The sequence below is a fragment of the Hemitrygon akajei genome, chromosome 4 (genome assembly GCF_048418815.1).
Source record: "Hemitrygon akajei chromosome 4, sHemAka1.3, whole genome shotgun sequence".
Lineage (NCBI taxonomy): Eukaryota > Metazoa > Chordata > Chondrichthyes > Myliobatiformes > Dasyatidae > Hemitrygon > Hemitrygon akajei.
The window spans coordinates 81,460,386-81,583,721 of NC_133127.1; the positions used below are offsets into that span (position 1 = coordinate 81,460,386).

Genomic DNA, 123,336 nt, shown 5'->3' on the forward strand with positions numbered 1-123,336 from the left:
AACTTGAAGGCACAGTGCAGTTTTAATGACAGGGTTTTTGACTGTGTGAGGAACAGAGTGATCTTGGGGTCCAAGTCCATTAATCCCTTAAAGCTGCCGCAGAAGTTGATAGGGTGGCAAAGAAGGCATATGGTGCGTTGGCTTCATTAGTCAGGGGGATTGAGTTTATGATCTGTAAGATAATGTTGCAGCTCTACAAAACTTTGATTAGACCACACTTGGATATTTGCTCAGTTTTGGTCATCTAATTATGGGAAGGATGTGGAAGGTTTAGAGAGCGTGCAGTGGAGATTTACCAGGATGAGAGAATGTCTGCACCCTGACATTCTCTCATCAGGTTTAGTGAATAAGTGGGGGGGGGGGGGGGTTACCGCACAGAACCAAAAGAAGCTGCAGAGGGTTGTAAGCTTAGTTAGCTCTATCTTGGTACTAGTCTACAAAGTACCCAGGACATCTTCAGGGAGCGGTGTCTCAGAACGGCAGCGTCTATTATTAAGTACCTCCAGTACCCAGGGCATGCCCTTTTCTAACTGTTAACATCAGAAAGGGAGTACAGAAGCCTGAATGCCACACCCAGCAATTCATGAACAGGTTCTTCCCCTCCGCCATCTGATTCCTTAGTGGATATTGACCCCATGAACACTACCTCACTTTTTAAATATATATTATTTCTGTTTTTGCATGATATTTTAATCTATTCAACATATGTATACTGTAGTTGATTTATGTATTTATTATTATTATTTTATTATTTTTTTCTTCTTCAATACTATGTATTGCATTGAACTGCTGCTGCTAAGTTAAATTTCACGACACATGGTGGTGATAATAATTCTGATTCTGTCTTGTGAGGAAAGGTTGAGCAAGCTCGGACTTTCCTCTTTGGAGCGACAGAGGATGAGAAGTGACTTGATAGAGGTGTGTAAGATTATGAGAGACACAGATTGAGTGGACAGCCAGCACATTTTCCCAGGGTGCCAATGACCAATACTAGAGGACATCTATCTAAGGTGAGTGGAAAAAGTTTGGGGGAGATGCCAGGTAGGTTTGTTTACAACAGAGTGATGGTACAGGCCAATACAATAGGGATATTTAATATTCTTAGACAGGCACAATGTAAGAAAAATGGAGGGTTATGGGCTGTGTTAAACTGATCATGGAGTAGGTTTATATTGGGCAGTACAACGTTGTGAGCCAGGTGGCTTGTACTGTTCTATATTCTATTCATCTGCCTGTAATGTTAACCTTTCTCTCACCATGGTTATGTCCAGACCTGGTTGCAGCATATTCTGCTAATTAGGATTACAAGATGTATAGTTTGTATACTTTTTAGTTATATCCTCTAATATATTGTGTGCAAGAGATTTATGCCACCCACAGCTTTCCCTCAAGGTCCTTTACATCAATAGCACTTAATCTGTGTCCTGCAGCATATATACTCCTGGACCTCAATGTGCTTGTCAGTAATGTTATGTCATGAATACAAATCCAATAATCTGCTCTGCTATGGTTAGAAATTCCAGTGGTTTGGCATCTGCTTACAGCATTCTCGTTCACTTGCACTCTTCAAACACGCTAGGTCCTGCACTCCCTGTGAGAACAATGGAGTCCCAACTCCTGCACTCCCTTAGAATTTAACTGTGTTCACTGGAAAATATATTTTACTAACAGAAACCAAAAAATGGATTAAAAGTGTTGGGATATGGAATAACATCCAACAGTCTGGGTAATTTGCCAATCTGGCAGCAACTAAGTTCCTAAGTGTGCCAGATTAACAATTTTACTGTAGTTTCTTCTTGGTAATTCCTCCTAAAAGACCAGAAAGCTTTAAATGGACCAAGGCATCTTTTGCTGGTTTAAAACTTCAAGCAATTGATCTGTTTGGATAACAGGAATTATGTATAATTTAGCTGTGAGAAACAAACCACTAGAATACCAGTTCATTTACCCCTGGAATGTCAATGGGCTACATCAGAGCCTGTAGTGGCAATATGGTTTTCCCTTTATATAACTGGCTCCCAGAATTATTGAGGACTTATAATGTTTGGTCCTCCCATGTGACTGGAGAGAAACGCAGGTCAGAAGTTTCTCACCCCTCAATGATCTTATTACTGAATGTTCCTGGATTGCTGGAACGAGGTCATAGGTGATAAAGCTTCTAGCAGCGTGCCAAGGAAACTTATTTTTGCTTAAAGTAATTCTACCCTACTCCCAAATTAGTATGAAAATACATGTACTGTATAATGGACCGTGGTTTAACATACAGTGTTTCTGGGTGTTTTGGGCACCAGATTAGTTGCACTTCAGCTGGGTTTCAAATTTTCAAAGTAAATTTATTGTCAAAATATGTTTACTGTATGTCACCATATACTACGACATTCATTGTGTGAGCAGTTAACAGGAAAATAAAGAAATATAATAGAAATCATGAAAAAGCTGTACACAAAGACTGACAGACAAACAAGCTACCAATGTGCATGAGAAACCAAATCATGCAAATAATTTAAAAAATGTAAATAATACTGAGAACATGAGTTGTAGAGTCCTTGAAAGTGAGTCTTGGTGTGTCTGTGCATAGACAACAGATCAAATCGTAGAACTATTTACAAGGACATTGCTAGGACTTGAGAAACTGAGTTACAGAGAAAGGTTGAATAGGTTAGGACTTTATTGCCTGAAGCGTAGAAGAATGAGGGGAGATTCGATAGAGGTATATAAAATTATGATGGGTATAGACAGAGTGAATGCAAACAGGCTTTGTCTACTGACGTTAGGGGAAGAAAAAAACCAGAGACATGGGTTAAGGGTGAAGGGGAAAAAGTTTAAAGGGAATATTGGGGGTGGGGGCTTCTTCACACAGAGAGTGGTGGGAGTGTGGAATGAGCTGCCAGATGAAGTGGTAAATGCGGACTCACTTGTAATATTTAAGAAAAACTTGGACAGCTACATGGATGAGAGGTGTATGAGGGATATGGTCCAGGTGCAGGTCAGTGGGACTAGGCAGAAAAATGGTTCGGCACAGCCAAGAAGGGCCAAAAGGCCTGTTTCTGTGCTGTAATGTTCTATGGTTCTAACTAAGGGTGGGAGGTGGTCATTGCTCTAAAAGATTTGATTTATACATTACACTTACCCCGCCTTTAGATTAATGTACCATAAAACTGTATATGTACAAAACATTCATTTTCCCTTTTATAAACCTATATTGCAAATAAATACACTTTCACAATAACGGTCTATAACAACTTCACAGTTCTGAAGGTACAATAATTTGGAGTCTCAAAGATCCTGCCAGGTAAAGTGACACATCACCTGTGTGAGTCTGTCGGGGTCATCTACTGTATCCAGTGCTCCCTGTGCTGCCTCCTCTACATCGGTGGAATCTGATGTAGATCAGGGGCTGTTTCATCAAGCAGCTTCACTCCATCCTTTGCGAAAGGCAGGGTTTCCTTTTCAGTTCGACTCCCCACTCTCATACCGACACTCCCCTACTGCCACAATGAGGCCAACACTTCTAAGTAGCCTCCAAGCTGATGGCTTGAACATTTATTTTCCTAACTTTTGGCAATTTCACCCCCTCTCCCTTCCTTTTCCATTCCCCATTCTGCATCTGCTCTTACCCCTTATCTTCTTACCTGCCCTTCACCTCCCTCTGGTATCCCTCCTCTTTCTTCCATGGTCCCCTGTCCTCTATCAAATTTCTTCTTCTTCAGCCCTTTACCTCTTCCACTTATCACGTTCCAGCTTCATACTTCAACCCTCACCAGGTTTCTCCTATCACCAGCCAGCTTGTACTCCTTTCCCTCCCACTATCACCTTATTCTAGCCCCTGTCCCCTTCCTTTTCAGTCCTGATGAAGGGTCAACCCAAAACGTCGACTGTTTATTCTCTTCCACAGATAGTATCTGACCTGCTGAGTTCTTTCAGCATTTTGTATATGTGTGTGTTGCTCAAGATTTCCAGCATCTGTAGAACCTTGTGTTTATCAGTTTTTCCCTTTGGCTGTATAGTCTGATTTGCTGACAGGCTGCATCCCTGTCTGGTATGGAGGGACTACATACTGCACAGGACTGAAAGAAGCTGTAGAAGGTTATAAATCTAGTCAGCTTCATCTTGGGCACTAGCCTACAAAGTACCCAGGACATCTTTGGGGAGCGGTATCTCAGAAAGGCAGCGTCCATTATTAAGGACCTCCAGCACCCAGGGCATGTCCTTTTCTCACTGTTACTATCAGGTAGGAGATACAGAAGCCTGAAGGTACACATTCAGTGATTCAGGAACAGCTTCTCCCCCTCTGCCATCCGATTCTTAAATGGACATTGAAGCTTTGGACACTACTTCACTTTTTTTAATATACCGTATTTCTGTTTTTGCACATTTAAAAAATCTATTCAAAATACGTAATTGATTTGCTTGTTTATTATGTTTTACTTTATTATCATTTTTCTCTCTGCTAGATTATGTATTGCATTGAACTGCTGCTAAGTTAACAAATTTCACGTCAGATGCCGGTGATAATAAACCTGATTCTAGACATTACACATACAAAAGAGTTTCAAATCAGAAACACGAGCAAGTCTGCAGATGCTGTAAATCCAAAGCAACAAATACAAAATGCTGGAGGAACACGCCAGGACAGGCAGCATCTATGGGAATGAATAAACAGTCGACGCTTATTAAAGGAGCTTGCCTGTCTTTCCCATCTAATTCTATTCTTCCACATCTAATCAAATCTGATGAAAACGTTGTCATCGTCTACCCAGCCCGACCACCGATCGTATGCGACCAGGTAGAACGGATGGTCAGCGTGTCAACGAGGCGCATGCGCGCAGTATCAGCGAGGCACTGTATGCTGGGAACCGAGCAGCGGGTTGGTCACGGCCCCGGCTGAAGGACGATGCTCCAGGCGGTGCGGCCGCGGCTGCTGCCGGGCGGCTGGCCTCGCGCCACTCGGCCGAACTGCCCGAGAGGACCCTCGCGCCAGGGCCCCGCGCAGCGGCGCGCGACCGGGCCGGAATTCGGGGTGTGGGCGCGCGGCGTCGCGCACCAGCGCCTTGGCCCGGCGCCGGACGGCCCTGCAGGCCCGGGGACGGAGCCGGGACGGATGTCCGACTGGGAGAGGAGGCTGCTTGACCGTTTGGGCCGCGGGCTGCTGAGTGGAAGCAGGTCGTGCCTGGCTGAAGGCATCACCCTGGTGGAGTCGGCTCACCGGCAGAAGAGGCACCTGGCGCAGCTGCTGCTGCAGAGAGTGCTAACCTGCCAGAAGGAACGGGAGCGGCTGAACGGCGGGAGACCGCTGGGCTTCAGACTGGGTCAGTACCGAGTGGCCTTTCGAAACGCCACCGGGTGATCAGCAATCGCGGCGTCCTCAAATGAAGCCTTATACCAAATCCCTCAAAAACCACAACACGGTGGATCTTGGAAGTCCGAAATAACAAGAAATATTTGACAATGATCTGTCATCCAAACTTGGAAGAGGTGAATTTTCAAAGGCAGTGTAAGGAGAAAAAAGAATACAAGTAGTCTGTAAAACAGGAGATATTAAACGACAAAGGGTTGATGATGTAAGGTGAAAAGAAGTAACAGTGGGTAAAGAAACAAAATATTGGTCGAGAGGTGGTGTAAATGGGAGAAGCAGAATAATTCTCAGCTTTCAGTGAGTAACAACCCATTCCTTTGGCTATTTGGGTTTTATTGTAAAAGGTATAGATACTCTGTTTGAGCCTCCTTTAGATCGTTGCTTCATAAAGAGTAGGTCTGTCCGGTCATGGGAGGATTGCCAACATCTTGATTTGGAAATCTCTAATTTGAATCTGGACCTTTCTCATTCGGAACCGTATTTTGTGTGCTCCCACATCTGAAGGACCGTTATATATTTGATCTGTGAAGTTTTAGAATGAGGGACATACACAAAATCCCCGAGGAGCTCAGCAGGTCAGGAAACATCTGTGGAGGGAAATGAAAAGTCAAGGTATAGGGCTGAGGCCCTTCATAAAGACTCAAGAAATAGTGAGATTTGAGGCCACATCTGTGGATCGGGTGCTGCGTAGGTGTATGTAGGTAGATTGTTTTGCTGAACATCTACGCTCTGTCCGCCAGAGAAAGCAGGATCTCCCAGTGGCCACACATTTTAATTACATGCCCCATTCCCATTCTGATATGTCTTTACATGGCCTCCTCTACTGTCAAGATGAAGCCACACTCAGGTTGGAGGAACAACACCTTATATACCTGCTGGGTAGCCTCCAACCTGATGGCATGAACATTGACTTCTCTAACTTCCGTTAATGCCCCTCCTCTCCTTACCCCATCCCTGATATATTTAGTTTGTTTCCCCCCCTTTTTTTTCTCTTTCTGCGCATCACTCTGCCTGTTCTCCATCTCCCTCTGGTGCTCCCCTCCCCCTTTCTTTCTCCCTAGGCCTCCCATCCCATGATCCTTTCCCTTCTTTAGCTCTGTATCCCTTTTACCAATCACCTTTCTGGCTCTCAGCTTCACCCCACCCCCTCCGGTCTTCTCCTATCATTTCACATTTTCCCCTCCTCCTCCTACTTAGAAATCTCTTGCTGTCTTTCCTTTCAGTTAGTCCTGCCGAAGGGTCTCAACCCGAAGCGTCAACAGTGCTTCTTCCTATAGATGCTGCCTGGCCTGCTGTGTTCCACCAGCATTTTTGTGTGTTGCTTGAATTTCCAGCATCTGCAGATTTTCTCGTGTTTGCCCAGTTTATTTAGCCTCTTTGGAACGGAATTACTTGTTATATAACATGCTTCTGACTCTTTTCTGCATCCTTTCCAGCTTCATGATAGCTAGGCAATGAGAATTGCACACTATACTCCAAGCATGGCTTCACCAACAACTTGTACAATTTAACAGGTTGTTCAGGATGCCCTGACCAATTAAGGCAAATGTACCAAACACATTCTTCATCCTGTGTTCACGTGTCTGCTTTCAGGGATCTATGTGCTTGTACTCCTAGCAACCTCTGTTCTACAACACTCTCCAGGTCCCTATTGTTTATTGTGCATGTCCTGCCCTGGTTTAACTTACCAAAGTAGAATACCTCACGTTTGAGCGTTAAATTTTATCTGTCATTTTTGGCCATCTCCCTCTGTTTATTTAGGTCTCATTGTGATCTTAGTTAACCCTCTTCACTGTCCTCTATACTATCACTCATCTGCAAACTTACTAACCATGCCCAAATACTGTACTTTCTTATCCAAATCAAAAGATAGCAGACCCAGTATTGATCTCTATGGCATATCACTGGTCACAGGCTTCCAATCCATGAAACAAGCATCCAAAACCACTTCGTGGATTTCTTCCACCAAGGCAATTTTATATCAAAAATCCACGATATATCAAAATTGCCTACTCATCTTGAATCCCATGTAATCTAATCTGGAGTAGACTATTATGCAGGTACCTGTCAATAGCCTTGCTGAATTGCCTTCACTTTTCAACTGAAAAACCAAATCAAATTTGAGGGGTGCACCATTTCCCACAGACAGCCACGCTGACTCTCCCTATCAGTCCTCGTCTTTCCAAGTACTGTTAGATCCTGTTCTTCGTAATCCCCTCCAGTAATTTTCCCACCACTGATATTAGGCTCACCAACATGTAGTTTGTCCTACAGCTGTTTTAAGATAGAAACACAATATTTGCCACCCTCCAGTCTTTAAGGAACTAGTCAAAGTTGTCTGGAAAGGGACATTTGCAGGAAGGACAGCAGAGCAGCAATGGCTGGGGTTTCTGTGAAAAATTAGGGAAGTGCAGGACAGATATATTCCGAAGAAGAAATTTTCAAAGGGAAGAAGGACACTACGGTGGCTGACAAGTCAGAACCAAAGTTAAAGCAAAAGAGAGGGCAACAAGGAAGCCAGAGCTAGTGGGAAGATAGAGGAATGGGAAGCTTTTAAAAACCTACAGAAGGAAACTAAGTAGGTCATTAGGAAGGAAAAGATGAATTATGAAAGGAAACTGGCGACTAATATCAAGATACTAAAAGTTTTTTTAAGTATATAAAAGTTAAAAGAGAGTTGAGCGTAGATATAGGACCAATAGAAAATGATGCTGGAGATATTGTAATGAGAGATGGAGAGATGGCAGAAGAACTGAATGCATATTTTGCATCAGTCTTCACAGTGGAAGATGTTTGCAGTATATCGGACATTCAAGAGTGTCAGAGAAGTGAAGTTTGTGCAGTGAAAATTTGGACTGAGAAGGTGCTCAGGAAGCTTAATGGTCTGAGGGTGGATAAATCTCCTGAACCTGATGGAATGCACCTTCGGATTGTGAACGAAGTAGCTGGAGGGATTGCAGAGGCATTAATGATGATCTTTCAAGAATCGATGGATTCTAGCATTGTACCAGATGACTGGAAAATTGCAAATGTTACTTCGCTATTTAAGAAGGGTGGGAGGCAGCAGAAAGGAAACCATAGACCCCCTCCCTTTTTTTCTTTCTCTGCCCATCACTCTGCCTGTTTTCCATCTCCCTCTGGTGCTCCCTTCTCCCTAGGCCTCCCGTCCCATGATCCTTTCCCTTCTCTAGCTCTGTATCCCTTTTGCCAATCACCTTTCTGACTCTCAGCTTCACCCCACCCCCTCCTGTCTTCTCCTATCATTTTGCATTTTCCCCTCCCCCTCCTACTTTCAAATCTCTTACTATCTTTCCTTTCAGTTAGTCCTGACGAAGGGTCTCGGCCCGAAAGGTCGACAGCGCTTCTCCTTATAGATGCTGCCTGGCCTGCTGCGTTCCACCAGCATTTTGTGTTTGTTGCTTGTATTTCCAGCTTCTGCAGATTTCCTTGTGTTTGCCTTTTAAACTATAGACCTGTTAGCCTGACATCAGTAGTTGGGTAGCTGTTGGAATCGATTGTTTGGGACTAGATTCCAGAGTACCTGGAGGCACATGACAAGATAGGCCACAGCCTGCATGGTTTCCTGAAAGGAAAATCCTGCCTGACAAACTACTGCAATTCTTTGAAATTACAAGCAGGATAGACAAAGGAGATGCAGTAGACCTGGTGTACTTGGATTTTCAGAAGCCTTTTGACGAGGTGCTTAGCAAGATAAGAGCCCATGGAATTACAAGGAAGTTTCTAGCATAGGTGGAGCATTGGCTGATAGGCAGAAAACAGAGAGTGGGAATAAACGGATCCTAGTCTGACTGGATGCCAGTTACCAGTGGATTTCCACATGGGTCGGTGTTGGGACCGCTGCTTTGTACGACGTATGTAAATGATTTGGACTATGGTATCAATGGATTTGTGGCTAAATTTGCAGATGATACAAAGATAGGTGGAAGAGTGGGTAGTATTGAGGAAACAGAGAGCCTGCAGAGAGACTTAGATAGTTTAGGGGAATGGGCAAAGAAGTGGCAATTGAAATGCAATGTTAGAAAGTGTATGGTCATGCACTTCGGTGGAAGAAATAAACAGGCAGACTGTTATTTAGAGAGGAGAGAATTCAAAATGCGGATATGCAAAGGGACTTGGAAGTCCTTGTGTAAGGTACTCTAAATGTCAATCTCCATGTTGAGTCGATTGTGAAGAAGGTGAATGCAATGCTGGCATTCATTTCTAGATGTATAGAATATAAGAGCAGGGATGTGATGTTGAGGCTCTGCAAAGCACTTGTGAGACCACACTTGGGAGTATTGTATGCAGTTTTGGGCTCCTTATTTTAGAAAGGATATACTGACATTGAAGAGGGTTCAGAGAAGATTCACAAGAGTGATTCCAGGAATGAAAGGGTTACCATATGAGGAACGTCTGGCAGATCTTGGGCTATATTCCCTGAAGTTCAGGAGAATGAGGGGGGATCTCATAGAAACATTTCGAATGTTAAAAGACCTGAATAGATTAGATATGGCAAGGTTATTCCCATGGTAGGGAATCTAGGACAAGTGGGCACAACTTCAGGATTGAGGGATGTCCATTTAGAAAAGAGATGCGGAGAAATTACTTTAGTCAGAGGGTGGTAAATCTGGAATTTGTTGCCATGAGCGGCTGTGGAGGCCAAGTCATTGGGTGTATTTAAGGCAGAGATAGATAGGTTCTTGATTAGCCAGGGCATCAAAAGGTATGGGGTGAAGGCAGGGGAGTGGGGCTGACTGGAAGAATTGGATCAGCCCATGATTGAATGGCAGAGCAGACTTGATGGGCCGAATGGCCTACTTCTGCACCTATATCTTATGGTCTTAATGTATTATATTAATATAAATATTAAATGCATTAATGTGCTTTAAGACTCCCAGCATCTCCTTTGTAATGTGGATATGTTACAAGACATTGTTATTCATTTCTCTTAATTCCTTAACTTACGCCCTTCTCCATGGTAAATATAAATGAGAATAGTCATTTAGAATCTCAGCCAATCTTCCTTAGCTCCACTCATAGATGACAACATTGATCCTTTAAGAGTACTCATTCTCTTCCTTGTTATCCTTTTGCTTTTAATGTACTTGTAAAATCTCTTGTTTCTCACTTCCTTGTCTGCAAGAACCATCTCTTGTTGTTTCATCCTCCTGTTATCCCTCTTGTGTACTCCTACATCTCTTGTACGAAGGATTTTCTAGATCCCAGTTGCCTCTGTCATATGCTTCCTTTTTCCTGAGTAGAGTTTCAATATCCCTCTTCAATGAGAGTTCCCTACTCTGCCAGCCTTGCCCTTTATTCTAACAGAACTCTCTCTACTTCACTTTTAAAAGCCTCCCATTTTCCAGGCATCCCTTCACCTTAAAATATCCATTGCAGATTCCTAACTAATGCCTTCAAAACTTACCATGCCCCAATTTAGGACTTTAGGATCAGTCCCATCCTTCATAAGAATTTAAAAACTAATGGAATTGTGCTTACTGATCCCAAAATGCTCCCCGCTGATATTTCAGTCACTTACCCTGCCCTATTTCCCAATAGCACATCTAGTGTTCCCCCTTCTCTTAAACTGTCTACATATATTTTGAGGAAACTTTCCTCAGAATTCTGCCCCAATCAATCCTTTTGCACTATGGCAGCCCGGTCAATATGAGGGAAGTTGAAATCACTTAATCTTGCAACCCTCTTATTCTAACAGCTATCTGCAATCTCTAATTCCTACAGACTGTTGAAGGGACAATAATGCAATTCCATCAAAGTGATCATCCCCTTTCCCCCCCAAGATATCATACATGTATAGACACACTACAGAATGTTTTTCCTTGTCTATCCTCCCACTTACCTTCCTTGCCCTCCTCATTCTTGATCATCCCCATCCCTGAATTTCCCATCCTTTATTTAGTTTGATTTCATTTCATCTCATCCCCATTCTCTGCTTGCTGCCTAACCTCCTCCTGCCATCCTCAGTCCCCCACCCTCCAACTTTTACTCATCATCATTCTAACACCCTGCTGTTAAGCATAATTCTTATCCTGATTTTTGTACCCATCCCCTTCCCCACCCTCCACAAACCCCCCCCACCGATCTTTCCTCTGGTCTCTTACATTTTCTCATCTCTCCCATGCATCTTCTCTCCATCTTTGAATGGTATTCTCTTAGCAAGGGGTTAAAATTTTGGGTGGCTAATAGTCATGGAGTTGGACAGCACAGAAACAGTCCCTTCGACCCTCTATGACCTTTGTGGTCCATCTACAATTATCCCATTTGCCTGCATTGGGTCCATATCCTTTTATGTCTTGCCTATTCATATTTATTTATTTAGTGATACAGTGTGGAGTAGCAAGTCCTACTGGCTCTTTGAGCCACACCTCCCCAGCAACCCCTGACAAACCTGATTAATCCTAACCCAATCACGAGATCATTTTACAATGATCAGTTAACCTACCCGGTACGTCTTTGGTCTGTGGGAGGAAACCCATGCATTCCACGAGGAGGACATACAGAGACTTCTTACAGAACAGTGGCAGAATTGAACTCTGGAACGCCCTGAGCTGTAATAGTGTCCGGTACCTAAATGGCTCTTAAAGGTAGCGATTGTAACCGATTCCATCATCTCTGAGAGTGTGTTCCAGGTTTAAACCACAGTTCAAAAACAAATCTTTTGCTAAAATACATTTTAAAACTTCGTTCATCTTAATCTATGCCATCTGTTTTTGATGCCCATATTTTTGATAGTGGCAACCTTAGATTGGTGACTTGGCAGAGTCATGGTCCTTAAGGTCACTGTTGTAGCAAGAGTGTAGTGAGGCCAAAAGAAGGGAGGAGTGCTGGAGGCACCCAGATTACTAGTTCGGTAATGTACCTGCATCATTCTTTGCCTCTATAAATTTGACAACCACTGATTTGGTGATTAATTTACATGTGCTATTAGTCCAAGGAAACCTAAAGTACAGAAGATATTAACTAGTAGTCCACCCTATCAATCTCTTGCAGTTTTTGAGTGTAGATCTGTAGATTGCAAATCAATATTATAACGTGTATTTTATGTATTGAAACAGAAGGATTATGAAAGGTATCACACTGAAGTGAGATTTGAAAGAGTAATGTTCAGGGCAGTGGCATAGCTTGTAGAGCTCCTGTGTCACAGCACCAGTAATCTGAATTCAATCCTGACCACAGGTCCTGCCTGCATGGAGCTCGCAAATTCTCCACATTACTACATCTGTTTACTCTGGGTGTTCCAGTTACTTCTCACGTGGTGTGGTAGGTTAATTGGTCATGTAAAATGACCTAGTGTTGCATGAGTGCTAGAATCTGGGGACAGTGTGTGTCGGTGAGAATGTGGGGAGAGTAGAAATTGGAGCAAGACAGGATTGGTACCAAATTGGTTGTTGTTGGCCATACTAGATTTAGTAGGCTGAAAGGCTTGTTTCTATGCTGTATCTCTGTGACTACAACAGTGATAATACCTTGGCTATTAAGGGCTTCTGATTAGACTTCGCCAAGCCTATTTCAAAGCAGTAACTTGCATTCAATCATTTTATTCCACACCCTTTCCAATAAAATGTTTTTGTTCAATGTTACTGGATTATTTGGAGGAGAATTCAAAGATCTGAAAACTATTCTAACCTATGATGACTTAATGTACTGATTTGCTCTTCAGGACTGACTGGCCCGCCGGGAGCTGGGAAATCCACATTTATTGAAAAATTTGGGACAGTGTTGACAGAAAAAGGACATAAAGTTGCTGTACTAGCTGTTGATCCATCTTCTAAAACTTCTGGAGGTATGTAGAGTTGCACATAGTAGGATACCTTTAAGGCTGTTCAAGATCATACATTTTTCCCTCCTACACTCAGCCAGCTCAAAGTTCCACAATCTATATTTTTTGATATTTTAACTGCAAGCTGGAAATTCTTATCTGAATTTCAGAAGAAAATGAAGAAAATATTAAATTAGTAATATTATGTAATTACCCTGTTTTGACAGATCTTTAGTATTTTTCTTTAAAATATACCTGTACATAAGTTTTTGTTGTATTAGTAATCAGGATATTTAATGACATTAATGCTTCAAGGTTGCTATTTATGTACAACTTATTTAGTTGTTTCAAGAATTAGATTTGAGGTTATTTACAATACTTTTGTTTAATCATTAAGTAATTGAATATATTTTTAAAATATCAATTTTTTTCCTCTCCTCCCTGTATGTTCCTGCAAGTCCTTAAGTATTTCAGAGATGACCGTGCACAAGTATCTTAAAACCATAATCTGATAATCTTGCAGTTGTCCTGAGATGTGGGCTGTTTGTCAATACTCATGCTTCCATAGGTAAAAGTGGCTCAAAGCTTGACTTTGTTCATAGTGTCTGGAAGCAATCTTGTCATAAAGGCAAAGAATAATACATTACGGAAGCAGGCCTTTCGGTCCAACTGGTCCGTGCTGACCACAGCTAGTTCCTATTTCCCGCATTAGGACTCTAACCCTCCAAGCCTGTCTCCTTCATATTCAAATACCTCTTAAATGTTGCAGGTGTACCTGCCTCAACCACTTCCACCTTAATTCTCCTACACTTCATTAAGTAAAGATTTAGTTTGTTTCCCTATAACTCAAACCCTCTAGTTCAAGTAGCATCCTTCTAAATCTGATCTTGCACACACTCAACTTGATATTTCTTATAGGAATATGACCTAAACTGTACACAATCCTCTAAATACAGTCTCATCAATAACATGTATAACAACAACATAATGTCCCTACTCCTAAATTGATGCCCTGACTGATAAATACCTTTTTTTAACCACTCATGCTTTTGCACTGGTGTTGCATGGCTGTTTTTGCACGTACTCCCAGATGCCTCTGTTCCACAGCACTCATCAGTGCCCTGCCTTTCACTGTATATGTCAACCCTAGTTTGGATGTCAAAACACATCACCTTGCACTTATCCAAGTTGAAATCCATTTCTATTCCTCAATCCTTGTCCCTAACTGTTTAAGATCTTTGTAATTCACTAACCTAATTCACTATCAATAAGATCTCCCTAATTTTAATGTCAGTAAACTTGCTAATTGTTCTAATGTACATTCACATTGAAATCATTTACATAAATAATGATTCAGAAAGATCCCAGTACCGACCCCTGAGGCATCAACGTAATCCTGTATCTTAAAACTTGGACACAATTTCAACCAGGTTTCCTATACCCATCCTGTTCAGGTTTACTTGGTAAGTCTTCCAACAAATTTCTTAAATTCTTGACCGTTATTTAACAGGCTTCTAGCATTCCATTGTAAGATTAGAAAAACTGTTAACAATCCTCCTTTGAAGTCTGAGTATTGTTTACTACTTGTAAGGCAGCTTTTAATATAATTTTAATTTTTTTCTGTCTTCCGTTTAGTTTGTGCTGTATTCCTCCTCCTCACACCCCTCCACCACCCTTCTTCTTTTATGCTATGTTGGCTCGCATCTATTAGAAAGGTGCATTACCACCACCTGCTATAATGGAGTATGAAGGGAGCCATGACAGACATTAATCTCCTGATTCATCACCTCCTTTGATTCGGCCCATGACAGTGGTGCCATCAGCAAACTTAAATATGGCATTGGGGCTGTGCTTAGCCACAGTGGTAAGTGTAAAGTGAGTAGAGCAGGGGACTGAGCACTTGTGGTGCACTTGTGCTGATGGAGATTGTGGAGGAGGTGTTGTTGCTAATCCGATCTGACTGGGGTCTTCAAGTAAGGAAATTGCAAAAGAAGGTATTGAGGCTAAGGTATGAAGCTTATTGAGTTGTTTTGAGGGGATGATAGTATTGAATGCTGAGCTGGAGTCAATAAAGAACATCCTGTTGTAGCATCTTTGTTCAGATGTTTTAGGGTTGGGTGAAGAGGCAATGAAATGGCATCTGCTGTGGACTTGTTGCTGGTAGTGAAATTGGAGTGGATCCAAATCACTTCTCAGGCAGGAGTTGATATGTTTCATTACTAAGCTCTCAAAATGCTTCATCACTGTGGATGTAAGTGCTACTGGATGATAGTCAATGAGGTAGGTCACCACGTTTTTCTTGGGCACAGATATAATTGAAGCCTGCTTGAAGCAGATGAATACCTCAGACTGCCAAAGCCAGAGGTAAAGATCTCATTGAACACTCTAGCCAGATGATCAGCACAGGTCATTAGTACTCAGTTAGGTGCCCCATTTGGGCTGGATGCTACCCCTGGATTCACCCTCCTGAAGGATGCTCTCATGTCAGCCTAAGAGACTGAAATCACAATGTCATTGGGGGCTGTAGGCATTTGTGTTGGTTCTTCAATATTTTGACTGTAAAAGTGAGCATAGATGGCATTGAGCTCATCCGGACGTGGTGCCTTGTCACCTATGGTTTCACTCTGTAAGAGGTGATACCATTCAAGCCCTGCTACAGCTGTTGAGCATCCTTCATTGATTCAAGTTTAGTCTGGAATTGGTACCTCGACCTCTTGTAACTTTCTTGGTTGCTAAACTGGAATGCCCCTGATCTGGCCCTCAGCAGATTGTGGATCTCGTGGTTCATCCGGGGTTTCTGGTTAGGAAAGACTGAATGATTATGTGTGGACACACTCGTCTACGACTTTTTATAAGGTCCGTGACAACCGTTGTGTATTCATTCAGATCCACAGATGAGTTCTTGAATGCAGCCAAGTCCAACAAGTCAAAGCTATCCCATATCTGTTCCTCTGCCTCCTGTGACCACTTTGTTGTCCTAATCTCTGGAGCCTTGCTCTTTAGCATCTGCTTGTATGTAGGTAGGAGAAGGACAGCGAAGTGATCAGATTTCCAGAAGTTTGGTCTGGGCATGGAACTGTAGGTATTCCTTATCTTAGTATAGCAGTAGTCCAATGTGTTGGAACCTCTGGTGTTACAGGTTATATCCTGATGGCAATTGGGCTGGGAATTTTTTCAAACAAGTCTGATTGAAGTCCCCAACTATGATATGAAATGCGTCGGGATAGACTGTTTCTTGTTTGACAGCATCATATGGTACCTCAAGCGCTTGATTATAGTTGGCCACTGGTGGTATGTTAACTACAGTCAAGATCATGGAGAAGAACTCTCTTGGTAAATAGAATAGTTGTCATTTGATCGTTAGGTGTTAAAGGTCAGGGAAATGTGAATACAGCAAAACTACTACATCGGAGCACCACTGAGAGTTTATCATGAAACACACACATCCACCTTTTGCCTTTTTGAATCAACAGTTTGGTCCATCCTGTGTAATTGATGTAATTTTAAATAGTTTTTAATATATACAGTATATAGTTGATGGGTGTTATAGTATTAAATCAGGAAGTTCTATTTATTGCTGGAGAATCCAAAAGAGATTCGAAAGGGAGAAAGGGAGTGGGTAACTAATTGGCCTGTATCAGTAAAAACAAAATGCTGGAATCAGTTATTTAAATAATAATAGGGAGCCTGCAAAAGGACTTGGACAGATTAGGAGAAAAGAAGTGGCAGATGGTATACAGTGTAGGAAAATGTATGGTAATACACATTAGTAGAAGGAATATGGCATTGATTTTATTTCTAAATGGAGAGCAAATTCAGAAACCATTGGTGCAAAGATACTTGAGAATCCGAGTGCAGGTTTTCCTAAAGGTTAAATGGCAAGTTAGTTGGTAGTAAGGAAGGCAAATGCAATGTTAGCATTCATTTTGAGAGAACTAGAATATAAAAGCAAGGAAGCTAGGGCTTTATAAGACATTCATCAGATCAGATTTGGGTATTGTGAGCAATTTTGGGATTTGCTGGCATTGGAGAGCAAATGGATTTGCTGGTCCACAGGAGGTTAATGAAAATTCTTCCAGGAATCATTATATGAGGATTCTCATATATGAGGAGCATTTGACAGCTCAGGGCTTGTATTTGCTGGAGTTTTGATGAATATGAGAGGATCTCATTGAAACATACCTTATATTGAAAAGCCTGGATAGAGTGGACATGGACAACAAAGGACCAGAGGGCACAGGATTAGAATAGAAGCATATCCCTTTAGAACAGAGATGAAGAGGAATTTCTTTAGCAAGGGGGTGGTGAATCTGTGGAATTCATTGCCACAGATAGCTTTGAAGACCAAGTAATTGGGAAAATTTAAAGTGAAAGTTGATAGGTTCATGATTAGTAAGGGCGTCAAAGGTTATGGGGAATAGGCAAGAGAATAGAGTTGAGAATGAAAATAAATCAGCCATGATTGAATGGCAGAGCTGACTTAATGGGCTGAATGGCCTAATGCTGTTTCTATATCTTACAGTCTTCTGGTCTAATTGTATTAAGACAGTCAGGACTGTGTAGATTTATGAAAGGAAGGTTTGCAGTTTGTTTGACAAACAATACTTTTTTGTTATTGTACCAGGCAGAAGAGTATAGATGAATTGATGAATGAGGCATATGCATTTTAACAGATTAATGGAAGGATATACTTTGGAGAAAAAACAACTCCTAGAGGCATGATGCTATTTTGAAGGAAAATTGATCCTGAGAATGAATGTTATTGCATCATTAGTGTTAAGTAGTCAGCATGAAATACTTAGCTTTACATATGGGGAAATGATTATAATCTTGAGAATCATACTCAAGCTTGTTAAGTCACTAGTTAAGCTTCAGCTGAAATGTTATGGACACAGAACAGTAGCACAGTCACTACAGCTGTAGACTCAATGCAGAAACCTGGATTCAGTCCTGCTGTTTGAGTGGATTTTGCACATTCTCCTTTTGACCATGTTGGTTTCCTCTGAGTGCTTTGGTTTCTTCCCTCATCCCAAATGCATGCGAGTTGGTATGCTAATTGGCCACTAACTAGCGCCTACCTAGTACAGGGGTCACCAACCTTTTTTGCACCGCGGACCAGTTTAATATTGACAACATTCGGACTGTCAAGATGGCGCTTATGGGGTGAGGCTGTATTAGGCTTGGCTTCAATCCTTTTACTTTTTTTTAACCTACAATCACCCCCGAACTGACCTATTTTTACCTACTTTAAAGGAGCTGATATTTATAAATTATTTTTTGACTTTTTGAATTATTTTTCAACTCATCAAAATGTCTAAACCACGAGAAACTAAAAAATCGAAACTGACTAAAGAACCGTCAACTTTGGACGCAATCGGGAAACTTATGGATGAGAGACTAGAGAGACTGGAGAATAAACTCACCCCAAGGTTTTCTTCGCTTGATGAAACTAAAGATGTTCAATGCAAATCTTCAATCACTTAAATCGGATATTCAACAACAACAAGCAAGAATTTTAGCTCTCGAAGATGCCGCTCGCCAGAGAGATCGTAAAATTGAAACTTTGGAACAAAAGCTATCTTCAACCTCTCAATTGTTGGAACGTTATAAATCCAAACTTATTGATCTTGAAAATCGATCTCGAAGACAGAATCTGCGGATAATCAGGCTCCTGGAAAATTTTGAGAAGGGTGATCCAGTTGCATTTTTCGCTAAATTTGTAATGGATGTTTTTGGCTCAGATGTTCTGGATACCCCTCCAATAATCAACCGTGCACATTGCATCTCTCGCTTTAAACCAGTTCCAGGCGGAAAACCACGGCCTGTGATTCTCTGACTTCACTATCCTCGTATTAAAGATCGCCTGATTCGAGCTGCCCGGCAGAAGGGTATGATCAGCTTTCAAGATTTCAAGTTTTGTATTCTGGAAGACTACAGTCCCGAAGTTCTGAGGGAAAGAATGGCTTTTAAACCGGTTATGTTGGAATTCCATCAGAAAGGCTACAAACAAGTGTTGCTATTTCCAGCACAATTGAGAGTCACTCTTCCTGATGATTCTCATCGGCTGTTTAAATCTCCAGCAGATGCCTAAAGATTTCTTGAGGAATAGCACCTTTTACTATGAGTTGACTAACGTATTTTTATTATCCGTTTTTAATGGCTTTTTATTGTTTTGCCTTTTTTCTTTGCTAATAATTAGCCTACAGATTCGGACCTTTCATAATTTGATGATCCTTATGTGATGGCCGATAGTGTATTTTTTATACGTTTAAATAAAGGTCTGTTTTTGGTTTACTTTGAGTTTTTTTAAGCTAGTATTCTGTTAGTTTTGTAAGTAACTAATTAAACGTTTCTATGTATACATTTTTGCCTTATATTTTTTATGCTTAAGTATTAAGGTTTTTTTTAAACTTTCCTTTTCCAAGATGTTGTTTCTCCTTCCCATAAGACCTCAGTTCTTAGATACGTCACATCCATTTGGATGTGTCTGAACAAGACTGATGACCTTTTTTTGAAATATTAGTATAACGTTATCCACTTTTGGGTTTTAACAGTTTAGTATTTTTCTTTTTTTAATCTTGTTTTTTTTATAATATTAATTTTATAGTTTAATCCTTGTTATACTAACCCTTTATTCTTTTTTGAATATGGGCGGTTTGTGTCTGTTTTTTTACTACTTCTTCTGAGTTGCCGTCTTGAGAGATGGGGGTAAAATTCATTTTAGTTTGCATGCTTGCCTCTTTCTGGCTTTTTCTTGGGTTTTCGGGGGAGGGGGGACTCTCTTTTGCCTTTGCTTTCTGCTTAGTTTTCACTTCATGGGCTGACTTGAAACTACCAAAATGGCTGAAATGTCATAACTTCCGGTTCCTCTTTGAACCTGCTCTCCTCTTCCGGATTCATGAGCTTATCTTCTCCTTAACCTTGTGCGTTAACTACGATAAATATTAGCAATATGGATAAGATTATTAACTTTGTCTCTTGGAATACAAATGCTTTAAATCATCCGATTAAACGAAAAAAAATATTTAATGTATTCCACAGAATAAATGCTAATATTATCTTTGCACAAGAGACTCATGTGAGGAAGGAGGATAGTCAGCGTTTTTTTAGGTTTTGGAAGGGCCAACAGTATCATTTGAATTTTCAAGCTCAAATAAAAGGCGTTTCTATTTTTATAGACTCCTCAACCTCTTTTATACATTATGAAGCAATTTTGGACCCACAAGGTAGATTTTTGCTCCTTAGTGGTTTACTTTTTAACCAAAAAGTTGTTTTAGTTAATGTTTATGCTTCAAATATTGATTGTCCTGAATTTTTTAAGTGTTTATTTACATTCTTCCCTAATTTAAATGAGAATATGTTGATAATGGGTGGGGATTTTACCTGTTGTTTAAATCCCTCGATGGACAGATCTAAGTCCACTCAGGTTCTTCCAAATAAATCTTCCAAAAAAAAATTAATAAATCTTATTAACTCCTTTATGGTTGATTTTAGAATCTCTGATATTTGGTGGTTTTTACACCCCAACGACAGAATTTTCATATTTCTCTCATGTTTATCATAATTACTCAAGAATTGACTTGATCATCGTTTACTTACAGACGTTATTGATTGTAAATATGACTATTACTATCTCTGATCACGCACCTTTGAAACTATCTATTAAGACAACGGATTCATCCTCAAGTGTTAAATCATGGCGGTTCAACTCTACTTCAGGACTCAGACTTTCTCAACTTTATTAAACAATAAATTGATTTGTTTTTTTCAACAAATCTTACAGAAGAGATTTCTAGTGGAATATTATGGGACATTTTTAAAGCATTTATTCGTGGACAAATTATTTCATACTCTGCTGGAGTCAGGAAACGAATTAACACTGAAATACTTATATTGGTTGATAAAATTAAAGAAATTGGTAAGACTTACTCTGTGACCTCTAGTAAAGAACTTTATAAAAAGAGAGTTGAGCTTCAAATGGAACACAGTTTGTTATTATCCTCCTCGATTGAAAATCAATTAATTAAATTTAGGACTCAGTTTTATGTACATGGAGACAAATCTGGTAAATTATTGGCTAATCAATTGAAAACTGCTTCAGTTAAACGGCAAATCATTAAGATTCGTAAACGAGATGGCACTTTGACAATTGATCATAAAAGATAAAGCCTTTCAAGATTTTTATAACTCTATCAATCAGAATTTTCTGATGATTCTTCCATAATGGATGAATTTTTAAGAAAATTGAATATCCCGAAATTAACAGCCGAAGATTGTATATTACTAGATGCACCTATTACGGAAACTGAAATAAAAGAGGCTATTTTTTCAATGAATTCAGGTAAAGCCCCTGGTCCGGACGGTTATACTGAGGAATTCTTTAAATCTTTTTCTTCTATACTTTCTCCTTGGCTGTGTAAAATTTTTAAAGATGCATTAACTGTAGGTAAACTACCACAATCTTTTTATCAACAACACACACAAAATGCTGGTAGAACACAGCAGGCCAGGCAGCATCTATAGGGAGAAGCGCTGTCGATGTTTCGGGCCAAGACCCTTCATCAGGACTAACCGAAAGGAAAGATAGTAAGAGATTTGAAAGAAGAGGGGGGAGGGGGAAATGCGAAATGATAGGAGTAGACTGGAGGGGGTGGGATGAAGCTAGGAGCTGGAAAGTGGATTGGCGAAAGTGATACAGAGCTGGAGAAGGGAAAGGATCATGGGACGGGAGGCCTCAGGAGAAAGAAAGGAGGGGGGAGCACCAGAGGGAGATGGAGAACAGGCAAACAACTAACTATGTCAGGGATGGGGTAAGAAGGGGAGGAGGGGCATTAACGGAAGTTAGAGAAGTCAATGTTCATGCCATCAGGTTGGAGGCTACCCAGCCGGTATATAAGGTCTTGTTCCTCCAACCTGAGTTTGGATTCATTTTGACAATAGAGGAGGCCATGGACAGACATATCAGAATGGGAATGGGACGTGGAATTAAAATGTGTGGCCACTGGGAGATCCTGCTTTTTCTGGCGGACCGAGCGTAGGCGTTCCACGAAATGGTCTCCCAGTCTGTGTCGGGTCTCGCCTTCTCCAGCTCTGTATCACTTTCGCCAATCACCTTTCCAGCTCCTAGCTTCATCCCACCCCCTCCGGTCTACTCCTATCATTTCACATTTCCCCCTCCCGCCTCTACTTTCAAATCTCTTACTATCTTTCCTTTCGGTTAGTCCTGACGAAGGGTCTTGGCCCGAAACGTCGACAGCACTTCTCCCTATAGATGCTGCCTGGCCTGCTGTGTTCCACCTGCATTTTGTGTGTGTTGTTGTTTGAATTTCCAGCATCTGCAGATTTCCTTGTGTACAATCTTTTTATGATGCCTCCATTTCTCTTATTCTTAAAAAAGACAAAGACTCTATTGAATGTGCATCCTATCGGCCTATATCTTCGAAGAATACGGATTCCAAGATTTTTACCAAAATTTTGGCCACTAGATTGGAAAATATATTACCTCAAATTATTTCTGAAGACCAGACCGGATTTATTAAAAATCGTTATTCATCCTTTAACATTAGGAAATTAATTAATATAGTTTATACTCCTCCATCTAAAATTCCAGAATGTGTTATTTCCTTAGATGCTGAAAAAGCGTTTGATAAAGTTGAATGGCCATATTTATTTAATACGCTGCAGAATTTTAATTTCAGCCCGAAATTTATATCATGGATGAAATTAATATATTATAAGCCCTTGGCTTCAGTTCTTACCAATAATCGAAGATCTCCCTTTTTTCAGCTGTTCCGTGGTACGAGGCAAGACTGTCCTTTAAGTCCTCTACTATTTGATATCGCTTTGGAACCCTTAGCCATTACGATTCGTGACTCACCTAATATTTTTGGTATTACCCGTGGGGAAGGGACTTATAAGCTATCACTATATGCTAATGATTTGTTACTATACATCTCTGATCCTGAGAGATCTATTCCTGCTATCTTATCCTTGCTTGCTCAGTTTAGTAGCTTTTATGGCTATAAACTGAATTCTAATAAAAGTGAATTATTCCCATTAAACACGCAAGTTCCAATCTATAAACATTTACCATTTAAAGTTGTCACTGATAACTTATCTGGGTGTTAAAATCACCCTGAAACATAAAGATTTATTTAAAGTTAATTTTTTTACCCTTAATTGACCAAATCAAGCAACTTATTACTAGATGGTCCCCTCTATCTTTGTCATTGGTTGGTTGAATTAATGCTATTAAGATGATAGTTTTACCCAAATTTTTATATCTATTTCAAGCATTACTAATTTTTATTTCTATATCTTTTTTTGACATTATTGACTCCAAAATATCCTTGTATGTGTGGCAGAATAAAAATCCTAGATTAAGTAAAAAATATTTACAGAAGCCTAAGAAGGAAGGTGGTTTGGCTTTGCCAAACCTAAGATTTTACTACTGGGCAGTTAACATTTGATACTTAATATTTTAGACACAATCGGTGTCAATATCAAGCCCACAATGGGTAAATTTGGAGTGTAAATCTGTACAAGACTTTTCACTGTTTTCTATTTTAGGATCTTTGCTTCCTTTTGTTTTATCTAAATTGAATAAACAAATAACTACCGTAGATTCCGGATTATAAGCCGCTACTTTTTTCCCACATTTTGAACAGCTTTGAACTCTGCGGCCTTTAATCCAGAGCGGCTAATACATAGTTTTTTTTTCATGCCGCCTCGTAAACATTTTGCCTCGTAACAGTAGACCAATAAAATTGATGAGTAGTTCACAGAGGTCCAATGAAATTGTACGATAAATCAAGCGCACTTTCACAATTAAATTATTGTAAATCAGTCATTTGTACTCACCCTCATCAACATGGAAAACACTGGAAGAAAAGCATTGTGCTGCCTTTATGGCAGTTACTTAGTTTATAATATTTTCGCTTAGTAATTCATTTGTTTGTTAAAGTTAGAAGTGTTTTAACTATATTTGTTTTCTGTACTACATCCCGGGATGCTATGACGTCACACCCGGTTTCGCCGCGTCTTGTGGGATATATACGGGAAGGTGGGGGCATTACGCGAGCGCATCAGACCCGATTAGACCCGATCGCGTTACGCGAGCGCGTCAGACCCGATTAGACCCGATCGCGTTACGCGAGCGCGTCAGACCCGAGCGCATCAGACCCGATTAGACCCGATCGCGTTATGCGAGCGCATCAGACCCGAGCGAAAACGCTGCTTTTAAGTTAAAGGCGATCAATAACTTTTCCTGGTAGGCTGCAGTATATATATATATTTACCAGTCGCTAGGAGATATTGGAATGTTGTTCGTGCTGTTCAGTAAAAAAGTATATGCAACGTAATTTGTGTTACCGATACGTATGTATATTTAAAAGTAGTGGTGCGGCCTAAAATCCGGTGCGGCCTTTACAATTAAAAAATTGATTTTATTTCTAAAATTAGAGCCAGCGGCTTTTAATCAGGTGCGCTCTGTAGTCCGGAATCTACGGTAATCCTTTAGTTAAATATACATTACGAATATGGTTTCAATTTTGTAAATTCCTGGGCTTGAATAAGTTTATCTTATCAAGCCCTATTATATCTAAGCAACACACACAAAATGCTGGTGGAACACAGCCGGCCAGGCAGCATCTATAGGGAGAAGCACTGTCGACGTTTTGGGCCGAGACCCTTCGTCAGGACTAACTGAAAAGAAAGATAGTAAGAGATTTGAAAGTAGGAGGAGGAGGGGAAAATGCAAAATGATAGAAGACCGGAGGGGGTGGGGTGAAGCTGAGAGCTAGAAAGGTGATTGGCAAAAGGGATACAGAGCTGGAGAAGGGAAAGGATCATGGGATGGGAGGCCTAGGGAGAAAGAAAGGGAGAGGGGAGCACCAGAGAGAAATGGAGAGCAGGCAGAGTGATGGGCAGAGAGAGAAAGAAAAAAAAGGGGGGGGGGAAACTAAATATATCAGGGATGGGGTAAGAAGGGGAGGAGGGGCATTAACAGAAGTTAGAGAAGTCAATGTTCATGCCATTAAGTTGGAGGCTACCCAGCTGGTATATAAGGTGGTGTTCCTCCAACCTAAGTGTGGCTTAATCTTGACAGTAGAGGAGGCCATGGATAGACATCAGAATGGGAATGGGACGTGGAATTAAAATGTGTGGTCACTGGGAGATCCTGCTTTCTCTGGCGGACAGAGCGTAGGTGTTCAGCGAAACGGTCTTCCAGTCTGCATCAGGTCTCACCAATATATAAAAGGCCACACCGGGAGCACCGGACACAGTATACCACACCAGCCGACTCCCAGCGATCCCTGTGGAAAGCAAAAAGAGGGGTGGAGGGAAAGATGTGCATGGTAGTGGGATCCCGTTGGAGGTGGCAAAAGAAATAATTCTGGCGGACAGAGCGTAAGTGTTCAGCAAAACGGTCTCCCAGTCTGCGTCGGGTCTCACCAATATATAAAAGGCCACACTGGGAGCACCAGACCCACTACCAAGCACATCTTTCCCTCCCCCCTGTTTCTGCTTTCCGCAGGGATCGCTACTTACGTGACTCCCTTGTCCATTCATCCCCCCCATCCCTTCCCACCAATCTCCCTACTGGCACTTATCCTTGCAAGCAGAACAAGTGCTACACCTGCCCTTACACTTCCTCCCTCACCACCATTCAGAGTCCCAGACAGTCCTTCCAGGTGAGGCGACACTTCACCTGTGAGTTGGTTGGTGTGGTATAGTGCGTCCGGTGCTCCCAGTGTGGCCTTTTATATATTGGTGAGACCCGATGCAGACTGGGAGACCATTTCGCTGAATACCTACGCTCTGTCCGCCAGAGAAAGCAGGATCTCCCAGTGGCCACACATTTTAATTCCACGTTCCATTCCCATTCTGATATGTCTATCCATGGCCTCCTCTACTGTCAAGATGAAGCCACACTCAGGTTGGAGGAACAACACCTTATATACTGGCTGGGTAACCTCCAACCTGATGGCATGAACATTGACTTCTCTAACTTCCATTAATGCCCCTCCTCCCCTTCTTACCCCATCCCTAATATATTTAGTTTTTTTCCCCCTCCCTTTTTTCTTTCTCTCTCTGCCCATCACTCTGCCTGTTCTCCATCTCCCTCTGGTGCTGCCTTCTCCCTAGGCCTCCCATCCCATGATCCTTTCCCTTCTCTAGCTCTGTATCCCTTTTGCAAATCACCTGTCTGGTTCTCAGCTTCACCCCACCCCTTCCGGTCTTCTCCTATCATTTCGCATTTTCCCCTCCCCCATCTACTTTAAAATCTCTTACTATCTTTCCTTTCAGTTAGTCCTGACAAAAGGTCTCAGCCCAAAACGTCGACAGCGCTTCTCCCTATAGATGCTGCCTGGCCTGCTGCGTTCCACCTGCATTTTGTGTGTGTTGCTTGAATTTCCAGCATCTGCAGATTTCCTCACGTTTGCCTATTATATCTAACTTCTTTTTTCAGCCCTCTTTTATGGACCAAGCCTTTGTGTTATGGAAAACAAAAGGTATACATGTTTTCGTGATTTATTTTTAGATAATACCTTTATGTCCTTTGAGCAGTTAACCAATAAATATAATTTGCTTAAAACCCATTTTTTAGATACTTACAAATTAGAAATTTATTGAATAATATGTTACAGTCCTTTGGAATTTATGTCCAGTGGATATTACAGAAAAATTTCTAGCTCTGAATCCTTGTCAGAAGGGTTTAGTAGCCATCATTTATAATATGATTATGAAAATACAACCAGTGATATCAGATAAAATTGAAAAGGAATGGGAAAAAGAACTTCATTGTCCTTAACCCACGGAGCATTGGGAGAAAATTTTACAGTTAGTTAACTCCTCTTCCATTTGCGACAAACATGCCCTAATACAATTCAAGGTTGTACATAGGGCTCATATGTCCAAGGACAAACTTGCTCAATTTTATTCTCATGTTAATCCAATCTGTGACAGATGTCACTCTGAAGTTGCCTCATTGACTCACATGTTTTGGTCTTGCCCCGTTTGCAAAATTATTGGAAAGATATTTTTGGTATTATTTCAACAGTTTTGAATATCGAATTGAAACCTCATCCTATTACTGCAATTTTCGGTTTACCAATGGTGGATAATAGTCACATTAGATAGATAGATAGATAGATAGCTATTTTATTCATCCCCATGGGGAAATTCAACTTTTTTCCAATGTCCCATACACTTGTTGTAGCAAAACTAATTACATACAATACTTAACTCAGTAAAAAAATATGATATGCATCTAAATCACTATCTCAAAAAGCATTAATAATAGCTTTTAAAAAGCTCTTAAGTCCTGGCGGTAGAATTGTAAAGCCTAATGGCATTGGGGAGTATTGACCTCTTCATCCTGTCTGAGGAGCATTGCATCGATAGTAACCTGTCGCTGAAACTGCTTCTCTGTCTCTGGATGGTGCTATGTAGAGGATGTTCAGAGTTATCCATAATTGACCGTAGCCTACTCAGCGCCCTTCGCTCAGCTACCGATGTTAAACTCTCCAGTACTTTGCCCACGACAGAGCCCGCCTTCCTTACCAGCTTATTAAGACGTGAGGCGTCCCTCTTCTTAATGCTGCCTCCCCAACACGCCACCACAAAGAAGAGGGCGCTCTCCACAACTGACCTATAGAACATCTTCAGCATCTCACTACAGACATTGAATGACGCCAACCTTCTAAGGAAGTACAGTCGACTCTGTGCCTTCCTGCACAAGGCATCTGTGTTGGCAGTCCAGTCTAGCTTCTCGTCTAACTGTACTCCCAGATACTTGTAGGTCTTAACCTGCTCCACACATTCTCCATTAATGATCACTGGCTTAATGGCTAGAAGATCTATCCTATTGAACTGGAAAGAAATTAATCCTCCAACTACATTTCAGTGGTTCTCCCAAACTATTTCCTGTTTGTGTTTAGAAAAAATCAGAAGTGTCATTTTTCAGTTAAATTTGGAGAAACCTGGAGACCATTCATCCAACATTTTCATATGAGTTAAACTGACCTTTCCCAAACCTTATTCTTATCATCTTTAATTATTTGGATAGAGGTGCAGAGTTATTGACACTATAAACTTGATATAATACAATAGTCCATGTCGGTTAGGTTAGCTGTGTTTTTTGGGGTTTTTTTTCTCATTTTTCTATTCTTTGTAACCTACTATGAGTTTGGGAGGCTATTATATATGGATTATTAACTGTTTGTATTTTAACCTATTAATTATGTACTCTCAAGCTCTCTGTACTTGATGTTTTTCTTATTATACTTGTTTGAAAATTAATAAAAAGATTTGAAAAGACAAAAGAAAGACAACGTTCTTGCGGACCAGCCAACGGTGGGGACGGGGTGGTGGGGGTGTTAATCAAGACCAGAATATAGGTGATGAATCAACTATAAGTCACTTATAAATGGCTAATACACTCAATTTTGTTTCTAAAAGGGTTTACCTAACGAATTTAATATTAAACACATTTTACTTTCTTTATTGTCACCAAACAATTGATGCTAGAGCGTACAATCATCACAGTGATATTTGTTTCTGTGCTTCGCGCTCCCTGAAGTACAAAATCGAAGTACCGTAGATTCCGGACTACAGAGCGCACCTGATTAAAAGCCGCTGGCTCTAATTTTAGAAATAAAATCAATTTTTTAATTGTAAAGGCCGCACCGGATTTTAGGCCGCACCGGATTTTCGGCCGCAGGTGTCCCACGTTGTAATATGAGATATTTACACAGAAAGATATTACACGTGAGGATTTTTTAACTTTTAATTAAATCCATATGGTAACAAAAACAAATACATATTGCAAATGCTTTTTTTCAAACCGTACCCGTAACGCGGCTACTTTTAAATATACGTTGCGTATACTTCTTTACTGAACAACATTCCAATATCTCCTAACGACTGGTAAAAAATATATAAACTGCAGCCTACCAGGAAAAGTTATTGATCACCTTTAACTTAAAAGCAGCGTTCGCTCAGATCCAAAGCCGCTCGCGTAATGCGCTCCCTCCCTCCGTCCCGTTTCATCGCAAACCGGCATTTTCCCACAAGACACCGCGAAACCGGGTGTGACATCATAGCATCCCGCGATGTAGTACAGAAAACAAATATAGTTAAAACTCTTCTAACTTTAACTAGAAAATGAATTACTAAGCGAAAATATTATAAACTAAGTAACTGCCATAAGGCAGCACAATGCTTCGAGTGTTTTCCATGTTGATGAGGGTGAGTACAAATGACTGATTTACAATAATTTAATTGTGAAAGTGCGCTTGATTTATCGTACAATTTCATTGGACCTCTGTGAACTACTCATCAATTTTATTGGTCTACTGTTATGAGGCAAAATGTTTACGAGGCGGCATGAAAAAAATCATGTATTAGCCGCTTCGGATTAAAGGCCGCAAAGTTCAAAGCTGTTCAAAATGTGGGAAAAAAGTAGCGGCTTAAAATCCGGAATCTACGGTAAATACAATAAAAATTTAAATTATAAATCATAATTTGAAAATAGAAAGGGGAAAGTAAGGTAGTGCAAGTCAGGTCCAGATATTTGGAAGGTACGGCCCAGATCCGGGTCAGGATCTGTTCAACAGTCTTATAACAGTTGGAAAGAAGCTGTTCCCAAATCTGGCCATACGAATCTTCATGCTCTTGAACCTTCTCCCGGAGGGAAGTGGGACAAAAAGTGTGTTGGCTGGTTGGATCTTGTCCTTGATTATTCTGGCAGCACTGCTCTGACAGCGTGTGGTGTAAAGTGAGTCCAAGGATGGAAGATTGGTTTGTGTGATGTGCTGGGCTATGTTCACGATCTTATTCACAGCGCATATTTTCCTCGTATGAACATATAAAATTATGGCAACACACCAGTGAGAGGACAAGGTAAGGGCCGGAGGTCCCTGTACCAGGGCCGTGGCAGTCGCAGTCCAGAAAGTGACCAACCGAGTGAGGAGTGCAACAGGGCGCGCACCTGCCCCCCCCCCCCGTAGGTAGGTAGGATCAATCGGCCGGCAAAAATTTGGTTCGAGGGATGACTTTCAGTAGATCACAACAAGGTCTCTGCTCTGCTACTTACAAAACCCTGAGCCCAAATTAGGTCGTCCGCAAATATTTTAGTACCGGGTTTCCCACAAACATACGGTGTGCTAAAGAGGTTTAGAGGTGGTGCACATCTGTATGCGCCCTAGGCCAACCAGGAGGCATGCTCCAGGCACGAGGCGGCTGGTTACCCAAGGCCAACCAGTGATCCTTGGCGCGAGGGTATCACTGCATTTAGGCGACTGATGACCTCGAGTGCGTTCAAGTTCAACAGTGGGCATGACAGGGAATGAGGAAAGGTGCAGCTGACTCATATAATTTCTTATCGCCAAATCATGTTGTTTCCTCGCGGCCCAGTAGCACATGGCAGTGGTTGGGGACCACTGACCTAGTACATAGGTGAGTGGACTCTAGTACTGAGATGATGAGGTTGTAGAACGATTTTTTTAAAATGGGATTGATGTAGGAATATTGGATAGTTAATAGTTGGTACAGATGTGGTGGGCCAGTGATCCTGCTTCCGCACTGACTATAATCCTAAATACTATATTTGGAGTGGTGTAGATGGTGATTACCAAAATGCACTAATGAATGGAGAAGTTTGAATTGCAGAGGGTGCTAAAGTGAGGCCAGTTTCATGCATGGAAAATGGGTGGATTTTTAATAATTGACACATGAATTAATGGCAAATGAAAAGTTATTTTGCATTTAGAATTTTTATACAGTTTTGTATGTATTATTTGAATGTGTGGTGTAATTAAATATCATAGGAATTCTTAAAGGATATTTGAGGATGTGTATGTAGAAAACTAATTTGCATTGTTTCAAAAGCAACAAAAAAATGAGAATGCTAAAAATCAGAATCAGAAACAAAAACAGACATGCTGAAATTTCTCCCCAGGCAAAATTCTAAGCAGGATCTGTGGAGTGAACAGTGGGATTAATGTGTCACATTGACAATCTTTCAATAGAATTTGCAGTTTTAAAAGCACCAACTTTAAATAGCTCTTTCAGAGGACTAGTAGAGTTTATTTCTGTGTTGTAAAATTTTTGTTGTTCTGCACTATGCTTTCTTTAGCTTGATAGTTTTAACAATTTTTAGCAATTGTTTGCACATCTTCTTTAGAGACTCAAGGTCTGCCTGGAAACATGTTACAAAGACCCTTATTTTATTCCCCTTTTGGTACACATAAAAGTCATCTATATTAAAGCATATTGCAAATTTATGAAAACTTGTCATATGCACTACTATGTTTTGTGAAAGATTTTAATAAATGTTTTATAAATTTTAGGATCACTTCTGGGTGACAAAACTCGTATGACTGAACTTTCAAGGAATATGAATGCTTATATTCGTCCATCACCCACTTCGGGTATTTTGGGAGGAGTTACAAGAACCACCAATGAAGCAATTATTTTATGTGAAGGGGCAGGATATGATATAGTTCTTGTAGAAACTGTAGGTGAGTTATTCTGTATTTTTATCTTCAATTTTGCACAATTTAAATTTTTGAATTGAATTTTGAATCATCATTTAATCAGCCAAAATGAATATAATGTTTTGATCTGGCAATGTCATTATTACAGGCCACATTTTGGTGAATTGGTTATCTTGTGCTATGCTCTGTTAAACTGTGTTCATGTGTTTATATAATTTTAAAAATTGCTTAAAAGTTTACTGGAAGTTGACTGGTTCAGAGAAGCAGCAAGTGTCTAAGACCTTGATGAGTAACCAGATAAATTTCATATTTCAAGAGCCTTCGTAATTCAAGGACCTCGGGGAGGGGAAACAAGAATAAAGGAGTGAGTGGGTGAGTGGAATTTGGAGAAAGTGATAGTTATATCAGTTGGAAAAAGAAACTAAGAGACTTGTTTAGCAGAGGGAGATAAGGAAAGATGACAATGTGTTGAATATGTTGTCAAATAACATTTTGTGTTTTAACCTTAGTCTGCAAGTTCATTAACTGCATTGTGCTTGGACCGCAGTGAACACAATGGAAAATTTAAGTCAATCTATTATTAACATTGCAGTAAAATTTTGGAGCCTATTAAATTTGCCTTTGACTGTTTTACCAACAATCCCATCTTTTGAGACTTAAGTACCTGATTACAAACTAATAATTATCTTCTCCATTGTCTTTAAGGCTTTTATATGCTTCCGAATATACAGGGCCCAGAAGTGGTGACAGTATTTCCACTAGAGCCAAATAAGTGATTTTATAAAGGTTTGGATTAAGTTCCTAACTTTTTACAACCCCAAGCTCATGTTCAGTTTTAGAACAGCTTGAACTAATGCCACCTTCAACATTGTCTACACTGTTTTCTTAAAAATTGCACATTTTGTTTTCCAGAATGCAGCATTTCCTAGCATTTGCAAATTTTGAATTAATTCCATTTATGCCCAATTCATTGTTACAACTAGTTATTGATAGTGGTCTTAATAACAACCCCTCAGAGCACTGTGATATATTCCCCTTCAGTTGATATAACAACCAGTTGCCATAGCTCTGAATGTATCCTAGCCAGTCATATTCTACTATACCTTTGTCAGATTTTATTATTTGATATTGTATCAAAAGATTTTTGAACCAACATTGACTATAAAGCCCTTTAATTGTTTTTCTGTTACACTTTCTGAAATATTTCAATCATGTGTATTAGATGCAACTTAAAAATCCTTGTGAAGGATATTAATAAATAACCCATATTTTACAGATTGACAGTTTTGTCTGAGATTTTAAATTAAACATTTCATAATCATTTGACTAGCCATCAGTTACCAGATATACCTATCACCCTCTTAATTTTTTTGTATTCAAAGATTTGCAAACCTCCACTCTTTTGGCATTATTCTTGTGTCCGGGGGAACTGAATGATTGTGGCTGGAAATTCTACTATTTTCACTGTTACTCCCCTCAGCAATCCAAAGTATTCTATTCATTTGGTTAAGTTTTCTACTTTACGCATTGTTAACCATTTAAAATAGTAATTTATTTTACCCTTCTAGTTTCTCTATAGTCTTTCTTCTTTACTGTGGCATTGACAGCATTCTCTTATGAGGCAGGTGTAAAATACTCATCTAGAGCTTCAGTCTGTATCCTTTTGTTTTTAATTTTATACAGAAAGTCAGTATTCCAGTTTTCTCAAATAACCCCTTTTCCCTTCATATTTCCCTTTTTTACTTTCTGTATTTTGTTTAATTCTGCACCATTGCGAATCTGGCATTACTCATGAGCAGACCTTTTCTGTTTAACTTTAATGTCTATATCTTTAGTCATTCAAGGAACTCTTTTCCACATTGAGAAATTCTCTGATTTAATCTTTGTTTGGACCTACTGTTCTAGGTTTCTGGTCAAACTGAGCAATACCCCTTTTCAGCCTATTGAAATCAGCGTACTTTAAATTAAACATCAATGATTGTGATACTTTACATTAATCTAAACCAATTTCAATCATTGCTTCTCCCACTGAAGCATATCATTTGCTAGAATTAAATTGAGTGCTTTTTCCTTCTTCAGTGACCCACCTATTTAACACTAGCCTAATCACAGGATTATTTACAATAACCAATTAAACTACCAGCCAGTACATCTTTGGACTGTGGGAGGGGACTAGAACACCTGTGGAAACTCGTGGTTCACGAGAAGAACGTGCAAACTCCTTAAAGAAGGTGCCAGACTTGAACTCTAAACTCTGGAACACCCTGAGCTGTAATGCCATTGTTCTAACCACTACACTGCCATGGCACCCGGTATTGTATGTTGCTGAAAATTAAGATGGTAGAGGGTTATCTTTTTTTTTGATGAAAGTTGGACTTTAAGTCTTGGCTGAATCACTTGTCATATAACTTCTGTTGAATGTGACAGGTAATCATGGGCATCCATCCATTTGTTAGCCCTGAGACTGACGTAAACCAATTTTTACACAATGAGTAATCGTATTTTCCTCTTCACACCATTCCATTTTATCACATCTGTTACAGTAATGTCACAGCAAGAATAATGTTGGAATCCATCTTAAAAACCAGAAGAAAGTGGGAAGAGAAAAAGACTTAATCCTAAACAGATCCAACTGAAATTACAGTTTTGCCATTTCAGCAGTTCATTTCAACAGCATGTTTCTGTAATAATAATAGTGTTAATATATATTGCAAAATATGAATTTTGAATTTTCCTTATCATAGGATCCTTTTGTATAATACATAACATGTGAGAGATGAACTGACTGTTTCCAAAACTGGGGATCTTGCGCAGGATTAACCTAAGCAACAAGCCAGCATTTTCTGCTACTGGTTGGCGTGTGTGTTAACCACTACTTAATATAATTTTAACACGTAATCACTGCTAACTACACAACTGGTTGCATGCATCACTAGTAGGCCGATCTTGTGGATGTCCAGCACTACTGAAAGCCAGCCTACATATCTTCAAGTGCTGGTACATTGTGGGTGGGGCAATTTTTTGGCATTTATTATATTAAGAAAGTACAATAGCATAACACGGAAGATAATAGGCTCCAATATTTTCTGATTTGAGGGTATTTGTATGGCAGGCGGGGAGAAGATATTTATTCCATGGAGGGCAGGGAGACTGCCTGGGTGAACTTATAAATGGAAAAGGCACTAAATAGCTGTGATCTTTAATTCAACGAGCCCTGACTCAGTGCTACAAAAATTTTAATGACATATGTTTCAATGTCTGAATGCATTATCACATAGCCTATCCTCCTACCTTCCAATTACACTCAGAAAATATTTAGTGCACCACTCCTATTAAGCTTCTATCAATCAGAACTTAGCAGCATCCTATTGTTTGCCAGCTTCTTATCCGAGAGTAATTGAGGAATGATATTCAGTCCCTTGCGAGAGGGGACATAGAATCTGGGGATGCAGAGTCAGTATGGATAGAACTGAGAAATTCTAAGGGTAGAAAGACCCTAATGGGAGTTATCTACAGGCCCCCAAACAGCAGTCTGGATGTAGGGTGTAAGTTGAATGAAGAGTTAAAATTGGCATGTCGCAAAGGTAATGATACAGTTGTCATGGGGGATTTCAACATGCAGGTAGACTGGGAGAATCAGAATGGTACTGGACCCCAAGAAAGGGAGTTTGTAGAGTGCCTTCGAGATGGATTCTTAGAACAGCTTGTACTGGAGCCTACCAGGGAGAAGGCAATTCTAGATTTAGTGGGTAAAATGAACCGGATTTGATCAGGGACGTCGAGGTAAAGGAGCCATTAGGAGGTAGTGACCATAATATGATATGTTTTAACCTACAATTTGAGAAGGAGAAGGGAAAATTGGATGTGTCAGTATTACAGTTGAACAAAGGGAACTATGGAGCTATGAGGGAGGAGCTGGCCAAAGTTCACTGGAACAATACCCTAGCAGGGAAGACAGTGGAACAAAAATGGCAGGTATTTCTGAGAATAATGCAGAAGGTGCAGGATCGGTTCATTCCAGAGAGGAAGAAAGATCCTAAGGGGAGTCATGGGCAGCCATGGCTGACGAGGGAAGTAAAGGGCAGTATAAAAATAAAAGAGAAGTATAACATAGCAAAGATGAGCGGGAAACCGGAGGACTGGGAAGCTTTTAAAGAGCAACAGAAGATAACAAAAAAGGCAATACGCCAAGAAAAAATGAGGTACGAAGGTAAACTAGCCAAGAATATAAAGGAGGATAGTAAAAGCTTCTTTAGGTATGTGAATAGCAAAAAAATAGTTAAGACCAAAATTGGGCCATTGAAGACAGAAACGGGTGAATTTATTATGGGGAACAAGGAAATGGCAGATGAGTTGAACAGGTACTTTGGATCTGTCTTCACTAGTGAAGACACAAGCAATCTCCCAGATGTAATAGTGGCCAAAGGAACTAGGGTAAAGGATGAACTGAAGGAAATTTATATTAGGCAAGAAACGGTGTTGGATAGACTGTTGAGTCTGAAGGCTGATAAGTCCCTGGGGCCTGATGGTCTGCATCCCAGGGTACTTAAAGAGGTGGCTCTAGAAATCGTGGACGCATTGGTAATCATTTTCCAATGTTCTATAGATTCAGGAACAGTTCCTGCTGATTGGAGGGTGGCTAATGTTGTCCCACTTTTCAAGAAAGGAGGGAGAGAGAAAACAGGGAATTATAGACCATTTAGCCTGACATCAGTGGTGAGAAAGATGCTGGAGTCAATTATAAAAGAGGCAATTACGACACATTTGGATAGCAGTAGAAAGATCAGTCCAAGTCAGCATGGATTAATGAAGGGAAAATCATGCTTGACTAATCTTCTGGAGTTTTTTGAGGATGTAACTGAAAATGGACAAGGGAGAGCCAGTGGATGTAGTGTACCTGGACTTCCAGAAAGCTTTTGATAAAGTCCCACATAGGAGATTAGTGGACAAAATTAGGACACATGGTACTGGGGGCAGAGTACTGACATGGATTGAAAATTGTCTGGCTGACAGGAAACAAAGAGTAGTGACTAACGGGTCCCTTTCGGAATGGCAGGCTTTGACCAGTGGGGTACCGCAAGGTTCGGTGCTGGGACTGCAGCTGTTTACAATATACATTAATGATTTAGATGAAGGGATTAAAAGTAACATTAGCAAATTTGCTGATGACACAAAGCTGGGTGGCAGTGTGAAATGTCAGGAGGATGTTATGAGAGTGCAGGGTGACTTGGACAGGTTGGGTGAGTGGGCAAAAATATGGCAGATGCAGTTTAATGTGGATAAATGTGAGGTTATCCACTTCAGTGGCAAGAACAGGAAGGCAGATTACTATCTAAATGGAGTCAAGTTAGGAAAAGGGGAAGTACAACGAGATCTAGGTGTTCTTGTACATCAGTCAATGCAAGCAAGCGTGCAGGTACAGCAGGCAGTGAAGAAAGCTAATGGCATTCTGGCCTTTATAACAAGAGGAATTGAGTATAGGAGTAAAGAGGTCCTTCTGCAGCTGTAATTGGCCCTGGTGAGACCCCACCTGGAGTATTGTGTACAGTTTTGGTCTCCAAATTTGAGGAAGGACATTCTTGCTATTGAGGGAGTGCAGCATAGGTTCACAAGGTTAATTCCCGGAATGGCGGGACTGTCATATGTTGAAAGATTGGAGTGACTGGGCTTGTATACACTGGAATTTAGAAGGATGAGAGGGGATCTGATTGAAACATATAAGATTATTAAGGGATTGGACATGCTGGAGGCAGGAAGCATATTCCCGCTGATGGGTGAGTCCAGAACTAGAGGTCACAGTTTAAGAATAAGGGGTAGGCCATTTAGAACAGAGATGTGGAAAAACTTTTTCACCCAGAGAGTGGTGGATATGTGGAATGCTCTGCCCCAGAAGGCAGTGGAGGCCAAGTCTCTGGATGCATTCTAGAGAGAGTTAGATAGAGCTCTTATAAATAGCGGGGTCAAGGGATATGGGGAGAGGGCAGGAACGGGGTACTGATTGTGTATGATCAGCCATGATCATAGTGAATGGTGGTGCTGGCTAGAAGGGCCGAATGGCCTACCCCTACACCGACTGTCTATTGTCTATTGCTTCAATGTGTGCTGCTCAGCGACTTCTTAGTTTCAACAAACAGATCCTGTCCTGTCCTGTAGAATTTCAGTGTGTGCACAGGAGGTCGTAAGACCCAAGAGTGCTGATCAAGTTCAGGTACCGTAGATTCCGGACTACAGAGCGCACCTGATTAAAAGCCGCTGGCTCTAATTTTAGAAATAAAATCAATTTTTTAATTGTAAAGGCCGCACCGGATTTTAGGCCGCACCGCTACTTTTAAATATACATACGTATCGGTAACACAAATTACGTTGCATATACTTTTTTACTGAACAGCACGAACAACATTCCAATATCTCCTAGCGACTGGTAAAAATATATATACTGCAGCCTACCAGGAAAAGTTATTGATCGCCTTTAACTTAAAAGCAGCGTTTTCGCTCAGGTCTGACGCGCTCGCGTAACGCGATCGGGTCTAATCGGGTCTGACGCGCTCGCGTAACACGATCGGGTCTAATCGGGTCTGATGCGCTCGGGTCTGACGCGCTCAGGTCTTGCTTTTCTTCGAGTGTTTTCCATGTTGATGAGGGTGAGTACAAATGACTGATTTACAATAATTTAATTGTGAAAGTGCGCTTGATTTATCGTACAATTTCATTGGACCTCTGTGAACTACTCATCAATTTTATTGGTCTACTGTTACGAGGCAAAATGTTTACGAGGCGGCATGAAAAAAAAACATGTATTAGCCGCTCTGGATTAAAGGCCGCAGAGTTCAAAGCTGTTCAAAATGTGGGAAAAAAGTAGCGGCTTATAATCCGGAATCTACGGTATATTGCCAGCTGACTGTACATATATACAATCAAACAAAATAATGTTCCTCCAGATCACGGTGCCTTCACAAAATTTATCTCACACAGCACATAAAACAAAATATTACCACAAGCAGTGAATAAAATATTCAAATTGTTTGTAGTGTGCAGCAGTGATGGCGGCAGGGTATCATTAGTCTCACAGGGTAAGGGAAGAAGCTGTTAGCCAGTCTGCCATTCTAAGTGCTGATGCTTCTGTACCTCCTTCCTGATGGTAGTAGGTTAAAGAGATTCTGGAATGGGTGGTTGGGATCCTCACCAATGCTTCAGGTCCTTCATATACAATACTCCTGGTAAATGTTACAAATAGTAGGGAGGGAGACCCCGGAATATCCTTTGTAGGTGCTTGCGGTCTGATGCCTTGCAGCTCCCGTACCACACAGTGATGTGGCCAGACAGGACACTGTTGTTGATGCTTGTTTAGAAAGTTGTTAGAATAGGGACTGATACACTTGCTCACCTCAGTCTCCTATAAAGTGTAGATGCTATTGTGCTATCTTGACTAATGAGGAGGTGTTGTGAGTCCAGGTTAAAACATCTGTCATGTGCACACCAAGGAACTTCCTGCTTTTCACTCTCACCACAGCAGAACCATTGATGTGCGATGAAGTGGTCGACCTGCACCTTCCTGAAGTCCACAATAATTTCTTTTGTCTTGTCCATGTGCTCACACCATTTGACAAACCTCTCTACCTTCGCTCTATATGCCGACTCATTGTTGCTGATGAGGCCAACCACTGCAGTATCATCAACGACCTTGATGATGCGGTTTGAGCTGGGTCTGGTAGTGCAGTCGTGAGTCAGCAGCGGGCTGTGCACGCAGCTCTGACAGCACCATTGCTCAGTGCAATGGAGCTTGAGGTGTTGTTGCCAATTGGGACTGACTGATGCCAGTGTTGAAGGTAAATCAAAGAAAGACATTTTTTTAAAAAAATTAATAGGCAGTATTATTTCTTTAACTGGCTTAATTTGTTTAGTATTTAGGAATTGTAGAACAAAAGTACATCAGAGCCAAATAGGACAGTTTATTTTAGTTGAATGTGGTCTAGGAGACAGACTAGTAATAATTGCATCACAGGCAGTTCAAATAATTTCCAAACATCAAAAGGTAACAGCACATTGCCTCCTTCAAATTTATAGCACCTGTAAAATATATAATATAATGTATGCAATGACTGGAATTACAGAAATTCTAGATGGGAATTACTGTACAATTCTTCCTACAAATCCAGCACACACATACTTTTGGAAGTTTGTTATGTCGCTTTTTGTATGAGGTAAATGTTGATTAAGAATATGTTTTGGATGGAGAGGGTGGAGGAAAAGTTGGACCTACTCAGCCATCAGTCATCAGCCTCATTCATCCCAGATCAGCAATCAGACTAAAAATAATGCCTTTGTTGCCCATTTTTCGTTGCAGAATTAGGTAAACATGCTGATTAAAATAAACATTTCTGCATCTTTTATTGTTTTATGGATAAATTACAGGATTCTCAAATTATAGCAGCTTCTCTACTGCTGCTTATTCCAAGCCACAGGCATGCAAAAGAATTGAGTTCCTTCATAGGATTTCACTTAGCCAGGGTACTCTCATGTTAAGTGCTCCAGATACTGCGGAAATTCTTGGCAGAGCCTGGATGCTAGCTGGGAATGTTGCCTGCTGATGCAAAGGCTAAGAAATTCCAATTCATAGCAATTTGGTGGGAGACCAGCTTCACTGGTGAGCATATGTGCAGCTTGAAAATATGCATGTGCATCCACTAACCATCCTCCTCCTGTCTTGAAACACATTAGTAACAGCAGTAATTGATGGTGATGTATCACGCAGTCAGGCTCAAGATTCATAAACTTAACTCACCCTAATGTTGTGAACTGCAGATGTACATGTCAGAGCTCACATAATGCTGTCAACGGTCAAACTGTGATAGTCCCATATTATACACATTGTATAACATTCACACAGGTAACCTTTACTTGCACAAGAGACAATATAGCAAGGTACCTACATTCTACATTCTCTGAATCCAAGGGTAAGATGGTGCGTGCTTAAATTGGAGCAGCCATTATTGAGGTTGTCATCAGCAGTGGGGTTAAGACAATAGAAAATACAGGTGTTGCATACACAACCGTCTTCTCCGAAGTGCTTCTCCCTTGTTCTCCAGTTCTTCAGATTTAGACACTTGGATGCTGTAAGCTTTCAACTTTTGCTCTTTCCTGCTTTTTCTCTCACTTCACCTGTAATTGTGCTTTTTTTAATCTTAGTGTTCAGAGAAGTGCAATAAGACAGTGTTGGGAAAGAATGTCGCCAAGTGATTTTATACTTGTAGCCACTATCTCAGATACTGGAGCCATCATCTAAATACTGATGATGTGTAGATTAAAGGAAGTAGTTTAAAGGTAGGACCAACATGTGCTGAAACACTATGCATGGATAGCCAACAGGAGGCAAGGTTAACACAGGTGCTAGGTCACTGAAGGGTGAGGTTGGCTGTTGAGATTCCAGATTACCTCTTAAATAGAATGAAGGTTAATAACTATGGCCATTGACATGCTTGTCACATCTGTAGTCCTCCCAGAAAGCTTACCAAGGAACGTCGAAGAGCTGAGTAACAACTTGAACTGAGCTCTCTCTTTCTTGTGTGGAAGAGGCTGAGAACTCTCTTGGCATGGTTGTTGGCCCAACCATAACAGTACATGTCTTGGTTTTCTTTGTAAATCAAGCAAATCTCAGTTTCTAAATATTTCAATTAATGCTGAGATTCAGCTTCTTCCTTGCTAGTAGTCCAATCTTGGTTTGCTGTAACAGAAGCTGAGAATACTATTTATTGTTTGCAGCAGCTCCCAGTGTTTGAGGTGGCTTTCTTTCTTTCTTTTTAAATCTTTTTATTAATTTTAAAAACATAAGTGAAATATGAATACAAAACGTTTGAGAGTACATAATTAATAGTTTAAATAGACACAGATATATAATAATCAATATATAAGGCCTCCCAAACTCATAGTATTAATGTAAAAGAATCGAAAAAGAGAAAAAAAAACCCAAAAAAACTAAAAGAAAACTTTAAAAAAAAACTAACCAACATGGGCAATTGCATAATGTTAAATACATACAGTAGTGCCGATAACTCCGAACCTCCATCCAAATAAATAAGGATAATAACAGTAAGGTTTAGGATCAGACCATTTAACTCATATGAAAATGTTGAATAAATGGTCTCCAAGTTTCCTCAAATTTAACTGAAGAATCAAAAACCACGCTTCTAATTTTTTCTAAACTCAAACAAGAAATAGTTTGAGAAAACCACTGAAATACAGTTGGAGGGTTAATTTCTTTCCAATTCAGTAAAATAGATCTTCTAGCCATTAATGTAACAAATGCAATCATTCGTTGAGATGAAGCGGATAGATGATTATTATCTATCACTGGTAAACCAAAAATTGCAGTGAAAGGATGCGGTTGGAAATTGATATTTAAAACTCTTGAAATAATATTAAAAATATCTTTCCAGAGGTGGCTTTCAGTGTATTGCAACAATACTACAACCTGTCCTCTGATAGATCCCTGGGTACCTCAGTGAGCCTAGTAATTGATGTATGAGAATGCCTTCATTTCCTATCATTTCAGCCATCATCTATAATGACTCCTCCAGTCTTAGCATTCATCATCTCTTCCTTGGAATTCAGAAAATGCAGCAATGCTAACACCCTGGTTAGCTGCTGCTACCTCCTGTAATCTGCAGATGAAAGGTAAGTGCATAACGAATGAATAATATGTTTAAGATGTGATTAATACTGTGATAACAGCTGTCCTGTTTCATGACAACAGGACTTGAATTTATACTACTTCCACTTTGAGTGGTAGCAATAACACTGGCAGCTAGCTTTTTCAATTCCTAATGGGATAGCAACTCAGCTGATGTGGTTATAATTCATCATCCCATTGCATTACCTCGGATGGACACACTCCACTACTATTTACCTGGTATCTTTGCTGTAAGAATTTCCTCAGTCTGCTTTCTGCTTCCACTATCCTGATTGTTCACGTGGGATTGAAGGCCCACTTACCTATTAGGCTAATTTCAGATTTTAAGTAACTGATCATTTGAAGCAAATGGTTTTGTTCTATTTCACCTAACCACCAAGAAGAGAGATAACTGGGCATCTACATGCTAACAGGTATTGAAAATTGTTAGTTGCTGAAGAAAACTTCTGTTAAACTAACATTGAATGTCTAACAAAGAACCTATCAATATAGAGACAGTGCAAGGGCCAAGCAATGAGTTGTCATCAAGATGGAAACTAATGGTCTTGGACGATACTGCAGAGGGGTGACATATACAGAAGAAACAGGTATGAGTCAAACACGGATGCTTGAGAGAAATCAGATTAATTCAGAATAAGAAGACATTTCTGGAAAATCTCTGGCTTTATCTGAAGAAACGAGAGTGGAACCAAGTTCTTGTCCACATAAAGCTTATGGGCGAAAGCTTAAAGGACTTCAAACAAGGCATTTGGGAAAGATGGGCATAAATATTGCAAAATAAATTGATGAAGGTTCACAGAAAGTGACATTGAAGGAAAAGCCTTGAAGATTAGTGGAGGATTATAGGCAACATGCAAACTTTGAGCTGTATATTTTATTCAAAATGTTTGATTTCAGATTCTACTTTTCATATGGAAAAGTGTTGTGGACAACAATTATGTAGGGATCTTGGGTGCAACAAAGATACAGCAGATTAATGCCCATGAAGAAAGAGAAGGCAGACAGGGCCAATGATCTCAAGTTTAAAAGAACTAGAGTTAATATCATTGAAAAATATTAGGTTACAGAGATTGGCCATCTTGTAGGGATGACCGAAGCTTGGGTTACAATTAAAGCATGGCATAGTGATACAGCATTTTTGTGCTATTACCATACAGCTGTAGTGACCCATATTAAACTCTGATCTCGGGTGCTCTTTCATCTTCTTACCATGTGTGTTTCCTCTGCATGCTCTTTGCTCGTGTCCCAAAGGTGTGCTGGTAGATTATTACAAGTTAGCCCTTGTGTAGGTAGAATTAATGTGCATGTGATTGAGAATAAGTTACCAGTGAAGGAAGTGGGACCAATGTGAATGTCCTGAAAGCTGGCATTGGTTCAATTGCAGAGTGTTCCTCTGGTGTTATAAGAACGTATGAGAAAATATGAAACTAAAGTATCGGTTATTCAGGACCAAAATGGAAGAAATTCCTTCACTAGAGTGTGGGAATCTTTGGAATTCTCTGTCCAAAAACATCTTGTATGTATTCAAATGTGAAAACAAAAATGCTGGAAACACTTAGCAGGTCAGACAACAACCACAGAAAGAGAAGCAGTTGATATTTTGGGTTAAAAGCCCATCATCAAACTAAGACAATGTAAAGAAGTAGTTTTAAGTTGAAGTGACAATTGGGGATAAGGGTCTGGAATTAGTAGGGGATAGGAAATTTTTTGATAGGATAAGACTAGGATTGTTTGGATGGCTTAATCATGGAGTCATCTGGTTAATAGGCAGATTAAAGAAGTCAGCTGCTGCTAAAACAAAAACTATTGGAGATTATCTACAGAACGAGCACTCTGAGGAGAGAGGAAAATAAGATCAATAATACAGATGGATATTTTACACCTTCTGGTAAGATGCGGCACACATGGTCGCAGTGGCCTGCTCCTGCTCTTGTTTCTTATGTTCATTCCCACTTTGACCTCTCACAATTTCTAATGAAGTGCAGCATAAGCTTGAGGAACAGCTTGAAGATGTGAAGGACAAATAATTACACCTTTGGTTGGATCTGGAGAGGCCACTGTGACCATGTACAACATTAGCCATTCACCAGTCCTCTGGGATTTCCAGTTTCTCTCCAGATATCTCCTCTATTCTCTGTAATGTTCTAAAGTATTTTAGATTCCAGCATTATTTTAGTTCTGGGCATTTCTATTCCAGTTCTAATAAACTGGCCCCTTATTTTACTCCAATAAAATCAGAAATCTAACGCAACTCACTGCTGCCTAATATTGTGATTCATTCAAAACACTTTTTTTCTGCAGTCTGCTGTAGTATACATCTCTACCAAAGGAGGTTTGAGTCGCTCCTTCCTTCCACTAGCCTGCAGGTCACCCTTGGACAAGGTGTAGCAGGTGGTGGATGGTCGTATGACCACCTGGTGCACATCACAAGTCCTGGTTATCAGAATCCGAATTAGGTTTATTATCTCCTCCTCGCTGATGTGTGCTTATCCCACTGCTCTACTTCCTCTATACCCATGACTGTGTGGCTAGGTATAGTTCAACTACCAACTATAAATTTGCTGATGATACAACCATTGTTGGTAGAATCTTCAGTTGGAGATGCGAGAGCACACAGAAGTGAGATATACCAGCTAGTTGAGTGATGTCACAGCAACAACCTTGCAGTCAGTGTCAGTAAGACAAAAGAGCTGATAGTGAATTTCAGGAAGGGTAAGAAGAGGGAATATAAATCAATCCTCATAGAGGGATCAGAAGTGGAGAGAGAGAGAGCAGATTTAAGCTGTTGGGTGTCAAGATCTCTGAGGATCTAACCTGGTCCCAATATATCAATGCAACTATAAAGAAGACATGACAGCGACTATATTTCATTAAGAGTTTAAAGAGATTTGGTTTGTCGCCTAAAACCAGTGGTTATGCGACCACTGACGTCTGGAAGATAATCTCTGAAAAGTATAATGGCTGGGGTCACCTGTCTTGTAAAGACATTGGCCAGACGAAAACAATGGCAAACCATTTCTGTAGAAAAGTTTGCCAAGAACAATCATGGTCATGGAAGACCATAGTCAACCATGTCATATGACACTACACATAATAATGATGATGACTGCATTACAAAATGACCTGCTCTTATCTCCCACACCTACCAACAAATTTAAGCTCAATATACTGCAAACTGCAACTGTCCTGCAAGAAAAGCACAGTTCATTCCACTCTTCCACTCTCCACTCTTCACTCAACTCTCACGTCTCTTTTACACTTTATGTATCTGAAGAAGCTTTTGGTATCCTCTTTAATATTATTGGCTAGCATACTTTTGTATTCCCATCTTTACCTTCTTAATGACTTTTTAGTTGTCTAACTTCCCACTAATTTTTGCTGCATTATATACCCCCTCTTTGGCTTTAATGTTGGCTTTGACTTCTCGTTAGCCGCAGTTATGTCATTTTTCCTTTAGAATACTTTTTCCTCTTTGGGATGTATTTATCTTGTGCCTTCCAAATTGTTTTCAGAAATTTCTGCCAATGCTACTCTGCTGTCATTCCTACCAGTGTTCTTTTCCAATCAATTGAGGCCAGCTCCTCTCTTATGCCTCTGTAATTCCCTTTACTCCACTGTAATACTGATACATCTGACTTTAGCTTCTCCATCTCAAAATTTAGGGTGAAATCGATCACATTATGATTCCTTGTCCTTGAGGGGTTCTTTTACCTTAAGCTCTTTATTCAATTCAGGAGCATTACACAACACCCAATATAGATTCTTGATTGGCCAGGGCATGAGGAGAGTACGGGAAATGGCAGGAGATTGGGGCTGGGATGAAAAATGGATCAGCCATGATGAAATGGCAGAGCAGACTCAATGGGCTGAATGACCTAATTCTGCTCCTATGTCTTATGGTGTTACAGCTGTACAAAATGTTGATGAGACCACATCTGGAATACTGTGTTGTTCTGGTCCTGTTCTATAGGAAAGATGTGATTAAGCTAGAGAGTACAGAAAAGATTCACCAAGATGTGACTGGATCTGGAGGACTTGGAGGGCTTAAATATAAATTGTTGACAGGTTTTGGAATTTTTCTTTTGATTTGACATAATGCACAATAGCTTGTAGATTAGCTCAAAAAATCGTACTTCAGTATATTTTAAATTTAGAAAATGAAACATTAAAATGTGAAAATAGTTGTAGGGGCTGAATACTTTTTCAAGGCACTGTATATGGAACTAGTTGCCAGAGGAAGCAGTACAGTTCTCTGCATGGGTGTATGTCCAGGAATAGTTTAGAAGGATATGAGCAAAATGCAGGCAAACAGGACTAGCTCAGGAGGACAGCTTAGTCAGCATGGCCGATTTGGGCAAAGGACATGACTCTGCTATGTAACTCTATGAATCTATAAATGTTGGAATTTATCAACATCCTTAAAGTCGAAAATAACAGTTCTCTGTTTATCATTCTAATTGAAGCTATTATTAGCTTTTATAAAATGTCATGGAGCCAAGATTGAATAAGCATATGGAAGGATTTTATTGAACAGGCTCAAGGGATTGAATTCTTATTGCAAAACATAGATTCTCATAATTAGCTCATTCTTGCGAAAGGTTGACTCATAATTTAATAAATCATTTCATCCTTTGGTGAGAGGAGGGGGAAGATGTCAAATTTTATAGCATTAAAATAGATGCTGAGCAATCTGAATCTAGGGTTAACTTGAAGGCATACAAAAATAATTATAATAAATCGATGATCACGCCAATTATTCAGTAATCTTGATGGTCTGCAGTACGTTTTGTTGGATTTCCAGAATGTAAGCCAGGGTTGACAGTGCACCTGAGGCCGGTGTCCAGACTGGGCTGGGTGTGTGGCTGGAGATGGCATTGAGATGTGTGCTCCAGGGGTTGAGAACTTGGGTAGATTTGTGGCCAAAGCCAGGGCCTGGTGTGCATATATATTTCTTGATGTTTAAAGATTCCAGATTGTTTCATGTCACTTCTGGTACACAAGTGTAAAGGAGAACAAAATAACTGTTATTCCAGGTCTAATGCAGTGCAAAAAAAAGCACAAAAGATTAAGAACACAGTAATAATAAAAAACACAATAAATAGAAATACATAAGATTTCTTAAGTACATAGATTGTAAGCCAATAAAGATTCTCTGGCAAATTTATTATGCTGTTAATTAATGTACAAATTAGTGAAATAAATCGTATTTATCAGAGTAACTTTCTGTGGTCAAGAAAATCTACCTTGTCCTTCTTCCCCTCACCCCACCTTTTTATACTGCCGGTTTCCTCTTCCTGCTCCAGTCCTGATGAAGAGTCTCAGCCTGGAAAGTTGACTGCTTAATCATATTTATAGATGCTGCTTGAACTGCTGAGGTTCTCCAGCATTTTGTGTGTGTACTCTGGATTTCCAGCATCTGCAGAATCTCATGTTTAAGAAAATCTACTTGCCTGGCACTACCAAAGTCAAAAGAGTGCTTATGAAATTTTACTGTTTATTTGAATTCCAGATTAACAGGCCCTCTATTGAATGTACTTAGTGAATCAGTGAATTTAGTAGATGCTCATGTTTGAATTGTATGAGCATGGGGGTTTAGTCTGAGGCCATCCACACTACTACCGGTAGTTATTTATTCTTTTTTTTCTTCTACCAGATTCTGTGATCTTTATTTCAGGGCTTACAATCCTGGATCATATTTGGTGCTTTCCAATTCCAAAATTATTCCAGATGCAGAAAACCCACAAAATCATTTTTAATATTCCTTGATGGTTCAGTGAGTGTTAAAAGGTGATTCATTTCAAGGAATGTTGTAATTGAGTAGAAAACAGTATATAATTGAATGCAATCAAGGAGGAAATTCAGAGCACAAGACCTTGGATGTTGGAATCGTAACTATGATAAATACTTGTAAGATGCTAGAATTAGATGTGCAGGAATCCCAGAGAATAATGGAATAGGGGGCAAACCTAAGGAAAGAATTTGAGCTATGAAGATATTTTACAAGTTCAAGCATTTTTATTCTGAGATCCTTGTAATAAACCTGTCCTATCACTTCAGATTCGCTAGCCTGCACACAGATATCACATCTTACAATAAAACAAAGCATTTGAACTTGATCTCATCTCTTTCTTTTATCCTCATATTCCTGCTTCACGTTCTCTTTTTTTTTATTAGGTGGAGGAGCAAGAAATACTAAAATTGGAATACTAAGTGGATAGGTATTACTAAAAGAAAAAAAGAGAGGTTTTAATATTTTGGAGATTTGGTATAGAATTCTCAATATTCAAATAATTAATCCTTTTAGGTTTTGCAACTTCCCATTATTAATAATGTTGGTTAGCCCTGGTTATTGAACTTCTTCAGCAATATAAAAGTAACTTCTCAAATCTGAACCAAAATTCAGGAGTTTGATTGCCTGGAGATGTAGTTGTTTCGTGAATTTTCTCTATAAAGTGTTGATAAAGTGATAAATCTGATACAGCTTCTGACATAAGGTGATGATCATAAGAATGTAAGTATTAACTCTGTTTTTCTCACCATAGTTGCTGCATAGCCTGTTGAGTAATTAGTGTATTTTCTTTTATTATTTCAGGTTCCTTGCATGTACACTATAATCATATTCTTTGATGTCCAAGAAACTAGTAAACTAAATTTGGTCTGGAACCGTTATTGGAATTATTAATCAGAAAAAAACACTCATTAAAATGGTGTGAGATTTCATTTTTGCAGTAATTAGAAATTAGGATTTTTCAGCTTTGCCATTGTTTCAGTAGATATAGTTAGAAAAATATTACCCTCATGTTCATTTGGTCAGCACTGCAACTATTTCCTTGCTGATCATGCTTTTCAGCAGTTTTGTTGATTGATAAGTCTTTCAGTTTCCACTTGCTTGATGCAGTTTAATTAATTCAGATTTAGTAAAAGCAATGCCATTGTGATTTTGTCTTCTGCACAGGTGTGGGCCAGTCTGAGTTTGCAGTAGCCGACATGGTGGATATGTTTATACTGTTTATTTCCCCAGCAGGGGGAGATGAACTTCAGGTGAGATAGAAACTACTTTTTATTGCCTAATCTTCTTTAATGCATTGCTCCTCGACTTGCGAAATTAAAGAATAATATGATACGATTTTCTTTAAGAAAAACATTCTGTGTGGCTTTTCATTTTTATAGGAAGATTAAAAAGCCCTTAAATTGCAAAATAGTATTGAAATTATGATTATGATAAAATATATGGTTACAAAATAGTATTGGAAATATGATTAAAATAAAAGAGGTGGTGCAAGTGTGCAGCGATAATTTGCAGCATGTTGCTTGGATCTAAGCTTATAGGATCCAATGCAGATGGGCAAACTGGATCGGAAGTTGGCTTGGCAACAGGAGATAGAGGAAATGGAGGATTGTTTGTGTTTGGAAGCCTTCAATCTGTGTTGTGCCACAGGAATTAGTGATTGAACCTTGCTATTTGTTATACAAACAATTGGATACGAATGTAGGAGATATGATTAGCAAGTGACAGATGACATGAAAATTGTTGGTGTTGATAGTGAGAAAAAGAATATTAGGCTAAAAGATGATATTGATCAGTTGGTAAGATGGGCAGTGCAGTAACGGACGGAATTTAATTCTAATAAATGCAAGTTAATACATTTTGGGAGGACTAATAACCAAGGAAAATTGAAGAACAGAGGAACCTTGGCGTACAAGTCCAAAGATCCTTGAATATGGCACGTGGTAAATAAATTGGCAAAGAATGCTTGTTTTTATTAGCCAGAGCAAGAATATAAGAGCATAGAACAACTATTGATTGGTATACAGCTACCACACTATAGACAGCATATGATTGCAGTGAAGTGTGGGCAGAGAAGATTAATCAGGATGTTGCTCAATACAGAAAGCTTCATTTACAAGAAGAAATTGGGTTTGCTGTCCTTAGAGTGAAAAAAGCTGAGGAGGAATAGAAAATCACAGTGGGCATAAATAGGGTAGAGAGTAACAAACTTTTCCTTTCAGCAGAAGTATTTAATATTGGAGACCATGGATTTAGGGTAAAGGGTAGAAGGTTTAAAGGAGATCTGAGGAGGATTTTTTTTCGCTCATCTAGAGGTTGATAATAATCTGGAATACACTGCTTCAGTGAGTTGAGAATTTCCTTAGTTGAGAAATATCTGAATAAGCACTTAAATCTTACAGTTCTGATAACTGGCAAAGAATAGGTCATCGTGGACATGGTTAGCAGAAGTTTCTGTCAGTTTTGTATTATTCTATGATTCTTTCTATTGATCTCTTATCCTCTGATTTTATAGTAACCTGTTTGTCTCCGTGCTCATTCTTTTTGTATATATGCTGAGTGCTAAAGGCTAATGCCTTTAAAGACTTTTCTGATTTTTAAAAAATCACTGCCTGGTCAAGTTAACACGAGGAAATCTGCAGATGATGGAAATTCAAGCAACACACACAAAATGCTGGTGGAACACAGCAGGCCAGGCAGCATCTATAGGGAGAAGCACTGTCGACGATTTGGGCCGAGACCCTTCGTCAGTCGACGGTGCTTCTCCCTATAGATGCTGCCTGGCTTGCTGCGTTCCACCAGCATTTTGTATGTGCTGGTCAAGTTACTTTTTTTTTCTATTTTAATTATACAGCCAAAAACTAAATCTTAGATTTTAAAGAAATAGTTTCTAAGTTGAGAGAAGTTGGATGTACTAAGTGCAGTATATAATTATTTATCGATCCTATGTTGATTTCTATTTAAATATTCTATCTTTCTATAAGCAGTTAGCATGCTGGAATATTGCTCCTACCAAGGAAGTATTGTACTTCATGTGTTAAGTCTATCACTGTGACCCACAGTCCAGTATTCTAATTTATCGAAGTACATACTCTTCAGCAAAAGCCACCTGTATTGAATTGAATTGACTTTTTTTTACTTACATCCTTCAAATACATGAGGAGTAAAAATCTTTGTAACTTCTCTGTTCAACTGTGCAATGTGCAATTATAGTAAATTTATAATAAATATTATGTACAACAGGATAGTCAATATAACATAAAAATACAGTAGCATCAGCATGAATTAAGCAGTCTGACAGCCTGGTGGAAGAAGCTGTCCTGACTTTAATACTGCGGTACCATTTCCTGGATCTAGCAGCTGGAACAGTTTGTGGTTGGGGTGACTTGGGCCCCCAATGATCCTTCAAGCCTTTTTTACACACCTATCTTTGTAAATGTCCTGAATAGTGGGAAGTTCACATCTACAGATGCACTGGACTGTCCGCACTACTCTCTGCAGAGATCTGCGATTGAGGGAAGTAGTTCTCATACCAGGCAGTGATACAGCCAGTCAGGATGCTCTCAATTGTGCCCCTGTAGAAAGTTCTTAGAACTTTGGGGGGCCATACCAAACTTCTTCAACTGTCTGAGGTGTAAGGTGCTGTTGTGCCTTTTTCACCACACAGCTGGTATGTACAGACTACATGAGATCCTCAGTGATGTTTCTGCCGAGGAACTTAAAACTGTTCACCCTCTCAACCCCAGATCCATTGATGTCAACAGGGTTAGCCTGTCTCCATTCCTCCTGTAGTCAACAGCCACTGTGTCAGGGTGATGACTTCCTCTCTGTAGGCTGCCTCATTATTATTAGAGATTTGCCACGTTAGCTGTATAATTGTTAGGAGAGGAAACAAGGATTTTTTTCCCTGTTTTCTTAATTTATAATTCTTTCACTTCATGGCAACTTTATTGTGCACCATGGATTCTTTCAGCCAAATAGATTATAGATTCATAGAATGCAGTAGCAAGCCTGTTGACTCACCAAGTCCATGCTGATCATCAAGCACCTATTTATACTAATGCTATAGCAATTTAGTTTTCCACATCTCCATCAATTCCTCCCAGATTCTACCACTGACCTACATACTTGCAGTAATTAACTACTGACATGCACTTCTGGGATGTGGAAGGAAATGGGAGCACACAGGGGAAGCCCATACAAACTTGACGAGCAGGAAATCCGGATCAAGCCCAAGCCACTGCTGGTTTGAGGCAGCTGCTGTACTGGATGTATTAGTTATAGCTACTGTAGTGTAGTGAATAGCCAAGATTATTACCTCTTCTGTGAAAGGAAACTGGGTTGCAGCAGAAAATTAAGAAAATAAAATATTAAAATTTGAACTCAATGTCCACTGTTTCTTTAAATGCATGTGCTGACCACGGGGACGAAACTGTTGTTTGGTTATGTCCAATTTTGATGCCAACTTAAAATGAACGCTGGTATTCCCAAATGGCTTTTAAAAGTTTCCACAGTAACTTGCAGGAAAGGATTTAAAAATGTAGGAAATATTATTTTAAATTTACACAGATTTCAAGAGATGATTTTTTTTCTTCCTTAGGGAATTAAACGTGGTATAATAGAGATGGCAGATTTGGTGGTTGTAACAAAATCTGATGGAGATCTCCTTGTTCCTGCACGAAAAATACAAACCGAATATACAAGTGCTTTAAAATTGCTTCATAATCATTCCAAGAGCTGGAAGCCAAAGGTATGCATAAATTATAGATAATGCATGGCTTACAAATGAATTCCTTAGCTTGATCTTAGTCTTACACCAGTACTGTTAATGGCAGGAGAAGGAAACATACATACGTTTCTTCAATTTAAGACTTATTTAAAGCAAGCACAGGTTTGAGTACCCCATATCCAAAACTCGAAAATCTGAAATTTTTTTTGAGTACTGACATGACATCACAAATAGAAGATTACACAAGGGGCTGGGTAGGTTCCCAAGTCTCTGCACTTCACAGACAGTTCTGAGAAATGACCTGACATCAGTATTGTGCAAAAGTCTTCGGCACATGTATATAGATAGTGTGTCTTAAGACTCTTGCATGGTATTATATTTCTCATCATGGAGTGGAGAGCAAGTCTGTAAATCTGGCAGGAACAAATGATGTTGGGAATGGTAAGGGTGGGATGCTGTGGGGTGTGATACAGATGGCAGAGAAGGAGTGCCAGGGGCAGGTGGTAGTCTGGGTGCAGACACACCTAACTCTGAGTCACCAGGCAAAGTCAATTGATTTCAAGCAATTGGTTTATTACAGAATGTCTCTCTGGTGCTTCCCACTCCCTCCCCTCTCCCACTTTCAGTCCACAAAAGAGACGCATATCAGAATCAGGTTTATCGTCACTCACACATGTCATGAAACTTGGGTTTTTTTTGTGGCAGCAGTTCACTGGGCTACATAAAATTACTACAGGACTATGTAGAGGTCTTAGGCACCCTAGCTCTATATATATATGTGACTAAGACATTTGCATAGTACTGTAGTAATAAACAGAAGTTAATGAAAAATATAAAAACGCTGAATAAAGTGAAAAATAAACATCTCAAAAGGGATTTGTCAGCATCGGAGTGAACATATGCCACTTAATGCTAGTGAAATAGGTAAAGATTTATCATGGAGGTCTGAAGATTGAAGGTAATTGTGAATATTCAGCAGGCTGGTTGCAGAAAAGACACAACATTAAGTTTTTATAGATTAAAAAAAATTTAAAGATAAAGATGTCTGCTGATCACAAGGCAGTTGAGAAATTCATTGAGTTTGTGAAGATTTTCTGGATGAAAATCTACCACCAGAGCAAGTCTACAATGCTGATTGTTTTTATACCTTACATAAAATCTAAAAAAAAGTAAAATAATAATACAGTGATCTGTAACCTTTTAATCAAAACATGGCATTGTAGGCGGAGACTGAAAGCCTGCTGTTGTTTGTTGTTCAACAGCTGATTCAGGTATTCTCCCAATAGAAACATAGAAAATAGGTGCAGGAGTAGGCCATTCGGCCCTTTGAGCCTGCACCGCCATTCAGTATGATCATGGCTGATCATCCAACTCAGAACCCTGTACCTGCTTTCTCTCCATACCCCCTGATCCCTTTAGCCACAAGGGCCATATCTAACTTCCTCTTAAATATAGCCAGTGAACCGGCCTCAGCTGTTTCCTGTGGCAGAGAATTCCACAGATTCACCACTCTCTGTGTGAAAAGGTTTTTCCTCCTCTTGGTCCTAAAAGGCTTCCCCTTTATCCTTAAACTGTGACCCCTCGTTCTGGACTTCCCCAACATTGGAAACAATCTTCCTGCATTTAGCCTGTCCAATCCCTTTAGAATTTTATACGTTTCAATATGATCCCCCCTCAATCTTCTAAATTCCAGTGAGTATAAGCCTAGTCGATCCAGTCTTTCTTCATATGAAAGTCCTGCCATCCCAGGAATCAATCTGGTGAACCTTCTCTGTACTCCCTCTATGGCAAGAATGTCTTTCCTCAGATTAGGGGACCAAAACTGCACACAATATTCTAGGTACGGTCTCACCTAGATGAATGCTGCCATACTACTTTTGTTACCCTGTACACATTATATTAATGGTATGAAATAATTTTTACTGTTAAGTACATGTGTGATGATCAAGTATAAGATAATGTTGCTTACTGGTAGCACATAAATTCAGATTTGGAAATGATGGTGATCTGAAGGTATCTCATTATATATTCCAAAATCTGAAAAATCCAGCTCCAAGCATTTTGAATAATGGGTATTCAAACTACGGTATACCAGTATGTCCAGACTCTCCACAGTGCTGAGGCAGTTCTTAAGTAAGCGGTCAGCCATTGTCAAAATTGATTACTTTGTGAAGTGGAAAAGAGAAGGTAGATGGATTGGAAGTGGTTGGGAATACTGAAGGCATGGGTACAAATACAGCCACTGTGAACATAACTATAGAGCATCCACTGAAAGGAAATCCTACCCAAACAAATCAAGTGCAGATAGCCTGGGGCTACTTCCAATCCCATGGAAGCAAGTTTTTCAGTTTACTTTGTACTCATAATTGGTGTTTGAAAGAATGGATGCCATTCATTGTCTTTCACTGTCCAGCAATATCTTCAGCCTCACAACTCTGGAAATTATGTGCACAATGTTCACTTCCATTTCCCATTCAAAGCAAATTTTTTTCCCAGAATGTGATCTTAAATTTAGTGTAGATTAGATTATTACATAGGTTTTTTTTATCATGACGGTTCTTGCCCAAAGTTCTACAAAGAAACCTTATAAAGACTTCATTTATAAACTGAAGTATTGTCCAAAGATCAATCTAGCAATTTAAAGGCAAACTGATGCTCTAAACCAGGCACTATAACCATTGAAAAGTTTGAAGAAGTTATGAAATGGACAGGTATAACTACACTTAATGGCCACTTTATTAGGTGCACCTGTACAACTAACCATTAATGAAAATATCTAAGTAGCTAATCATGTGACAGCAACTGAACGCAGACATGGTCAAGATGTTTAATTACTGTTTCAACCAGTTATCAGAATGGAAAAGAAACATAGAAAACCTACAGCACAATACAGGCTCTTCGGCCCACAAAGTTGTGCCGAACATGTCCCTACCTTAGAAATTACTAGACTTTCCCATAGCCTTCTATTTTTCTAAGCTTCAGGTACCTATCCAAAAGTCTCAAAAGATCCTATCGTATCCACCTCCACCACCATTGCCGGCAGCCCATTCCACGCACTCACCACTCTCTGAGTAAAAAACTTACCTCTGTACCTACTCCCCAGCACCTTAAACCTGTGTCCTCTTGTGGCAACTACCGTAGATTCCGGACTACAGAGCGCACCTGATTAAAAGCCGCTGGCTCTAATTTTAGAAATAAAATCAATTTTTTAATTGTAAAGGCCGCACCGGATTTTCGGCCGCAGGTGTCCCACGTTGTAATATGAGATATTTACACAGAAAGATATTACACGTGAGGATTTTTTTAACTTTTAATTAAATCCATATGGTAACAAAAACAAATACATATTGCAAATGCTTTTTTTCGAACCGTGCCCATAACGCGGCTACTTTTAAATATACGTTGCGTATACTTCTTTACTGAACAACATTCCAATATCTCCTAACGACTGGTAAAAAATATATATATTGCAGCCTACCAGGAAAAGTTATTGATCACCTTTAACTTAAAAGCAGCGTTCGCTCAGATCCAAAGCCGCTCGCGTAATGCGCTCCCTCCCTCCGTCCCGTTTCATCGCAAACCGGCATTTTCCCACAAGACACCGCGAAACCGGGTGTGACGTCATAGCATCCCGCGATGTAGTACAGAAAACAAATATAGTTAAAACTCTTCTAACTTTAACTAGAAAATGAATTACTAAGCGAAAATATTATAAACTAAGTAACTGCCATAAGGCAGCACAATGCTTCGAGTGTTTTCCATGTTGATGAGGGTGAGTACAAATGACTGATTTACAATAATTTAATTGTGAAAGTGCGCTTGATTTATTGTACAATTTCATTGGACCTCTGTGAACTACTCATCAATTTTATTGGTCTACTGTTATGAGGCAAAATGTTTACGAGGCGGCATGAAAAAAAACCATGTATTAGCCGCTCTGGATTATAGGCCGCAAAGTTCAAAGCTGTTCAAAATGTGGGAAAAAAGTAGCGGCTTAAAATCCGGAATCTACGGTATTTCAGCCCTGAGAAAAAGCCTCTGACTATCTACACAATCAATGCCTCTCATCATCTTATACACCTCTATCAGGCCACCTCTCATCATCTGTCTCTTCAAGGAGAAAAGGACGAGATCACTCAACCTGTTTTCATAAGGCATGCTCCCCAATCCAGGCAACATCCTGATAATTCTCCTCTGTACCCTTTCTATGGCTTCCACATCCTTATTGTAGTGAGGCGACCAGGACTGAGCACGGTACTCCAAGTGGGGTCTGACATGTGATCTAAGTGACTTTGATCGTGTAATGATTGTTGGTGCCTAATGGGATGGTTTGAGTATCTCAGAAACTGGTGATCTCCTGGAATTTTCACAGTCTCTAGAGTTTACAGAGAATGGTGTGAAAAATAAAAAACATCCAATTAGCAATAGTTCTGTAGGCAAAACTGCCTTGTTACTGAAAGAGGTCAAAGGAGAATGGCTGTATTGGTTCAAGCTGACAGGAGGGCAACAGGGACTCAACTAACCATGCATTTCAACAGTGATGTGCAGAAGAGCACTTCTCAACACACAACACATTGAAACCTTGAAGTGGATGGGCAATAGCAGTAGAAGACAACACTGCATTGCACTCCTGTACCTAATAAAGTGGCCACCTAGTGTAGACTGTAATCCATTTAGGTCTGTTCTTTTTGAATACTTGTACATCTATGTAATTTGATCGTGGGTTCACCACACATTAACAATGTTTGCAAAAATAAAGCTTGCATTTTGTTCTAAAAATGTCATTTTTACTCTTGATTAACTCAAATAACTGTTGTCTGTGTACTAAATGGCTGCTTTCTATATAAAGTCAGAGTAAAAATTAAGTTGTTCATTTATTTTCAAAACTTCCAATATCAACCCAGCAAGGTCTACAAAATGAAAAAAAATGTGATGACTAAGACATTTTTGTTTCCTATTTCTTTATTCTTATTTTAGTTGGACCTATACAGTTTATTAGCTTTCAATAATTTCTAAGAATGAGAGTGCAGGCAATAGGTTGTGTGCTGGTCTATCCTCTGCATCAAAAAATACTATCCTTGGCTTAATTTGTACTTCCCTTCTCTTAGTAAAGCCAAATCCCTTTGTATCTATTCATCAGCCAAACCCTAACACTTTTTTTCATTTACATATCCTATGAACATCAAAAACCCCTTCTCTTTCTGCTCATAGACTTAACATTGAATGTGGAAATTCTACAGAAATGCATCTTTGTCTCCTGTTTTAATAGCCGAGAAGCTAGTAAAGGGTTATAGCAGTGAATCTTTCCGTTCTCACGGAATTTTAGAGTTACAAGCCCAATTTTTTTCAGTCCTCTGTCTTTTTCTAGGTAGCAGAGTACATCTATAGAATTACATGTAGTTATCCCAGAAAGGCAAAGGAGACACTTGCAGAGTTAATAATATAAACACAATACAAAAATAAATAATCCATTAATTATAAATATCAACATGGAAAAAAGTTCATCACATCTAACCTAGTAGGATGAAAAGATTAATGATTTATAGAAAATTAAAGAGAAATTGTAAAACAATTAAGAAAATAAATGTTTTTGTAGAGACCAGTATTGTAGACTAGGAACAGACAGCTAAAAGACTCAGTGTTAGAAATCTGAAATAAAAATACATAATATTGGAAGTACTTGAAAAGGCAGCAGTGTAAGTTCTGGAGAAGGGGGAATGGATGTGGAAAGAATGAGGGAATATCTAAGATGGAGTGTAGACCAAGATAGGTTGAATGGAACACATTATTTGTAGTTCCTGAATCTTCATCCACTTTTAGTATCACCCCATTCTTCAAGTGTCCTCTTTTATTTTACTACCATAGATGAAGATTAGTTTTACTTGAAAATATATAACTATCATAAAATTTGTACTTTCCAACCTGCAATGCCATGATATTTCAGTATTTACATGATTATATGGATTTAGATTTACAGTTGGTAACATATTAAGTAATTATTTGAATGTTACTTTATTCGAGATGTTGTCAAACTATTCACAAATGTTTACACTTTCCAGAAACTTGGTTTTTTTTTCATTCACATTGCTGTCTAGAAGAACAATCCATTTGTGAGCCAAGTTTATGCTTTTTCTTTCTTTTTTAGGTGATGCGTGTGTCTTCAAAATTTGGAGAAGGGTTTACTGAACTCTGGGAGAAAATAGCAGAATTCCACAACACAGTAGTTGCGAGTGGTGACTTGCAAATAAAAAGACAAAATCAGCAAAAGGTGTGGATGTGGAACATGATCCAAGCGAATATCACTGAGCACTTCTGTAATCACCCAGCTGTCAAGAATCAAATTCCCAGTTTAGAAGATAAAGTCATCAATGGCGATCTAACTCCTGGACTAGCTGCAGATATCCTTCTGAGGACATTTTCATCAAAGGAATAAATACTATAATTGTTGTAAATACTGATTGACTATAGATTATATATTTATAATGAGTGTAATATTTGCAGTGGTAATTTCTACTCATTCAAAGAGTAGTGAGAAACATTCCTGGGTGACTTGTTGGAATATTTATATTGCACATCTTTATGAAGAGTTTTTGTATTTCCTTCACTCACAGATTTAAAAAATCCATTGTATTCATACAGAATATTTATTGGACAAGCGTGGAAAATTACTTGGTTTCTGCGCTGAGTCACCATGATTGTATTTTAATTGTTTTTCATTTCAACATTGTGCTAAGGAGCTAAATTGTATAAAACTATTTTCCAAAAAATAGTATCTTTATAAGTGTAGAGTTTCAGTAGATCACAAAAAACTTCCATACAGAATGTTCAGGAAAGATATTTTAGGTGAATTTGGTGAGTTTTTTAAGTAGGTATGTATTAAGAAAATAGTATTTTAGGAATGATGTCTCCCTATGACTTTTTGAAATGCTTTGCAAGATTCTCTACTGCTGATTTCAATTTATCTGCCTTCCATTCCAGATATATTAAATCCTGTAGAATAGTTATATTTAGGATGAACCTTAGGCGAAGTGCTTTCTACTATATTTAATTTTGTCTACTTTTACCTAGGGGAAAGGAGCATTTATTTCACTTGTAAAACATCAGCATTGTTTATCTTATTGGTTGAAGTGACGGTCATTTTGGAGCTTGTACATCATTTTATCAGTTGTCATTCTTATGACATAATATATCAAGACTATAATTTTTGATATTTTAGTGACAAATTTGAAGCAACAATTACAATTACACTGTTCCCACTTTATTAGTACACCTGCTTGTTCTATCAGCCATTCATGTGACAGAAACTGTGTAAAAGCATGCAGACATGTCTAGAGGTTCAGTTGTCGTTCAAACCAAACATCAGAATGGGAAAAAATGCAATCTAGGTGACTTTGACTCTGGAATGATTGTTGGGGTAATTTGTATATCTCAGGAACTGCTGGTTTGCACAGAATCTGGAATGGTGCACAAAAAAAATCTCCTGTGGTCAGAAACATATTGTTAATAAGAGAGGTCAGAGGAGAATGGCCAGACTGGCTCAAGCTGAAAGGAAGGCAACAGTAACTCAAATAATCATGAATTACAACACTGGTGCGCAGAGGAGCAACTCTGCACACTTAATACGTCAAACCTTAAAGTGAATGGGCTACAGCAACAGAAGACCATGAACATACACTCAGTGGTCACAAGTGCACACTGAGTGTATGAATGTCTCTTAAAGTCAACTGTTGTAATGTTGTAGAAGAAAAGATGTGTATCTCTAAAATAAATATCTAATGCATGTACTGGACAGAGTGATATTAAATGGTTCAGATTTTGCGTACTGTCATAGTCCTATTTTGTAGACATTTACAGCACAATTTTTGCATCAAGTGATGTCATGTTCCACATGGATCTAAATTGTAGCCTTTTATATTGTGACAGCTCTGTTCAGTTCCAGGTGGTTGGAGCCATGGCATTTTTTTTAAAGTGGTGAGTTTTGAGGCTTTATCTTCATTACCAGGTAACAGGACAGTAAAAAAGGCACAGCTGCAAGTTACCAGTTGATAATTGATTGGGTAATTAGCTAAATGGCAAGAGCCAATAAAAAGAAATAAGCATCAAGCAGAGCGGCCCTTGTTGGAGTGGAGAGCTGAGGCATTGGCTCAAAAGGCTTCAGTGTGAACAGTGTAGGTTAAGGTGAGGTTCTGGTAAGTTCTTTCTTTTTGAATTTAGAGCAGTGGAAATGGCAGACAGTGATATGCTCCTCTAGCAGAATGTAGGAGTCAGGGAGTCCAGAGTCCCTGATGTCTACACCTGCGAAAAGTGGATCAGGCTCCAGATAGATCACATTAGGGAGCTGGATGGTTTGCAGGTCACTTGTAATCAGTCATTCATCACTCAGGGACTGACTGGCAAGAGTTAGAGGGAGGCAGTTACATCTATGGTAAGTTGCAGGATGCAAGTAACTGGATGAACATCGAGGGCAAAATGGGATAGGCAGCCAGAGCAGGGTACTGCCATAGCAATTCTCAGTAGGAAGTGTAATGTTTTGGATATTAGTGGTGGGGGTGATTCTAGTAGAGGAAAGTCACAGCTGTCAGGTCTGACACTATCTGGCTCTGTGGCTCAGGACAGGGGGAAGACGATGGGGATTAATTAGTTAGGGCAACAGATGGAGCTCCGTGGACAAGAACGAGAATAAAGGATGGTACATTGGCTCCCAGATGCCAGGGTCAGAGACATCACAGATGAGTCTATGGCATTCTTAAGTGAGAAGGTCAGTAGCCAAAGGTCACATTCCACATTGGTACCAATGACATAGGCAGAGAAGGTTATTTCAGGGAGTGAAGTGCTATGTTAAAAGTCAGAAGCTCCAGTATTGTGATCTCAGGATTGCTACCCATGCCACATGCTAGTGAGACAGAAATAAGAAAATAGTGCAGTTTTACACATGGCTAAGCAGATGGTGTAGTGTAGGTATGAAAGCTTCAGATTTTTGGAGACTAGGACAGATGGGACAATGTGCAACTTAACCTGAAACGGGCCAATATCCTTGCTGGGAGGGTTGCTAGAGCTGCTGTGGGAGAGGAAGGGGTGTGGGTGGGAACTGACTTGTCAGGACAGCAAGTGGAGTGAATGTGGGGAAAGATTATCTTAAGCCTCAAGCAAAGAAGAAATTGAAATTTTGATGTTGGTGGGATTAATGTTCTAAGCTGTGTCTATTTCAATGCAAGGTATATTGTAGGAAAAGCAGATGAACCTAGTGCATGGATTAGCAGGTTGAATTATGATGTAGTCATTAATGAGACTTTGTTGCAGGAGGGCCAGTACTGGCAGCTCAGAGTTCTGGAGTTCTGATGCTTTAGACATGATAAAGGGGGAGGTATTAATGGGGCATGGGTGGCATTAATCATCAGAGAAAATATGGCCATACTCAATGAAGACTTGTTGGAGGGCTTGTCTATGGAGGCAATGAAGTATTATAGACCTACCAATAGCAAAATTTGGAGGAGCAAATTTGTTGAGATAACAAAAGTTGCAAGAAATACTGTTTGTAATAGTAGATGATTTTAACCTTGCACATATTGCAAAAGGACTGAATTGAATAGTTTGTCAAATATGTTCAGGAATGTTTCATTCATCAATATATAGGGGTCTCAGAGAGCACCATCCTGGATCACTTTTTAAGGAATGAGAGCAAGCAGGTGACAGAAGTATGTATAAGGGAACAGTTTGGATCTAGCAATCATAATTCCATTATTTTCAAGATAATGGAAATTGGTCCTCAGGTTGAGATGCTAAATTGGAGAAAGGCCAATTTTGACACATCTGAAGGGATCTGTCAGATGTGGATTAGGATAGGCTGTTTTTCAGCCAAGAGATGCTTGGTAAGTAGGAGGCCTTCAAAAGTGAAATATTGAGAATACAGAATCCGTATGTTAACGTTTAAGTAAAAAGGCAAGGATAACAGGTTTAGGGAGCATTGATGAATAAGTGAGCCCTGGCTTTAAAAAAAGGAGCATATCAGATATAGGTATTTAGAATCAAAAGAGATGTTTGAGGAGTATAAGAAATGTAAGAGAACATAAGAGAGATCAAGAGGGCTAAATGTGAACATGAGGTTGCTCTGGCAAACAAGGTGAAAGAGAATCTGAAGTGTTCTATAACTATGTTAAGAGCAAAAGGACTTCACTGTTACTAATGTCATTCCCACAGGAGTTATCTTTTCTCCAGTATAAGTTCTTAGTTGAAACTTATTTTGTGGAATGACTGAGACAGACAAGCCCGTGTTCAATCCCATTTGAATTAATTTGCTGTTCACTTCTGGTGTAAGCCATATTGCTTGTCTATTGTTAATTTTCACATTGGAAATCTTAAGGCTACTCAGACCTGGGTCACTCTCGTCATTATCAGATTGTTCATCAACTGCATGCAGATTAGTGTTCTTTTCAAAACTGCAACTTGGCTTGTTTGTCCTTCTTCTCTTCCAGGGGTAGTCCATTTGTTTTTGTCCGCCTATGTGTCTGACTTGTTGCATTTTCTGCAAGTTTTGCCTTTAAACCTGGTGTATGTGAGTCACTGCCTAATGGTAACACAGTTTGTTCGGCCAGGCAGGTACCTGTTTAGACATTGCAGTTTTGTTCATGCTCCCTTTCATTCCTGACTGCAACTCACTTGCATCTCTGCTGTTTCCATTGATACATTGATTTCAATCACACTTTCAAATGTGAGTTAGGAGTTGTTTTTGAATGCTTTCTTGTAAGATTCTGCAAACTAAACAATCTCTCAGTATATCTTTACGCTCATCACTGAGCTGACAATGCTTACATAATTCCTTCAATTCAGTCATGTAAACTGAAATGGACACCTTTTCGATTTCATTTATGAAATTTAAGGCATTCTACAAAACAACAACAGTCTCGGTTCTAAATGTTTCTGCATTACTTTCATGATATTCGCACAGCTTATTTTGGTCAGTTTGGAGCAGTGAAACTTCTAAGCAAAATGAATGTTTTTGCACCCACTGCATTCAGTAACACTGGCACCTGCTTTTTATTGGCTATTTCATTTGCTTTAAAATACTGTTCTATTTGTTCATAAACATCATCCAGTTATCTGTTGTACAATCAAACTTATCTATCTTTTTGATGTAGCCAGCCATTATCACCCGGTACTCATTGTTTATGAACCTGCAAATTTAGTCCATTTCCTGCCTTTTTTTTTTAAAACTCAACCGTCTCTCTCCTCTTATGAGGAAACACATGCTGCATTTCAACGGATGGTTATCTCATGTTCATTTTAAAACTTACTCATTACCACTTATGTTTCGTAACTCCAGAAACTAATTGAAAGGAAAACATGGGAGTCAGGATAAAATGTCTACTTCACTATGACTTTTAGTGAGGCACTCACATGTGATGTGGCATCATGACATATTCTATTCGCACGCAGACCACCCTGTAGTCATGGAGGAACAAATTTGAAAAGGGATTGAAGACTGCTGGAAGGAACATATGGTTGTTGTAGCAGGTGATTTTAACTTTACACATATTGACTGGGAATGGTATACTGTAAAAGGACTAGATGGGATAGAGTTTGTCAAATGAGCTTATGAAAGTTTCCTTCATCAATACATAGAATTCCCAATGAGAGAGTGTGCGATACTGGATCTGCTATTCAGAAATGAGGCAGGGCATGTGACAAGTTTGTGTAGGGGAACGATTTGCATCCAGTGATCACAATCATTAGTTTTAAAGTAAATATGCAAAAAGAATCCACTCTCACCTTTCTTTTACACTTTATGTATCTGATGAAACTTTTGGTATCCTCTCTAATATTATTAGCCAACGTACTTTAGTATTCCGTCTGTACCTTCTTAATGACTTTTTTAGTTGTCTTCTGTTGGTTTTAAAATCTTCTAAATCCTCTAACTTTACACTATTTTTTGTTCTATTACATGCCCTCTCTTTGGCTTTTATGTTGGTTTGACTTCTCTTGTTAGGCACGGTTGTGTCATCTTTCCTTTAAAATACTTCTTCCTCTTTGGGATGTGTTGGCTAGAAAGAATGACAGTCTACAAATCAGTGAATTCATTTGAATCAAGGACAGCGGAAGCAGACAGACTAATTGTCTTTGTTCTTGCCGCGTGCTTGGGGATCGAAGCTGCTGTTTTGTAAAGACGCTATTCTCCATTTTGTGAGCTTGATCAATGTTTTAAAGAAGACACAATGATTCTTCAGGTAGTCTGCTGGACTGGAGATAACTTAATATTTGGAAATTATTTGTGAGATGTTCTTTGGTTGGATATAATATGCAGGATTGTGAATATTGGGATTGGTGCCTGCCTGGAGTGATTCATGCTCATTGATGATTGAGACAAAGTCGATAATTTATGGCTCTATCACTTGATGCGAAGAGGGCAATAAATGGCTGCTGGGTTGGAGCAGAGCCAATAACTAAGTGTTAAAGGTCAGACACATGACCTGTGACCAATGACACTGGAATGCAATATTTGAATGGATATAAAGGTGGATGCTTCATGTGTCCTGGCAGCAGTAAATTCGAAGAATAACCATTGTAGATGCTCAAGCGTGAGCAACCCAGCATGAAACACATGGCGAGTGAACTGGGACTACAAGAAATGCCTGACCAGCGGAGGCTCCTTTGCCCAGGTAAGACCTTTGCTATTTGCCTAGTCAGGAGAGTCAGGGATACCTAGCAAGTGTGCACACAAGGTATTCAGTGTGTGTATTCATGTACTTGTTAGTTTAAACTAACAGTTATAGTTATATTAATAGCAAAAGGATAGTGAGGGATAAAATTGGTCCCTTAGAAAATCAAAGTGGACTGCTATTGGCAGAGCCAAAAGAGATGGGGGAGATTTTGAACAATTTCTTTTCTTTGGTATTCACTAAGGAGAAGGATATTGAATTGTGTAAGGTAAAGGAAACAAGTAGGGTAGTTATGGAAACTATGATGATTAAAGAAGAGGAAGTACTGGCGCTTTTAAAGAATATACAAGTGGATAAGTCTCCAGAACCCTGACAGGATATTCCCTAGGACCTTGAGGGAAGTTAGTGTAGAAATAGCAGGGGCTCTGACAGAAATATTTCAAATGTCATTAGAGACGGGGATGGTGCCGGAGGATTGGTATATTGCTCATGTTGTTCCATTGTTTAAAAAGGATTCTAAGAGTAAACCTAGCAATTATTGGCCTGTAAGTGAATGGAAAGTATTCTTAGAGATGGTATATATAATTTTCTAGATAGACAGGGTCTGATTAGGAACAGTCAACTTGGATTTGTGCGTGGAAAGTCATGTTTAACAAATCTTATTGAATTTTTTGAAGAGGTTATGAGGAAAGTTGATGAGGGTAAAGGAGTGGATGTTGTCTATATGGACTTCAAGGTTCCACACGGAAGTTAGTTAGGAAGGTTCAATCGTTAGGTATTAATATTGAAGTAGTACAATGGATTCAACGGTGGCTGGATGGGAGATGCCAGAGAGTAGTGGTGGATAACTGTTTGTCAGGTTGGAGGCTGGAGACTAGTTGTGTGCCTCAGGGATCTGTACTGGGTCCAATGTTGTTTGTCATATACATTAATAATCTGGATGAAGGGGTGGTAAATAGGATTAGTAAGTATGCAGATAATACTAAGATAGGTGGCGTTGTGGATAATGAAGTAGGTTTTCAAAGCTTTGCAGAAAGATTTAGACCAGTTAGAAGAGTGGGTTGAAAGATGGCAGATGGAGTTTAATGCTGGTAAGTGTGAGGTGCTACATTTTGGTAGGAATAATCAAAATAGGACATACATGGTAAATGGTAGTGCATTGAGGAATGCAGTAAAACAGAGTGATATGATTTTGCAATTTCAGATAAGGGGTACTCAACCTGTATTTACAATCCTCGATAAAACATATCAGTTCACAATTCAGACATGAAATGAGTTGATTCCAAAGTCAATCATATCTTTACTTGCAACTTAAATCAATGAAATGAAATACAGGAGGAGTCTTTGTGCATGAATTCTAAACTGGCAGAATGTAAATCAAAGTAAATAATTTCATTACACAAGTACAACAGCAACTTTTTGATTAGAAAAGGCATCTTTACTTACCTATATTCTGCAAATGTTGCAGTTCTTTTATAAAACCAAAACTGGGCAATCCTTAAAAATGTCCATGAACATTTACTATAGGTAAGTGAAGATTTGGTCATAGTTTAAGAATCCAAAACAGCCTTGATCTAAAGTGGAAATTAGTAATTTCTATTATTCCGTTAACTGAACTGAAAGTCTTCTTGGTTTTCATAAGAACATAAGAGATAGGAGCAGGAGTAGGCCAATCGGCCCCTCAAGCCTGCTCCGCCATTCAACAAGATCATGGCTGATCCAATCTTATCTCTAGTTTTCACCGAATCCCACAAGGCAACAGTGCCAACCAACAGGGCACCATGCCGCCCATTTTATTTTATTATTCATCCCGCCCAAACCCATGTGATTACCCGGGGAAAAAACCGAGTTGCCAATTGAGGAGAAAAAATCTGGAATACTAAAATGTCTTCAGGTCATTGTGTCATTCTAGACCTGATACAAGGAATGAGATCAGATTAATACCTGACTACTTGGTTACGGTGACTATAATATGAATTTTACATTTTGCTGAAGAAGAGAAGAATGAGGCCAGAGCTAGTATTGTCTTTTAAATTTAAATAAGGGGAACTATCAAAGTAGTCCTGGTATAAGTGTACTGGTAAACTAGGTTAAGGGTCAAGATGCAATGACAGACATTAGATAGGTTCTTGATTAGAAAAGGCATCAAGGGCTATGGGTTTTACATTTTGTAACTCTAGAAATTAATCAAAAGCAAAACACAGGTGTCTGGGGATATCATGTACTTAGTTTTACTTGTAGTGAGGCACTCACATATGATGTGGTACTGTAATGACATATGTCATTCATGTATTTTTACATATAACCCGTAATGAATTATGTAAACAACAAGTAATGATTAACTAAACAATATATTTACAATATTACTGAAATATTAAATACACTACACTCCTCCCTGCTTAGCTCTAAACTCTGACTCAGTACAGCATGCATCTCATCTCAGATCTGTAATGTAATGCTGTCTAGTCATCTGATACACAGTATACTATATAGACTTCCACAACATAGTATATTAAAAATTGTCCCAATGTGGTAAACTATGTATACCTGTCTGGACACGCCCCTCTGCTGACTGCTGCTGACTGCTCCTGCCCACTGCTGCCGTGTCGCTAAGTGCGTAGATGGTGTTCACCAGCAGCAGGTACTGTCTTTTGAGGGCGTCCATCGCGCCCTGGTAGCTTGGTTGGTCCCTGATCATGGAGTAGACTCGTGGACTGACCGTGGAGAGGAGAACTCTATGCATCGTGGCAGGCTCAGTCACTTGAATCTCCTCCAGGTACGATTTGAAGCATGTTAGCCAGAGTTCAAAAGCGTTGCCAGCTTCCTGGGATTGAGGGTCGAGATCCAATCTGTTGGGTCGTAAAATGCTCTCCATGTTTTAAAATCGCTGTTAATAAAATTGATGCACCATCAATAACTCTAGGAGACTGGAAGTGAACGATAGGCTTTTATTAACAGCGAAAAGGGAGCACAACATGTCGAAGACTGAGGGAGGAGCAGTGCCCCAATCGCCTTTATACAGGGGTCTGTGGGAGGAGCCACAGGAGCAGTCAGCAGAGGGGCATGTCCAGACAGGTATACATAGTTTACCACACCCATTCAGGTCTAAAGATATGTATGCTAAACGATAACCTCCACCTGGTCTGCAAGCTTCTTTGAACAAAATAATTTAGCCAGTGTTGTCTGTTTTGAAACAAGACAAATCAAATAACCCATTGTCTTCTTGAGAAGTCAGTCCAGGTGCTGTGAACTAGCATCCTGTGCTTTCAAGACATTGTGTCTGTTTGCAAAGCTGTCTTTTCAACTTCAAACTGATTACTCCTTGTCATCTATATTGAGAACTGAAGACTGGCTCCCATTTACGACCAGAAGTTCAACAATGATCATTGGTTGGAAGTTTAACTTATTCAAAAACAACACTTTGATCTTTAGCTGCTGTGTTTAGAAAGCTGAGCTTGGTAAAAAAAAAAGAACCAGGCAAGGATCCCCCAGGCCCAGAACAGTGAGTGTCTATCACAATTCCTTGGAGCATAGGAGAATGAGTGGGTGACCTTAGAGGAAAGTTTAAAATTATGAGAGCAATAGATAAGGTGGATGGTAGCAGTCTTTTCCCAGCACAATGAAATTCAAAACTAGCAGCATAGTTTTAGGGTGAGAGGGAAAAGACTTAAATATAGAGCAACTTTTTCATATAGAGGGTGGTGAACCTATGGATGAACTGTCAGAGGAAGGTTGAGGCAGGTACAATAGCATTATTTAAGAAATACTTGGAAAGTTTCTTGGCAGGGTAGAGTTCAGAGGGATACAGGGTGACTGCAGCAAATTTGGTCTAGCTGGTTGGCATGTTCTGGCTGGGCTGATGTGCTGTATCTCTCCATGACCCTAGCCATAACTGGGTCTGTCTCTGGTGGGGAAGATTAAAAGGAGTAGTGCAACATGTGGATTTGTGCGGGGGCTTCAACATGTCACAATTTATAGAAATTATTTGGTTGAAGGGATCAAATTATGATTGATAAATCTGCTATGGAGACAATGATAGACAGGAAAGTAGTTTATCCTAAAGAGGACCTAAGGAAGCTACAAAGGAACATAGAAAGGTCAGTGAACCAGGTGTTACTATTTAAAATACTTGGGACAGATGAGTAACATGGTTTAGCTAGGATTTATGAATCTTGGTACTCAAATTCACAAAAGGTGCTGGAAGTAGAGTCCTTGAATGTTTTTATGACAAGGTAGTTGGATACATGTCAAGCAAGGAGTTGAAAGATTATAGGTGTATAAAGTATAGAATTGAGCTTCCATTATCTTATGGAATGGTGGAACATGTCTGAGGGTTACATTACAGCTAAAACTAATTACACCTACTCCCATTGCAGCTAAGACTAATCAGCAGAATCAATCAGATTTCCATTTCTTTTAGAAATGACATTAACACCTGCAATAGAAGGAACTCTCCCAAGCTGACAGTCAAAAATTGACAAAAGATGGTGAGCAATAATTTTACTTTAATTTTTAATTTACTTCCTGATATGGGTTTGCTTTTTCAGATCATTATTATTGTTACCTGTTAATTTTAGCATGGAGATTGATCTAAAAGTCTCACATCATTCTGCATCCAGACTGTTGCTCATGCATTATCTTTTTAACAGATGGAAAAACTTCTTGACTATTCCAGGAACTGAATTAAAATTTGATTTCATCAAACTCTGCCAAAACTAGTGAAAAGCAAAAATCACAAATGCAGAAATTGCTGGAGATACTTGGTATAGCAGGCTGCATCTGCAGAGAGAGAAAGGAGATAACGTTTAAAATCAACGACTTTTTTTGGAAACTATAACCAAAGGATAGATAAAGGAACAAGGTAAACTGTTTCTCCCACCAAAGATGCTGATTGACAAAATGAGAATAAAAGCACTTTGTTTCTTTCAAAGGAATTCTCTAATTCAAGTTTCTGATTTTAGACAAAGTGAAAATGTTATCTATGTAAAATTATGTGAACTTATGGAAGCCAGTCTTTAGCTGGAAGTTTTTAACTGAGTTAGTTTTGATGGAGAAATAGCAATTCTGCTTTGAGAGAATGTTATCAATATTACCAAAGTCCCACTTATTTGGGACAACTTTTAAAAAACAAAAACTAATCAAGAAAATTGCTGGGATTCCCTTTGTTTATTTGTAACACTATGCTGCTTAATTGTGCAGGAGACTGTTGCCAAACAGGTTCTAACTAATGAAGATTTGGAGGATACAATCGATGATAGTATGAAGGCAGTCCATTATCTGCATTAGGTACCCGAGCTGATTTTGTTCTTTGCTAACACTTAATGAATTTGTCCATCAATAACTATTAGTTTTATAGTACAGTAGTATTGGTAGTGTTCTAATTTGTTCTGTATTTCATTTAAATATATAATTCATTACTCAGTTTTGTCTTTTCTATACCTTTTTACCCATTTACATGAAACTTCAGCTAATTGCGGCAGCTGCTTAATTGGGTGAAAATGCATTGGTGCCAGTATGTTCCAATTAACTAAAATCCACTGTATATATTATTGCAACTGGAAAATTTAGTATTGTGGAACAAGAATATCGTTAATTATGCTATTAATTGTCAATCATCTGGAGAAGCAAATAACAATTTAGACCTATAGGTTAGGAGTACTGTAGATAAGAAGAGAATGGGTATATTAGTAAAGGAGTCATTACATGTTGCCAAGAAATTCAGATTCATTTTAACAATAGTCATTATCACTGAAGAGAGATGATAGATTGCTCATGGATTTTTCGATTATCGATTCCCTAATTTTGGGAGAAGTTGGTGGATATCAAAGAACTGAAGAGGAATAAGATCCTTAAAATCAGAATATAGAGAAAAGTAGCACAAAATCCTGATCTGGAGGAAACCTGATTTCAGAGAGTTGAGGGATGAGCCAATTGGGATCAGCTGGGGAAATAGTAACTGGTGTATAGAATCATTAAAGGGCTGTATTAAAATATTGCAGGAGAAGATCAAGATGTAACGAAATGAAAGACAAGCAGTTTCATGATTTGAGAGTATCTTGAAATTCTAAGAAATTTTAAATTGGAAAGAAGGTGGATAAAAATAACAACCTTAATAAAACTTAAATTGCAGCACTTAATGCAGATCTTACTAAAGAAAGGATTTCATAACCTTAAAAAAAAGACTTGCTAGAAATGCTATTTTCCCTCTCAGGGAATCTCTAAGTATTTACAGTCAATTAGCTCTGAAGCGTAGTCACTGTTGTTGGGTAGATACGGATTTACTCGGGTGCATCTAGCTTTGAAGATTGCAAGTACAAAATCTTTCTTTAAGAGCAGATTATATATTAGCTAATGGATATTAATTATGATTATGGGATAGGATAAGCTGAATAGAAATTGTTTCCTGTAACTGAGATTTTCATAGTTCAGGAAAACAAAATAAGATTAAATGCAAGAAGCTTTCAGAAAAGCTATGCTTGTAAGTAACAACATTAGTGACTCAACAGAGATCACATCAAAAGAAAATTTATAAATGGGTCAATAATAGGATGGGGGAAGGTGAGGGAAGCAAAATAGAACAGACACATGATTAGAACCATTTCTTATGAGGAAGACAGTATCAAGATGACCTGAATGTTTATAAAATTGCTGTTTATGATGCTTTTATGTGAGGCCTTGTTATGGCTTTTTAGAGCAGTTTGTCATTGAGCCTGCTAGGGGATCAGCTATGCTGGATTGGGTGTTATGTAATGAACTGGAGGCGATCAGGGAGCTTAAGGTAAAAGAGCCCTTGGGAACCAGTGATCACTTGAAATTTGATTGGGAGAAAGTTAGGTCTGATGTAGCAGTATTTCAGTGGAGTAAAGGAAATTACGGTGGTATGAGAGAGAAGATAGCCAAAGGATATTGGAAGCAGATGCTGGCAGGGATGACAGCAGAACAGCAATGGCATGAGTTTCTGGGGAAAATGAGCAAGGTGCAGGATAGATGTATTCCAAAAACAAAGAAATACTCAAATGGCAACTGTGGCTGACAAGGGAAGTTAAAGCTAATGTAAAAGCAAATGAGAGGGCATACAACAAAACAAAGATTAGCAGGAAGACAGATGGTAGGGAAGCTTTTAAAAACCTACAGAAAGCAACTAAAAGAATCATTAGGAGGGAAAAGATGAAATATGAAAGCAAGCTAGCAAACAATATCAAGGTGGAAAGAAAAAGCTCTTTCAAGTATGTAAAAAAAAAAAGAAATATGAGAGTGCATATAAGACTGCTAGAATATGAGGCCAGAGAAATAATGGGAGACAAGAAGATGGAAGATGAATTAAATGAGTATCAGTATTCACTATGGAAGACACTAGCAATATGTGTTGAAGATTGTGAGGGAAGAGAAGTGAGTTCAGTTACTATTACAAGGGGGAAGGTGCTCAAAAAGTTGAAAGAGCTAAAGGTACCCAAACCACCTGATCAGACAAACTCTTCCCCAGGGTTCTGAAAGAGGTAGCAGTAGAGATTGTGGAGGGGTTAGTAATGATCTTACAAGAATCATTGGACTCTGCCATAGTTCTGGAGGACTGGAAAATTGCAAATGTCACTCCACTCTTTAAGAAAGGAGGGAGGCAGCAGAAAGGAGATAATAGACCAGTTAGCCTGACCTCAGTGGTTGGGAAGATGTTGCAGTCAATTGTTAAGGATGAGGTTATGGAGTACTTGGTGACACAGGACAAGATAGGACAAGATCAGCATGGTTTTCTTAAGGGAAAATCTTGCCTGACAAACCTGTTGGAATTTTTTGAGGAGATTATGTTACGAACCCCGTAACTGGGTCACTTACCAGCAAAGATAGAGAGATCCATTGAAGTCTGATGGTACTATTTTTAACAGTATTTATTAGTAAAAATACACAAAAATAATATCAATGCAAACATACAGATAATATACGTCGTCAATACTAAATCTAAAAGTGTGGGTATAATAATAATCAATAAGAAATAGCTCTATCGTTGTCTAGGGGATAAATGTATTGTCCGATGGAAATATAAAAGTCACTCAGTTCATTCAGGCTGTAGCCTTTGGTTGGAGAGAAAGAGAGATTTTTGAGAAACTTGTCGGCTTTTCCTTTTATGATTTCAATCCGTCGGGAGTCCCGTTGGGGTGGCCGTTCACTTGTGGCCTCTCCTTTAGCTAAAGCCGTTCTTCCGTGGTGAGGCCGCCAATCCCAGACAAAGGGAAAGGACGCACATGAGCCCCCCACCAGCTGTCGCTATTAAATGCTGTCACGGGATTTCTAGCATTTCTCCTGGTGCGTCTAAAGGGGTTGTTCCCCAGACCCTCTTTTATCCTTACTCACGGGGTCTCAGATATCAATCAGGTTGGGATGATGCAATCTCTCAACCAGCCCACTCTGGTCATCCCCTGAGGGGCTTCAATGAATAGTACAGTGCTCAATACACAATTCCGTCTCCAAGAGACAATGGCCGTTATCAGGGGCTTTGTTTCCGCTGAGGCCAGGACGCATTCCAAAACCTTGTGGATTCTCTCTCATTTCCTGGGTCCCAGACCTGAATTAATAGCGATCTTGCGATTCTCAAGAAGGAGGGGGCTACTTTGTATCCTTCGGCCCCTCAGAGTTGTGGCACATTCGTAACAATTACAAGTAGGATAGATAAAGGGGATGTAGTGGATGTTGTATACTTGGACTTTAAGAAAGGCCTTTGATAAGGTGCCACACATGAGGCTGCTTACCATTTAAGAGTCCATGTATAACAGGAAAGTTATTGGCATAGTTAGAGCATTGGCTGATTAGTAGGAGGTAGTGGGTGTGTGGTGAATACATATACCTGTCTGGACACGCCCCCCTGCTGACTGCTCCTGTGGCTCCTCCCACTGACCGTGGCTTCTCCCACAGACCCCGGTATAAAGGCGATTGAGGCCTGAGCCCTGCTCTCAGTCTCCAGGATGTTGCATGGTGGTCAATTGCTGCTTGTTCTTTCTTCCAGTCAATAAAAGCCGATACCTCGCCTTTACGTCTCAGAGAGAGTTATTGATGGTGCGTCAATTTTATTGACTGGAAGTTTTAAAACATGGAAACCGTTTTACGTCCGGAAAGATTGGATTTGGACCCCCAAGACCCTGAAGCAGCTCTTGCCTTTGAACTCTGGCTTGCATGCTTCCAATCATACTTGGAGGAGGTTCGTGCGACTGAGCCGGCTATTATGCACAGAATTCTCCTCTCAAGGGTCACCCCGAAAGTTTACTCACTTATCAGGGACCTGCCGACCTACGAAGGGGCACTGGATGCCCTCAAAAGACAGTACCTGTGGCCGGTGAACACCGTCTATGCAAGACATCGCTTAGCGACGTGGCAGCAGCTAACCAGCGAGTCGAGCGCTGAGTTTCTCCGAGCCCTACAGACACTCGTGCGAACTTGCGACTGCAAAGCTCTGACAGCGGAACAACAATGCGGAGCTGCTAGTATGAGACGCTTTCGTTATGGGGATCAGGTCAGTATACGTGCGCCAGCGGCTGCTGGAAAATGCTGATCTTACCTTATGCTCGGCGATCGAGACAGCCCACACACTGGAGGCTGCTCTGCACAATGCTGACGCTGTCCAGCTGTGCAATCTCCCACTGGTCCCGTGGACACCTCAGACCCCGCCACCCGCGAGCGAATTCACCAACGCCGCTGCCAGTCGCGAGTCCATGAACTCCCCGAAACTAACCACAGCTGCTGCCAGTCGCAAGTCCGTGTAGTGTTACTTCTGCGGACTCGAAAAGCACCCCCGGAAACGCTGCTCGGCCCGAGAAGCGACCTGCTCCAGCTGCGGGAAGAAGGGCCATTTCGCCAAGGTCTGTAAGTCTAAACCACGAGCGGGGTCGGGCAGCGCTGCGTGTGAAGCTTGGTCGCCGCCATCTTGCCTGCCTGCCTCGTGCGAGGCATGGGGGCCGCCATCTTGCATGCCCGGATGGGGGCGGCCATCTTTGTCGGCGCCAACTCACCCCGCCCCTGACCCACCGGTGCTTACCGGGCACCAAGACGGCAGTTCAACTCTGGCCTCCGTAACCCTCAACCAAAGCGCCCCACACCAGCTTGCAAGGTCAATGATGGACATCCTGGTGGAGGAGCACAGGACTAGCTGCCTGTTTGACATGGGCAGCACTGAGAGTTTTATTGACCCGGACACGGTGCAACGCTGCGGACTCGTGACCAGTAAGCTTCTGGGTCGCATTCCACAGACATCCGAGTGGGTTGTGTAGCGACATTGGTGGTGCAGGGCACAGAATATCGGAACTTTGCGCTACTGGTCATGCCTCAACTGTGCGCGCCTGTGCTATTGGGGCTGGACTTCCAGAGCCACCTCGAAAGTGTGACCTCGAAAGTGGGCCTCTCCCACCACTCACTGTCAGGAATCCTCAGTTTTGTGGGACTTCGTCACATACCCCGCTACTGACCACACACACACACCGACCCACACATCACACCCAGCACCATGCCGACAGCTGCGCTACTGACACCACTTGCAGCCTCTCCACCCTCAAGATCCCTCCCCCACCGCTGTTTGCCAACCTGATCCCCGACTGTAAACCTGTGGCAACTAAAAGCAGGAGGTACAGCGCGGGGGACAGGGCCTTCATTCAGTCAGAGGTGCAGCGGCTGCTCGGGGAGGGGATCACTGAGCCAAGCACAAGTCCTTGGAGGGCCCAGGTGGTTGTTGTTCGGACCGGGCAGAAAAATAGGATAGTCGTGGACTATAGCCAGACCATCAATAGGTTCACACAGCTTGACGCGTACCCCCCACCCCGCATCGCGGATATGGTCAACCAGATAGCTCAGTACAAGGTGTACTCGACAATAGATCTGAAATCCGCTTATCACCAGCTTCCCATCCGCCCAGAGGACCGCCCCTACACCGCCTTCGAGGCGGGCGGCAGGCTCTATCACTTCCTGCACATCCCCTTCGGTGTCACGAATGGTGTCTCTGTCTTCCAGAGGGAAATGGACCGGATGGTGGACCAGTGCCAACTGATGGCCACATTTCCCTATCTGGATAACATCACCATCTGTGGTCACGACTGGCCGGATCACAACGCCAACCTCCAACGATTTTTCCAAGTGGCCAAAGCCCTGAACCTTACTTATAACAGGGACAAGTGTGTGTTCGGAACCACCCGACTCGCTATCCTTGGGTATGTCGTGGAAAACGGGGTCATTGGCCCTGATCCCGACCGTATGCGCCCCCTGTTAGAACTCCCTCTTCCCACCACTCTCAAAGCCCTCAGACGGTGCCTGGGCTTCTTTATACAGCCTCCATGCAGATCTTTGCCACCCGGGGGTCACCCGATTTTACCATTTCATGAAAGCCTGGAACCTGCCATACTCCCTGGAGGACATCAGGATGATGACCAGGGACTGCCAAGTCTGCGCTGAGTGCAAACCGCACTTCTACCGTCCTGAAAAGGCGCAACTTATCAAGGCCACCCACCCCTTTGAGTGACTGAGTGTTGACTTTAAGGGCCCCCTTCCCTCCACCGACCACAATGTCTATTTTCTCAACATTATCGATGAGTACTCGCGGTTCCCCTTTGCCATCCCCTGCCCCGACACCACTGCCACATCCGTCATAAAAGCCCTGCGCCAGCTCTTCACTCTGTTCGGATATCCCTGCTATATCCACAGTGATAGAGGGTCCTCCTTTATGAGTGATGAGCTGCGCCAGTACCTGCTAGTTAGGGGCATTGCTACTAGTCGGACCACGAGCTATAATCCCCGGGGAAATGGACAGGTGGAGAGGGAGAATGCCACAGTGTGGAAGGCCACATTTTTAGCCCTTAAGTCGAAAGGGTTGCCGGTCTCTCAATGGCAGGAGGTCCTCCCTGAGGCACTCCACTCCATCCGCTCCCTGTTATGTACGTCCACCAATGCCACCCCTCACGAACGCCTATTCTCTTTTCCCAGGAAGTCTGCCACTGGGACCACCCTACCAGTTTGGCTGACATCCCCAGGGCCAGTGCTGCTCCGGAAACATGTGAGGAGCAATAAATACTCCCCGCTGGTCGAGAGGGTTCACCTTCTACATGCGAACCCCCAGTATGCCTACGTGGTCTTACCCGATGGGTGGGAGGACACGGTCTCCATCCGCGACCTGGCGCCCGCAGGAGCAGCAGACCACTACCCCGAACACTCCACGGTAACTATGAACCCTGTACCCGAGGTGACACTGCGCACACCAAGCCCTACACAGACTCCTCATGACACTCCCATACCGGGCACCTCGCACACGCATGAGGGATCACTGACGCCTAGTGGGCTGACACCTCCAGTCAGGCAACCTCCGTCTCCGGTGCAATCACCACCGGCACCTGTGCAATCACCACCACCGGCACCTGTGCAATCACCACCTCCGGCACCTGTGCAATCACCACCACCGGCACCTGTGCAATCACCACCGGCACCTGTGCAATCACCACCACCGGCATCTGTGCAATCACCACCACCGGCACCTGTGCAATCACCACCACCGGCATCTGTGCAATCACCACCACCGGCATCTGTGTAATCACCACCACCGGCACCTGTGTAATCACCACCACCGGCACCTGTGCAATCACCACCACCGGCATCTGTGCAATCACCACCACTGGCACCTGTGCAATCACCACCACCTGTGCAATCACCACCACCAGCACCTGTGTAATCACCACCACTGGCACCTGTGCAATCACCACCTGCACCTGTGCAATCACAGCCGGTGCTACATAGATCGCAGCAACAGATTCGACCACCTGATAGACTTAACCTGTAAATATACTTGTAAGAAACTTCGCCCCACGGGGACTCTCTTTTAAAACAAAGTGGGGGGTGAATGTGGTGATCTACATATACCTGTCTGGACATGCCCCCCCGCTGACTGCTCCTGTGGCTCCTCCCACGGACCCCGGTATAAAGGCGATTGGGGCCTGAGCCCTGCCTCTCAGTCTCCAGGATGTAGCATGGTGGTCAATTGCTGCTTGTTCTTTCTTCCAGTCAATAAAAGCCGATATCTCACCTCACGTCTCAGAGAGTTATTGGTGGTGCATCAAGGTGGGAATAAAAGGATCCTTTTCTGGTTGGCTGCCAGTGACTAGTGGTGTTCCGCAGGGGTCGGTGTTGGGACCACTTCTTTTTATGCTGTATGTCAATGATTTAGAAGATGGAATAGATGGTTTTGTTGCCAAGTTTGCAGATGTTACAAAGATTGGTGGAGGGGCAGATAGTGTTGAGGAAACAGGTGGGATGCAGAAGGACAACAGATTAGGAGAATGGGCAAGAAAGTGGCAAATGAAATACTATGTTGGAAAATGTATGGTCATGCACTTTGGTAGTAGAAATAAATGTGTGGACTATTTTCTAAAAGGGGAGAAAATCCAAAAATCTGAGATGCAAAGGAACTTAGGAGTCCTTGTGCAGAACACCCTAAAGGTTAACTTGCAGGTTTGAGTCGTGGTGAGGAAGGCAAATACGATGGTAGCATTCATTTCAAGAGGTCTAGAATACAAGAGCAGGGATGTGATGCTGAGGCTTTATAAGGCAATGGTGAGGCCTCACCTTGAGTATTGTGAACAGTTTTGGGCTCCTCATCTAAGAAAAGATGTACTGGAGAGGGTCCAGAGGAAGTTTACAAGGATGATTCCAGGAATGAAAAGGTTATCATATGAGGAATGTTTGATGGCTGTGGGTCTGTACTTGCTGGAATTTAGAAGGATGAGGGGGGATCTCATTGAAACCTTTCGAATATTACAAGGCCTAAATAGAGTAGATGTGGAATGGATCTTTCCCATGGTGGGAAGTCTAGGACAAAAGGACAAGAGAGCCTCAAGATGGAGGGGCATTCATTTAAAACTGAAATGTGGAGACATTTCATTAGCCAAAGGGTGGTGAACTTGTGGAATTTGTTACCACAGGCAGCTGGGTGTTTTTAAGGCAGAGGTTGATGGGTTCTTGACTGGACATAGCATCAAAGGTTACGGGGAGAAGGCTGGGAGTGGGGCTGAGAAGGGACAAAGAAAAGGATCAGCCATGATTGAATGGTGACGCAGACTCGATGGGCCAAATGGCCTAATTCTGCTCACATGCCTTATGATCTTCATCAGTCATTATATGTATTTCCAAGCTCAGTGTTCAAAGGCATTAAGATTTTAATTTACTCCATTTTTGCTGCCTCATTAAAAGCCTAACTAACGAATACTGAGATAATTTAAATCATCTTAAAATTGTTCCTGAAGAAATCCAGCAATCTCAATTTTGAAATTTTCAATTGATCTAGCTTCAGCCAATTTTTTTGTTGGAGGGAGTTCCATATATGTACTATCCATTGTGAACCACTAAATAGCTTGGTGCTGATTTTAAAAATATCCCAATTCTTTTTCAGCTTTAAGCTTTAAGTTCCTTGGCATCCACATTACCGAGGACCTCACGTGGTCTGTACACACCAGCTGTGTGGTGAAAAAGACACAACAGCGCCTCTTTCACCTCAGAAGGTTGAAAAAGTTTGGTATAGGCCCCCAAATCCTAAGAATTTTCTACAGGGGCACAACTGAGAGCATCCTGACTGACTGCATCACTGCCTGGTATGGGAACTGTACCTCCTTTAATTGCAGTACTCTGCAGAGAGTGGTGCAAACAGCCCAGTGCATCTGTAGATGTGAACTTCCCACTATTCAGAACATTTAGAAAGGCAGGTGTGTAAAAAGGGCTTGAAGGATCATTGGGGACCCGAGTCACCCCAACCACAAACTGTTCCAGTTGCTACCATCTGGGAAACGATACTGCAGCATAAAAGCCAGGACCAACAGGCTCCAGGACAGCTTCTTCCACCAGGCCATCAGACTGATTAATTCATGCTGACAACTGCATTTCTATGTTATATTGACTGTCCTGTTGAACATACTATTTATTACAATTTACTATGCATTGCACGTTTAGTCAGAGATGTAGGGTAAAGATTTTTACTGCTCATATATATGAAGGATGTAAATAATAATTTCAATTCAATTCCTGTGTGCTCCAACCAATCAGGCTATGACCTCTCTCATTAACAAAGCGTTTTCACCCACAGAAATGTCGTTCACTGGATGTATTTTGTTTCTCGCACCATTCTCTATATAGACTGCTGTGTGTGAAAATCCAGGTGATCAGCATTTTCTGAGACATTCAAACCGTCCCACCTGGCACCAATAATCATTCCATAGTCAAAGGTGATGAATTAGCATGTAGGAGGGAGAATGAAAACCTGACTGAATGGTGCCACAGCAACAACCTCTCAGTCAATGGCAGCAAAACAAAAGAGCTGATTACTGAGGTGGAAAACGGAGGGCCATCAGCCAGTCCCCATCAGGAGAAAGCCAGTAACTTAAAGTTCCTCAGCATTATCATTTTCAGTGGATCTGTCCTGCATCCAGCACAAATGTGCTTTACAAAGAAAGCACGGCATTGTCTCTACCTTCTTAGATGTTTGTGAAGATTTGATGGCATCTAAAACCTTGACAACCTTCCAAAGATACGTGGTGAATAGTATACAGGCTGGTTGCATCGAGGCCTGGTATGGAAACACCAATGCCCTTGAAAGGAAAAGCATATAAAAAGTAGTGGATACAGCCTAGTCCGTCACAAGTAAAGCCCTCCCCACCATTGAGCATATCTACAAGGAGCACTGTTGCAGGAAACAGCATTGTCATCAAAGACCCCCACCCTGCAGGCCATGCTCTCTTCTCATTGCTACCATCAGGGAAAAGGTGTAGGAGCCATAGGTCCCACACCACAAGATTCAGCAACAGTTATTACCCCTCAACCATCATGGTTCTGAACCACAGTGGATAATTTCACTCACCTGAATACTGAACTGTTTCCACAACCTGTGAACTCACTTTCAAGAACTCTGCCACTCTTTGTTCTCAATATTTGTTATATATTTGCTATATTTTTCTTTTAGTATTTGCACAATTTGTTGTCTTTTGCACACTAGTTATTTGTCCATCTTTACGTCCAGTTTTCCATTGCTTTTGTTTTTGTGTTTCTTTGTATTTATTGTGAATGCCCACAAGAAAATGAATCTCAAGGTAGTATATGGTGACATGTGTGTACTTTGATAATAAATTCACTTTGAACTTTGAAAATCTGAACAACTGAACCTCTTGACCATGTCTGCGTGCTTTTCGGCATTAAGTTGCTGCCACGTGATTGGCTAATTAGATATTTGCATTATCGAGGGGTATAGTGTACTTAATAAAGTGGCCATTGAGTGTATGCAGAAAGATGCTGGGAAAGGCCAGCAATATCATGAAGGTTCGCACCCACCCTACCTGGGGACTGTTTCTCCCACTCCCATCAGGGAGGAGACAGTGCAGCATCCACGCCAGGACATTAGGCTCAAAGACAGTTACTTCCTGCAAACTATCAGGCTGATCAACCCATGACCCCCACCACCCTCCCACATACCACATATCAGCCGCTCTTCTCCACAACTCCTTGGCAACCTTCAACTCCCCCATGTATTGCCACTACAGTACTTGCACGTTGTCCTTAATAGGATTCCTTTTATATTAATTGGGTTTTTTTTTAATGCTGCATTGGATCCAGAGTAATAATCAGTTTATTCTCCTTTAAACTCGTGTACTGCAGAATGGCAATAAACAGTTTGGGAACTTGAATACTGATTCTTTGCAGCTATGTGATGACTTGCTGAGGAACAATTCTTAAGCAATAGATTTCTCCAGTCTCTTTTCATCTCCCGCACCATGCTCTCATGTTCCTGTTTGCCAAAATCCGTGGCAGAACATGATCCATCCAGACTGTGGGAGGTGCTCTGCTGGCCCTGTTGCTTAGCAATTGATCAACAAAGCCTACTCCTGCACCAAAAGCAGACGAACCACTTCAACAGCTCTGAAAACAAAGTCATAATCCAACAAAACCAAATTTCTGCTCATCTACTGGTCATTTAAAGTGGCAAATAATTGTCTGCAATTTCTCTTTGATGACGCATGAACTGTCTGAAGAAAGCTTTTGCTCAAATAGAAACCATGTCCTTTCAAATGCCGTTCAGATCTTTAGATCATGAAGAGTTTGAAAAGATCAAGCAAAAAGCAAGTACTATGTGGAGAGAAGAGCATGAGAATCGACTGAGAAACATTACTACTTATTCAGCCGAATACAGAAAAAAGCAACTGGATGAACCTACTCAGAACCTGGTCCGACTACACTCCCCTACCAGACTACACAAGCCCCATCCACCAGAGTAAGGAATAATTCAATCATAATTAACAGCATTTTATAGTTTTTAATGTATGTATTCAGTTGTATTGAAAATGCTTGGGGCATTCAGATGATACATTATTTGTGTAGTAATAGAAAACCCTCTTGTCTTTAGACAGAACAATGATAAAGACAGTAAAATTTAACAGGAACCTTAAAATTAGTCAAAGATAGTGCATTCATAGTAACCCACACACACATTTTGGGTTGTCCTGTAAATTAAATATGAAAATAGTTTCCACACTGGCTATTTTGACTCATCACGATATAGGAGCTATCTTTATTATGACAGATGACTGAACATGGTGCAGTGTTGTGATTTAGAATTAAAATCACATTAAGAAGTAATTTTGAAAATTGTTGCAAGATTTGCCCAAACCAATTAAAGAATATTTTGTGAATAGCAATAAAATAAAAATAAAATTCCCTTGAAGTGTTTGGACAGTTCTGTGCCTTTTAATTCAGCTGTATGTAGATATGGCTCATCTCCATCAGAGAGCTGTTAGAACTGTTAATATTTACCTCTGCAATTGAAATGGAAAGTTAATTTTTAATTTGTTCCCAATTTTTCTCCAAAAATGCAAAACCAGGAGATGTTCTTTGTGATCCAATAATCTTCCAGTAGCCACCCAGATTTTCATAGGACCAGGGACAAATGATTATTTTGAGCAGGAGTGTGGGCACATGGAAAAGTCAGAATATTTGGATACATCTGATACCAGTCAAGGCTGTGTGTTTCTAATAGAACCTTGAGAGCACAGATTTTCATCAACCCAAACATTAGACATGACAGAACCATTAAGGACACAAATTCTCAGACTGAGGAATTTGTTGTTTCTACTTTCTCACACTCAGAGATTCTACCATCGGAATGATCTGCCTGGGATCCAAATAGTATTCAAGTATCCTTTCCATAATTGTTTCCTGTCATAAAGTGCATTTTATTAATCTGTTTCTCAGTAGTGACATGATTGACATAAATAAGAACTTTCTGTTATCTCTCCTATCGAGACGGCTTTCGAGTGCAAGGAGGCCAAATACTAGGAGCTGGTAGAGTAGTGCCAGAGACTGGGGTGGAGGGTACATTGTGGGCCTATAGAGGTGGGGTGTAGAGGTTTTGCTGGCAGCTTGCTCTGCTGAACCAACTCTCTCTTTGGAATTACGGGGGGCTGCAAAGAAAAGAGGCATCAGGACTGTCACAGAGGCTGCTGAACGTAACTCCAGATGATTAAGAATCAAGAGGTTTAACACAAGAACATAAGAAATAGGAGCAGGAGTAGGCCATATGGCCCATTGAGCCTGCCCTGCCATTCAACAAGATCATGGCTCATCTGGCCATGGACTCATCTCCACCTATCTGCCTTTTCCCCATAACCCTTAATTCCCGTACAGTGCAAAAATCTCTCCAACCTTGTCCTAAATATATTTACTGAGGTAGTCTCCACTGCTTCATTGAGCAGAGAATTCCACAGATTCACCACTCTCTGGGAAAAGCAATTTCTCCTTGTCTTCATCCTAAATCTACTCCCCTCAGTCTTGAGACTATGTCCCCTAGTTGTAGTCTCACCTACCAGTGGAAACAACTTTCCTGCCTCTATCTTATCTAGCCCTTTCCTAATTTTATATGTTTCTATATGATCTCTCATTCTTCTGAATTCCAGCGAGTACAGACCCAGGCAACTCAATTTGTCCCCATAGTCTAATCTCCTGGTCTCCGGAATCAACCTGGTGAACCTTCTCTGCACCGCTTCCAAAGTCAGTATATCCTTCCTCAAGTAAGGAGGCCAGAACTGCATGCAGTACTTCTGATATTAATGATTTTTTATCATTTTTATCATTTTATCATTTAAATAGTAATCTGCTCTTCTATTTTTCCTTCCAAAGTGGATGACCTTGCATTTACCAACGTTGTACTCCATCTACCAGACCCTTGCCCACTCACTTATCCTGTCTGTATCTCTCTGCAGACTCTCTGTATCTTCTGCACAATTTGCTTTTTCATTCAATTTAGTATCATCAGCAAACTTAGATACATTACACTCAGTCCCCTCTTCCAGATCATATATCGTGAACAGTTGCAGGCCCAGCACCGACCCCTGTGGCACACTGCTCACCACTGATTGTCAACCAGAATAACACCCCTGTATCCCAACACCCTGCTTTCTATTCGTTCATCAATCCTTTATCCATGCTAATACATCACCCCCAACTCTATACATCCTTATCTTAAAGATAAGTCTTTTATGTGGCACCTTATCGAACACCTTCTGGAAACCCAAGTATATAATGTCCATCTGTTTCCCTCTATCCACTGTGCTTGTTGTATCCTCAAAGAACTCCAGTAAGTTTGTCAAACGGGACTTGCCTTTGCTGAACCCATGTTGTGTCTGCCTGATGGATCCATTTCTTTCTAGATGCCTCGCTATTAAATGATAGTTTCAAGCACTTTCCCTACTACAGATATTAAACTAACTGGCCTATAGTTACCTGCCTTTTGTCTACATCCTTTTTTGAACAGTGGTGTGACCCATAGCACAGTGCTACTGGGACACTAGCCAGGGCTTGATCAACCCTGGTTGGGATGAGAGTGTCTGATGTTGAAAGACCCGAAACACCCGATGGACCCAGGTTACATCAGTGATGATGTGTCCCAGTGCATCCTAGCAACCTATCTCAGCATCATGTCCACTTCCAGGTATTGAGGATGTGCCATGAATATTTTCCACCAGCCGAAGACATAGTGTGGAAATTGTGATATTGTCCATGTTGGGAGAAAAATAAAAAAAGAAGCAAATATTGAGCCACAAGAAACAGCAAATACTAGATTTTATGAAAGCAAACTGTTGGACAAAATCAGCAGGTCAGTGGGCATCGGTGGGGGAGACGATTGTTGATGCTTCATTCCAGGATCCTGTATTAGGACTGTACAGGGAAGATAACCAGCATTAAGTGTAGAGGGGGTGGTGGGACACAGGGGCCTACAAGTCAGAGTCTGAAATATGAGAGGGTGGGGGGTGGGCGGAGTTGGTCAACAGGCTGAGGTGTGCTAATGGAAGCAAAGAAGAACAGAAGGGCATATGGAGGCAGGTGGGGTAAGAGGGGGTGATTAGTGAGAAGATAGACTAACTCTGCTGGAATCTGTTAATCAAAGAAGGTGATAATGGGAACAACTGGGTGAAAGGTGAAAGCAGATGGGGAGGGGATTCACTGGATGAAATAAGTGGATGAGATCAGCAACTGGACAGCGATACAGATGGATTGAAAGTTGGGGGGGGCGGGGAGTAAAGTTACCTGAAATTGGAAAGTTCGGTGTTTATTTCATTGGGTCACAGACTATCCAGACAGAATACCTAAGCAGTGAGAGATTCCGTAGTTGTGCGATGGAGAGGGAGCTGGATGTTCTAGAGCAGGATTCCCACCCTGGGGTCCACGGATCGCTTGCTTCATGGTATTGGTCCGTGGTATAAACTGAGCTTGGGAACCCCTGTTCAACAGCATTATTTTCAAAAGGCCTGTGGGCAGGTAATTCAGAAAATTAAAAATATTATAGTTTATTTTTAGGAGAATGGGAAAAAGCAGATTCACAGAGAAGTGCAGCATAGAAACAGGCGTTTTGGCCCATCTAGTCCATGCTGAAAACATTTAAACTGCTTACTCCCATCGATCTGCACCAGGACCATTAGGCCTCCATTTCCCTACCATCCATGTACCCATCCAAATTTCTCTTAAGCGCTGAAATCGAGCTCGCATACACCACTTGTGCTGGCAGCTCGTTCCCCACTCTCAGGACCATCTGAGAGAAGAAGATTCCTCTCGTGTTCTACTCACCTCTCACACTTTATCCATGACCTCTGGTTGTAGTCCCACCCAACCTCAGTGGAAAAAGCCTGCTTGCATTTACCGTATCTATACCCCTCATAATTTTGTATACCTCTATCAACTCTCCTTTCAAATACAGTCCTAACCTATTCGATCTTTCTTTATAATTCAGCCCCTCCAGACCCGGAAACATCCTTGTGAATTTACTTTGTACTCTTCCAACCTTGCTTTCATCTTTCCTGTAGGTAGGTGACCAAAACTGTACATAGTACCCCAAATTAGGCCTCACCAACGTCTTATACAACTACAACATGACATCCCATCTCCTGTACTCAATACCTTGATTTATGAAGGCCAATGTGCCAAAAGCTTTCTTTATAGCCCTGTGATGCCACTTTCAATGAATTATGGACCTCTATTCCCAGATCCCTTTGTTCTACCACACTCCTCAGTGCCCTACCGTTCACTGTGTAAGACCTCACACTTTTCTACATTAAATTCCATCTGCCATTTTCAGTCCATTTTTCCAGCTGATGCAGATCCTTCTGAAAGCCATGATAGCCTTTCTCACTGTCCACTGCAGCCCCAGTCTTGGTGTCATTCACAAATTCGCTAACTCAGTTAACCACATTATCATCCAGATCATTGATGTGGATGACAAACAACAAAGGACCCAGCATCGATCCTTGCAGCACTCCACAAGTCACAGGCCTCCAGACAGAGAGGCAACCCTCTACTACCACTCTCTGGCTTGTCCAACAAGTGGATATGCTTCTGGAGTATTGTGTACAGTCTCCTTGTTTAAGGAGGGATGCCAGTTCAACAGGGATCTGTAATGGGCAGCTTGTCTTATGAGGAAAGATTGTCAGGCTGAACTTGAGTTTAGAAGAATGAGAAGGGATTTGGATTGAAACATGAAAAATCCCAATGGCTCTTGAATGGATCGATGTGGAGAGGATGTGAGGGAATCTAAAACTAGTGATTATTGCTAAAAGCTAACGAATCACAAACAGCGCAAAGATTGAGGTGAAATTTTCTTAGTCTCTCAAACTTGCTTTCTTGAAGAGGGTGAGAGCAGAAATGTTCAACACTCACAAGGCAGAAGCAGGTAGATATGCAAAGTTAATGAAAATCCAAAAGAAAACTGCAAATGCTGGAGAACTGAAATAAAAGCAAAATGTTTGAAACTCTCAGCTGGTCAGCAGTATCTGTGGACAGAGATAAAGAACTAATGTTTCAGGTTGAAGTCCTTTGTCTGAACTGGAAAATAAAGAGAATACATATTACATCCAGATTTGTCCAGCTGTTATTAAAAGTTAGGGTAGGATTGAGGGACCAAGAGACCTTCTCCTGTTTGGTAATTTGTATGTTTGCATGCATGTTACAATACTCATGTGGGTGCAAGTATTGGAGTCTGTTAAGTTGAAAATTGGACACTCTAATTTGTCATCTTTTTTTCAGGATATTTTTAGTGACTCGGCTTCATAAAATTCCGAGACACCACAATAATTCTGAAAGTACAATCACTCTGTCATCCCAAGGTAAGGGGTTATGTGCATCTTCAATCACGGGATTCAGGCATGGGGATTGTTCATTACATCTCCAGCACACTGATTTTGCTTGAATTTCCAAATCTAGATTTACTCTATGTGTGCAATATAAAGAAATATCATTGAGTCAGGCAGCACCACAACACAGAAACAGGCCCTTCGGTCCATCTAGTCTATACCAACCTATTATTCTGTCTAGTCTCATTGACGTGCACCTACACCATAGCCCTCCAAACCTCTCCCATCTATGTTCTTACTGTAATTTCTTTTAAATGCTGAAATCAAACCCAAGTCCATCACTTCTGCTGGCAACTCATTCTACATGCTCATCACTCTCTGAGTGAAGAGAGCGTTCCCCTTAGATATTTCACCTTTAACCTATGACCTGTAGTTCTAGCCTCACCCAACCTTGATGGGAAAAGCTGGTTAACATTTACCTGCATAATTTTGTACATTTTTGTCAAATCTCCTCTCATTCTCCTAAGCTCCCAGGCAATAAAATCCTATCCGATTCAACTTTTCCCTATGTGCGTTGACAGAGAATGTGATTTTACATACATTGCTTATTCTTTTCACAGATAAATGGGAAGAAGTTCTCAGACAGTCACCAGGATGGTGCAAATCTAATCGACTCCCGCAGGCACCGTTAAAAACCAGCAGATCCAGAGAGGTATTTAAAAAATTATTTTGTACATTGACACTTTTAAAATTTAATGGTTTAGACCATACACTTGTCTAAAAAAGCAGAATAAACAGAAGGTAAGAGTAGAGAGCAAATGAGGCAATCACCAACAAGACCTAAAAAATATTATTGATACTGGAGGCTAAATCTTTTGAGGACCCACTGTTGCAAAAGTGGTTTCAGAATTTATCCTGGTCAAAATGGCAAGACCCTGCATTGTCTTGCATAATGCAATATTGCAACATTGCATAATGCAACATAAAACCATGCAATAATTACTTAGCATTAACATTTCAGAGGGTCTGTCCTGGCAAGTGTCATCACTAAGAAGGCACAACAGCACCTTTACTTTCTTAGAAGTTTGCATGTTAGCAAAAAACTTTGCCACACTTTAATAATTGCATAGTAGAGAGTATCCTGATTGGCTGCATCATGGCCTGGTGTGGAAACACTAATGGTGGATACAGCCCAGTCCATCACAGGAAAGGCCCTTCCACCATTGAGTACGTTTACATGTTGCACTGCCAAAAGAAGACAGCATCTATCGTCAAAGATGCCCACTATCCAGGTCATGCTCTCTTCTTACAACTACCATTGGGTAGAAAGCACAGAATCCTTATGTACCACACAATCAAGTTCAGGAACTATCAGGCTCCTGAACCTGTGTGGATATCTTCACTGACCACAACTCTGAACTGATTCTATGATCATGCAGACTCTTTTACAACTCATGTTCTGACTATTATTTTTGTATTTGCACCATTTCTCGACTTTTGCACAGTTACTGTTTGTCAGTCTTTATATATGTTTTTTGTAGATTCTGTTTGATTTCTTTATTCTTCCTGTAAATGCCCACAAGAAAATGAATCTCAAGGTAGTATATGGTAACGTGGATACTTTGATAATAAATTTACTTTGAACTTTGAATGAAATTTGTGCATATTTTTGATAGGCACAAATATTGAAAAACATGCAAACGGAATAAAAAATGAAACAACTTAAGAAAACATTCAAATTGTTAAAAAATTAAGACACTTAAATAACTTAACACATTTTGCAAATAATTTGTTGTCATTGAAAAACACAGCTTTGAATGAATGGCATTTGTCCAAATTTGCTCCCAGGTTGCCTTATCTATTTTGACCAGACCTCTACATGCACTTTTTGTGCACCAGGTTAAATCTGGTTCAGGCATAGCACATTTGCTGATGGTCACAGTAGGTCCACTACTGATTCATGGGGAACTGCTGGGATTTCCCAGGAGGCTATGATGTTGCTCACTCTCTGTGGATGCTCCTTTTCATATCTTAGTGCAGCTTTCAGTGTCTACAAATTAGTTGTCCTATCATTCTCAGCCATCTTGACAATTATTTCAATGGAACCTTTGTACATATAAGCTAGTGTTACTGTCAGATCCTGTGTAATGAGTCAGTGTATTCTTTTCTGATCTGGAATTTTATCGTCTTTCAGTGATGTTAGTTTGTCAACTATGTTCTGTCTGTTTATCCCAGTTGCATTAATTTTATTTTCAAACATCTTCCCGCCTTGGTCATGGGTTGTAGAGTCGGAGATCGTGTAATATTGCAAGCTGACCCTTCAGCTCACCCAGTCTGCACTGGCCATCAATAACTCAATTTGCACCAAACCTCGTTTATTTTTTATTCTCCATCCAGATTCTGCCACACACCTACACACGAGGAGCAACTTGCAGTGGCCAATCAATCTATAGTAATTAATCTTCAGTAATAATTCAGCAACAATTTTCTCATTTCTTTGTCAACTTAATCTGGTTTTCTCAATTGATCTGTAGTGGTGTGAAACCTACTTCGATTTTTCTTTTCCTATTGTGTGCCCGAAGAATGCTTTATATCTTTTCACAAATGATGATATAATTTTGTAATTTCTTTTTACTTCATCTGATCAGCAGAGAGTGCACAAGGCAGAGTAACCTATTCTTTGATGTATCACTCTTCAGCATTTCATTTCATTCCCATCTGAAATAAGTAAAGTTGACTGATGTAATCCTGTTCTGCTCTGGTCACTTCAGACACTCCACAATAACTCAAATGCCGTCAGGGTTGCAGAAGCCTGGGCAAAGCTTGCCAATGAGAAAGGTAAGCAATAGTGACTTTCAGCCAAATCCAACTAAAACCATCGTTTTTGAAAAACCTCTTCTGACATTTTCATATTGAATGTTTGACAGAGATTGTGATAGGGTAACTTACCTTGGCTCTTTAGATCTCCAGGCTGTGAAGAAGAAGATAGACTGCATCACCAGTGCATCAGCGGATATGACAAGAAAAGATGCTCCAAGACAACGCTACATCAGTCAAGTAAGTAACTGAAGTTTCAAGTTGAGAGTAATTTATTACCGGACCAGATACACACAATTTGTTTTTCACTTTCTGTTTCTAATGCTATCTAACCGCAATGTGTGAGACTTACTCAGGAAAACGTGGCATCCATTTGAGTTAGCAGATATTCTTGCACATACAATATACCACCCATGGTGCTGGTTGTTATTGGAGTCGTGTTACTGCAGAAAGCTAACTTTACAATTCCTCTTTTTACAAACTGCCAGTGAGGTAGGACTACATCTCTAATTTCATTTTACCACAGCCAGACCCCTTTGTGCCTTCCATTTCTCTGATGCCCAAAGACTGCACTGTCAGATGATGCAGGAAAGGCAGTGTGATTAGTTCACAGGGACGGTCTACAGAGGAAGGCTGGTGGGTCAGAACAATGAATTGCTGGCTCCTTGTGAGATTTGCTAAAAATCCAGAGATCAGCCCCAATCTGTGTTGTTGGGTTGGGAATGCATTTGACTTTTCTTGGGGGCTTCAGGTGTCAGGGTGTAACTCTGCTGACACCACTCAGTATATTCAAATCAGGACAATTGTTTTAACTTTGGAGAACTTTTCTCAAGATTGTATTCCCATGTTATCAGTAATATTTGCATTTTATATGCTCCGTTTCTGAGTGCAAATTGTACTTGTACAAAGGCAGGGATGACTGTTATTCTGAATGCCCTCTACAGCTACAAATAAAGCTACCTTTAATTTGTATCGGCAACTTTAACAGTAACTTTGAATCATCATTAGACTTCTCCAGATCCAAATAAATCAAATTCTATCATTCAGCAATATTAAAGATGAAGTATAAAAATCATGTGAACGGCCTTATTAACAAACATCGGATAAACTTTGTACAATAGGGAGCAAGGAAGGATAAACATGACCTCAAGGGTAATAATTTCTGGATTGCTGCCTGTGCCATGTGCCAAGTAAAGGTAAGAGAAGGATGATATGGCAGATGAATGTGTGGTGAAGAATTGGTCCAGGGAGCAGGGATTCAGAATTCTGGGTCATTGAGATCTCTTCTAGGGAAAGTATAACCTGTACAAAAAGGATGGGTTACGCCTGAACTTGAAGGGTCCAACGTCCTTGTGGGCAAGTTTGCTAGAGATGTTGAAGATTTAAATTAGGATGGCAGGGGATAGGTAACAGAGTGATAGGTCAGAGTTGGTATGCAGGTAGATGCAGTGTGTAGACAGGTTGTGAGGAAGGATAGGCAGTGGATTGGGCATAAATGCGGTCAGTTGGATGGGTTGAACGGTGTCTATCTTAATGTGAGAAGTCTCAGGAATGGAGTGATGAACAGGTTAGGGGTCAGTACATGGAACTACAATGTGGTCATTACAGTAACTGGGCTGTCGCAAGGGCAGGAATGGCTGCTGGATAATCTGGGGCTTAGGTGTTTCAAAAGGGACAGGGAGAGAGGTAAAACGTTGCTAATCAGGTGCAGAAGGGAAGGTTGTCATGGACGGAATGTCTATGGAGTCAGTGTGGGTGGAAGTCAGAAACAGGGAGGGAGTGATGACTCTATTGAGAGTATTTTATAGACCACCCTCACCCCCCAAAGCATCAGGGACAGTAAGGAACAGGTAGGTATGCAGAATTTGGAAGGTGCAAAAATACCAGGATTGTTGTCATAAGTGATTTTAACTTCCCTAATGTCAACTGGCACCTCCTTAGTGTAAGAGGTTTTAGAGAGGGTTGAATTTGTTGTGTGTTTCTAGGGAGGACTCTTGATACAATATATAGACTGGCTGACTAGAGGAGAGGTCATACTGGATCTGATACTAGGCAATGAGCCAGATGAAGTGTCAGATCTGTTATTTCAAAGACAGTGACCGCAGTTCACTGACCTTTAGCATAGCCTTGGAGGTGGATAGAAGCAGGCAGTATAGAACTATTGAAGTGGGGGAGGGCTTATCAAGCTGCTATTCGGTATGAACTTGGGAGTGAAACTTAGAAACAGATGTTCTCAGGGAAATGTATAATGGAAACGTGGTTGTTTGGGGTTCCGTATAGGTTTGATACTTCGAAGTAGGGAAAGGATGGTAGAGTGAGGGACCCAATAGTTGACAAGAGAAGTGGAACACCTAGTCAACAGGAGGAAGGTAGCATACTTAAGCATATTTCAGAAGAGACTTAGGAGAACTTGAAGGGGTCATGAGAAGATCTTAGAGAGTAGGATTAACGAAAACCCCAAGGTGTTCTACGCATGCCTGAAGAAGAAAGAGGAGGATGACAACTCAAGTGAAGGTAAAATCAATTAGAGATAAAAGAGAAAACATAAGCCTTGAGTTGGAGAAGGTAGGGGCGTCCTTAGTGAATACTTCGATTCAGTATTCAGCAGTGAGAGGGACTTTGATGAATGTGAAATCAGTGCAGAACACGTGCTGTTACATAACCAGGTTAAGAAAGGATATTTTGGAACTTCTGAAAAACATTAGTGTGGATAAGTCCCTGGGGCTGAACATCAGGTGACAGGTGAGGGAAGATATTGCTACACCGTTGGAGATGATCTTTGCATCCTCACTGGCCATAGCCACAGAACATCAGATTAGAGGATGGCAAATGTTATTCCTACTCAAGAAAGGGAGTAGGGATAACCCTGGGAATTATAGAGCAGTGAGTCTTACATCAGTGGTGGGCAAACTACTGGAGAGGATTCTTAGAGACAGGATTAGAATTAGTTGGAGAAGCATAGTCTGATTAGGGATAGTCAGAATGGCTTTGTGAGGAGCAGGTCATACCTCACAAGGCGGATTGACCTTTTCGAGGAAGTGACAAAATAACGATGTAGAGTGGTGGATGTGGTGTATATGGATTTTAGGAAGGTGTTTGACAAGGTTCCCAATGCTAGGCTTATTCAGAAGGTTAGAAGGCATAGGATCCAGGGAAACCCGGGCTGTGTGCTTTCCCACATATGGTTGTAGATGAAGCATTTTCTGCCAGGAGGTCAGTGGTCGGAGGTGTCCCTCAGGTTTGATCTGGGACCCCTGCTCTTTGTGAATTTTATAAAGGCTTGGATGACTAAGTGGAAGGGTGGATAAGTAAGTTTGCAGATGGCATGAAGGTTGGTGGAGTTGTGGATAGTGTGGAAGGTTGTTGTAGGTTACAACAGGACATTGATAAGATGCAAAGCTGGGCTGAGAAATGGCAATTGGAGGACAGTCCAGAAAGATGCGAAGCGATTCACTTTGGAAGGCAGAACTGGATAGCAGGGTACAAGGTTTCTTAATAGTGTGGAGGAACTGAGGGATCTTGGAGTCCACGTCTACAGATCCCTCAAATTTACCATGCAAGTGATAGGGCTGTTATAAAGGTGCATGGTGTGTTGGGTGATTGAAGTCGAGTGCAATGAGGTATTGTTACAGCTCTATAAAACTGGTTAGAGCATACTTAGAGTATTGTGTTTAGTCTGGTCGCAATGGATGTGGAAGCTTTAAAGGGATTAGAAAGGAGGTGTACGAGGATACTGCCTGGATTAGAGAGCATGTCTTATGCTGACAAATGGAGCAGGCTGAAGCTTTTCTCTTTGGTTAGAGGTGTTTAAAATGATATGATGCACAGATAGGGTGCACAGTCAGCACCCTTTTCCCAGGGTGGTAATGGCTAATATGAAGGGTATACTTTTCAGGTGATTGGAGAAAAGTACAGGGAGAATGTCAAAGGTAAGATTTTTATAGAGATATAAGTGCATCGAACGCCATGCTAGGGACGGTGGTACATTAGGGACATTTAAATGACACTTGGATAGGCACACAGATGAAAAAAATGGAAAATAATGTGACAGGGACGGATTAGATGGATCTTGGAGTAGATTAAAATGTCGCATAACATGGTGGGTCGAATTGCTAACGCTGTACGTTCTAATTCTCTAACAATGGAGAAGAAATCCTTTATGTTGTTAAGTTGATGAAGAAGCAGTCTGATCTGAAGACTAATAGCTGATCAGCAATATTACATTTCATTAAATTGGTTACATCACTTGCTGATTCTTTATGTGGTGATATTTATCTTGTGGTGATTAATTCTTTTGCTTCATGTTTAATATTATCAAAGTGCTGCAGTTCATTTTCTTAAAAGCATAAACCTAATTGCTTTATTAATAGATCAAGTGGATGCGGTTGTTTGGTTGCTCTGAAAGGTGAATTCCGCTCAGTTCTGGCCCAGCATGGTAGTCATTGCTCTGCCTCATTTATAGTGAGGGTGAAATTATTCATCTGCAGCCATAAAGTCCTAGATTTATGCAGCATGTCGGGCCAAGTTGTCCATGATGATAACAGTGCCCACCCGAGTTAATCCCATTTGCCTGTATTTGGCCCATATCTCTCTAAACCTTTACTGCATCTTTTAGACACCGTCATTGTAATTGTAGCCGCATTTACAACATCCTCTGGCAGCATGTTCCATGTACACACCACACTCTGTGTGAAAAATTTCCCCCTTAGGTCCCCTATAAATCTCCCCTCGCCCCACCTTAAATCTATGTCCTCTAGTTTAAGACTGACCTACCCTAGGAGAAGGACTGTAACCATTCTAATTATCGATGCCCCACTTGATTTTAAATATACCAATTCAACTTTTGTACTCAGTGCCCTGTCTAAGGTAAATGTGTCAAATGCCTCCAAAGTGCACATACCTCAAATTTCTCCGTTCCACAACCCTCCAGGGCCCTGCCATTTATGTGCAAGTCCTGCTCTGGTTTAACTTCCCAAAATGCAACACCTCGCACTTGTGTGAATTAAATTCCATCTGCCATCCCTTGGCCCACTCTCTCAGTTGGTCCAGGTCCTGTTGTAATCTGGGGCAACCTTCTTCACTTTTTGCACCACCACCAATTTTGGAGATAGCTGTAAAATTACTAGCCCCGCCACCTGCATTCACATCCAAATTTTTAATATGTACGACAGACGAGAGGAGCCAGCACTGATCCCTGTAGCACACTAGTAGTCACAGGCCTCCAACCTAAAAAAACCCCTCCATTACCACCCTCTAACTCCATGTCAATTATGTAGTCAATTGGCTAGCTCACCTTGGATCCAATTTATCTAACCTTCCAGAATGGCTTATCATGCAAGACCTCAACAAAAGCCTAGCTAAGGTCTACGTTGGGAATGTTTACTGCTCTGTCATCAATAAATCTCTTCTCACCTATTCAAGACCTCAATCATGAGACCCAAAGCCATGCTGACTAGGCCCATCATAACATGTAGGAGCAGAAGTAGGCCATTTGGCCCATCGAGTCTGCTCTGCATCAGTGCTTGCCCTTTGAAATGCAGGTAGATCCTCTCCCTCAGATTTCCTCCTAGAAACTTTTCCACTGCTCAATAGTTCCCCAGCCTGTTCATGCAGCCCGGCTTGAATAAAGGTTCAACATTTGCCACCCTCCAGTCTTCTGGTACCCACGGCTAATAATGATGCAGTGATATCCTAAAGGGATCCAGCAATTTCTTCCCTGGCTGCCCAAATTGTCAACCACCAGGGCAGGGGTTCCCACCCCTTTTCTTTTGTCCCGTTGCCAATTACCATTAACCCAGGGGTAGGTGGACCTCAGGCTGGGAACCCCTCCCCCCAGGGCTTTTCCACTATAATGTACTTCAAGTCCACCAGCGTCTTCTCTTTTGTAATATGGATGTGTTCCTGAATTCGCTAGTTTTTATGACATTAAATATAGAAGAGAAACACTAATACAGTTGGACAGGCACCAAATACTGCAGACCACGTCAGTCATGTATTTACCAGATAAGAATGAGAATCCTTTCCTTAATGTCTGCATGGATGGAGTGGACTGGAGGGCCAATTTCTCTGACCCTAGTTGAGCTATTATTTCACTTGCATGGTCAAGGCAGATATTTGCTGCACTGAATTCCAAAGCCACGGCAACAACAGTAGCAAAACGTCAGTGTTGCACAGACTAATGTTAATATCTGCCTGCCCTATACGTATATTTTCAGTAGGGTTTCACTGTGAACTTTAATCTCTCTACCAGGATGCTGACAGGCACAATTTTTTCCACAAACGTTCCTAAGTGTGACAAGCGTTCAACTTGTGTCAAAATTTAAGAAGTAGCTTGCTAAATTATGATGGAAATGGGCTTAAGTGGTGTGGTGTTCAGTCTGCATAGAACATTCTTCAAGTACAGGCTCCATCAGATAGGGAAAGACGTTCAGACTGGGAGATGGTACAGAGGGGAGGCACCAGGCTGATCTTGGTGTCTGAACATGGTTAAGAGGAAGGTCTGGAGAAATTTGGCTTTTCACGTAGATAAAGATACAAAAAATGTTCCAGAAGAACCTAGTGGGCATTAAGACTCGGATGTGAGCTAGGTAATCCATCACTAATCGGCTTTATCTATGTTGGTGAACTGCAAGTTTCGAGGAGATGGGGAATGTTATGCAGACTAAACTCACTGCAACATTTGCACCAAACAAACTGGCTGATCCTCTAAGAGGACCACAACCTTGTCATAGGGTCATAGGCTTCTTCTACCACCCATAGTGCTTTCCCCTTACATTCCTCCTTCACCTTTCCTGCCTATCCCCTCCCTGCTTCCCCTCCTCCAACCCTCGATCTTTCCCCTTACTGGTTTTTCACCTGGCACCTACCAGCCTGCTCCTTCCCACCCTCCCTCCACCTTCTTTATAGGGCCCCTACCCCCTCCCTCTTCAGTCCTGACGAAGGGTCTCGGCCCGAAACATTGACTGCTCATTTCCACGGATGCTGCCCGACCTGCTGAGTTCCTCCAGCGTGTTGTATGTAGGTCTCCTTGTAGATGTGTTCAGTAGTGAAGAGGGCTTTACCCATGATGGACTGGGCTGTATCCACTACTTTTTGTAGGCTTTTCCATTCAATGGCATTGTTGTTTCCATATCAGGCTGCGATGCAACCAGTTAATCTACCCTCCATTGCACATCTATAGAAGTTTGTCAGCAGTGAAGAGGGCTTTACCCATGATGGACTGGGCTGTATCCACTACTTTTTGTAGGCTTTCAAGGGCATTGGTGTTCCCATACCAGGCCGTGATGCAACTGGTCAGTGTGCTCTCCACCACACATCGATAGAAGTTTATGAGTTGTAAATGACATGTTGAATCGTCGCAAACTCCTAAGCAGGAAGTACAGGTGCTGCCATGCCTTCTTTGTAATGGCACTTACCTGCTGGAGCCAGGACAGATCCTCTGAAATGATGACAGCGAGGAATTTGTAATTACTGACACTCTCCACCTCCGATCCCATATAGAGGACTGGCTCATGGACCTCCCGTTTCCTCTCCCTGTGATCAATAATCAGCTCCTTGATCTTGCTAACATTGAGTGAGAGATTGTTGTTGTGGCTCCGCTCCGCCAGAATTCCAACGTGCTGATTCATCACCACCTTTGATTCGGTCAACAGTGGTGTTGTCAGCAAACTTGAATAAGGCATTGGAGCTGCGTTTAGCCTCAGTCGTAAGCATAAAGCGAGTAGAGCAGGGGGCTAAACACACAGCTTTGAGGTGCCCCTGTGCTGACGGTGACCGTGGAGGAGATGCGGTTGCCTCTGGATGATAGTGAGGTGAGTTACCACGTTCCTCTCAGGCACTGGTATGATTGAAGCCTGCCTGAAGCAGGTGGGTACCTCAGACTGCTGGAGCGAGAGGTTAAAGATCTCAGTGAATACTCCAGACAGTTGGTTAGCACAGGTCTTCAGTTCTTGGCCAGGTACACTGCCAGGCCAGATACTCTCTGTGGGCGCACCCCCTTGAAGGATGCTCTCACATCCTGCCTAGGAGAAAGGAAATAACAAACAGAGGATGTGACACACCCTTTATTACTTAGCCATTGAGTCACAGATCAGTACAGCACAGAAACAGGCTCTTTGGCTCATATACAGTAGTCCATGCTAAACGGTTATTCTGCTTGGACCCACTAAACTACACCTGGACCGTAGCCCTCTATTTGCACATCTTCCATGTAGTTACCTAAATTTCCCTTAAATGTTGAAATCGAATCGATGCGCAACAGTTCCACAAAGCCCACCAGTGAGGAAGTAGCTGATGCCTGGCTCTGCTACAATAGCCAAGACTTACAATCTCTAGAGTAGTCTCACTCCGTCCGTGTAATGTGTGAGACCACGTCTGAAATACTCAGCATATTGGTGATAAAGAGTGCAGCAAATACTCACCAGAGTCATTCCTGGGATGGTAGCTTCATCAGTGAGAAGACTACACTCTCAAGTTTGGAGGGATGAGAGCTGATTCAGATGAGGAATCTATAACCACAGTATCGGAATAAGGGGTCAGCCAATGAGGACAGAGATCAAAGTAAATAACCACCAGGTTGATTTTAAATCTCTGGAAATTTGCCCCCCCCCCCCCACACCACCCCAAGTCCCAGTTGATCAGGACTATTAATAATATGAAGGAATAGAATATGATGAGTGGATCGAGGGTCTGCATCACGGCAGGCGACTCGTGTGTCATCAGGGAGGGTGGAAAATCTTTTGCTGTGGGCCCGAAGACCCAAGATCTTTGCGATCCTCGGGCACAGAGCTCGTAAAAAGCGACAAAACGGACTTTTAACATTATAAACCAGCGGGTTGTTGTTATGTCTCCCGCTCGCTATGAAAATGGGGGATACCTTATTAGGGAGAGAGAGAACCCGTGGTTTGTTGTATACCGGGTGAAACGCGGTCTTTGGGGTAACTGCAAGTCTGTGTCTTTGCTGTTGCTTTGCTCACACTTGAGTGCTCAGTGGCAAGTGTCGATGTGTTTTATTGCCGGGGGCGAGGATCGTTGCTCACTGCCGCTTACACGTGAGGGGGGAGCTGGGGGGCTACTTTGGGGTTCTCACATTTAACTGTTGTTCATTCTTTGGGGCACTTCTCTGTTCTTGTGGATGTTTGTGAAGAAAAAGCATTTCAGGATGTATATTGTAAACATTCCACCGATATTAAATTGGACCTTTTGAACCTTTGAATATGAGGTTAGTGTAGGATAGTGCACGGAGAGAAAGAAGCATGAATGAAGGGCTGATTGCTTTCTTCTGCTCCTATTCTTTATATTCTTACAGCAATGGCACTCTGAGTCAAAATTCTGTGCACTGATACATGAAGATGTCACTGATACTGTGGTTTCGATACAAGGATCGATTTGTGTGGATGGTAGGAACACACAAGGAAATAGGATCAAGGAGCCTTCCATCTATTCAATATAAGACCACAAGATATAGGAGCAGAATTAGGCCATCTGGCCCATCGAGTCTGCTGCGCCATTTCATCATGGCTGATCCAATCTTCCTCTCAGCCTCAATCTCCTGCCTTCTCCCTGTATCTCTTCATGCCCTGACCAATCAAGAATCTATCAACCTCTGCCTTAAATATACATAAAGACGTGGCCTCCACAGCTGCCTGTGGCAAAGAATTCCACAGATTCACCACTCTCTGGCTAAAGAAATTCCTCCACATCTTCGTTTTAAAGGGACGCCCCTCTATTCTGAGGCCGTGTCCTCTGGTCTTTGACTCTCCCACCATAGGAAATATCCTCTCCACATCCACTCTATCAAGGCCTTTCACTATTCAATAGGTAATCAATATAATCATAGATGATCTGCTTCAGGCATCCACACCTCTTCTGTGACAATCCTCAGTCTTTCAAATATCTTATCCACCTCCGATGATGCAGCCTTTCCCAGCTTCCAGGAAGAGAATTCCAAAGATTCACCATTCCATGTGAGAGGAAATTCCAAAGAAACTCAGTTATGTATATCTGCACCATTGTCTTGTTACCTCTGTTGAGATGCTCTCGCCAGCCGAAACATCTCAACATTTATCCTTTACCACCTTTATCCTTTATCCTTAATCTTATGTTTCAATAAGATTATCCCTTGTTCTTATAAACTCCAAAAATGAGAAAATTAACCTTTTCATTTGTTTATGACAATCCTCCGTGTCCATGCTGAAGTCAATGCTGCCCTCCAGTGTTCACTTGGCAGAAGACAAGCTGTATTGTGTCTGCAGACTGCTGTAACTTTCATGGACTCAGGGACTTGGACTACATATTTTGTGTGTCTGTATTTTACTGCCATCTTCTATGTGCTTCAAAGGTCAAAGTATATGTATTCATTGAGATTCCTCTCCTTACAGGCAGCCACAAAACAAAGAAACCCAATAGAACCCATTACGACAGTCAAACAAAAAGAACAAATGTTCCAACAATAAAACGTAAGAAAATAACATACAGAACTAAGGTTTACAATAGTGAGTTTACAGCCATGAAGCCAGTCAACACTGCAGCTGGTCCAGATGCCCATCACTTGCAGGCAGTTCAGCGCAGAGACAAGTAAACCTTGCTGAGCAGTGAGCCGAGCACTGGCCCAAGCCCTGCTGCCTCGATTCAGCATGTACTCACCCTTTCCAATCTGGCCCAGTGCTTAATTTGTTCAAATATCATCTTATAATTTGTTCTCTTATTTTATATGTGCTATGTGTGCCTTCTGATGACTGTATGGCTGTTGGTACTTTGTTCTTCACCATGACCCCAGAGTAATGCTGTTGGTTTCGTTTGGCTGTATTCATGGTTATTCGTGTATGGTTGAATAACAATTAAACTTGAGCTTGAACTTGAACTTGTAGGTTTTGTGCCGGGGTGTCCTCTAGTGCTGAATCATAGTATCACATTTTTAAGTAGCATGTGATTTTCTTTCCAATGTATATGGTCATGATTGACCTGTATTATGATTGACACTAATCTATAGATACTGTTCACATTTCCAAAATGGTAATGTTGTAATTCTGCCAACATTGTTAATGAGGAACACAATTATTTTATGTTAAATTTCGATCAGCAATTTCTCTTGAATTTCTACATATGTGCTGTATAAAGCACCATGATAGGTGTATTGCAGACTGGTACGGCTACTGCTCTGCTCTAATCTGGGCCATCACAACCTTCAGAGAATAGTAAACACTACCTTGTCCATCCCAAGCTTGTCACATCCAGCCGCCAGCCACCCTGACCGTGCGTTGCATCAGGAAGGCTAACAGTACGGTCAGGAATGCTTGCCACCCTGACCATTCCCTTTTCTCTCTTCTACCTTCTAGGAGAAGATACAGGACCTTGAAAGCCCAGGTGACCAGACTAAAGAACATTTCTCCCACTCTCATCGGACTTCTAGCCAATCATCTCTTTCAAACCCTCTTCCCAGTGGTGTGGTTATGTTCTCAAAGTCTTAATTCCAACATTTCCATTACTGTGACTTTATCATTTCTTCTTGCAACACCTCAGTTCGCACTATTATAATCTATTGTTTGTGCACTTGTCACTGCATTCATTGCAATATTTATTATTACCATGTATACTGTTTACTCTGTGAGCATTCCACGGTACTTTGGTGTATATGACATTGAACTAATCTGTATCCAGCTATTCACTGATAGGGTTACTTACACTCACTTCACTTTCTGACTCTAATGCTACTCTCTGAGATTAAGCAACCTCTTCAATCAAAAAGCAAAAGCTTACATGAATGTCTTTTAAAAATTCAATTTACCTCTCTCAATTATGACATTAGATAGCCAAGTGTTGCATTTCCCAGCACACAATGTGACCAGTGCATTGTTGAAGATTTTCCATTGGATGGGTTTCCTGTTGAATCACATTTCATGCTTAAAGGCCAAAGTGATTTTTGAGTCTTGGAAAATTCCCGATTAATTATTTTGATTAATTCCCACTGGGTGTCAGACTTGCTCAGCCGATAATGCTCTTGTTTCTAGCTTAAAATGGTATGGGCCAGATGTTGTATTACAATTTGAATTTATGATCAATTGACACTGCAATGCCCTTTAGTGGAAGCAATGCTTTGTTGAGAGTGCAAACCTTAAACAAATTGTTAAACCTAATGATTTAAAATTCTGTCAGCTTGTCTTCACATTAATTGAAAAAATTAGTTAATGGCCAGTACAGACTGAATGGGCCTTATAGGTTATTTTTGGAATAACCTATATATAATAACCTATATATTTATTATAAGGAATAACCTTATAGGTTATTTTTGCATTCGGTATGTCATCTTGACTCACCAAGAATTAGTAAGTTACCATTCTAAGCCAACATTACCCCAATCAATCCAAAACCATAAACAAAACAAGTTAACTGATTGCTACCCCTCTTGGTCCCTTTTTACCCCTTTATCGCACCAGACCCTTCACCTTTTTTCTCTTCCCTACCTTCTTGATCTGTCTAGCACCTACATATTCCACCTACTGGTACACTGTCCTCACCTCTTTCCCTTTATTCAATAGTCCACCATCCTTTCTTCCCAGTTGTAACCCCCACCTATCACCTCCCAGCTTTTTATATCATTTTCACTCATTCCCCTCACCCACCAGTTCTTACATTGCCCTCTCCCCCCCATCTTTTTATAGACTACTTTCTCTCTCTCTCTCTCTCTTTCCAGTCCTGATGAAGGGCTTCAACCCAAATGCCAGCGTCCATTTCCCTCCCATACACAAGATCCTCCAGCATTTTGTTTGCTGCTAATGGACTATCAAGGTAACAAAGTGGAAAAGTGTATAATCCATTGTGGGATTTTCAATAACAAAAATATCATATTGGTTTTTGCTGAACTTGGTTTAATGAATATACTCCATTTGCCTAAATTCATTTCTGTTTTTCATTATCAGGTACTACCTAGATTTGTCAAGCCTCAATGCATTCCCTCATTAAATCACCAGTTGCAGAAGGCTACAAAACAAGGTAAAGCATTATCGATTTGGAAGAACCATCAGTAACTCTTTTTTCCAAAGTCAATTTGCTTTTCAGGTATTTTATCTTTTACACTAAGTGTCAAGTTTAATAGGACTTATTTGAGATTATTCATGGAATTGTACTGCACAGAAACAGGATAGTTGGCCACCCACCTTATCCAGGGGACCATTTGTGCCAGTTCTATTTACCAGCACCTCCACAACATGGCAGTTCAAATGGTCAGCTAGGTAAGAACCTGTCTCCGTCACCCATGAGGGCAGTGCATTCTGGAGTCCAAACATAATCTTGGTGTAAAGCTTCTTACAAACAGTAATTATATCAATAAAGTGGATGTCCAGGAATCACTGACGACAGTGTTAAAATAAGTAGGTGCTAGCTACTTTGCCTCAGTATTTACAGTAGTGGAAGAAAACAAATAAATGAAGAAAACTAATAGTGGACAAGGAGACATAATTTTCACAATTAATGAAAGCACATTGAAAGTAATGAAGAAAATAAGGGTATAAAGGATGAGAAGTACCCAGGACTAGATGGTGATTTCCATCCTTTGTTTTTGAGAGATACTGTATTATCGAGGTTCCCACCCATCTGTCCAGCATCCTCTTTGACTTTCTGCCATCAGGCAGGAGACTATGATGCATAAAGACAAGAACAGTCAGGATGGAAACAGATCCTTACCTCAGGCCAGTAGCTTCTGAACTCCCTGCCACATCATATTCAAAGTTTCACCAGATAATTTTTACTGTACCCTACAGTATTTAATTTATGCGCTTCATTTTTTTTCATCTATGCACAATTCATTTGTAGAGTTAATTCTTACTTTCTGAAGTTATTGTGTGTTATGTGAACTACTGTGCTTTACATCCTGGGAAATAGACCTATACATGTACAGTTAAATGACAATAAACTTGACTTGACATCACAGATGTTTTGAAATAGAATTATCCAAGTTTCCTCTCACTCTGGAAGTATTCCTGGTGGCTAAAACAATTTGTGTGTGATTTTTCTACCTAAGAAAGGCAAGAGAAGGAAAATCAGAGCATTTTAGAAGACATCCATTCTCAGGAAATTATTAGAGTTTATGGTTATGGAGAGAGCGAAGGATCATTGAATGAACCAGCAATGAAATATAATGTGATCCTTGCTTACGTTGCCCATTTTTATACACTTTTCTTGGCAAGGTTGCAAACATCTTTCAGATTTCCCTTATTTTCTTCATTTTAGATTTGAGATTTTGTCACCAAATTAACCATTTCATTTATCTTAATTGAGAGTGAGAGAACTTTTGTGTAAGTGGACCAGCTCAGAAGGCAAATATGGAAGATGAAAATAAAAGTAATTGTGCTGCTCCTATCAATGTGTATTGACATGTGTGTATCACGTATTCAGCTATTTGATCTGCTTCCTTTTCCTTCATCCACCAATCCTTGCTGTAGGCTTAACGCTCAGCCACTAATTCCATTGTTCGGCATTTCTCTGTGTGAAAATGCTTACCTTGTTACACTTTATAAACCTGTCTTTCTTAATCTTCATGCCTGACCTCTCACTTGCCAGGAAAAGAACAGTTGTGTTTATTCCATAATATATGTTCATAATTTTCAACACAGTAGAACACTTGGTTATTGGAAGATACAGTAATTGTAAAATCTCCAACATATTGCTTGGTGAAAACCTTTATAGACAAGGAGTTGGTACTTTAATACAAATTCTAACCCTCATCTTTAGTACTGAATGAACTACATGGTGGCCTTAGTACAAAGTACCCTGCTTACGAATTCCTTCCATTGACTTCAGATGTAACGTTAATTGCCTCTGTATAACAGAATGGGACAGTGGCACAGCAGGCGTTACTGCTCCAGCAACCTGGATTCAGTCCTGACCTCTGTGTGGAGTTTGCAATATTGTCTGTAGTCCTCTGGGTTCTTCAGTTTTCTCCCACATCTCCGCTGATTCTCGCTGAATTAGATTCTGTAACTTATCCGCAAGAATGGAGTTGACGAGAATAAAGCAAGTGAGAAAAATGTAAACACGTGAGAAAGTGAGAGTGCAGGGTTTTCCTGAGCCTCTCTCTCACATTGCACAAGTAGAGTGCAGGACAGTGGAATGCTCCTCTTGCAGGAGGTGGGAAGGCAGGGAGACCTCCAGTGTCCCTGACGACTACACCTGCTAGAAGTGCTCCCTGAGGATGGAGCTGGAACGAACTCCAGATCATTTGGGAGGCAGGATGCTCAGGGGTTGATTGACAGAGATACAGGGAGGCAATTACACCCAATGTGCAGGACACAGGGACCATCAGGAGGGGAAGAGGAAGAAGAGGTGAGCAGTTAGCGATAAGGGATTCATTGGTTAGGTGAAAAGACAGGGGTTCCATGGAAAGGTGTCAGAGTCAGGGACAACTCAGATCAAGTCCATAGCGTTTGTAAAGTAGAGGGTGAACAACCAGAGGTCGTGGTCCAGATTGGCACCAAAAACATAGCCAGGAAGGATAACAATGACCTGAAAAGTGAGTTCAAGGAGGGACAGTACCTCCCGGGTTGTGATCTCAGGATTGCTACCTGATCATGTGTGAGTGATACAAGAAATAGGAAGATAATACAGTGTAACACGTGGCTGTGGAGAATATACAGGAGGGAGAGTTTCAGATTTGGATCATTGGGCTCTCATTATTTGGTAAGATATAGTGCACTTGCAGCCGTCTCTCTGGGTCCAGCCAATCGTGTAATTTTGTTTTTTACATCTTTGTTATCATTACATGACACTGCTGGATATGAAGAACACCAAGTATTACAGGTCTATCCCAACAGCAAGTTACTCAGCACGGGCTTGTTGCATAATGCGGCATCACTTGTTTCAGCCATCCAGGGAAGAAGGCATTGGGGGTGCTGCGCAGTCCGACAAACAGTGCAAGTGATTGTCTTGGATGTTTTTCTGGTGATTGAAAGACCCTGCTGAATATCGGTAAGTCCGATTTAGTGGTGAGACTGGTGGCTGGGTAGCTGAGTGTCCTCGGCTGCTGCACGGACCAGGCCTGCGGTGGCACCCGAGGAAGGAGAGGCTGGTGGCAGTGTGACGGAGAGCAGGGGTGTAGCAGGCATGCTGGAGTCTGTGCTGGCTTGCACGCTGGCCTATCAATCAGTGCTGCCCTCCAGTGTTTGCTCGGTGGAAGATCATCTGGACTGTGTTCGTCTGCGGCTGCACTAGTGCGTGACGAAGAACTGCCACGTGCTTGTTCTTACAGAAACATGGCTCCAGGACAATACCCCGTGCACCATCATTCTATAGGTCATGCCACTCAGGGACTTGGGCCATATATTTTTCTGTTTTTCTGCCATCGTAACCATGTGTGCAGTGCGCAGTATGCTGTGTGCAATTGTTGGTAATCTGTTTTGCACCTTGACCCTGGAGGGGCACTGTTTCATTTAGCTGTATTTATACAGCACATGTGTATGGCCAAATGACAATTAAACTCGAACTCTTCCAAAGAAAGTGGGGCCTGTACAAATAGGATGGTCTGTGCCTGACCTGGAGGGTGACCATTATCTTTGAGAAGGGTTTGCTAGTGTTGTTCTGCGGGACTTAAACTAGTGGTGCATTAGGTTGGGAACCAGAGTGCCAGGGCAGATAGTGGAGTGGTTGTGGGGAATAGATGATACCAACATACATAGACAGCAATTGAAAGGTTGAGCATGGTGGAAATAACGCTGAGAATTGCATCTACTTTAATCAAGGAGTATTGTAGGTAAGGCATACGAGCGGAAAGCATGTATCGCCAAGCGGAATTATGATATTGTAGCTATTTCTGAGGTTTGGTAGCAGGAATGGCAGGACTGGCAGCTTAACCATCTGGGGTACAGAGATTTAGACATGATAGAGGGGGAAGTGATAAAGGGCGAGGGGTGGCATTACTAGTCTGTGAAAATGTCACGGCAATGCTCAGACAAGGGCTCACCCGGAAGGCTTGAGAGCTCACCTACTGAGGCCATGTGGGTGGACTTGAGGAATAAGAAAAAGATGACCATATTAATGGGATTATATTATAGACCACCCAACAGTCAGCAGGACTTAGAGAAGCAAATTTGCAGAGTGATAGCACACAGTCGCAAGCAAAGTAAGGTTGTGACAGCAAGTGATTCTAACTTTTCACATTTTGACTGGGATTCTTATGCTGTAAAATGACTGGATGGGATAGAGCTTGTCAAATATTTTCAGGAAACTTTCCTTAATCAATATATAGAGGTCTCAACTAGAGAGAGTGCAATACTGGATCTCTTACTAGGGAATGAGACAGGGCAGGTGACAGAACACTTTGGATCTAGTGATCATAATTCCATTAGTTTCAAGATAATTATGGAGAAGGATAGGAGTAGGGTTGAGATTCTAAATTGGAGAAAGGCCAAGGGATGGGTCATTTTCTGGTAAAGGTATACTCGGTAAGTTGTAGGCCTTCAAAAGTAAAGTTTGAGAGGACGGAGTTTATTTGTTCCTGTTACAATAAAAGGCTAAGTTACAGGTTTAGGGAACTTTGGTTTTCAAGGAATTTTGAGGCTTTGGTTAATAAACAGGAGGAGGTGCATAACAGGAATTGACAGCAAGGAACTAATGAGGCACTTGTGTGTAAGAAATGCAAAAGAAAAGAGGGAAATCAGGAGGACTTAAAGAAGGCATGAGGTTGTGCAAGGTGAATGAAAATACAAAGGATGTCCACAGAAACATTAAGAGCAAAAAATTAGCAAGGGACAAAATTGGTCCACTTGAGCATCAAAGTGGTCATCTATGTATGGAGTCAAAAGAGATGAGGCAGATCCTAATTTTTTTTTTAAAAGTTATGTACTTGTTCAGGATCTGGACACAGAGACCATCGAACTGAAGCAAAACAGCAGTGAGGTCATGGACTGTATCCAGATTTGAGAAGGCAGGTGCTTGCTGTCTTGAGGCAAATTAGTGTAGTTAAGTCCCCAGGACCTGTCAAGCTGTCCCCCCGGCCCTTGCAGGAGGCTGTTTCAGAAAATACAGGGGCCCTGACAGAAATACTTAAAACAAATTTAGCCATGGATGAGGTGCCAGAGGACTGGATGATAGCTAATGTTATTCTGTTGTTTGAGAAAGGCTTTCAGAATAAGCTGGGAAATTATAGGCTGGTGAGCCTGGCACAGTAGTGGGCAAATTTTTGGAAAGTATTCTTAGGGACTGGATATATAAGTACTTAGATAAACAGGACCTGATTAGGGATAATCAACATGGCTTTGTGCACGATAGGTCATGTCTAACTAATTGTTTTCAAGGAGGTTACCAGGAACATAAGAAATAGGAGCAGGAGTAGGCCATCTGGCCTACTCTACCCTTCAATAAGATCATGGCTAATCTGGCCATGGACTCATCTCCACCTACCTGTCTTTTCCCCATGATCCTTAATTCCTCTACTATGCAAAAATCTATCCAACCTTGTCTTGAATATATTTACTGAGGTAGCCTCCACTGCTTCATTGGGCAGAGAATTCCATATATTCACCACTCTTTGGGAAAAGCAGTTACACCCCATCTCCATCCTCAATTTACTTCTCCAAATCTTGAGGCTATGTCCCCAAGTTCTAGTCTCACCTACCAATGGAAACAACTTTACTGCCTCTATCTTATCTATCCTTTTAATAATTTTATATGTTTCTACAAGATCTCCTCTCATTCTTCTGAATTCCAATGAGTACAGACCCAGGCTACTCAATCCCTCCTCATAGTCTAACCCCCTCATTTCTGGAATCAACCTGGTGAACCTCCTCTGCACCCTTCCAAACCCAGTATATCCTTCCTCAAGTAAGGAGACCAGAACTGCATGCATTGCTCCAGGTGTGGCCTCACCAGTCCCCTGTACAGTTGCAACATAACCTCCCTGCTCTTAAATTCAATCCCTCCAGCAATGAAGGCCAACATCCCATTGGCCTTCTTGACAGCCTGCTACACCTGCAAACCAACCTTTTACGATTCATGCACAAGCACTCCCAAGTCTTTCTACACAGCAGCATGCTGCAATCTTTTACCATTTAAATAGCCTGATCTTCCATTTTTCCTTCCAAAGTGAAAACCCTAGCAGTTACCAACATTGCTTTCCATCTGCCAGACTCTCCGTTGGTGAAGGTAAAGCAGTAGATGTTTTCTCTGTAGACAAGGCCTATGACAAGGTCCCACATTGGAGATTGTTCAAGAAGGTTCAGTTGCTTGGAAGTTAGAATGAGGTAGTAAATTGGATTTGACATTGGCTTCATGGGAGAAGCCAAAGGGCAGTGGTAAATGGTTGTCTCTCTGACTGGAGGCCTGAGGCTAGTGTATCACAGGGAGCGGTGCTGGGCCTGTTGTTGTTTGTCATCTATATCAATGATCTGGATGATGTGGTGAACTGGATCAGCAAATTTGCATTTGACACCAAGATTGGTATGAAGGCAGTGGGATCAGGGCCAGCTGGAAAAATGGGCTGAAAATACCAGATGGAATTTAATGGAGACAAGTGTGAGGTGTTGCAGTTTGGGAGTACAAACCAGGGTAGGACTTGCACGGTGATAGGCAAGGCACTAAGTGTGCTAGAACTGAGAGATCTAGGAACTACAGATCAATAATTCTTTGAAAGTGACGTCACAGTTAGATAGGGGCATAAAGAAAGCTTTTGGCTCATTGGCCTTCATAAATCAAAGTATTGAGTACAGGTGTTTGGATGTTCTGTTGAAGTTGTGTATGACCAAATTTTGAGTATTATCTGCAGTTCTGGTCACCTTCCTACAGAAATTATATCAATAAGTTTGAAAGAGTACAGAGGAATTTTACAAGGATGTTGCTGGGACTTGAGTTATAGAGAAAGACTGAATCAGTTAATTTCCAAGAAGGTAGGAGAATGAAGGGAGATTTGGAAGAGTTACACACAATTATGAGGGTTATAGATAGGGGAAATGCAAGCAGCCTTTTTCCACTGAGGTTGGGTGAAACTGGAACTAGAGGTCATTGACTATGATGAACTGTGAAGTATTTGAGGGGAACTTGGGGGAGAACTCCTTCACTCAGATGCTGGAATGAGCTGCTGGAGGAAGTGGTGGATGCGGGTTTGATTTCAATATTTGAGAGGTTTGGATAAATATATTAATGGGGGTGGGTATGCATGGTCCAGGTCCAGGTATGGGAAGAATAAGGGTCTGTTTCTATACTGTGGTGCTCTATGAAATAATGTGTTCAGCATTACTGGCTGAGAATTATATTTTATATATTTAGAGATACAACACAGAACAGGTCCTTCTGACCCTTTGAACTGTGCCTGCCACAATTCTCAATTTAATCCAAGCCTAATCACAGGACAATTTACAATGACCAATAAACCTACTAACCAGTAGGTCTTTGGACTGTGGGAGGAAGCGAAGAACCTGGAGAAAGCCTACACATTCCATGGGGAGGACATACAGACTCCTTACAGATATGATTGGAATTGAACCCCAAACTCCGAAGCTCTGAGCTATAGTAGTGTTGTGCTAACCACTACACTACCATGGCTGGTACAGTAATCTGTATGACAATAATGCCTTCATACTGGACTGTACCACAATACAACTCAATTTATGGGTTATTAACTTAATAATGTAACAGGTTGTTAAAAATAGCTATTCTGATGCAAGTATTGAAATGACACAAGTACTAATTAGTCAAATATTTTGCAGAACAGTAAATCTGGACTTCTCCCACTCAACTCCCACTGGGAATGTAAGTGATGTGACTGACATTTTCACAATAGTTCAGAGAACAAATGAAAAGACAACACACAATGTCTCAATCATTAATCTTGCTTCTACCACGGTCACGTTGGAGAAGTTGTGGGATGTTGTGAACACACAAGGCAGAAGTAGTCTACCTTGTCCCCTCCCTTATTGCAACTAATGCTTCTCTATTCTTTATTATTTAGAATAACTCTTCCAATTGTTCTCATCGGTTTTCCAGCAGTACAGCACTTACTTCCCTGATTACCTCTTGTTAATGAGTTACATAACGTGCAACATAGTCTACTCACAGTGATCAATTGTAACCATGAGAAATTGTGTAGAATGGTGGTCCAGGGCACCATTTAGGTACAGTATTCTGTTACCTGTTAATTTCTATTAGCTATTGAGAGAATTAGACACCTATCATACACAGGAGACCATGGAGCAATCCCTGCAGAAAGTGGGAAGAAAGGAAAGATGTGCTTGGTGGTGGGATCCAATTATGTGCTGGACGTGGAGGCTAGTGGGGCGGTAGGTGAGGACAAGAGGAAGCCTAAACCTGTTGTGACAGTGGGAGGAGGGGGTGAGGGCAGATATGCGTGAGATGGAAGAGATGTGGGTGAGGGCAGCTTTGATGTTGGTAGAAGGAAAGGCCCTTTCTTAGAAGGGGGGGCATCTCATTGGCTCTGCAATTAAAAGTCTCGTCCTGAGAGCAGATGTGGTGAAGATGGAGGAACTGAGAGAAGGGGGACGGTATTTTTACAAGTCACAGGGTGGAAAGAGGTATAATTATCCTCCCACCACCACACCAGGGATAGGGATCCTCTTGTCCTCACCTATCACCCCACTTTCTGCTTTCCATGAGGTTTGCTCCCTATGCGCACCCTTATCTACTTCCCCTTCCTCACTGATCTCCCTCCTGGTGTTTATCCTTGCAAACAGAACAAATGTCGTACCTGCTCCACACCTCTTCCCTCACTACCAAACAGTCCTTCCAGGTGAAGTGACACTTCATCTGTCAGTCCGTTGGGGTCATTTACTGTATCTGGTGCTCTCAGTGCGGTTGGGAGACTGTAGGTCTGACACGGTGGTCAGCAGCACAGGAGCGCCGCAGGGAACCGTACTCTCTCTGGTCCTGTTCACCCTGTACACATCAGACTTCCAATATAACTCGGAGTCCTGCCATGTGCAGAAGTTCGCTGATGACACGGCCATAGTGGGGTGTGTCAGGAATGGACAGGAGGAGGAGTATAGGAAACTGATACAGGACTTTGTGATATGGTGCAACTCAAACTACCTGCGTCTCAATATCACCAAGACCAAGGAGATGGTGGTGGACTTTAGGAGATCTAGGCCTCATATGGAGCCAGTGATCATTAATGGAGAATGTGTGGAGCAGGTTAAGACCTACAAGTATCTGGGAGTACAGTTAGATGAGAAGCTAGACTGGACTGCCAACACAGATGCCTTGTGCAGGAAGGCACAGAGTCAACTGTACTTCCTTAGAAGGTTGGCATCATTCAATGTCTGTAGTGAGATGCTGAAGATGTTCTATAGGTCAGCTGTGGAGAGCGCCCTCTTCTTTGTGGTGGCGTGTTGGGGAGGAAGCATTAAGAAGAGGGACGCCTCACGTCTTAATAAGCTGGTAAGGAAGGCGGGCTCTGTCGTGGGCAAAGTACTGGAGAGTTTAACATCAGTAGCTGAGCGAAGGGCGCTGAGTAGGCTACGGTCAATTATGGAAAACTCTGAACATCCTCTACATAGCACCATCCAGAGACAGAGAAGCAGTTTCAGCGACAGGTTACTATCGATGCAATGCTCCTCAGACAGGATGAAGAGGTCAATACTCCCCAATGCCATTAGGCTTTACAATTCAACCGCCAGGACTTAAGAACTTTTTAAAAGCTATTATTAATGCTTTTTGAGATAGTGATTTAGATGCATATCATATTTTTTACTGAGTTAAGTATTGTATGTAATTAGTTTTGCTACAACAAGTGTATGGGACATTGGAAAAAAGTTGAATTTCCCCATGGGGATGAATAAAGTATCTATCTATCTATCCTGTGAACTGATGAGACATGATGTAGACTGGGAGATCGTTCCACCAGAAAAAGTGGGATCTCCCGGAAACCACCCATTTTAGTTCTACTTCCCATTCCGACATGTCAGTCCATGGCCACCTCTGTTGCCGCAATGAGGCCACAGTGGGTAGCCTCCAACTTGATGGCATGAACATTCTGGCAAATGCCCCTTTCCCTCTCTCACCTTACCTCCTTAGCTGCCCTTCACCTCCCTCTGGAGATCCTCCTCCTCCCCTTTCTTCCATGGTCTTCTACCCTCTCCTATCAGATTCCCCCTCCTCCAGCCCTTTATCTCTTTCACCAATCAAGTTCCCAGTTCTTTACTTCACCCTTCCACCTGAGTTTCACTTATTACCTTCCACCATGTACGTTTTCCTCCCTCCCCCACCCTCTTACGCTGACTTCTCATCTTTCCTTCCAGTCCTAATGAAACGTCAACTGTACTCTTTTCCATAGACCTGTCTGGCCTGCTGAGTCCCTCCAGCATTCAAGTGGACAAGATTTATCCACTTGTCCTACTAGCTTCAAAAGGAGTAAATTCATCCACTTCCTTCCATGCCCTGGCTTATTGGGCTAAGATTCTCAAATTTCCATTGCTTTAGTTTGCATCTTCAACTTCTTTCCTCAGCCATTTTCCCTCTTGGATCTTGCCATATCCATGAGAATCTACCTGGTGTTTCTTTGACCAAGTTCTAACAAACTATTCAACTTCCTTTGCCGGTCCCATGTTAGCTGATATTGTTAGTGTGATTTTCTCTCTGGAATTACTTCCCTCTTTCAAATGATCTAAAAAAAAAAATCATTTACTACTTGGCTCTTCTGAGAAATTACCATCCCATCCCAACCTCTTTAATGTTCTTGTCCACATTGTCAAATTCAAAATCTGTGCCCTTCTTTCCCAGAAATTCACAATTGAATTCACTCAGTCATGTTTCTTCTAAGCTGACCATCAATAATGACCTCTTGTGCTGTTTGTCACAGCTCTTCTGACACAGGTTCCAACTGTGCTGCCCATATGGAGTCTGTAGGGTCTATCTGTGACCACGTAGGTTGCCAGTTTCTATTCACACCCCAAGGACATGCAGAATTGTAAGTTAATTGATTGCCATAAACTGCCCTCAGAGTGTAGGCAAGTGGTAAAATCTGAGGGAATCTGTTAAGAATGTGGGGAGAATAAAATGGTTAATATAGAGTTGGTATTGTTACGAACCCCGTAACTGGGTGTCTTACCAGCAAAAATAGGAGTAGCCGTTGAAGTCTGATGATACTATTTTTAACAGTATTTATTAGTAAAAATACACAAAAATAATATCAATGATAATATACGTCATCAATACTAAACCTAAAAGTGCGGGTATAATAATAATCAATAAGGAATAAGCTCTATCGTTGTCTAGGGGATAATGAATTGTCCGATGGAAATATAAAGTTCAGTTCAGTTCATACAGGCTGCAGTCGTTGTTGATCACTGTGTTGCAATTGTTGGAGAGAGAGAGAAAGAAAAAAACTTGCCGACTTTCCTTTTACGATCTTGATCCGTATCCGTCCTTTAGCTAGACCGTTCCGTGGAGGACTCATCACCCAGGCAAGGGTGGACACACTCACAAGCCCCCACTGGTCTCGTAGCGTCTCTCCTGGTGCATCTGAGAGGCGTTCCCCAGACCCTTCTTTTATCCTCACTCACGGGGTCTCAGATGTCAATCAGGTTGGGATGATGCAATCCCTCAACCAGACCACTCTGGTTGTCCCCTGAGGGGTTTCAATGAATAGAACAGTACTCAATACACAATTCCTTCTTCAAGAGACAATAGCAGTAATTTCTCTCTTTGTCAATAGGAGACATTCCACCTTGTGTATTCTGGCGTTGTCTCTCTCTCATTTCCTGGGTATCAGACCCGAAATAATAGCGATCTTGTGATTCTCAAAAAGGGGGGGGGGGGGCGGGCATTGGCGATTCTGTACCCTTCTGCCCATCAGATCTGCTCCTCATTTGTAACAGTATGAATTAATGTTTGATGGTCAGCTGAGACATGGTGTGGCAATAGTTTGTGTTACAGGCCCCACCCATATAAAATTAACAAATAAAATCCCATTGTGATTCTGGAAAGCTCATTCTCATTTACTGATCTCCCAAAAGCCTGAATTAGCTTTATCTGTCATACGTACATCATGAAATGTGTCATTTGCGTCAATGACCAATACAGCGTGCTCTGGGCATGCTCCCAGCGCCAACATTAAATGCCCACAATTTACTAACCCTACCTCATGTGGAACGTGGGAGGAAACTGGAGCACCCAGAGGAAACACAAGCAGTCATGGGGAGAATATAGAAACTCCTTACGGACAGCTGGGGGATTGAACCTTGATCTTCCAATGAATAGCAGGCACTGTGTAAAGTGTTACGCCATCCGCTGTACTCCTATGCCACTCTTCTCTGTATCCTTTCTGCACCCTTTTATGCTGCTAATCAAACAAAGTTTTCTCTCTCATCGAGGTGGGTTTGATTCTACACAATTTTTTTTTCTTAACCATCGGCAACTCATTCCTTGTTGCAACAGTGTTTGCTTAAATCGCACAGAACTCTATCCTCAGCAAGCCTTTCTCCTTTTACGTGCTGTGCCTGTATGAATTAATACAAATACGGGGGGTTAGTTCTCAGCTGTACACTGACAACCCACCTTTGATGCTTGCCCTGTCCAACTTGTCGCACTGCTTTATCCACAGGTTTATCGAAGAGCCTGGAGCCACTATCTTCAGTTCCTGCTTCAACCTGCATTACTTAATCAGTAACACATTCCCCCTCACAGGGTACAGTAATCAAAGGCTGAACAAGACTATTCTCAACACTGGAACCCTACTACTTGAATTAAGCTTCAAATCTCATATGTTTTATTATCACAACAGATTACTTTCACCTCTATGGCACTACCAATCTTTATTTAATATTCAGTAACAATTTGTACACGTCACTTGTATTTTCTGTTGATAAACATTATTGAAATAAGAATTCATTCAATTAGCTTTTTCTCTAACTACAATATTTACTGCAAGTCACCCCTGGAGAAGCTTTTACAAACATATCCAGTAGTTTCAAGATTACTATTGCTGCAATTAGTATTTTTTCCCCAAATTTATCACTTATTTAATTACTTGCACTTAAATACCCTAGTTGGTATAATACCCTAAGATATAGGAGCAGAATTAGGCCATTTTCCACATTGAGTCTGCTCTACTGTTCCATCATGGCAGATTTATTATCCCTCTCAACCCCATCCTCCTGCCTTTTCCCCGTCACCTTTGACACCCTGATTAATCAAGCACCTAGCTACCTCTGCTTTAAATATACCCAATGACTCTGTCTCCACAGCCATCTGTTGCAATGAATTCCACAAATTCACCACCCAATGGCTAAAGAAATTCCCCCTCATCTCTAAATGTACATCCCTCTATTCTGAGGCCATGTGCTCTGGTCCTAGACTCCCCCACTACAGGAAACATTCTCTCCTCATCCACTCTATCTAGGGTGTTCAATAATTGATAGGTTTTTAATGAGATCCCCCCACCCACCCCCAGTCTTCTAAACTCCAGCAAGTACAGGTCCAGAGCCATCAAATGCTCATAACCTTTAACCCTTTCATTCCTGGAGTCATTCTTATGAACCTCCTCTGGACCCTTTCCAATGCCAGCACATTTTTTCTTAGATAAGGGGCCCAAAATTGCTCACTATACTCCAAGTGTGGTCTAACCAATGACTTATAAAATCCCAGCATTAATTCCTTATCTTGTATTCTAGTTCTCTTGAAATGAATGCTTCCGTTGCATTTGCCCTCCTTACCACTGACTCACCTTTAGGATATCCTCCATGAGGACTCCCAATTCCTTTATACCTCAGATTTTTGAATTTTCTCCTCAGTTCTAAAATAATCTATGCCTTTATTCTTTCTATTAAAGTGCATGGCCATACACTTCCCTACACTATATTTCATCTGCCATTTATTTGCCTATTCTCTCAATCTGCCTACAGACTGCCTACTTCATCAACAGTACCTGCCCCTTGACCTATCTTTCTATTGTTGCAGACTTGGCCACAAATTATCAATTCTATCATCCAAGTCATTGATATGTATCATGAAAAGAAGCGATCCAAACACAGACCCCTGCAGAACACTACTAATCACTGGCAGCCTACTAGAAAAGGCATTCTTTATTCCCACTCTTTGGCAATATCATCAGATATTTATGTCCAGAACTCAGGTTACCAGTCAAACAACGTAATCACTAGTCTTCAGTCTGTTTGCCAAGCTCCCTCTTGAACAGACTCATCTTCAATTGCTAGGACAATTCTGGAAATTCACTCTTTATGTCTCTCCATCCCTTTATCCCTCCCTCCACCTGCAAGTGCTCCTTAAGTTGTTCCAAACTTCTGCCTTTAGTTTTCTTTTCTCTTTACAGAAACCAAGGAAGTGGAACGGCTGCTGAGAACTCTTTCTAGTAGCAATCCTCGAAACATGCAAGTGCAAGGTCCTCGTTTTCAGCTTGCAAACCGCGCATGTGTCTGTGAGATAACTTCCAAACCATACGTCTATGATTATCAAATACACCCAGAATGGGTGACCCAACCCTGGCACACTGGGTACAGACAAAACCAAACATGAACCTTACAACTGGGTATAAACCTAGATGTCATAAAGAATTAAATTATAGTCAAAATTTATGAAAGGAAAAGTTATTAGTAATTGTTTATAATTTTTGTCCTGTAATTGAATGTAATAAAATTCTCATAAAGCATTTTTAAGCAGTGATTATTGATGCCAACCATTTGCTAGTTTAAGAATATTACTGAGCTCAGGAGTGTGAAAGCATTTAATTTAACAATAGCACAGATCAGGGCCATAAACTTGGCATGCTTCAGCCTTAAAGATATAATGTACTTCATATTCTTCCAATTCTCATACAATTATACTACAGAATATGAGAGTCACTCAGCAGCAAATTAGACTTTTAAGCCTATTATATCCATTAAATATTTCCACCTAGTATCTTAATGCCTTTGCAAATTAAATAGCACTTGATCTGCACAAGGACTCCACTATCAGAAACTCTTTAGTATCAACAGTCATTTTGCTCTATTCCGGTTGATTATATTAAAAATTTTAATGTGTTATTAGGCATCATCCTGGAACCCCAACTGAAAATGCAGAAGCAAAATTGAATATTAATTCTGAATCAATATTAGAACATAATTGTGTTGATGTTTTATTAATTTTAATAATTAATATTAATTCAATTTACTCTTCAGTGAAATACATTACCTGGTGGCTAAATATTCCAAGACTAAGTCAGTGTTCCATGAACACAGATGAACAGATTTCAGTTCTCCCCATCAGTCATTATCCATTCCAGGTACAAATCAATTTCTGTCTCCACTATGTGGAAAACTTACCTTCCAGATACCTGGAATGCATAGGAGCACAAAAGGCAAGGTTTGAATCTCATGTGAAAATGATTCGGCAGATGTTGAAAATCCAGAACAACCCACACACAAAATGCTGGAGGAACTCAGCGGATCAGTCGACGTTTCAGGCCGAGATCTTTCATCAGGACTAGAGAGGAAGGGGGAAGGAGCCAGAATAGAATGTGGGAGAGGGGGAGGAGTACAAGCTAGAAGATGATAGGTGAAGTCAGGCGGGTAGGGGAGGAGGGGGAATAAAGTAAGAAACTGGAAGGTGATAGGCGCAAAAGATAAAGGACTGGAGAAGATGGAATTTGATAGGAGAAGAGAATGGACCGTGGGAGAAAGGGAAGGAGGAGGGGCACCAGATGGGAGATGATAAGCAGGTGAGGAGAAGAGGGTGAGAAGAGAGAAGGGGGAAATGGAATGGCTACACCTTGAGTTTGATGGAAGTGGGAAGGGCCGAAAGAGAACTTGTGGACAGTGAGGAAGAGTTCCAGACAGAGGAGGCTGCTGGTGGAGGAGAATTGGTTGGGTCTGTTGTCGAGAAGGAAACAGAGAGCTTTAGGGCCTTCTTGAGGGGGGATAGAAGTGAACAGGGATTAGGCATTCATGGTGAAAATTAGGCAATCAGGGCCAGGAAAGTATAAGTTCTTGAGGAGATCAAAAGCATGTGAAGTGTTGTGGAAGTAAATGGAAGGGACTGAGCCTAGGAAGACAAAATGGAGTTGAGGTATGCAAACACTAGTTTGGTTGGGCAGGAGCAGACAGAAACAATGGGCCTACTCAGACAGGCAGGTTTGTGGAACTTTGACCAAGTTCTAACAAACTGTTGGCCATTAAACTTTCTTTGCCGGTACCACATTAGCTGATATTGTTAGTGTGATTTTCTCTCTGGAATTACTTTCTTCTTTCAAATGATCTAAAAAAAACATTTACTACTTGGCTCTTCTGAGAAATTACCATCCCATCTCAACCTCTTTAATGTTCTTGTCCACATTGTCAAATTCAAAGTCTTTGCAGGAGGTTGAAACGAGCATTGTGGGGTAAGAGAACTATGAAATTTGTGGCAGTGGATGGGAGATCTCCAGCAAGGGCCCCACCAATGCCTGCCTTTTCATTGGTTATGTGGAACAGTCCAGGTTTTAAGACTTCCCTGATAATGCTCACCAACTCTTTTTGCATAACATTGACAACTGCATTGGTGCTGTTTCATGCACCAATGCAGAGCTCCTCAATTTCATCAACTTTGCCTCCAACTTCCACCCTGCCTGAATTTCATTTGGTCCATTTCTGACACCTCCCTCCCCTTTCTTAATCTCTTTTTTTTCATCTCTGGAGACAAACTGTCTACTGAATTTTTTTTTATATAAACCTACCGACTCTCATGGCTACCTGACTATACCTCTGCCCACTAAATTCTCTCTTTGCCAGTTCTGATGAAGGATTTCTCAACCTGAAATATTAAGCATTGCTTCTCTTACCACAGGTGCTGCCTGGCCTGCTGAGTGCCTCAGCATTTTCTGCTTGTGTTTCAACTTTGCAGCATCTGCAGTTTTATCAGTTTTCACTCAGTTAGGGTGTCGGGTATGGGATGATAGACAGTATTGTGCATAGTATTGGCCTCCATATTTATGAAAGGATCTTGATGTTTTATAAGCAATTCAGGAGTTCAGGGATGGTTTTCTACTTGAATAACTGGAGTAGCTTCAAAGCGAGAAGGGGTTTGATTGAAGAATACAAGATTCATAGAGTTATACAGCATGAACACAGGCCCTTAGCTCGTCCAAGATCCCTGTCTATGCTAATCCCATATCCCTGTAAACCTTACCCCACCATGTACCTGTCCAAATGCCTTTCAAATGCTATTACTGTACTCACTTTACACCCTCCTCTGATAGCTCATTCCATATACTTACAATCCTCTATGTGGAAGCATTTCCCCATGTCTCCTTTAAACTTTTCCCCTCTCATCTTAAACCTATGCCCTCTTCTCCTAAAATTACACTATCCTGGGGGGGAAAACTGTGATCATGCACCCTATACAAACCTCCTGTAATTTTTTAAAAAACCTATGTAAGGTCACCCCTTCAGCTCCTGCTCACCAGGGAAAACAGTGCTAGCCTGTCCAATCTCTCATTTACGTACTTGTACTCCTAGGACTCACTGTTGAATAAGAATTCCCAGGGGCCTACCATTCACATTGTATGACCTAGTTTGGTTTAATTTCCAAAATGCATCACTTTGTACGTAAATTGCAACAGCCATTTATTTGCTTACTTTCCTAGTTGATCTAGATCCTGTTGCAATAGTAGACAACCTTCTTTACTGTCCAGTTTTGGTGTCATTTGCAAACTTACTAATGCCATTCTTTTCCAAGTTATTAATACATATGACAAACAATGATAAAGTAGCAAGCCTCAATCCCTGCAGCACATCACTGTTTACAGGCCTCAGAACAACTCTTCAGTGCAACTCTTTTCCACCTACTCCCAAGCCAATTTTTCTTTCAATGTGTTGTCTCACTTTGGATCCATGTACTCTAACCTTCTTGACAAGCCTATCATGCTGGATTTTATCAATGTCCATTGCCCTGCCTAGCCAATCCTCTTGGTCACCTCCTCCAAAAACTCAATCAAATTTATGAGATATAATTTCTCACAAAGCCATGCAGATTATCCTTAATCAGTCTTTGATTTTCCAAATCAACTACATACTGATCCTTAGAATTCATGCCAGTAGCTTTCCCATCACTGCTGTTAGGCAGAATGGCCTATAGTTCCTTGACTTGCCATTACTGCTTCAATTAAGGCACTTTGGCTATCCTCAGTTCTTCTGGCATCTCACCTGTGGCTAACCAATTTACAAAAATCTCAGTCAGGGCCTCATCAATTTTCCTGAATGCCAAAATGCTTCAGGATATCACTGTTGTTATCCACAAAATCACTGTCCTTCACTGTAAATAAAGACTTTTTCTGTGGTTTCACACGTAGATGACTACACTGATCCATAAGGGGATCTGCCCTCTCCCTAGCTACTGTCAGTATATTTAGACTTTTTTTTTTACAATTCTCCTTTGCTTTATTTATCTCATATCCCCTTTTTCCCTCCTAATTTCCTTAAGTGTAAACTTATATCCCTTATACTCAAGGGACACAATTGATCTGAGCTGCCTACACTTGCCTTATGCCTCTTTTTTCCCTGACTGGAGGTACAGTAGCCCTTGTTATATGGGCTCTTGAATCCTGCCAGACTTGTCCTTCACAGGAAAATGCTGGTCCTGAACTCTTCCAATCTCACTTTTAAGTCTTGTACAGTACTTGCCAGAAAACCCTTTACCTGCAGACAGCCTCTCTCTCAACTTTTGAAATCTCTTGTCTAATGCTGTATTCATTAAGCTTTGCCCTAATTTAGGACTTTAACTTGTACAACCAGAATCACAGGTGCATGCAATCCTCCAGTAAGTATAACATTCTTGGGGTCCTGAAAATACTTGCTTGCCCTGCTTGTATCTGCCATATGCTTCACAATTTTACTATCAGTAGGGCAAATCCCATTCGTGATGAGCTGTAGATGCAGCGGCAGGAGCAGGAGAAATGTTTGGGAATTAGTGATGATTCATCCCTGATTGGACACACCCATTACAATATCTGGAAATTCTCTTGTGGATTCCACTCCATTGGTTCCACGCTCAGGCAGGGAAGTACAAGCTCAGGCAATGATATACCTTGACACTAGAGATTTGGGATTCCCATAGCAAACACAGCCCTCCAGACTTGTGATGATCTTCATCAAGAGCAGTAGAAACACGTTCACTTGTTTACCAACAGCATGAACAACATTCAGACTAAATTGTACAAGCACTTTGGAGGAACAAACTACCAGGCAATAATATCTATCAAAATAAAATCAAAAAATACTGAAAACTACTCAGCAAGTCAGGGCATACTTATGCAAAGAGAAACTGAGTCTGTATTTCAGGTCAAAATCCCTTTGCCAGAACAGGAGGCTGTTGGTGTCCATTTCGACACTGGTTTTTGTTGATGCTGATGGAATTTTTGTATCACATTCAAAGTTTGCCATTCTGTCCATCAAGGAGGCTGGCTGTGCTGGGATAATTTACATCTTTGACAGCAACTTAGGACATATAT

At 41.0% G+C, this 123,336-nt stretch overlaps 2 protein-coding genes across 5 annotated transcripts; both read left to right on the forward strand.

Annotated features, from left to right (window-relative positions):
* Positions 1–4,852: 4,852 nt before the first annotated feature.
* Positions 4,853–60,113, forward strand: mmaa (metabolism of cobalamin associated A). The gene is made up of 6 exons (XM_073042944.1): positions 4,853–5,309; positions 13,038–13,160; positions 31,490–31,660; positions 49,279–49,364; positions 52,712–52,861; positions 58,986–60,113. The coding sequence occupies exons 1-6, from the start codon at positions 4,895–4,897 to the stop codon at positions 59,271–59,273; spliced, it is 1,233 nt and encodes a 410-aa protein (XP_072899045.1). The 5' UTR covers positions 4,853–4,894; the 3' UTR covers positions 59,274–60,113.
* A 22,271-nt stretch (positions 60,114–82,384) lies between these two features.
* Positions 82,385–118,551, forward strand: LOC140726494 (uncharacterized). Of its 4 annotated transcripts, none has more exons than XR_012098651.1 (8): positions 82,385–82,759; positions 88,057–88,136; positions 88,724–88,815; positions 90,875–90,941; positions 91,066–91,160; positions 102,257–102,284; positions 103,838–103,910; positions 118,186–118,218. XR_012098651.1 is itself a non-coding variant. In XM_073042946.1 (8 exons), the coding sequence occupies exons 1-7, from the start codon at positions 82,506–82,508 to the stop codon at positions 106,872–106,874; spliced, it is 840 nt and encodes a 279-aa protein (XP_072899047.1). In that variant the 5' UTR covers positions 82,385–82,505; the 3' UTR covers positions 106,875–106,880; positions 118,186–118,316. The 4 variants fall into 4 exon arrangements, 2 of the variants coding, with proteins under 2 accessions (XP_072899047.1, XP_072899046.1); XR_012098652.1 differs by lacking the exon at positions 118,186–118,218 and adding an exon at positions 106,696–106,724; XM_073042946.1 differs by lacking the exon at positions 102,257–102,284 and adding an exon at positions 106,696–106,880 and having other exon boundaries at positions 118,186–118,316.
* The last annotated feature ends 4,785 nt before the right edge of the window (positions 118,552–123,336 follow it).

Excerpts from the sequence above, each read along its gene's own strand:
- LOC140726494 (XM_073042945.1), top strand. The coding sequence starts at position 82,506 with ATGAACTGTCTGAAGAAAGCTTTTGCTCAAATAGAAACCATGTCCTTT. Across the intron at positions 88,816-90,874 it reads AAACCAGCAGATCCAGAGAG|ACACTCCACAATAACTCAAA; the intron begins GTATTTAAAAAA and ends TGGTCACTTCAG. Across the intron at positions 90,942-91,065 it reads AAAGCTTGCCAATGAGAAAG|ATCTCCAGGCTGTGAAGAAG; the intron begins GTAAGCAATAGT and ends TTGGCTCTTTAG.
- mmaa (XM_073042944.1), top strand. The coding sequence starts at position 4,895 with ATGCTCCAGGCGGTGCGGCCGCGGCTGCTGCCGGGCGGCTGGCCTCGC. Across the intron at positions 5,310-13,037 it reads ACCGCTGGGCTTCAGACTGG|GACTGACTGGCCCGCCGGGA; the intron begins GTCAGTACCGAG and ends TTTGCTCTTCAG. Across the intron at positions 49,365-52,711 it reads CAGGGGGAGATGAACTTCAG|GGAATTAAACGTGGTATAAT; the intron begins GTGAGATAGAAA and ends TTTCTTCCTTAG.